This window comes from Sebastes fasciatus, chromosome 14 (genome assembly GCF_043250625.1).
Source record: "Sebastes fasciatus isolate fSebFas1 chromosome 14, fSebFas1.pri, whole genome shotgun sequence".
NCBI classification, from domain to species: domain Eukaryota; kingdom Metazoa; phylum Chordata; class Actinopteri; order Perciformes; family Sebastidae; genus Sebastes; species Sebastes fasciatus.
The window spans coordinates 18921045-19024221 of NC_133808.1; the positions used below are offsets into that span (position 1 = coordinate 18921045).

Sequence of the window (103177 nt, forward strand, 5' to 3'; positions counted from 1 at the left end):
ATCCTGTGAATGCCACACACACCACTAGAGATCTTAAATGAGTAACAAGTTCTGCAGGAAAGCTGCTGACACTCACAGCAAACTGTATAAGATCTCATGGGGTGTGGGGGGGACAAAGAGCTGCAACCAACCAACCAGGATGCACTGCTCAGAATTCACTCATCGTATTACTGAGATCATGGCCACAGAGGAATACACCCACACCATAGTTACCCAGGCTCACACGCCGTCTCTCAAACACACACATGAAGCAGGATGAGCAACATACCAGCACCTCTCTCACTCACAGTTTACCTCTCTCCACCTTTCTCTTTACGTCTCCACTTGATATTGTGATGCGTGTTGAACTAAATCCGCATGTTCTGGCGATATTAATCGAGAAGTCTCTGAAGACTGCAGCTGCGAAATTCACATGTTAATTTTTTTGGCAGTCCCTTAAGAAAATGTCACATATGAAAATCACTATTTCACATGTGATTGGCAGTTTTCAGATGTGAACTCAAATTTTAACATGTGAAAATAAAATAATTAGGGCTGTCGATCGATTAAAATATTTAATCGTAATAAATCGCATGATTGTCCACAGTTAATCTTGATTAATTGCAAATTTTTTTATCCTTCTTTATGTTCAAAATGTACCTTAAAGGGAGATTTGACAAGTATTTAATACTCTTATCAACATGGGAGTGGGCAAATATGCTCGCTTTATGAAAATGTATGTTGGAAATCAATTAACAACACAAAACCATGACAAATATTGTCCAGAAACCCTCACAGGTACTGCATTTAACATACAATATATGCTCAAATCATAACATGGTAAACTGAAGCCCAACAGGCAACAACAGCTGTCAGTGTGTCAGTGTGCTGACTTGACTATGACTTGCCCAAAACTGCATGTGGTTATCATAAAGTGGGCATGTCTGTAAAGGGGAGACTTGTGGGTACCAATAGAAACCATTTTCATTCACATATCTTGAGGTCAGAGGTCAAGGGGCCCCTTTGAAAATGGCCATGACAGTTTTTCCTCGCCTAAATCTAGCGGAAGTTTGGAGCGTTATTTAGCCTCCTTCCCATGGTTGTTACCAATGGATTCCTTAGGTTTTATAGTTTCATATGATACCAGTATCTTCACTCTAGCTTTAAAACTGAGCCCGCTAAACTAATTTGCATTAACGTGTTATAATAGAAAAATAATGTTACATGTGAACTGGACATTTTCACAAGTGATTGGCTTTTTTCACATATGAATGAAAATTTCCAAATGTGAAATTGACATTTTCACAAGGAGAATTACTTACATTCATATGTGATCAGCTCTTTTTTCACATGTGGATTAGAAGTTCCACATGTGAAAACAAAACATGGCACATGAAATCACGAAAATCCTGAAATCAAAATTGCTTCTTCACATGTGAATTACACATTTTCCCGTGATTTGCTATTTTCACATGTGAACTAAGGTTTTAACATGTGAAAATAAAATAATGTCACATGGTTTTCACATGACATCACATGTGTATCACAGGTTTTCACTTTTGACATTTTCATAAGGGGTTTTAGCTTGAGACAAGGTGTATCAGCAACAAACCAGTTTGGGAATCAATACTGATTCTCACCCCAGAAAGAGTGAATACAGTATCAGTGAATACGCCTTCCAATGCTTCTAAATCAAGCTTCTAAATCATCCACTGTGGTTGCTTGCACCGCACACAATGGTGTGTGAATATGAAACATAGATCATTTTTACACTCTGCTGTCATGTCTTGCAGCATCTGTTTATATCTTTTATACGCCAAAATAAACTGCAGCAGCTTGCTGATTTTATTTTTTAACCATTTTGGGATCTATTGTCTGAGCTCACAGGGATCAATATGCTGTCTGGTTCCAGGCGAAATCTACCTCTCCTATTATCCTGCAGCTCCCTGCGGTTTACCGCATGATATTCCGCGTCCAGTCTGAGCCCAGCGTGCCCTATTGTACAAATGGTAGCTTCTAAAAACAGCACTAAAGGCCTGACATAACCGTTTCCAAATGACCGACTGCGTGGCAGCGCGGTGCAACGTTGATGGGCCTCCAAGTGTTGTCTGGGAGGCTCTGTGGTCCAGTCCTCTTGAGGGGGACAGACAGGAAAAGATTTCCCCATCAGTCACAAGGCCGTCATAATTGCCAGGTGAACATTAGCTACAGCTTCTGCAGGAGGACTCTGTGCTTTTATAATGAGTGCAGGGGGCCACAGGTCATCCACCATGCTTTCTGCCCCTCATTAGGAAGAAAAGGCTAGTCACATATTTGCAGAGCAAAAATAAGGCTATTAGTTTGGACTGGCCTACAGCCAGCCAGCACCAGCTAGACATTTTTAATTGCTGTATTTCACAGATATACTCATTGAAACAAAAGTTTTTTTTCCACACCCCTTGTCAAAGTGTCTGTCCTGCATGTGCATTTAGAAAAAAGCAATTAACTACAGGATACAGCGTCTGCATTACTGTCTAGTGTTCTTGAGTTTTAAAGCCCCTGAAAACTTCACATCAAAGTATTTCTCTATAAATATTCATGACTGAATTTGCAACAATCAAAATTTTAAAACAAACATCTTTAGGTATTATTTGTTAAGAGTTTAACAGTCAAAGCTAATTCCCTTCATCAAGTCTGTGTGGATGTGATTACATTTGATTGACGGTGACCAAAACAATCCACCAATTCAGATTTAAATGCTGCTAAATCCTGATTTCTGAACGGTAAATATGTGACGTCAGCTTTTCCTAACGTCAAACCAGTGAGAAGAGCGCAGAGGGAAAAAAAGAAAAACAGAAATCTCTCATGTGAAATAACCCAAAACTGTTCTATATTTGTCGGAAAATTGTGTAAGGCATGTTTTCAGGGCCTTTAAGTGATACAACGGTAAAATGTATGTACCAGACACTGGGGCCAGTTGCATAAACTTAGTTTAAAACTAGTCTTAGCCTTAGACTCGTTTCAGATTGTCAGGTTAGACTATAGTCTAATTAAGCCTGTCTGTTGCATAAATATTAAGACTGACGTAATTTGACATAGAGAAGTTAGCCACCTCTCCCCCTTCAACTGTTTATCCATTACTTTTGGGAATTTTTGTACCGTATTCTTGAATTGTTTATGAACATCTTTAATGGAGTTCAACGGCGTTGGATTTAAGCTGTTATCTTTTTTGTTATTTTCTCCCATACTTGGTGTGGTGTCGCTGTTTCATTCGCCATTTTTTGTCTTCTGTGAAGTGTCTTACTTCACCCATAATGCATTGCGCTATCTAGGTCAGTCAATTTAAGTTTTTATAGCAAGTCTGAATTAAAGTTATATTTTAAACAAAGACTACGTCTATTTTTATGCAACTGGCTCCTGGTTACAGAAATGGATTGTTGTCACACACAGTTTATTTTTATTTTCAAACCTAGCTATTTTCATGTGTTTCAAAATGATAAGGTCCCATTTCCATGTGGATTCATTTCAGGATCAGTGAGACCATTACATGATATAGCATGTCTCGGGAATGATCAGCCACAAGGGAGTCTTTGAAGCATGATTCAAACACTCCCAACTCCACAGAAACACTTTTCTAATTCTGCTCAACACACAGTCGTTGTCACTGACAGCTAAATACAAGAAAGAGGTTAAGGTCCGGGCTTGTTCTCGTCACACACCAGGAGGCAGCTGATGTGTAACACTGTGCACCAAATTGGAATATATGCAGATTAGTTCTTATCTAGTAGTGGCTGGGTTTGGGGGAGCTGCACATTTTGCTTCAACAAATCATCATCCTCCGAAAAACACTGCTTTTACTACAACGAAGCACCGTCTTCCATCACCGCCATTGACCAGTGTGCTGTGTGGGGTTGGCACTTCTTACAGCAGCGCAGTCAATGATCAGAAATACTTTGATGATCTTCTGTAACCCATTTCACAAAAATAGCCCGGGCAAAACCTGATGGGCGGGTGAGGATGGGATTGATCTATTAATCTAATCAGACCAATGTAGGACACGACATGCATTTGTCCTCCTCTCCGAATCAGTTCGGATAGCACTTGAGGTCATCCACTGAGAAGATCAGCCAATCACTTCAGACAATCTTCTGTAATTTTCCATCTTCCTTTATAATCTCTACAATCAGAGGCAGAGCAGGGAAAACCGCCTCAGCTTTGATGTTGGCTCTGATGGATTTGTCCTCCTATTTCCCCCCCTCCGCACAAATTTACGACTTCCTCCCTAAAATAATCTTATTTTGCCGCTACAATATTGATTCTTGAATTTTAAACAAACAATCTTCTTCTCATGAAAGGCATGCATTATGATTTACTCCCCGCAAAGATTAGGTTTTAACATGATGCTCGCTGGATGCTGGAGCACTAACAGGCTCTCCTCCATGCTCGGCATGTAACGTGAAGCCATGTGGTGGATGAGCAGAGCGGCATCTCTAAACCACTGATTCCATGGGGTACAGCAATTGGGTCAAAATATGGAGCCTCCAAGGGACACATGAGATTGTCAGCATCTTGTGGTAATCAAAGGACATTACAGCTGCTCATGAGTGACTGTGAAAGAAAGCAGCAGCATTTAACCACAAACTGAACCCTCGCTGGAGGCAAAATAGCATCTGATAATGACGATAACACAGCCACTCATAGTCACAAGATGAGGGATTATTATAGACACAATAGGTGCACTTAATAAAAAGCAAATGGAAGTATTGTTCTGTTTTTTTCTTTCCACAGCTGAAGCGAAGACCTTATTAGTTGTCGCTGTGGTCAAAAATAGCATCCGAACAGGAGTGTTTTGTGGAAGAGCTCCTGGAGATTGATGATTGATTACTACACAATTACTGCTGAAAGCAGCAGGGCCCCTCCTCCTAATCACTGCTTTCGTCGCTAAAAGGAGATTATCACATGGGAGAAGCTTGTTAGAGGCACTTCCTCCCTGCGAATCAATAAAAATTACTCAAGAGATTGCGAGCATACATCAGAAATTTCTCAGTTGAATCCCTAGGCTGCCTCTGCACATTTAAAAACAGGTACATTATTCTGTGTGTGTGTGTGTGTGTGTGTGTGTGTGTGTGTGTGTGTGTGTGTGTGTGTGTGTGTGTGTGTGTGTGTTTGTGTGTGGGTGTGTGTATGCCTCCTGTGGCAGCAGATCTGACCCCCACTGAGATACTGGCCTCAAACCATGTCTAATTAAAGCTGCTTTTCAATGCAGGCGCTCTGGAACTTCAGGTCCCCTCAACAATTAAGTGCAGGATTTCTCCTCTGGTCTCCAGCGAGAAGAAAAGGCACATCCAGAGGGTTGATTATCCCCCTCTTCCTCCCCTTCCTCCCCCCAGTCTGCCGCTGCCTATTATTGGATTTACTAAGTTGATGAAACCCCATACGTTGAGCAGGGGGAGACAGGCGGACCGGAGACACTTGGAAAAATAGGACAGAAAATGTATAGCGTCGTATCTGAAGTCGAGGCACGAAAGTGTTGAGAGCTTCTTGTCATGATGGTCTAATGGAAAAAGGTTAGAGAGACAATCGTCCTTGAGAGTTGCCCTGGATAAGAGCATCAGCGAAATAGGTAAAAGTGTGAGCTTTTGTTAAGAACAGCAGGGGGTTTTCATGTTGACTAGATTTAGCCGTAAATGCATGCATGTCATCTTTCAACGTAGCATATTATCTTTTATGTACATTTATACTGTTACCCATAGGCTGCTGTTACAACTAAATGACTGCCACTTACCAAACCCAAATTAGTCAGCACAAATCACAGTCATTGTCTGGTGGTCATTACAACATGGCAGCATGCCTGCAGTGCTCCTCTTTGCCAATGCATACTCATACCCCAATTATGCTTTTAAATGATCATCTGACTGATCTTTTGGCACGGAAAATATTATTCACATTATCAGCTACTTTCAGATTATCTTTATTTCTGTCCAATATCAAGTAAGAACATTTTCTTAAGTACTGTACTTCAGTGCAATATTGAGGTTCTTGTACGTTACTTGAGCATTTCCATTTTATGCTACTTCATACTTGTATAACAATTGTACTTTTCACCCCACTACATTTATCTGATAGCTGTAGTAACTAGTGTCATTTCACAGTAAAACTATACATTAAAAACACATGATAAGCGTATAAAATACAGTACAAAACAAAACCCCTTACAAAAAAGCAGCGTGTACTTGGAGCCCCTTGTCACAGGTTACAGATGTATATGAGTTGTTACTGTAGCAGTTCCACCAAAAGGACGATTTCCCCTCTAAACGTATTATTTATCAATTTCTTTACTTAAGTTAGGATTTGAGTACTTCCATCATAGGTTGCTGTGACATAAAGCAGCATAAAGAAACATCTACAGCCTTTCTTATGCATTGATTTATAGTATCAGCGACACAGCATGAGGCCAAATAGGACAATAACATTACTTGCAATTGCAAAACCTGCATAAAATGAAAAGAAACTCTCTTTTGTACCTCTGGTTTCTAAAGACCCTATGAATGTTTTGGAGAAAAATAATAGAAAATTGTTAAAACAAATAGTTTGAGGAATAACTTAATTACTAATAACTAACTGAATAAAATTAGGGAATTATACAGCATGTCATATTATATTTGTTAGTCTCTGAAGACCTGAGGTATTTGCTCAAAGGTTTAAGCCATAGAGCCCATGCTTTATATAGTCCTGTAGCCTCCATGGTGAGAAGAGCCACAGATACCCACAGATACGGCCTCCATTAGGGCTGTTATTTTAAAGCATCTCACCCCTTAATGGACTCCCCTGGCCCAGCCACAGACCCACTATCTTATCCTCACAGGCCCAGTTAACCAGCCCGGGTTTGGCTTCCTACAGGTGTGAGACTGTCTGAAACCACAGTCGGTCCTCCTCACAGAGCCCCTGCTGAGAGTGTGTTCAGGCTCCCACAACAACTATTAACAAGCTAACTACGGTATTTTTCAGCCTGGACACTGTTTTCCCATGTTTATATGTCTAAGTGACTGATTGAGCAGCATCAAAGCAACGTTACGTCCACTAAAAGAGCTTGTTTTTGCCACTGACAGGCTCAGGCTAATATTATAGGTAAGTAAGTAAGTAAAGCTTTATTTATATAGCACCTTTTAAAACACACCATTACAAAGTGCTTCAAACACAAGAAGAAACATCAAACAATGAAAAGAAACAAGGAAAAATTACAATATGACACACAGAAACAATGAGAAACAGACCAAACAAAAATAAACAAACAAACACACATGTGGATGAGGCCTATAGAAAGGCTTGCCTATAGAGATTGGTTTTTAGAAGCCGCTTAAAACAGTCCAGAGATTCAGCAGCTCTAATGGATTGGGGGAGGTGATTCCAGAGGGTTGGGGCTAAGACAGAAAAGGCCCGATCACCTTTTGTTTTGCAGTTTGGGGATGGATAAAAGGCCGAGATTAGAGGATCGAAGTGTTCGACAGGTCGAATATGGAACTAAGAGATCAGAAATGTAACTGTGGGCGAGGTCATGCAGTGCCATAAATGTAATTAGCAAGATCTTAAAGTTGATTCTGAATTTTACAGGAAGCCGTGGAGGGCAAGATGCATCTGATTTTTGCAATGTTTCTTAACTGGAGAAAGCAGGTTTGGACAAGTTTAATGACATGATGGTCAAATTCATATTCTGGTCAAAGATGAAACCAAGATTCTTAGCTGTAGGACTGATATTGGATTGAAGTGGGCAATTAAACTGATGAACTGCCGCAGCAAAATTGTCTGATCCTATTAAAAGAATGTCTGTTTTATCAGGGTTTAAGTGGAGAAAGTTGAGAGACATCCAGTCATTGGTTGCTGCTTATAAGCAGTCATGGAGGGAGGACAGTTGATTGAGGTTATTGGTTTTGGCTGAAAAAAAAAAGTGTCTAAGAACATTATGGAAAGGACCCTACAGAGAAATAAAATGTGTTTCTTACCTCAAGCTTGATCTGGTCTGTTAGTTATTGTGTCCAAGTCCCGCTTAAGGAGAAGTCTCATTGTGAAAGCTGAATATCCTACTAACTAACTGACTAACCAATTAATGAACTAACTAACTAACTAACTAACTAACTAACTAACTAAGTATCCAACTAACTAACTAACTAACTAGCTATCCAACTAACTAACTAACTAACTAACTAACTAACTAACCAATTAACTAACTAACTAACTAACCAATTAACTAACTAACTAACTAACTAACTAACTAACTAGCTATCCAACTAACTAACTAACTAACTAACTAACTAACTAACTAACTAACCAATTAACTGACTAACTATCTAACTAACTGACCGGCTGGCACTCCCGTTTCCACCGTGAATTTACCGTTAATTCCACTATTCAACCGTTGTCTTCTAGGCAGAACGTCACCTTGCGAGATTTCACGTCAGGTAGTAAGTCTCGCGATAGTTGTGCAGTTTGTGGGTTACCTTCTAGACACGACCCTCTTTCCATAATCTCAGATCAGGGGTCTCTAAGCAACCTGCAGCTCTTCAGCTCCTCTCCAGTGGCTCCCTGTGGATTTATAAACATGGAAATGAATAACTGTTTTTTGTTTACATTTTCATTTGTATTTATCATTGTTGTAGGTCTATGGTACGACAGTACGACGGAGTATTAGGGCCACATTGAGGAAAAATAAATAAATCTGAGATTTCGAGAATAAAGTCGTAATATTTCAAGAATAAAGTCATAATATTATAAAGTAGTAATTTTACGTGTTATTTTCTTTTTTTCTCGTAAAGTTATGACTTTATTCTCGTAATATTACAACTTTTTTTCTCATTAAGTTATGACTTTATTCATGTAATATTACGAAATTTTTCTGGAAATCTCAGATTTTTTTCCCTCAATGTGGCCCTTATACTCTGTCGTACATTTGCTCTTTGGCCCTCACTGCATTAGACTTATATACTATATACTTAGACTATAAACTGTGTTACCTTCATCACAATGATCAAATGTTTTGCAGCTCCAGACAGATTTTCTTTTTTTAGTAAAGGTTGCTGACCCCTGTCTCAGACAAATAACAATCAAAGCATGTCATGGAAAAAACAAGCCCCTTTAATGGACATCAGCGCTCCCACTCAATACTGGATCATTTTCAAAATGTGTTGTCCCTATTAGTCAGTTAGACACAAAAACATAGACAAACACGGTCCAGGTTGGAAAAATAGGCCTACCAAAGTTACCCTTTTTAATACCTCTGCCTCTAGGTTTACAAGTATATATATATTTTTAAAAAGCCTAAGTGAGGGAAATGAAAAGAAACAATAGCCTAAATAAAAGTTATTATTAAAAAGGGAATACTTTTCTCTGTGTCCTGTAGAATGCAAACTGCTTTTATGATTTATTTATATCAACAATGAACCAAATACAATTATATAATAAGAAGAAGAAGAAAAAGAAGAAGAAGAAGAAGAAGAAGAAGAAGAAGAAGAAGAAGAAGAAGAATATAGTGTTAAAATAATAAGTTGATTAATTGTCATAGTTTGACATTTTAGGAAATTATTAAATATAGTATATTATTAATCGTTTCCGAAGCTACAAGAAGCAGCTGGTTAGCTTATCTTAAGGATCTTAAGGTTATGGTTACAAACAAGAGAAAACATGTTAACTTGTTTATTATTATTGCCAATTTGTTATACCTTTCAACGGAGGCTAGCTGTTAACCCTTATTTCCAGTCTTTATGCTAAGCTAAGCTAAGCAGTTGCGGCTTATAGCTTCACATTTATAATCTTTTCATCTAACTCTTGGCAAGAAAGTGTTTTTCCCCAAATGTCAAACTGTTCCTTTAATCAATCAGACAATAGAGAGGAATTCATTTAATAAATGAATTAAAATGCCAAACATTTGCTGGTTACATCTTCTCAAAGGTGTGTCTTTTATCACTGTAAACTGGTTGTCTATTGATCAAAAGGTTGGCGGTTCGATCCCCACCTCCTCCTGTCCACATGGCGAAGTGTCCTTGGGCAAGACACACAAAACCTTGTAAAGCGCTTTGGATAAAAGCACTCTATGAATGTAGCCATTTACAAAACAACCCAAATTGAAGATGTCACCTTAAGCTCTGGGAATATATCGAACATTTTAATAGAATAAATCATGAATCAATTGATCAAAATAGTGTGAAACTACTCTTGAAAAGTCAACTTTAGTTTCAGCTCTATGTGTCAGTTGGATATTCCCTGTTCTCTCTCTCTATTGATCTTCCAGCTCTCCTTTTTTTGTGTCCCATTCAGGGAGAAAAATCTTCCCTCTCAGATCTTAACAAAGCCAGATTCACCTGAAAGGTCAAGCCTTCCTCGCTTAAATGTACAGAATAATGTGCCGTGTCAGAACTACCTCCATCAGCTGACAATGGCGGGTGCCTTTACGGATACTGGACAAAAGATGAAGGTAGCATCCATTACAGCGCATAGTTCTTCTCACATCCTGCTGTACGTGTTTCGTCCTCTAACGGTCACCATGGAAGAAGAGAGGCTGCAATTTACCACTTTTAAAAGCCCACACACTGAAGCCTGGTAATGAGATGTACGGGGGTCTTAAAAGCTTCCAGAACAAGGTTTATTAAACAACTGATGGATTGGTGTGATATGCTTGCTTGACACTGAAATTAATGCTATGTTCAGTCGAAGTTTGTTGTTTTTTTTCTACAAAAAAAGGCAAAATGTACAAACAGGTAACATCACTTTGCAACCAGTACATTGAAACATTACATTCCTATTTTAACACCATGCACTTTAAGATAATGAAAAACAATAAATGTGTGTGCGTAATACGAAAGAGGTGATTGAATTTTAGTCTGAATGCCAAGCAGGCACTTGGCAAGGATTCGGTATTCAAGCAGCATTGATAGTATTCCCCCATTAGTCGCTCCCTCATGTACGCCCGCCTGAGGTCCTTTAGGTGGTCTGAGAATTGGTTTCGTGGGGCCGATGATGATATCCAAAACACACCGCAATTTCAAAATCCAAGGTAAGCACTGGTTTTTATTACCACGATTCCAAATAATAACACTGCAATACCTCGTGATCTGTTTACCATTCAATGTCTTTTTCCTCAGAGGAGTGTTCAAGTTTTACAGCATCTTAGAAAAATAATTGGTTCTGTATGTACAACAACAACAATGGTGATAGAAACATGTTACAGCATTATGTACAATAACATTTGTTGCCTGATCCTCATCAACAATGAAGTGAGAGGTCACATTTGTATGGGTGAGTGTTGATATACTGACTTTACTGTAACTAAATGTTTGATCCAAGCATTAATATGACATATTCATGAGATATGACAATTCTTTAATATCAATATGCAGTTGTTTTCTTTACTGGAAATGAAAAAAAGATTTAACATTCTTCTTTTTCAACACCAAAATAAATCAAACATTTTCTAAAAAACCAATGAACCAACTTTCTAAAGGCACACGTAACTATCCAGCTCCAAGACCTTGTGATTTCTCAACATGTTGGTAGCTGGAATCTGAAATATTGATAACACAGTGCAGTAAAAGTATTTCAGAACACAGTCGATGTCATTTCGTGACTCTTTACATTCATTCAAAATCAATTACTTCTACTTAAAGCAGAGTCTTGATTACCCGCTGCTTCCTTTCCGGCAGCCACTTCTTTCATTTCTTCTTGTTATAAATAAACCTCCGTACAGATCCAAAGAGCTGCCTCACATTTCCATACTGTAAGTCCTGTTTCACTAATATGGAACATTATGTCATTAATCCAGGAGGATGTCATAGCTGCAGTCTATTCATTGCACTCACTGATGGTTTGAAATCTTCAGGTTAATTTTTTTTCCCCCAACAGTTCAAGAAATCCACCTTAACAACTAGAGCCCGACCAATAAATCAGCCGATATTAGCTTATCACAGATATATTATGATCTGCATGAAACTGTGGTACAGAACAGGTACCTGAAACCCCACCCCCGCTGCAGCACAGAGTGCTATCGCTTCAAAGTTTATTGATATCTAAAGTGTCGTGTGTTGAAATTGCACCAACTTCAACACTGCACTTCCTTGGGTTCCCAGCAATACACCCGCCAAGTGTGAAGTAGATCGGATGGACGGTTCTCGAGATATGCGAAGGACACACATACATACAGACAACAGTTCCTTGCTTTATAGTCCTAACCTGACCCTGTCAGAAAGTTTGTTTCACAGAACCATCTGAGAAGCCGTCATTGGAAACTGTCTGGAAAGGGCAGGCACTTTCAAGAAAAATACTTAGCAGGTGATTGGTTGAACCATCTGACAATCAAACTAACGAGAGCGAAACATCGCCTTCAGTGCCGTTCTTTGCTCTTCTTTCAATGAATAAATACTCTCCAGTTCTGATATAACTGATGCTATTGCAGCATCTTTAGCAGCTGTCATTGTTGTTTAGAACTAACAGTCGCATCTCCGCGTCGTCTCACACACACATAAGCCACGCCCGTAGCTGCAGTATCTCCTCACAGGATTCCGATTGGTCAGTTGTCTGGAGAGCCAGACACAAACTCATTACTTGAAGCCTGACAAGATGGATTTTCGTATGACATTAGATCCTGTGATTCTCCCGTGAGCTCGTGACATCGCGAGAATGCCGCTGCCGTGCTAGGTTAAGTCTGTCCACCAGAGAGCAGTGATAAGTAAACTTTAGTATATCTTCTTTAATAACCAAGTTTAAGGAATCCTGATAAAACATGCTTCAAGTCAAACTGAAATAATTCAGTTTTTAAATATATCCTTTGTATTTGTTTTGACTTGTGTACTTATTTTGTCTCTAACTACAGAAAAATTGGATCCTACAGACGTCTTAAATCAGGTTGATAGCCAACATTATGTGGGCTTGTTAAAAAGAGAGAAAATGATTATGACGTTCCTCAATCAGCAGCGCACCACGGACATTGACGACGTGAATGTCAGTCACCAGCTGGCGTGGGAAACGCCCACCCAGAGGCTTCAAGCTTAGACAACGTTTCTACAACTATGTCTGCAAAGTGTTTAACCCTTTTTTTTAAAAAAGAAAAATATACACAATAGCTGAAATATCATTATAGTTTACATTTCCTTGCACCAAAATTGATGAGAATTCAAAATTAGACGTTAAAACCAAATATCAGTGCACATACAGTTATCAGATGTTTTAACCCTCAAATATCAACATTGGCTTCACAAATCCAGTATTGGTCGGGCTCTATTAACGACATCACTTCCTGTTGTTTGAATGTAACTCAGACACTGATATGGAGAGAGGATGAGCAGCAGTCATGACAACACCTGTCTTGTTTTTAGATTGTACCTACAGTGGACACCAGTGCGTGTACACAGCAAAAGGAAGGTCAATTACAGTGCAGACCATCGCAGAGACGTGCCTTGCAACATTCTTGTTATAGATGCTCTTCTGTTTAATAGTTTGACAAGCGGGTAAGCGGCAGTCTGAGCAGCGCAGTGGATGCACGGCTAGCAGCTGGCTGACACAGTGTGAGTGCTTTGATTTCAATGTTGTCCATGCACAGACCTCACACATTGTTCTCCCTGCTCGGACACGACGAGGTCCCCAAAGCCACGACGGCTCGTCGTGTCGCCTCAGCGGCAGGTGCAGCTTCTCTCGGACGTGCTGTAAAAGGAGACGCCTCCATAATGGAAGATAAGCCGCTGCTGCCTGGATCTCTGTATTCCAGGCTGTCACAGGAAGAGGCGTATGGTGTGCTGTGGTAAGAGCCACCTGGCGAGGGCGTGGAGAGCCAGGACCGGTTAGTATGAGGACAGAGCGGTGGGGGGGGGGGGGGGGGGGAGAGAGAGGTGAGGCGAGGGATCAGACGCTCAGGGTCATGTTACGGAGCAGCCACTGCTGAGCGCGGCTGCCGTTGCAGTCTCTCAGGGTGGGGACCATCTTGTCCTCCTCAGACGGCATGTCCAAACACTGGTTGCTGTTCACGTGCAGCAGGGTGAGTCGCTGGAGAGAGGAGGACGAAGGTGCAGGCGATTAGATGTAAACACAAACACGTAGAAATACTTTAAAATGTATTGTCTGTTTTGAGTTAGTGGATGTTGAAGTTTTTCAGTTATGATTTCCCTCAACCTGCCTCGTTGACTGTACTTCTGGAGAATCCACCTAGATGACTAAGATTAACCTTTACAGACATACTTCAAATATTGATTTCCCACATTTCACAAAAATACCTTTCCACCCAAGCAAGCGGCCTGAGATTGTTAACTGTAGCTGGAGCAAGAAAAAACAATAGGCATATCAAGAGAGCAGGATGTTCTAGTGGAGAAAAAGTGAGAGTCGTGCCCCTTATACAACACAACGTGCACGGAGGCTGCTCAGAGAATAGAGGCTCCTGTTGGGGGGGGGGGAGACTGTTGTCATGGCCACTTTACAGGAAGGATTTCTCTGTGAAGGACTGTTGAGCATCAGAAGCACCAAAATGTATAAAAAGAGACTAGAAAGAAACAAGCTGCATTAAGTAATATTTTAGACATTGTGGATACATCAAATGAGTAACGTACAATGGTTGCTGACTTGCTAGTGGCGCCAATACCACTGATAGTCAACACTGCAGTCTGCAGCTCACAGCAGTTTTCTGTTGGCAGGCTAAACGGGGGATAAAATGCCCAAACATAAAATGTAGGCGGATTTTGTGGAGCCACAGAATGATTGTTTTCTTGTTTTATAGCCAAATGAGCTTTATCAAATTGTAGTTTTCTCAGTTGTGAAACAGAAAATGTTCCCATATACTCAGAACTATGTCTATGGAGAAGTTCTACACTTTACAGTTTGAGTTTTAGCACTCTAGTTTTTGGATTTGGGAGAGAGCTGTTTATGTGTACTAATATTTTGGACTGTCTTAGATTATACAATAGGAAAAAAATGTTTGAATTTTGAAAATGGGCGTAGTTCCCCTTTAAGTCGATATGGAAAACGTGTTAGCAAAGAGTTGCCTATTTCCACATCCAGCAGGCATGGAGCTGATGAAAAGTAAGTCCAATATTCACTCTCCTTTTAGCTCTGTTTTTGGTCTCCACCAGCTCCTGAGGAAAATATCTGGCTCTTCAGCTGATAAATGTATTTATATGTGCACCAGCTAGTCACTAAATGTGTTGCAGGACAGAAAACCAAAACAATGAGCTGAAAGACACAATAAATCTCCATAGAGCTGGAAGGAACTGCAGCGTCGGGAGCTTTTATGCGTTCTGAATATGAATAATTTTCCCGTAAAACTTTGTTTCTCCTGCAGTTTGTTAAAATTACATTTTGATCCATGTACATGTAATGATTCTGTATGAAACGCAAAAGTTAATGAAAGTGACACAATTAGCACCATCCCAGTGCTAATTGCTAACTGACACCTCCCAGTGGCCTTTAGTCGGCCTGTGTAGAGTTGTGAATTGACACCTAAATACTAATATTGGTAATTATTAGCAAAACTGAAATGATGGGTAGTCACTGCTTCTTGCTTTAGAAATGATACAATGCTCATTTTACCAAAATAAAAGGTTAAAAGAAGATAACAATCAGGCAAACGGGCTCATCGTAACATATATCATGTCTTAGTGGGACACTTCATTAGAACAGAGCCATTATGTATGTTATTAGTAATACCTTCAGCTGATTGATACATCAATTCATCCTCTACTGTTTCAGTGATATCATTGATAGTTAATAATGTAGATTTGGGCTTAACTGTCTCAGATCATGGGAGTAATTCTTAAGGATCTCAGACAGTCTTGTTATTTTTGGAGTTTACTCTGCAGTATACCACGTCCTCCCAAATGTACCTCCTGCTCCACTCCACACATCGTCCCCTCTCGGTTTACTCTTCTATCACATAAACCAGAAAAGCAAGAAGACAGAACAAGCGCTTTTAAAATGTCCAGACTGGAAGAATACACCTGTTGTGATGAGCTTAACTCGAGCACCACATGAGCAAGTAGCAGAGAAATCTGTGGCTATCTGACACAGAGGCTCCAGAGATAACACCCCCCACTAACAACTGGAAGAGAGCTCTCAATGGCCTTGATTAACCATTTATGCTCATTCCCTCAGAAGTAACACGCTTCCGCAATTTCACTCCTCACTTGAGTTGCTTTTCTCGTCCTAATGATCACATGCAGAGAAGTAGAAGATAAGTAGAGAAGCTGAAGTTGGTTTGTGAGGAGAAGACTCTGCTGAGGAGAACAATGGCAGGAGAGAAACTCTGAGAATTATGTTGAAAATAAAATGTTAGGTGCTTCTTTTTTTTTTTTTTTACATTCAAAGCTTCTATTGAGGTTTTCTAATTAAGCTTTGAATGTCTGTAGTCATATTTAATGACGTCCTCACCACCCTAAAACATTTTTTTAAATCCTCGACAAAAATCCTCAATTGGAATAAAGTGATTCATCAGATTCTAGATAGTCTTTTTTTATTAAATCAACTTTCTTTAATGAATATAACTTGTCAGTTTTCTTTGATTGCTGCTATACCGCCCCGTTGCGCGTCCCTTTTGAAAATATTGTTTATGAAAGGCTAAACGCCAACGAATATGGATGGCAGCAGAATATTTGATTAGATAAAAACATGTTGTGAATTTTGGAAATGATTACATCTATCTTTTTTTTAATAAATTTTGACTTTTGGACTTTACAACGGTCTTGAGTTATTGGACATGTTTGGATCACATGAGTTGGAAACAATCTAATTCTAAAATTGGTATAATGCTAATAATATTAGTGTAGCCTAATCTTTATCTGCAACTGCGCAGAAATACCGGGTTTAAACACAATGAATAGGCATAGGCAAATAAAATTAAAAAAAGCTGCGCAGCATTCGAATACTGATTTAGGATTTGAATCCTAATGTTGTGAATGAAGCTTTGAACTATTCAGTACAGCCCTAACTGGTGGTGCCTTCAAATGGGGTCGTTCTTACCGTGTTCATGAGAAGAGTCCATATGAACGCCCCTCTCTTGTCGTATTCACAACCTTATAAGTGGAAAGTTTCTAAAAGCTCTGAGTTTATGAGTTGTGACGTGTTTGTTGACGTTGTCAGAAATGGCAGAAGCCATGGAAGCAAATTTTTCGGTACATAATAAGTTATTGTAATTTTAGTCGTATATGTTTTTTCTTTGTAAATTATATAATATGTCTGAGGAAAATGTTGATATATCATCTCTTTCCTCTGTCATTATGCCTTTGCATCTCCTGCATTATGTTACCCGCTTGCTAGCTGGTAAATTGTTATCCTCTGTGTCTTCTAGACGCCGACAGTAACGTTAATATTGCCGTTGTTTAGCAGCTGTGTTCTCACGACTTGACCACTTGAACATAGCATAACATGTACACGACTTCCCACGTTGTAAACACAAGCTCACAAGTTTCATTTGAAGGCACCATAAGACACCATTAAGCACTGTAATGTAATTGTAAATGGAGGAATTTAAAAGAAAACTTGCAACATATATGATCAGTCCGCACCCTGTTACCTTTGGAGTCATTTTCAAACTAAACAACACACATGAAAGAAAACACATGTGAACATGTATGAACACAGTCCGCATGCAACATTAAAACGTGAGCATTGGTATGATTCATCTTGCGGTCGAGGCATAATTCTTCATTAAAACGAGATTGTGCTTCGACTGTTGACAGAGGATATTCAGACTAATGAGCACACAGAGACGCTCGGGCCATGTTTGATCTCAAGCTATAAAACACAAGGGCCTGACATCCTCTGCCTGGATACAAAGAAGTGCACACACACATGCGCGCACACATACATCTTTCCTGAAGTACACGTTGCAGACCGCCCTACAGGGCACATTTGTTCAAACAGAACAAGAACAAAGAGAGCAGGTGGCGTTCGACCTTACACACCTGCCAAAAAAACTAAAGAAAAGAACAATAAGGTAGCTCTACAGTACAGACATTTTACTTTTCTTGCTTTGTTAAATAAAAGAAATATATAATAACAGCAGCTAGTTTTAAGGATAGGTAAAGAAAATCAGAAATGTTCACTCGCAATTGACAAGCAGTATAATCAACAAGTACTGTACTTCTCTTTAAAGGCGTACATGGAGCTTCTATAAATCTATAAATCATAAGAACCTGGCTTAGGAAATAATGAGAATAGTATTTTTTCTTTTCATTCAAAGATCGAAACCTACTCTAGTGGCAGAGATGACAGAACACAGTGTATAACGGTGCAGGGTAGAAAAACCTGTTTCACATTTAATGAAAATACTAGAAATGTGGAGGTCTTGTCTTTTGCTCATAATTATTTCATGCCTCCTTCGGGGGAAAAGAAAACTCCCATCTCAGCCTCCCAGCTAACCAGCCAGCGTCTCCGGAGAAAGTCGCTGAGTGTGTGCACAGCTGAGACCGGCTAATTAAATGAGGACGGTTTCTAACCGGGAGCCCCGGTTGAGGAACATTATCCTCTTTGTCCCCAAGCAGCACAGTGGACTTCCTGTTTGACGTGATCTTGTGCTGACTCTGGTGATCTGCAGTAGAGGGGCTGCTTTTTGTGGGAAATACAAAAAAAAAATGATTCCTTTAGTCTCATAGCAGAGTCAGGCAACAGTCTCATTCGCTCTAATGATGCCCTGCTCTTGTGTACGTGCTCTCCTCTGGTGCTGGCTGTACCGCGAGGACCTCTGAGTGTGAACAGCAAATCAGGCCATCTAACAGCGGGTCACTTTACTGCCGCAACTCTGACACACACCAGCAGCCCTGGGAGCTCCTTACCCAATTTACCCTGCTTGCACACAAAAACTGTGGCATGCTACAGTGAAATTGCTCTTTAGCTTTTTGAGAAACAGTACAGGACTCTGAGGTGCGAACACCATATAACTCAGCAGAACAGAATAGGCTACAGAGAAAATGACAGACTGGAAAAAGCAGGAAAATAACGAGCCCGAAACCAAAAAAACATTCCTTACAAAAAGTATGTAAATAAGCTGCAGGCCGAGCGGCGGAAAGCACTGGTAATTGGGATTCATTGGATTTACAATATGTACATGGCACACAGTGTACACAGCTGCTTCGGGCCAATAGGAGAGAGGCCTGAGAGGCCAGGGCCATGAAAGGCAGGTTCACAATGAAGGATCACTTCAAAAGAACTTGTAAACAATGGGAAGCCCATTTCAATTAGCCCCTCACGTAGATAATCAGCTAAAAATAAACACGTCCTCCTCCGTCTCGGGCATCATTCACCAGACGTAGGTAATCCAGGGCACAGCCGGTAGATTTTCCCATCAAAATAAAATATTTATGTTGGAAAATAAATGTCAAATGAGATCTAATTTAGCATGAAGACTGGCTAAAGGTCTTGCAGATAGCGTCTTATACACAGAACCATCCTGATGGGACATCTGTCATTGCTTGATGTGCCTCTGCCCCTGTCTTCATATTGTACCCCCTGAAAGGTCACCGGTAAAAGCTACTTAATGCTTCCTAAAACAATTTGCATGCACATTCGGACTAATACCTGAAAGATCAACATCATAACAACAACAAGCTCTGCATTCATCTGCCCTCACTGATAAAAACAGGAAAATAAAAAAATCCTCTAAAAACAGAGACAACAATCAGCTTCAAAGGTGCCGGAACAGATCAAACTAATCTACTTCTAACAACGCTAATGACAAACTACATCACTACGGAGCAGCTACCACCTTCTACTCTCAGCCTAATTTGTACTAACCTGCTCACCTGAGGCCCTACAGCTTAGAGAAAATAATCGGTGGGACTGAAGTAAAGGCGTCTAGCGACTTCCAGGCGAGTGTAGTTTCGGAGGATCCAGGTCTGTACGGGACTGTTGTTACAGTCCTCCACTGTGGGGCCGTAGGTGCCGTCCTCCAGACGGCTGATGGTCAGACATGATTGGGTGATGATGTGGATGAAGGTGTGCTTCTGCAGCGAGGACAGATGGTAGTGGAGGTAAGTCTGAGAGTCATCACTTATTGTTAAATTAATCCATCTGTTCTTCACAGACAACTTTTCTAGTTTAATAAGAGCGGATTTTTGTTCAGTGACAGGTAATTCAAATAGAAAAGGTGTGTTGTTTATTTAAGGTGTTCAAAACCTGGACTTAAAGGTTTAATATGCAAGAATATACTAAAAAGCAATGTATAGACTGATACAAAAAGAATCCCTCTCGATCATAATTTATGCTCCACTAGAAGTGTGTGGCGGTGTCTGTTTCTGCAGAGACCCTGCAGCCCTCTGCCTGTATTTTCTCTTTTCTTATTATTTTGCTTTACTCTGGATGCTTCTGGGTGTCTGCAAACAGCCTTTGGGCCCCATCTGGGAGTGTAACCCCCAGACAATAACAGTGCGCAAGGTGTGCAGCCTGTTCAGGTGGTCAAATGCTGCCGCTTTGTAACGCCCCTCGGCTTCTACCAAGAAACAATCAGAAAATTACGTTTTATTTCACTGATTTGCTGCTTTGTTCTCACCAATGCCGCTCTCTCTCTTCAGTCACTTTATAGCTCACTCGACCACCGCAGCTCTCTCTCTCAGCTCGTTGAGCCGAGGAGGAGGGGCCAACTTTGAATGCTGTGTGTTTACAAACAGCATCCGACAACTGTTACCTATTATACCTTTAATTCCTGCACACTGTCAGTTTATTAGAGACATAACGTTTTGATCATGGACCTGCATCAGGCATTAGATTCCCAGTATGAAACAAACTATCTTTAAACTGAAGCCACAGGATGGAACAATTAATCAAAACAGGGAAGCAAATATAGACTTTCAGACATTATCGTCCCCAGGGGGAAATTCATCTCTACAGCACTGCACACGTAAGACAGTAATACACACAACAGCACAACAACTTGAAAGACATCAGTACACACTGAGCCAAATTTCACCTGAGACAATTACCACTACAATAATTGATAAAAACATCCTCAATATAAGGCAATGTATTTCAAAACATGTACAATACAGATTGGAAAATATATAAATATATTTTGCATATACTAGAAAAGATTAGAGGGGGAACGCATAGCACTTTTTTTTTTATCATTGGTTAGTTGTTATAGTTTGATCTGCCTCCTTTACCCCCTTTTGATATCACCCATTTCATCTTTTGTATTGTACAGATTTTAATATATATTGTTTGTCTCATTTTAAACGTGTTTTTATCAATGATTGATTTGGTAATTGAGGTAAAATTTGGCTCAGATGGTTTGATATTTGCTTCCCCTTTTTGATTGGTTGATACAAACTGTGGCTCTATGTAGAGCTGCAACAATTAATTGATAAGCTGTCAACTATTTAATTAATCAACAACTATTTTGATAATCAATTTATCGGTTCGAGTGATTTTCTAAGAAAAATAGAAAAGTAAAAATTCTCTGATTCCAGCTTCATAAAAATTTATATTTTCTTTTTTTTTTTACTCCTCTATGACAGTAAACTGAATATCTTTGATATGTGGACAAAAAAAGACATTTGAGGATGTCATCTTGGGATTTGGGAAACACTGATCGACTTTTTTCACAATTTTCGGTCATTTTATAGACCAAAAAACAAATCGATTAATCAAGAAACTTAATGGACAGTGAAAATAATCATTAGTTGCAGCGTTAGCTTAATGCCGCAGATATTGGAGTTATTGTGATTATTATGAGTTTCCAACTTAGCATTCACGTCAACTGCCAATTCATAATTACTGGGAAAGCTCTGAAATCTCCAATATATCCAACTCGGCACTTTTGAATATGGAAACAAAACAAATATGGACGCCTCACACATCGGCCAAAGATCATCGTTCAACATAATTAAACCCAAATTTATTGGATATGGTGTTATATTGTCAATGCACAGAACATTAACATGTTAATCTTTCCCACCTCTACAATCCATCCCATATGACGTGAAGACGATGTTAGTATAAAGTTGTTGTTGCTTGACACTGTGAATTTGATGCCTGCCGAAGGTCCATGATGAAAACGTTATGTCTGTAATAAACTCAGTGCTGACAGTGTGCAGGAATTCAATCTTTTTTTCATGTGATTGCGTTTTCCTAATTAAATAGCACTGAAGAATAGTCTTAAATGTTGGCAGCTGACCTATCTTTGCGGCTGAGACAACCTGACAGCTCTCATTTGGAAAATTACAGTAATGAAACTATTAGTCTCTGCTACACTAACGCAAAACCTCTCATATATACCAGAGTAAAAAGCAGAGCTGGATAAAAACAGCAGATTTTCCCATTTAAACTTAAACTCTCTGTGTGAGTAAGATCAGGGGAATCATTTTGACTGCCTCAATGTATATAACAGGTATACTAGATATTTATGTGTGATGTTGGATGAAGCAGAGTGAACACATGATTATTTCTGCAAAGCATGGGAAACAGAGAAGGAAGGCCGTCCGTCTCGGTTGTGAATGAATACAGCAGGAATATGGAAGAGTCAGGTATTCCTGTGAAAGTGAAGCTGATGAGCAGATGAAATGTTAATGGTACTGTAGTCACCCAGGAGTCGGTCCCTGTCCATCACACTTGGGCTTAAAATAACCTCGGCCACTGACAGCGGTGAAACCCCACTGCTGTTTACAACAGAGACCAGTCCTCTCCGTTTATGAATTATTCAATTTTCTTCCATATTAAGAAAGCACCCAGAGAAAAAAGTGTAATGAAAGGATTTCTCCGAGGGTTTGTTCAGTGCTTGATGGAAAGGCCTCCAGGCTTCCTTACCTTGTCATATCTACATGTCAGCGATAGGACGTCTCAATCACTGATAGATAACACCGCAGTCTTTTCTAACCATCTCCCGGTGGTTTAAAAGAAAATGCATAAATTGTTAATATAAAAGATGCTTTTTGTGTTGTATAATCCATAATGTACTTTGAGTTCTGAGTCAACAGGGCTCGAGGAGAATATTTTCGTTCTCCCGTGAGATTCAAAATGTCTCTCTGTTTTCCATTTAAGAGCCGGCAACATCTGTTTCTGTCTTTGATTGAATATTGAAGTTACAGCTTGCATAACCAAGGATATTAAGTAAAATGAACCCATGGAGTTTGTTTGGAGCTTTGTCATTCATCTAATCTTTGTTTTCATTTCGGTGACACTGTGAATAAACTGCGACTCACTGACACTTTTATAATGTTGCTTGAATACAATACAGGCCATGAGGTCTGTATGTATCACACAACATAAGAATGCATTAGGATTAGGTTTGTTTTTCAAACTGGCAGGTGTTTCTATCATTTTGTCCATCACATTTATTTCAATTAGGGTAGATTAAATAGCAGAAATACCTCTACTGTAGGTATAACACTATACAGTTCAACAGCAACACAAACTGCATCCTCCAGAATGATCATACAGTTGAATCAACACCTCTAAAAGGTAATCATAAATCATAAGGCCCCCTTGCATAAATAAAGGAGAAATAAATAAGAAAAAATATTGTGCAAGTCTGTTCTTTCTCATGTGATAATTCCTGTATGTCTTAAAAACAGGCTCCATTTTTCACCTCTCTACATGATAGCGAGCTAGACAGCTTTTTCAAGTCACTCGTGAAGATATTTACGATTATCCCGATAAAGGAAATTCACCACGAACAACTTATTTTGAGGGTTTTTCTTATCACGATTCCAATAAAATTCTATATCATCCCATCCCTAACTGTTGTATCAGACAGCATCCGTTTTAGATACATGTACTGTGGTGGATTTGCTTTGCTGAATTTTGTGTGATGAGTAAATAAATAGTATTAAATTTAAAGAATACATTAGGATCAAAATCCATTTTAAAGATTCAACTTCACTCCTCTGCCAAAAAATGATAAATCATCTACTCTAATAACCACTGACAGAGTTATGGGATAAATCAATACACTGGAACCACAGGACTCAAACTACGGGACAATATTCAGATGACTTGAACAGCTTACCTCAAAATCATATTCCCACTTGCCAACATACTAAGTGAAAGGAGAGAACAAGAGAGGAGAGACACAGCTGCTGCTGGGCTGCTAAAAAACTGACACACATCGCCATCTGGTGGCAGGAAATGGGTACTCTGTTTCCCACTTTGCACTAAACCCAAATCCTCTCCAATGTCACAGGCAAACACAATCAATCAGCATTTCATCAAAGCCATTTTTCCCAACATCAGGAAGCAGAGAACAGCCGCCTGGTTATGGATTACTTGGCTGCTACGGGAGGAATATGAATCCTACCTCAGCATCGTACTCGAACATCTGATTGCCCTTCATGTGGTGACACTTGAGCATGACGACGGGTCCGTTGAGGCGGGAGACGTCCAGACAGAGGTCGTCCGTCCTAATTTCTTTATCCGCCGTGTAAGAGAACACCTGGAACAGCAGATGTCTCTCTCAGAAGATGAAGCATCAACATCATGTATACAATCATTGTGCCTTTGATGAGAGGATGTGTGAACGATTTGCACACATTTATTCGAGATTTCATTTTGATTTACAGTCTTTTTGTTAGTTTTTGTGGTGCCAAACACAATTTGGATTACGTACTGTACAAAATGAGTACAGTTTTAGTGCTCCATGTCTTTCTGTTACTTCAGGGTTACATTCTGTCTCATGTAGTGCAGCTACACACGATATCCCATAATGAGAGTTGCAAGGACAGAGGGGACAATGATTAGACCAAAGTACAATCAAATTCTTGGCACAAACCATCCTAAAAAGCAAAAGAGTTCACAATGACCCACGGCACAAAGCCAAATCAACAAAGGACTTTAGAAACGAGGAAGAAAAACGTGGCAAAAACCCCAACTTAAATTGTATTGAAAATCTGTGGATTGACTTAAAAGTTGGCAATTCACACACACTTTGCGCCCAACCTGATTGATCTCAAGCTTTCCAGCAAAGCTCGAATCCCAGAGCTCATGTATCAGGATAAAGAAGTATCAAAGGCTCAGCTTGTTAGGTGTTAATCTAGAAGAGATTTATTCCACTTACAACATTTAAAAATACTTCAATACTACAACAATAAATATTCGATTTAAGTGTTTGTACTTTTCCCCTCACCTGGTTTCCACCCATGCCGTGACAGTTGAAGAAGCCAACTTTCTCGTTCTCCTTTCTTCCCATGTTGTCCACACACTGGTTGGTCTCAACGTTTCTGATCTACAGGCAGGAGATTAGAAAAAATGAAATCAAAGAATTAGAAGTCACTTTAACTCTAATTTGAAATTAACTTTCTGTCTCTAGACAGAAACTTTCTGTCTTTAGGCTAATTTCATACTTATTAGCAACTTAACCAAACAGAAGCCAGTCATGTCCTGCTCAATATTTCTCATTAAAAATTAATCATCTCTTCTGCGCCCCTTTTATTCTGTTAGTGTTCATGAATGTCTTCTTCTTTACTGCTACTGTTTCAGTTTCAGTATCCTGCGATCTTCTAGTGTTACACTATGATTTATGATTGGATATGATTTTCTGATTCCAGCTTTTCTTTGTCATACATGATAGTAAACGAGACACCTTTGGGGTTTCGATAGTTTGTCGGTTAAAACAAGAAATTATACTATACTATAATAAATAACTGATCTCACAGCCTCAGTGTTGTGGAACATTTCTTTACACAAAATGTAATTGGCAGAAACAAAACTAGTGTAGGGATGCACTGTTTCGACTTTTTTCAGCCCAGATACCGATACCTTGGCTTTGGGTATCGGCCGATACCGAGTACCGATCTGATGCCAGCGTTTAATTAATAAGCTGTATGCCTCACTGTGTGGAAGTGACTGGGATCATTCTTTTATGTGTAAGGATGGTTTAATGTGTCAGGCTTGGTTTAAACATTGCTTTCCTCAATTTGTAAAACAAAATATAACAAATAAATACATGGATATAAATGTATTGAATTATTTATTGGTGCATCCCTGGTTTAGTGACTAATGATCATTTCCAAACAGCGATCATGAAAAATGCATGTTTATCACCATGTTTTTCTGCCAGAGTCCTCTGTCTGATTCCATAAGATCTAAGCTAAAATCTTTAGAGCTGCAGCGACTAGTCAAATAAACGAATCAACACAATGTTAATCAGAAACTATTTTGATAAGAGAATCATTTATTCTTTTTATAAGCAGAAATGCCAAACATTTACTGATTCCAGTTTCTTAAATGTGAGGATTTTCTTTGTCATATACAGTATTATTCTTTGGGTTTCGGACTGCTGGTCTGACAAATAAGACATTTGAAGATGCCTCCTTGGGCTGTGGGATATTATAGCAGGCATTTTCACTATTTTTTTTTACATTTTATAGTCAAAATTACTAACCAACAAAATAATTGACTGCAGAGCTGCAACGATTAATGGATTAGTTGTCAAATTTCAATGAATTGGTTTGAGTATTTTTTTAAGAAAGAAAGTCAACATTCTCTTCTCTTCTGGTTTCTTTACTCCTCTATGACAGTAAACTGAATATCTTTTAGTTGTGGACAAAACAAGACATTTGAGGACGTCATCTTGGGCTTTTGGAAACTCTTATCAACCTTTTTCACCATTTTCTGACATTTTATAGACCATACAAACTAATCGATTAATCGAGAAAATGATCAACGGATTAATCAGCAATGAAAATAATCGTTAGTTGAAGCCCTAGAAAATCCTCCATATAACAGATATTAGGTCATCACGTTATGTTAATCCAAATTCTACTCCCTATCTTCACTTTTAAAGCCGAGATGGATCTAAGTGATCTGACTGGGTAACAGCTGCTATCACTGACTTTACAGTCAACTCAGCTCTGTTAATGAACTCATACATTCACAGAGCTAAAGCTGAGCGGGATCTATATGTTGCCTAAGCGACTTATTATGCCTATCATGCAGGAACAGAACGGCGTTCATAATTAAGTGATATAAAACCTAATGGTTCCAGCTGTTAAAGAAGGGCTGACTGTGTGTTATGGAGGATGAGAGGTCTGGTTTAGAGGAAGATGGGAGCGGAGGTGCTGCAGTGGCTAAAGAGAGAGAGAGAATCAGCTGGTACTGCAGTATAGCAGAGCAGCAGAGATGAAAAAAAAATCCTCTCATCCTCGTTGGAGGATTACAAGCTCATTTCACCACGAGTTCTTCAGCTGACATTACTTCTAAATGGCTCCCGTCTATCGTACAGACAGCATGTCAGCGCTGACTTTACCCCATGCTGTCGACACGGAGCCACGGGCATCAAAAAGCAAATTCAGGTCACTTAAAAAACTTTTCTGTGTGAGGGGGAACTAACTAATAAAAGGAGCTAAAACTTCTATTATCTTGAAAACAATTAGCAATGAATTCTCACGGCTTAGCTGCAAATTATCGCACAGTTCCCACAATCCCCTTTCTCATTTCTAATGAAACCACTTTGTATGTTTCATCTCTGCTTATTAAAGTGATGAGAAATGTCCGGTTTTTTTTTATTTGTAGAAAAGGGAATTCATGTTTTAACAACCAACTTGCTGGTTAACAATTTAAAAGCCTGTCTGAGAGAGATTCGGACTCATATTTGCACCTTTTTTACTTTAATAATTCATTTTTGCTGGCTGTGTACAACACAAAACGGTGCCACGAGACTGTGTAGAATGTATAGCCTTATCTCAGCTACCCAGCATTCATAGCCGAACTGTGTAAACATCAATACTGACTGCACGAACATCCCCTCGTTTGTTTATCCTATGTCGCTCAATACGAACAGCTGGGGATGTTTGTTTTTATCTCGTTTCGTTCAGCCTTTGCTGGATCCTGAGATTTTCCTGATTTATCTTGCAGCGATATTGTCTTTCTGAAAAGAAGCTACAAGGACATATCCGAGTGAATGCAGACGGAGGCAGTTTGCAGCTGCTGCATTGTGGGAGATCAGAGTATACGAGGAAGCTCATACTTCACCAAGTGAGTAGTATCTTCTCGGGATCTGGGAGTCTGGGTAGATGTTCTCTAGATACCAGGAGAACGGTTTGCACTTCAAGGCCTCGCGGAGGTCTTTACGGGAGGAAACGTCTCCGTAGTCCACGCGCATCACGCCTGCAGAAAAAAAATGCCAAGACGAGGATTCAGACACATGTATCACTGAACATCATCAGTCAGTACTCGCATTGTTTTGTCCTGTTTATCTTGCACCACTGAGATTAAACACCAGAGGGACCCTTTATAAAAAACACCTTGCAACCCTACCTGAAAAATAAGAGCTGTGTGGGTGGTTTCTGCAAAGAGTGCATGTGAGGAAACAGTCAAATCCCATTTATACACACAGTGTATTTCTAAATAAGTCACCTCCTTCTCAAATGCAACAATTGTGAATATGGTGTGCCATGTTATTTTAGCCAAAATGGAGACTGCATGATGTATCAGCCTGGATGCAACTGCAGACTGAGGAAGGATTAGACAGCGACTGGGCACAGACACTTGCAAACACATTAGGCAGATGGTTCCTCCCCAGAGTGCCTCTTAAGGACGCGTAGCTTGCATGTAGATAGATCCAGGGTGGTAATTTATCACGAAAGAGCGTGATTGCAATAAGGGAAATACAATATTCAAAAACCAGCCAACATGTAAGACCTACAGCGTTGTGTATTTATCCATCAAACACGAGCCAGACAATGCAAACACCTTCTGCAACACCAACAAGGTCTTACACTTTAATCTAGGAAATAGAAATTTCAAGTTGGCAGATGAAAAGCTGAGAGCTGAAGGCCACCTTTCCTTCCCTGGCTCCCTATTTCCCCTTCTCTCCGTCTCTCTGTAGGGTCGGAGCATCACATGTTGCAGATGATGAATAGCTTCTTTGATCTTGAAATCACCAGCGCCGAGGAGGGACGAGGAGGGAGATGCACTTTTAATAGGATCACTAGATGCCACTCCCAAACTCAGCCTGAGCAACATACTGAGCTCCTCTGTGCCAATAAGTGAGGTCTGGCAGCAGCGTGGCCCAGATCATTCTCCCTAATGTTCTGGAGGAACAGACGGTCATTGTGGGGCCACGATACGCAGAAAGACTCATCCATCACGGCCGCCGCTCTTGTCTGCACACCTGCCTGCAGTAGGAGAATCCAGCCCGACTGTGCGGAGGAGGAGAAGGTCACAATTTGGAGCCATAAGATCGGCAGATTACGGATGATCCCTTATAGGTTGGCTGGCATCTAAAACACTTAACCATAGATTTCCGGGACACGGCTGTCTGCTAAAGGGTAATCACATTACTAAGTCGACAGATGGAGGGGTACTCATCTCTCAATCTGCATCGTCCTATTGTTCTAGTTAGTCTGTGTGTGTGTTTGAGCTCTGTCGGAGAGGAGTCCGTGTCGGAGAGAAGACCATCTATGACCTATCTATATATTATGATACATATCGTATCGCCAGATTCTTGCCAATACACAGCCCTAGTAGGAACGCTGTATGACAAATTTCTGAACTCAACTTCTGCGGAAAATATGTGTCTGAAAGTAGGAATGAATTAATCCCAGTTTGGAAATGACAAAAGCAGCATTCAATCCCAATGTGAGCCGGAGTGAAAGGAGAAATATAAGTTCTTAAATGAGCGAGATAAAAGTAGCATGCAAGAGAAAGAGAGAATAAAAGAGAGCAGACCAGTCGTTCCTTTTCACACCAATTTAGCTAAATGTAATATCAGCGAGCACACGAGTAGCAAAGAGGGGTCCTGTAATGAGGATTGTTCATATCTGCTTTTGAATGGCGGCGGAGCGCAATGAATAAAACATCTATTAAATCCCTGACTGAACTATACATTCCCTGCAGAATTCGTCCCCATGCGACGTTACTCTTCCAGTCAGACAGCTCGGTACCTGGTGATATGATATAGAAGAAATCTTTGAAATCGTCCATCCAGACTTCAGCCAGGCGCCTGTTGTTCTTGTTGATGACTTGGCCCGTTCCTCCGGGGAAACTGTACGGGGTGGCCTTCCGGAAAACATGGCCCACGTGTGAACATGTTACGATCTCCAACGAGCCGCCGCACTGCCAGATCTGCAGACACACACACACACAATGCAGCTTTATATAGCGTGTGGCATGAAAGCAGACAAATACAGTCGATACAGTTCCCTTATTTGATAACATGCTCATAATTATGCAAGGAAGGAGGCTTAAGCAAGGAAACAAGAGGCCATATTATTCCCCAATATCTAGATTTTATGTGTTTTCTTATTCAACATTATGATAATAGTGGATGTGAGTCAACTGTAGACCTGATTAAGAAAGAAAACATAAAACAACTATTATGCTCTTCTTGTGTTTCATCATTCAGGTTTCTTTTTCATAATCTCTCATTTCCTGTTTAACCTGCATCTTATAGTCCAGGACAGCAGGAGGGGGTCTTTATTTGGAGCGTTGTCACTGCTGCCTGTTGTCTTTCAGCAATAAACACGTTTTATTTTCTATCAGTGTCCTTTCCATTCAGTCACGCCTGAAGCTGCAGATCAATCGCTGTGCAAGGCCATCTCATTTCACATGTATTTCTATGATTCCTCTTTCTTTGCATCTTTTACTTGAATCTCTTCCTTGAATACTGAAGTGTAACTTTGGTATTTTTCAACCTGGACCCTATTTTCCCATGTTTTTGTTTCTAAGTGACTAATGGGGACAACAATCGGTCCAGTATTGAGGGAGAACGCTGTAACCGGCGGCCGTGAAATGAGTTGCGAGGGCAAGTGAGCAGCATCAATGTAACGTTACGTTCACTAAAAGCGCTCCTTTGTTGTCCCAATTTATATGCGCCGGAATCGGGGGGACAACTAGACTTTTTGTCCCTCCACTTTATGGTAGTAAAGTGATAACGTCTGAGCCAGGTATTAAGGTCATAGAACACTGGCGATAATGTCTACATGGCGTAACATGTTGGACCTTCATCCAATCATAATAAACCACTGTGTAGCCTAATTCAAATGAAATCAAAGTGATCTGACATACAGCCATAGTCTAGGTAGGCCCGCCACAGTTTCATAATGATCTGAAAATATTTTTACACTTCTCAAAGGGTGGTGTCTGCCGGGGGGATTCAACTCGGCAGGTCGAGACTTCTCCCCGGCGCTGGCTGGCCAATGCATCACATTTCCTCCGGTGAACCGGCTCTAGGTCGGCTTGGAAAGGCCCGGGGTGAAGGTGGCTCCCCGCTCCAACCATAAATTCTATCGCCCGGTCCTCGCCACTTCCCGAGGCCGTGGATTACTCGCTGCACAGTGCGCCCTCTCTCGGTGTAGGAAGGGACGGGGCTCCCGGTGCGTCTGTCAACCGGGGTGGATTGTCCTCAGTGAGTCAGGGGTCTGAGGCGACGTGGATCCTGTCTCGTTTACCATGTTTTGAGGGTGGCATGTCATCACCATTCATTTACAATGAATGTGTTAATGATTAAATTGTTTAGCTTACTAGAGCACAAAGTTCTTCATAGATCTAACCTCTTCATTTTGTGCACCAGATTGATGCATTTCACTTTAAAATGTACAATATTTTCTTCCGGGGGAGCATGACCCCCGGACCCCTCTAGAGGGTCCAAGGTCCACCCACTACAGTCCACAAAGTCCTGTGGGAAACACTGTTTTACATCATCACTGGATGTCCCCTCCCTTCAAAACTCATTCCGCCGCTGCTTTCCCAAACAGTCTTTAAGACCCAAAAACATGGGAAAATAGGGGGCAGGTTGAAAAATACCTAAGTTAAGTGAAAGTGGCTATGATTCAAGGAAAAGGTGCAAGTGAGGCAAACGTGGATACAATAAAGGGCGTTGGTGTGTACCCGTTGACACCAACCAACTCTGGTGACATGATAACATCAAGATAGCATCCTCCCCACTCTGTCACTCACTCGAAAAGACATTTCCAGGTTCTCTCCGCCCCAGATATCCATCCCTGGATCGTAGCTTCCTATTTCTTCAAAGTATGATTTGTCTATAGAGAATAATCCTCCAGCCATGGTTGGAGTCCTGTGAGAAAAGCAAAAAAAAAAAAAATCTGTTTGCAACATTGCGTCTCTTTACGCTGTATTTATTAGCACCTTAGTGTAACTCTGAGGAACGTTCAGCATATAATAAAAGACCAATTTGTTTGACAATTTGAAACAAAGCCTTAGAGGGGTAATTACTTTTATCTTTTAATTCATTCTATGTTAAAGTCGGCCCTTAATTAAGGATTTTGTTTGTTGCTGGGAGTGATTTGCATACAGATGACAAATTGTGCCTTGCTTTGTGTAGTAAAAAAAAAAAAAGCTGTCAGCAGAGTTTCTGTTTTTTTCTATTTTTAAAATAAATGAGCTCATACATACTTGGACCTCAACAGAGCACAATCACAACTATCACGGTGCTATTTAGGCAGTTGCCTGAATCAGTGGGATACTCAGAGGAAGAAAAGATCTATTTCTATCTGCAGGATAAAAATGGCACTGTTCGTAAGAGGAGTTCTTGTGAAGAAATCTAACTATCCATGTCTTCCCTGTAGCCGGCTGCCGTCTGAGATGAGAAACTGAGAACTAACATCTGTTTGAACTAACAAAAAGTGTCTCTTCACCTTTTTTTTGTGTAATTCGACCTCCTCTGTCTTAATTCTTAATCAAAAGACATTACACAAGTGGCGAGTCAGTCACATATTCCCTTGAAAAATGATCTAGATTTAGCTTCTTTGTGTACCTGACAGGCAGCGTCCTGTCCCCCTTGCGTCGATCCATCTCCCGCTGGGGAACTGGGTACCAGCGGAAATTCAGCTTCCAGTTGAATCCTCCATAGGTCATATCTGAGCCGGCCATGTATTCAAATGTCTCGTCACTGATGACATCGATGATAGGGCACACCACTGCTGTCCTGAAAGACACAAATCAATACAGGGTAAAGATTCAATGCTGAGATAAAATGTACAGTAAATGCAGCCATGAAGACTCAAAAGATATAATACACATGAGAAAAGGAAAGCTGGTTGGTCAGGTCTTTTAAAGGTAAGGTAAGCCTCGGTTGATCACACCACAGCTGCAACTAATGATTATTTCTATTATTGATTAATCTGTAGATGTGTTATTAATCATAATGGACAGCAAAGTTGGAGGGTTTTCTATCAGCTGGAATGGATGTTCACTTCAATCACAATTATCCAACATTATTCCCAGAGCCCAAGGTGACATCTTCAGATGTCTTGTTTTGCCGGACCAACAGTCCAAAACTCAAAAATATTCAGTTTATAATTACATATGTCAAAGAGAAACAGCAAATCCTTACATTTGAAACTAAAACCTGACAATGGTTGGTGTTTTTTCACTATTTTTGCGTGAAAGATGATTGTCATTCAATCATATACGCTACCATTTTATCAGATTCTGCTGTTTGACAACATCCATTTGATTATTTCATATGTGATTCTCCATTAATCTTCTTGTGATATATGTTGATATGAGAAAAATATTCTTATTAATAATATGATTTTGACCATAATACCAATCCCTGTGTGGGTCCCTTAGGGGCATGTGACTGTGGGATGGGGAGCAGCTGACATAGCCCTGCCCCCCCTCGCCTTAAGCTCCGGTCGATTAATCGTTGAAACGAAACAATGAAAATGAAAAGTCAATGAATGGCGGAAAATAGCCATTGTAAGCTCTGAGAGCCCGAGGCGACATCTTCAAATGTCTCGTTTTGTCTGGCAAACAGTCCAAAACACAAAGATATTCAAAGTACAACAATATTAAACAGAGAAAAGCAGCAAATCTTCACATTTCAGAGGCTGGAACCAGTGAATATTAGGCATGTTTGGTTGATTGATTACAGTTTTTTTATAATTGCTTTTTCAAAACACAACACACAATCCACACAACCACACGCACACAAGTAGCAGAACACTGATATAACTCACTGATAAAACTCTTAAAATGCTAACACTTCATTCAAAATTACACAATCATTTATAAAAAAACTATTTTGTCACCGTATGACACACACACATGATATACCATAAGATCTGATCTGTTTGAACCAGTTACACGTCGCTGTGCTCAATCTAAAACACTTTTAACGTTTCTACTTTTCTAATCATATAGTCTCGGTTGGATTTTTTTCTAAAGATATTGTTACATGAATGCATTGACCAAACACAACACACAAGAGTGTGTTTTACTGCACACTGATGAAAATATTCATTTCACTCCATATTGTAAAAATCGGTCAATACATGCATGCATTTTCAAAGGTGCATTTTGCACTGAAAGCCAGAACAGAATATATTCTCAATATAATATAATGCAGTATATAAACACAGCAAAAACATTTGTGGAGACAAAAAATAAAACTTGAATCATAGTTTTTTTTTCAGTTGCTAAAACACGTTTTTGAAAACAGGCCTCTTGCTACTGTATGTTGGCTTCCATCGTTGTTGTAAACAGTCTTATTTTATAGTGTTTACATCCGGATAGATGAGTTGACAATCAAGCAATTAGGTGTTCAGCCAAATGGTTAATTGGTCCAGTGTGTGGCATTTTGAATGGCAGTGTTTTGAAATGACTAACAAGTGATTTTATGTCCTAAGTCTTATGTAGAGAACCGTGTGCAATGTGTTGCAAAAAGTGCCATGTTGAATTGCAAATTGAGTGCTAAGTAGAAAATGTGTTTATAGAGTTTTGGAGACTTGAGCTGAGGTTCTGCTCTCTGAGAGTCAGTTTCAATAATTAAACTGTATGTGTCATTTTAGTGTGTTAGCAAATGAAAAAAAAATACGTAATCCATTATCAAAATTGATGCTGATTAATCTTCTGTTTGACTATCGGTTAATCCTGAGGTTCCCAACCGGCGGTCTTGAGGGAGTACCATGAGGTCCCCAGAAAAACATGGGCAATAGTTTATTTTCTCTATCTAACTCACTATAGAAGTGAAGCCTCATAAGAGTGACTGCTATGATCATAGGCTTCACTTCCTCCGCAGTTATCTCCTCACTCTTTCCGATGGTGGTCCCTGAAGCGTAATCCTATCAAATGGGGGTCAGTGACCTACTGTGTATCAATTAAGGGTCCTTGATGCGAAAAAGGTTGAGAACTACAATCGACTAATTGTTTCAGGTCTAGACAAAACCATATTACTTATTAATGAAGTTTAGATTCTCCTGCATCAATAAGAGAATCTGTTTGGCATTTTCTTGCTGAGGAGAATCCCTTAAAAAATAGCTACTGCATTATTAAAACAGCTTCTAGTCTTATTTATCGTAAATTGAATATCACAGACAAAGGTAAAATACTAGTAATAGTGTATATAGGAGTAACAATAGTACTAGTTATGTTTGTAAGCAATACATTTTGCTGTAGGTTGGCCTCTGGCAGAAGGGTATCTTGACTCTCTGACGTTTTAAAATTAGGCAGCGCCGATTTTTCTAACTATGCACCAAAATTATGGAATTCACTATCAAAAGGTATAAAAGATGTTGGCTCTGTTAACATTTTTATATGACAGCTGAAAACCTATTTATTTAATTTAGCTTATAATTAATGCCATTCTAATTCCTATTATAATTAACATTTTTTTTTTTTTTTTTACAAATTCTCCCATTTTTAATATTCTTGCAGGTCTCTGGTTTTTAATTTCATATTTTAACATCTACTGTCCTCTTATTGACTAATTTTATTTTCTATCCGCCCTTATTTGAATGTGTTTTATTTTCTTTTGTAAAGCACTTTAAGCTACATCTCTTGCATGAAAAGTGCTATATAAATAAAGTTATTATAATTAATAATTATTAAAAAGGGCCAGCCTGCAAATATATAAAAGTAAATTGGATAGTCTGTCTGTCTTTATCATAGTGCATATGTCCCTAAAGCAAAGGTCTAATGAGCACTTTTACTCACCTTTGCATTGGGGACATATTTCAATATTATTGTTTATTGAATTTTAAGTGTAATTGATTCATGATAATATAATAATATATTGCACGCTGTATTTACAACCTCACAAAATTATTTATTGGATTTTTTCCTGATGAAATTCACGACAGTGAAACACAATCAATTGCATCTTGAACACCGTATCGCTGTATCGTGATAATGTGTCTCAGAATAGGACCAAATGTTACAATCACATACCTGACGTCAACCAGCTCTCTCGGCCCAAAACAACCTGGATCATCAATCATGTCAACTTGCCGTCACCGTGCTGTATACTTTCTTTCTGCACCATCTCATCAGTCTGACTTATAGACATCAATACATTTGCAGCAGCATTCAGTAAAAGTGTAATGGCTCCCTAATATAATATTCTGAGTCAGATGATACTGATTTCATCCTGAGGGAAAATGAATGTGTCTGACCTCAGATATGAGATGGATCGCAGGAGAATCGTTATCAATCCATCCATCCCTTCATGTCACTCTCGCACACACCACAGACACACAGCTCTGTGTTTGTTTTAACAAGCAAGAAGAAAAATCCTGAAATAAAAGCTTAATGTTCTGATACATCTTCTCACTTTAAATTAACACGTCCTATTTGTCTCTAAACATGTCCTTGTCCACTTTAATCTCCAGCATCTACTAGTTCCAGTTGTAGCAGAGTTAACACAAAAATGGAGCTACAGTAATTGGAGATAGCTAGCTTTTCCTCCGAGGCTGCAGCAGAAGCAGACGATGCAAAAAAATGATTATCTTCTCCCATCAGCAGCGTCAGGCTCAAACAGTGTATTCATAACTGATAGTTTGCAGTCCCATCAATATTCAGATAGAGCTTTGGCTCAAGCGCGCGATGATGCAACCGAAGTGAAATGTGATGATGCCAGTATTAGTTAAGCATGTTTCAGGACTGAACAGGCAAAATATTAAAGTGATTGACAATGAGAAGCTCGTAAGCAACTAAAAAGCAGAATCCAGTCGTTGTTTCGTATCAGCGTCTCAAATGTCGTCATTAAATTTGAAACATTCAGTGTGGTCTATTTTGTCTCCTACCTGTCCTCTTTGATGCGCGCCAGCAGAGGCTCCAGCCAGCCGACGGTACACTCGCAGTGAGCGTCCAGGAAGGTGATGACCTGACCTTTGGTGGCGGCCGCTCCCCTCAACCGAGCTCTGATTAGACCTGAACGCTGCTCCATCCTCAGGATCCTCACTGGCACCTCCAGAGTCCGCCCATAGTTCTCCAGCTTCTTCTTCAGGAAGTCTGAAACAAAACAACAGACGTTTCAGCTGAAAGAATTACTCAATTTATTCATTAGTCAATTAGTGCTGCAAATAAGGATTATTTTCATTGTCGATTAATCTGTCGATTATTTTCTTGATTAATTGATTAGTTGTTTGGTCTATAAAATGTCAGAAAATGGTAAAGAATTGTCGATCAGTGTTTCCAAAAGCCCAAGATGACGTCCTCAAATGTCTTGTTTTGTCCACAACTCAAACATATTCAGTTTACTGTCAAAGAGGAGTAAAGAAACCAGAAAATATTCACATTTAAGAAGCTGGAATCAGAGAATTTTAACTTTTTTTTCTTAAAAAAATACTCGATTAATTGTTGCAGCTCTATAATCAATCAACTGAAAAATTACTTAAATGATTCATTGATTTTCAGAATTACAGAAATGTCAAACATTTTCTGGTTCCAGCTTCTCAAATATGAATATTTGCTAAAGTCTAAATTGAAAATCTTCGGGTTTGAACTGGGGAAAAATAAGAAATCTAAATATGTCAACTCTGTGAAACTATCACTGCTACTACTATTTTCTGATATATGTTAGGGCTGCACAATTAATCGAATATTAATCGCTATCACAATTTGGGCAACAATTAAATGAACATGACCGACTCCTATATTGGCATTTAAAATTTGTGCTCTGCTCCTAGAAAAGCTGCATGTCAAATCAATCGCTTCCTAAACCAACAGCCAGCCCCCAGGGGGTGATCAAGATGTTTTGGCTTCACTTTTGGGGAGCTATCGTGCTGCTGCACATGCACCCTACAGCGGCAGCCTTTGACAAACTTTCCTGAATGTTGCGGCTCTAAACGAATTGTATTTAGGTGAAGAAGAACCTTATTTTAAGTCTTATTTTGAAGCATAATCATGCAGCCCTACTATATACTAGACCAAATGATTAATCTACTACTCGGGAATATAATCAGCTGATTAATCGATAACAAAAACAATAGTTAGTTGCAGCACTACATCTCAATTTAGTTGGTGTGTTTATTGTCAGATCCCTGTTGTGTCCATGTTTGGTAATCCACTGAGTCTTGTTCAGAGTTTTGTGTCCCATATCATTCACATTGATCATCAGCCTACTTGAGATCAAAATGTACGTCCTGTATGCTTGACTACGGAGTTAAACCTGAGAGTGTAGACTACCAACCTCGCTCGCTGGCATCGTCGACTAGCACGATCTCCACTAGCAAGTGTCTGGGAGAGCGGTTGATGACGCTGTGAACTGTCCGCAGCAGCGTGCTCCACGCCTCGTTGTGAAACACGATGACAATGCTGGTGTTTGGCAGGTCGTCTGGATACAGCTTGGTCTTACAGCTGATGGAGCAACAGTGAAAATAAAATGAAATCAGTGAGGTAGAATTGAACAGAGCAAAGTTAAACAATGTTTGGGTATCACTGAGCTACAGGTATGAGGAAAGTTAATATAAAGCCACGTCTAGATCGCATATCTGCTGTATGAGTTTTTGAGTCGAAGAGTCATTCACTTTCTCTGATTATTTCATTTCAACAGTTTCTAAGATGCCTGTAGAGATAAAACCTTTTTCATTTCACACAAAAAAGCAACAATTGGATAAAAATCCTTTAATATTGTGAAGCCAAATGTTTTCTTTTATTATTATTTGCTCATCTGTAATCACCTGACGGGCCCTTAGATTCATGTCAGGTCCCCTTGTGGGGGTCCCGACCCTCAGGTTTGGAATCCGTTTGAGAGTACACCACTAACAGACAATAACAATTAACTCTAACTATAACTCATACTGAGTTGTTGTGAAGTAAAAGAAACAAATAAAATCAATAAAATGTTTGGTCATATATTAATCCTTTAGTTACTGTATGTAGAATCCCACATATTAGCTGCTTAAAGCTTCTCAGATGTTTAATATTTTAATTGAATATTGATGTTTTGAATACACATTTTACAGACTAAATAATTAATGAATTAAGGCCTCGTGGTTGTATGCCTCCGCCAACCAGTCAAGTTACAGTTTAGATCCATGTCTGTCCAAAATGTCATCACTTCATCATTTATCCTGTTTGACACTTGTGTGAAATTGTCCTAATTAGCATATGAATTCTTGTTTTGTAAGGTCACAGTGACCTTGACCTTTGACCATAAGACTCTATATGAGAAGTGGACGTTGTCACCAGGATATCACCCATTGGTTTGTGGACTGCCGTTTTGAAGCCTTGAGTTCGAGAGGGTGGAGCTAAGTACAACCGAACGCTGAATACGACATTTTTAGGCAACCAAAAAGGTTATAATTAACTTTCGTTAACTGAAAACACACTGTGAAAGGATTAAAGTTGTAAAACAAAAACACGAACAACTCCCAGACAAGACAACACCGTCAATCACAAGGTAGCCTCGCCCAAAAGCATACCCTGCTTTATGGCCTATTTGACTCTAAACGGGACCATCATTTACTAAATGAACATCATGCTGTATTGAAGAAGACTTGAAACTAGCAATTGAGACCATAAACTCATGTTTACAATGTTTACTGAGGTAATAAATCAAGTGAGAAGTAGGGTCATTTTCTCATAGACTTCTATACAATCAGACTTATTTTGCAACCAGAGGAGTCACCCCCTGCTGGCTGTTAGAAAGAATGCAAGTTTAAGGCACTTCAGCATTGGCTTCATTTCTCAGACTCGGAGGTTACCCACTGGTTTTGACCTTTGACCACCAAAATCGTATCAGTTTATCCTTGAGTCCAAGTGGACGTTTGTGCCAAATTTGAAGAAATTCCCTTCAGGTGTTCCAGAGATATTGCGTTAAGGAGAACGGATGGACAACCCGAAAAAACATAATGCCTGCTGTCACCAGGGCGAAGGCATAATAGAACATCATTAGTAGCGGCTAAACTAAACTTAACCATGATTAATGTAATACAAAATCATTTGTATCCTTATACCTAAACCTAAAACATACCGGGTCTAAATGTGTTGGTCTAAGACGTGTTAGAAGTGTTGTTTTCAAACTGCAGTCACAGTGGTTCTCTACGCTCGCAGCTCATTATATCGTATGAAAAGTGTCTGAGCAGAGAATCTGAGTGTGTCCTGCTGCTATCCAATGCTGCCGTCAGTGCAGAAACATTGTCACACGAGATCCACTGACAAATACCTCCAAAGAAAAGTAAAAAAAAGTAAAACCGGCATTGACAGCTATGTCAGCACCTCGGGGTTGACGGGCTGTCTGTCAAGGCAAGAGAGTGAGAATGTGGCGAACTCAGGACGGCGCCGTCATGGATGATGTAGGATAAAGAACGAGCTGCATTACAGAAGTGGAGGAGGTGGACGGCCGGGGCAGGAGGAGGGGTGGTGGGAGGTGACGGAGGGTGAAAGAAGCCATCGGAGCAGACAGCATTGCTAGTTCAGTCCTGTCTATTCAAAGTGACAGCACTGACTGACACAACTAGGCCAGGAGGTTGCCTCCAAGACAAAATGTTATCGCCGTTCAGAGGCAACGACTGGCAATTCTGCATGGCTCTGGATAATTTTCACCACACAGCGGGAGAATTTTTTGCAAAGCTAAGCTGTGCTCTGTAATAAAGCTGCTGTAATATTTATATAGAGAAGGATGGAGCCATAATGGACAGAAATACTGTTGCAATCAGCTGAATGTTCACTTTTCCACAGTAATATAGGTCTTCTTTTGCACTATGTAAGCAAAATTATCTCTTTATTTGCATCTCCGCATTGCAAAAAGTAATGGTATAGGCACGATTTGCATAAAAAACTGCGGAACGTAGGTGTGAAAAAAGACATTCTTGTGGCCTATTTCTCATGGTGTATCTGACTGGCGCAGCCTTTGGCATCCACTTAATGAAAGTGCTGTGGAGAACTCGTGCTCCGTTGGAATATTTAAACATGAATCACTTGGATAATGTCTCCACGAGAGGCGGAGAACGCCGGTGCGTATCAGCAGCCCGAGACGAATGCGCTCATGTTTCACACAAATTGCTCCTTTGGATTTTCATTAAGTGCTCAAGTGGATCTTGAGTGACAGTAAACAAAACCTCACTCCCATTCAAATGTCAGGCCTAATGTACACACTTGAGGGATCTGATATGTTCTGCATTGAAACAGTGTCCATAATTAGAGATGTCTTTTCACATAAGATAAAGTTATGAAGACCAATAAAATCTAATGGACTCAACAAACAACTTTAATCACCAGGATAACGTTGCTTTGACAGTTTAGAGCATTTCATCTGCATCACTGTTGAGACTCTTTTGACAAGAGAACGAATCCCCGCTGCCTTGCTGAGCCATCCAACACATTTTGTCTGAATACTGGCACAGTATCAAGTGAGCTCGGCGTACAAGTCTGCACACATTGAGGAGTGAAATCCCAAGAAATAAAGAAGAAAGAAGCAGATAGTACCAGCCGAAATTTCATCTTTTTGATAAAGAAACCACAGCGCCTTGCAATGTGTGAGGGGGATCAAAGGTACCAAAGTGTGCTGGTCTGCTGGGAAGCGGATGTATGCGTGTGCAGGTGTTAAAAAGGGTCAGTAGTGCGATTCACAGCATGCATCTGGAAAGCGCCCAAGCTTACTGTACGCACCCATCCAACCTCACATCCGGAAGACTCCTGTTGAGCGCGATCATGTCGCTGGCCATCAGATTGAACTGGTTGATCTTAAAGAGCTCCTTCATTTTCTCCTGGTTGTCCTTGGGGATGTTCACCGCCTTGCCCATCTCCCCCGGACCCTCATGGCTCCGAGATATCACAGCTGTAACAGAGCAGAGGCAAAACAAAAAGGATATCTGATGAATTAAACCCATTATTGTTTTATTCTCACTAAAAGAAGTAAGAAAATACATTGTACAATAAATCACTTTTTAATATAAAGTCTATTCTTGATAAGGAAAACAATATGAGAAGAACTACTATGTTGTAAAAGAACAATAAATTACAAATGTTCCGCATCTCCTCTCCGCTGAGAGTAATGAGTACTGACTGACCTCACGGACCCCGGTCTGTTGGCTGTGCGCCCTGTTCTAACCAGCGGAGAGAGAGAAAAAAACACACTTGTTGTGGTTTTTCAAGAACTCAAAGAAGAGTGCAAGAATAAATCCACGATTGAGTGTTGTTTTGACATTAAATTAAGCTGCAATGAAGGAGAACGATCTCTACATAATACATATATGATAGAGATTTACTTTTTGATCATTTATATCAATATATAATCTGGGCCCAGTTGCATAAACTTAGTTTACGATTAGACTGGTCTTAGATTGTCAGGTTAGACTAGTCTAATTAAGCCGTCTGTTGCATAAATATTAAGACTGACTTAATTTTAAAAGTTAGACACCTCTCCACCTGGCAAAGCCTGAGGTGAAAGCTTTTTTGCTATGGCAACAATCTGTTAAAAGGTCAGTTATCTAACCATTTCAACTGTTAACCCATTACTTTTTTGGATTCTTGTACCATATTCTCGATTGTTTCTGAACATCTTTAACGCTGCTAATGACTGTTGGATTTATGCTGTTTACCTTTTTTCTTATTTTTTCCCTTACTTGCATCCACCACTTTTTTTTCTTCTTTGAAGTGTCTTATTTCTCCCATAATGCATTGTTTGGCAGGCTATCTAAGTCAGTCACTCATAGGGAAGCTTTATGCAACAGGTACATTTAAGTGTGGATAGAAAGTCTGACTTAAAGTTACATTTAAGACAAAGTCTAGGTCTCTTTTTACGCAACTGGCCCCTGCTGTTCTGGCGGAAAATGTGGGTCTCTAATCTTTTTCAATCTCAATTGGTCCATGACAAAGGGAATGAACTACAGATAAATTCTCAGAGATCCCTTTTGTATTGAAAGCATTGGGCAGGGTTTATTATCCCACTCTTCAGGCTGAGGAGAGTGCAGCAAAGCATGCCAGTTCTATCTCTCTGCACCCTGTAAAGTGTAATTTTCTATACTGGTAAAAAAAGCCAGATGTAAAGATGTAATTTTCCAGATCAATGTGCATGTAGTAAACTTGTTTTAAGAGCAACTCATGTACTGGCAGCACGCACTGTATACAGGATGAAAAGTATGTCGTATTCCCATCAGTAACACTTCATAACACTGCACATACAGACAATGTGATGGCATTCTCACTTGCACTGTTAAAGGTTCCTTACACATCCGTGAAGTTGGAAAAACAGTGTAAGACATTTAATACGGAGTTCTGCTGCTGTGGCTTGGGCTGACTGGGTATTAAGCACTGCACAGTCTGGCAGCTATATTTAATTTTAATCCATCATATTATTATAAATTCAGAGATCTAAGAGAACGTATTAATAGATGAAAAAGCAGTACAAAAGTAAAATCCTTTCTAAAGTTACTACTAGTCGTCTTTTCTATATGCTGCTGTAGTCCGATGCCTGCAGAAACATCAGCATTGCTGCTGCTGCACAAAGCCAGCTCCCTTCACACCCAGAGGTAAATAACCTCCCACGGATGTATGACTGTGCTCTCTTTAATAATCTCTCAGAGCAGAGGCAATGATTTCCATGAAAGGGGGACACACAGTTCACATTAGCTGCACGGGCCCAGGTTAAGAGGATTCCCTACGACCCCTCGTGGAGACGGGCTGGTGTCTGCTGGATTGTTTTGTTTATAGTGCTGCTGACACTCGCCATTTGGAGACTGGCTTAAATCTGATGTACACAGCTCGAGAGCTGAGCTGGATGATCGAACAAAGTGTCCATCAAACACATGCACAGCCTCTCCACTCCGTCAGTCTATACTGTACGTACGGGTAAACACAGGATGGGACATTTTCAGGAAAAATCGTACTCAGCAAACACCACTCTGCGTCGCCTTTACTTTGTTTGCCTTCACCACAACACAAACAACTAATCCTACAGATTATTTATAAAGCGTAAAATTATGCATACAGTATTTCAATCTGATTATGAAAGTGGATTACTGAATAATGTGTGGAACAGTACTCTCAGATGTGAACAATAACTGCAGAGAGCAGAATACTTTGTGAATTTTGTAGGAGATAGTCCTCGGGCCTCGAAATAACGAGGCAAACTGTCATTCCCTCTTTACCACTACATTTCTGGTGTCTTTTTTACAATTTGAATGTTACAACACATCAGATTAATTCATATATTTCAAGCATGGATAATCCCATGTGTGTTACATGAGAGGACCCCTGCTGTTTCATCTTGTGTTTGTTGTGGATTCAGCTGGAACATTTTATAATAACAATCAGTCATAATAATGAACTAATCATCAACAAAACATTTATAAATGTTCATAAATGATTAATAAGTGCTATGCCGACATATCACAAATGTGTTGTAAATCATCTACTGTATAAATCTTGGCGCTATCACAAGTCATAGTCCGCTTGGCTAGTCCGAATCAGAGTGAAATTGATAGATTTGGTTTGTTTTCTATTTAGTCTGGTTCAGTTTCACATAACGCAAATTAAATCGGACCAAATTTAAAAAATAATATGCTGACTTTGATATATTGCTGTTGAAGTGTTTTCACTTTGACTCTGCACTGATCGACTGTACATGAATCCCTTCTTCACAAGTTTATAGTGAAGTTTACACTTTATAAACGTCACTATTTTTGTGGACTTTATTTTGCATATTCTGTATGTTCTCCTCAGCCAAGATGTCAAGCAACCATCGCACTTCTGCAGAAGTCCAGGTCGTTTACCTGTGTCCATCTTAACAAATGTCCGCACAGGCAGTCCGAGACGGCTTGTGAGAGGTGGTCTCGGATCGGTTGTTTTGGTCCGCACCAGAGTACGATCACTGCGTTCATAAATGCCCAAACGAACCGCACCAGGGTTTGATTAAAACGGAAATGTTGACTTTTGAAAGCGACCTTAGTAAATGAGTTATTTGGTCATGAAATAATCATAAACAAATAATTAGTATTAACAAGTAATTAGTTGATATATTATGAATCACTGTGATCTGGGGAATAACTTTAACCTCTGCACACGTTAAGACCTGCCAGTGAAGTTCCTCGCATGCAGGTGAAAAGAAGCGGCTGGTGACTCCATGCGTGTCAGAGAAGACATACAGTTGTCTATACCGTCTGTACTGTAGTACATACTACAAATGGGCCATATGCAATGACGAAGTAAAATCATTTTGGAAGAGGTTTATGCTATATAATGGGAAGATGTACAAAAATGCACACAGTATCACCCTTTCTTGATACTTTCTATTGATGTGTAGTGTACTAACACATTTGAGTTTTATTGCAGCCGCCAATCTAAAGTGTAATCTATTCAGCATAAACAAAGTTTATTATTTTAGAACAAACATCATCATGATTATTAACGATGTGTAAATGTATTACTGAATAATTTACAGGTCATTTACAGCCCCCTAATCTAAAGTGTAAACTATTCATCACACGTACTGTAAATGTATCAACATATAATTTGTACATCTTCTCATCTCACCTGTTAAATGTTTCGTAAATGTCTAAAGGTCATTTATAAAAGCTTTCTGCATCACCTAATCTAGAGTATAAACTATTCCACCATGTAAATAAAAAAATTTTCACTGCTAGTCACCTGTTACAAATTAGTTGCACTTTATAAATGTATCACTTATTAGTCATGTGCAAAGCTTTTGGTCCAGTAGACCGTTATGTTACAAGACATGAGACGGATCTGTAAAACTGAGTTTCTCCCCAAAGAATCACACAAAAGCACCACTTTAAATCTTGTGTTTACCAGAGATGTGCTCATAAGTTTCCTAGAAAGTCATTCAGCATGAAAAAAGCATAAAAAATGAGAAATCAAGAAGAAACATCAGTTATGAAACATGGCTTACTTTACAGCAATTGATAAAAAAGACAACACATAACAGCATAAAATTACTGAATCACTTCAACAATCTAGCCATATATCAGCCATAACATACTAACATTTGACATGTTGTTGGAACGGACCCCTAGGCCGCCTCATTCATGACACTATGAAACTGTGTTGGTGTTTCAGTTTCAATGTCATTTCCAATAATATACTGTATATGACTAATTGACAAATTCGCTCCGTCATTATGACTGTAAATCATTCAGTCAGATCGAATATAAAGTCTAGAAACGCTCAAATAAATCTGTTTTTTGCTTAGCAACACACAGATAAGAGGAGCCTTTTGGGAAACAAACTCTCTGTGGTATTTTCAGGCCCGACACACTCTCCTACTGACACAGAGCATTCATTATAAAAGATGACCGCGATCATCTGGGGAGAAAACAGTGGCTCTGTCTGTCCTCTGGTCAATCAATCCAATTCAATGTCCCTGCCTGCAGCTTTATCCCAAGCAATTACAGTGAAAAGGTTCCCTCACGCTCACAGGTAATGAGTCTGCTGAGACACCATCACTCACATTTCAGAGCTGGACAAAAATAAAGCGCCACATGTCTCTCTGTCAACCTGTTCGATATGTGATTCATTAGCTGGTAATTCTAACAAATTAGCAATAAATATGCAACTATCCAAATTTTTGCCACTCATGGTACATGTTAGCTTCTATTTACGATATTTCATGGAGTCTATGATCCCAGATCCCTCTTGTCAAGGTGGACTCAGACACTAAATCTGCATGCAGATTGTCCTCTAGCTCTTTTCATTCCCCTTTACTTTGCAGGAAAAGGTCTGTAGTGGTGCACAGTTGGAGGCTCCATCACAAGCTTGCTGCTCCGCTCCGCTTTCTTCCTGCGAGTCTGACCCAGCTGGCATTACATTATATATCAGAAAAGCTCCTATTGAACACGAAACCGCAGCGGGCCGGGAACAAAACGCCCTGCAGAGTTACGGCTGCGCTGCTCTGATGCACACTTTCAACCTGCAAATGCAACTTACTGTCTTTCTTCACGACTACCAAGTGAGGCGATGCTCACACAAAAAAGAACAAAGACTCCAGGCAATTAGGATCAGAAGTTTTGTATGACTTCTAAGTGTATCTGCAAAAGTCGGAAGTCTCTAAACAATAATTCACAGTGAGAATTATATTTTTGTCTTTTGAAAAACAGCTAAAAGTAGCATTCAACAACACACCCTGTGGTGTGTTCTCACCTCAGCTCTGTGTGCTACTGCAACATTAATGCAACCTTATGGTATCACATTCAAATTAATAGCAAATTATATACAATACAGCTATATGCTCTACAGACAGAGACAGAATTATTATTTTATGGGCATAAGCATGAATAATAAGTGAAATTCCTTCTATAAATTATGTACTTGTGTTTGTTCTCACCGTTGTCCTTATTTTCTCTTGGTTGTTGATGATTTCTAATGCTTTAAAGCTTCAGTAGGCAGTATGTTTTTGGCATCATTGTGCAAATATTCCATAATAACCTTTCAGCATATTGTAATTCAAGTGTTCTGAGAGAAAACTAGACTTCTGCACAACATCATGGTTCTGTTTACAGGCTTTAAAAAAATCTAAAATCTTTGACCAATCACAGGTAATTTCAGAGAGAGCGTTCCTATTGGCTGTGCTCCGGCTGGTGGGTGGTGCTTGGTATTTCCTCAACTGATCTCAACATGTCTGCCGGGTCAGAAACTTTCTCATTTTACAGCTAAACAGTACACTACAAGATGTTTCTGAAAACATCTGAGGCGAGAAATAGACATTACAGTAACAGAATATTGATTCATATTTGATCAGCGCTGCCTAGTTTGACCTTTTGATCAAAGTTTGCGAGTGATTGACAGCCGCTCAGAGACGGCAGACTCCAGATCAGCTCTGACTGGTTGTTTTCCTCCGGTCTATGAAATCTTGCAGATGCCATGAGGAGCACCAGAGGACACCGGAGAACACAGAGGCCCATGATTTTTTTTTCAGATTACCTGTCTCAACCACTACTGTCAGGATATAGTGACCGTTTTATAAAAATAACTTTTTTTAATCATATTTGCTCCATTTCTACCCACTGCAGCTTTAATACCTCTTAAGGAGTAATACTGCAGCTAAAGGCAAACTAAAACCCTGAAATTTAAATAATACTGTATGTTGAAAATGAAATGAAAACGTTAAAGAGGCAATCCGTAAGATTTCAGTGTGGTTGATTTCTATTTGAGTGAAAAAAGGGGAATTGTGCTCAGAGTTTAATAGTCTGGAGTCTTTCTGTTGATACATGTGCATAGAAATATAATTAAAAAGAAATCTATTTCTATGTACATGAGCTGCAGGCTTTCAGAATTGTGTGCATGGCTCCATTTCTGTGTGTATGCAACACCATTTTTTCCAAGAATGTCACCACAAAACACCCATTTTATAACACTGCAAATATATAAATATTGCAATACTTCATCAGTGGGCCACGGGCTCAATCACCATTATGTTACCTCATTTGGCGACACATAGTGACTTAACGGACATTCATTTAAATGAAAATCTTCCAGATTGCCACTTTAAATTCTATTTAATCTCCATAAACCAATCAACTTTCAATCAATTGATCAGCTGATAGTGACATTTTATTATTTTCAAATCCAGAAGAACGGTTTGTTGTAGCCTTAAGGAAGTGAGTTTCATAATCCACAATTATTCACCTGCTCTTTTCACTTCATAAATGGCAAAACCGTGAGAAGTTACAGTAGATGATTAGCAGTGGAAGTCTCATTAATGCTCACAGGAGCTGTAGCTGTCTCCACAAATCTCAGTCCAGTGTAATAGATGGTTGGTTCAGCCACATTAAAACATGCACGTGAAGTGAGCAAAAAGAAAAGAGCAAAAAGACAGATTTTTTGTTATAAATTCCTACTAAATTATTCAATAATGGAAATCAAAACCCAGCAACACCAAGAAGGACCAACTAGAAAGTTTAGTGGTTGAATTTCTCTAAAGCTGTGTCTATATTAAAAGGGACAGTCCACTGATAACTTTTGTATTAAAGCTTTTGTTGCTCTGTTGAGAGTTTTCTAAAGAGTGAGAAAATAGCAATCATGATGTCAAGGGTTATCTCAGACTGGGGTTGAGAAAAGAAACCGAAAGCTTTTTATACAAACTGTTGGTGTGGAGTTTTCTTTTCTTTAATCCGTGTCTCCTGAGGACACCAACTTTATGGAAGTGCAATACTAAACCAGTTACACTGTGGTGCGAAACAAACAGTGTGCACACAGACCTGCTGCAGATAAGGAACTGTGGGTCTATGCAGCTACCTTTCCTTTCCATATGAACAAACAGCACCACTCCAAAACAACATTACCTTAGTATGTGAAGCAAACGTAAAACCTTCCATAAACATAACGGTCAGGGGCGACTGGCCATAAAGTTCATTATCGTCAAACTGGAAAACACTGACGTGAGCTCAGGGGTGCCCGCGCTAATCAGGAATTCAAAGTAGACATTCTTTAAAAGGTCATTATCAACCTGGTAATGACCAGAGTGGGGTCATGTCCAAAATGGATGCACTGGAGTAGAAACTGACTGCAAACCCTCACGTCATGCTTTAGGCTGGTGAAACTCATATTACTGCAAGTAACTTTTTAGCATCTTTTAGCTCATTGTTTTGGTTTAACTGTCCTCATATTTACTGTATGGTTCAGTCAGAGCCACTCTAATCAACACGCAGGCAGATAGTTCCAGCAAAAAAGCTACACAAATGGCACACAGACAAAGTTAAGTTACTGGTGAACAAAGTTTAGCAGCTAGTACAGACTCATATTTTTCTCAGCAGTTGGTGGAGACCAAAAAAAAAAAGTAAATGATGCATGAACACTTGTCAGGTGGCCAGAAACCAACCCTGTCTCCTATAATATTACATTCCCATACAACTAAACTGCATTCTCAATTACGTTTCGAGGGAAACGTTTTTTCCCCAGGATTACAGACACATGTGTTTTTTTGTTGTCCTTTTTGCCTTTATTATATATACAGGATAGATGGACTGGAAAGGGGCGAGAGAGGGGACGAAATGCAGCAAAGGGTCACGGGTCAGATATGAACCCGGGCCGCTGCAGTAAGGACTCAGCCTTGATGCATAGGGTGTTCGCCCTACCAGGTGAGCTAACGTCATGGTTTGGCTTAAAATGACTACGTTTGTTACGTTATTCTAAGTTAGGGACGTATATTAAAATAAGTGAACGTTGACTTTTTGGTTTCACGCAGGACATGAACAGCGGTCTCCACAAGCAATAACTAAATTTTAAAAAGTGTGACCTAACAATTTGGAGTAAATTGATTCCAATCAAAAAGTGAATCAGTGCCACATTACAGGCTGTTTAATTTTGGTCTTAATGAATAGGACTAAATTAAAACACCTTCAGTGTTATGGAAAACCTGGAAAAAATGTCAACACTCTGTTCATATATTTAGCAAATCATCCCATTTAAGCTATTTCATAAGCAAAGTAACTCCAACGTAACATTAGAGTTTGGTACTGTTTGGTAATCAGTGTCAGTAGCTGGTGCCTCATTCTAACCTCAAAAGCAGCTTAGCGAGCCTCTTAGAAACCTGCTTACTGCAGGGCATGGAAGGAAATGAACTCTGCTAAATAGGTACTGTGGTTCAGGTTGATCTCTGAAACATAAAACACACGCACACATGGAGATAGTTTCAAGCTTATAGTGCATACTACAGCTAAATAACTGGATCTTTATCAGTCCCATTAGACAATGATCAAATCAGGCTGGTAGAGATTCACAAAACTCATCAACTTTTACAAGATTAACCACAAAACACACCCACAAAGTTTGTGAAGTTATTGTCAATGATTAAACATGACTTTTTCAGTTTTGCCCCTCAGTGAACTTCATCGTGTTCATAGGATTAGTTAGAGATGATGAAGATTAACTTAAACATCCTGGTGAAATGATGGAACGTTTCAAGTCAAGTTGGACGCCAAACAAAAGTTAGATTGGCAAAACAAAAAAAGGGAATTATCTGTTAATTATCCCCTTATAAACTGGAGTTATAACATTCATCAATAAGTCAATGTGCAAGGTCTAAAAGCACTTTTCTTAAGATGCCATGCAATCTTTAAAATACATTAACATTAATTAACATTAATGTAGCTGAGAGGTCTGAACACCAGGAGAGAGATTTCACTTCACCTAATGCAAAACACACCTCACACTGATTACTTGGCAGTTAACAGCTATTGGCATTCATTTGGATTAAGTTGTAATTATTTACTAAAAGCTACGACACGTCTGCCACAATTTGGGTCCCTGGGTGCCCCTAGTTTCAGTGCACTTCAGTACAATATTACAATCTATTTATAGAAACTATAAACTTGTTTTACAAGAGTGGGTTATCAATTACAGCGAACATCATGTCTGTATCAAATTAATTTTCAAATTTATCTGCACTTACAGCTGTAACACCACACAATGTTATTGTTGTAAAAAAAGTAAAATGAAAAATGTCATTCACTGTGATGAATACAAAATATATACATGCAGTAGATGATGTGCTAGATGTAGTTTACTGTACAGTATGTACAGAAACCTAAAGCGGTTTGCCAAAAACATGCAAAACCACACATATGAACATAAACATTGTCTCTCTAAAGAACAAACACTCAAAATTGATATGATTTATCATTTGATTTCATTTGAAAATTACTCTAAAAGAGTTATTACATATTCAAAAATATATCATTTCATCCTTTTAACACATCACAAATGGAGCTGGACTTGATTATCTCCCCTAAATCATCTGCTAAATCCCTTGAAATCCCAAAATCAACATTTAAACTTTCTCTGAGACGTCTTCTAATTCACTGATTATAAACCCCTTTGTCACCTTAACACTCTTTTTTATAAAGACAAACAGGATACTCACCTCGCAGGGCAGGCAGCAGCGAGCGGTCTTTCCTATCGTCACATTTGTTACACTCGCTGAAGTAGAGCAGCAGGAACACGTCCACCAGCACCCACACTAGAGAGGTGGTCAGCACCACCTTACAGTAGGCAAACCGTCGCATCACCTCCCCGGGACGTCAGCCAGGAAAGCCAAACAAGGGAGGGTCGCGGCGAGTGCTCAGGAGCGCTCGGTCTGCTGGCGAGGAGGAAACAGGGAGGAGACCGAGCAGGTGTGACCAAGAGGCGTCATCCTATGGGAGACAGGAAACACTACATGAGAAGGTGGAATTATAAATCTAATGACGACGGGAATCATCATTATTTTAGTCTTGCCTGCCGTGATTCAGGATGGAACTGTCAATCATTAAACTATGATGATCTAAAAACAATCAGCGTAGGAAGAAACATGATGTCAGCAAAATCTTTTTATATTTTTTCATTAGTGGAATATCACATTACAAAAACTAAATTAGACACAGGTGCAACCAAATGAATAGACAACATGCCAGAACAGATACTGTGATAGGGTGTTTTACAGAACAAAACAGAGGTTATGAGTTTGTTTGGTACAGATGTGCAGTTGAGTATGTTAATGGGAGAACTACGTATTGTATTTGTATACATATTCAGCCCGTTCTCATTTCCAGGGCGTCAAATACCGACGCTTTGTCTTGGCCGTCGGTGTGTCATACCACCACACATGACACACTTTAACAACAGTATAAGATGCACCAGGCTTTCCATTAATTAGTATGTAAACCTTTCTGCTTCAGAGAAAGTGCAGTGAGTGATTAAAGAGTGAAAAGACACACCACGGAGGGGTGGTGGATGGGTCCAACAAACATAAGGCTTTCATCCAGGAGACCGAAGCTCTTGTCCTGTGTGTTAAGTTTCACCTTCACGTTACAATCAGCTGATCGATCGTGTCCCATGTTCACAACGTTAGGTTTCATTTTCACCTTACAAACAAAGTAGTTTTAAGCCCAACCATGTAGTTTTTTCCTAAACCTAACTATAGTGGTTTTGTTGCCTAAACCTAAAGAGATGCCAAGGGCTGTGACAAAGCAGCATTATGTGTCGAGTTGGGATAGTATAACGTGTTGACAAATGAGGAGGGAGTAGAAAAATAGGAGACCGTAAGAGGAAAAGTGAAAAGAAAAACGTATACATTACAGTACAGCCTAATTTATACTGGATTTTTGAAGCTGATACCAGACCGGATATCTATGTTCGAGAGTTTGTAAAAATCTGACGTGCTCCAGTGGCTTAGTGGTTAAGGGTTAAACTATATTTAGCAGATTCGGTATCGGCCAGATGTCACAGCTTCGCTTTGAAAACAGCTGCTTTGACAGTGTCATCATAAATTTCAGCATTTCCACTAACATTAAGTCATGGCTGGTGGCCAACTCAGTTTGTAGTGCCACAGCAATCCCTGGCATCATGTTACTGTACCGCACATAAAAATGCTGCAGGGAGGTAAACAGCTTTTATATTATTTTGGGAAAGACAGAGTACTGGTCTCTCAAATGGAGAAAAAAAATCTGTATCATATCAGGGGGTGAAGAAGTTGGATCGCTGTGTGTACATATCATGTGACCAAGATATGTACAAAGTGTGACAGGTTACACTGTATGTAATGGGGTCACTGTTTTTTAGGCATTTGTATACTGCAGTTTCTTCTTACTTATTACACGGTTTTGTTGAATACTTGATTCTGATTGGACAATCACGGCGTTCTACGTCACCATCTTGGTCTTTTGTAACCAGAAGTGACACGAGAGGGTGGAGCTAAGTACAACCGAATGCTGAACAAGACATTTTTAGGCAACCAAAAAATGTTATAATTAACTTCCATGAACTGAATTCACACTGTGAAAGATTTAAAGTTGTAAGACGAAAACACGGACAACTCCCAGAGAGGACAACGCCGTGGTAGCGACCTGTCAATCACAAAATAGCCACGCCCTAAAGCATGCCCTGCTTTATGGTCTATTTGACTCTAAATGGGACCATAATTTACTAAATGAACATCATGCTGTATTGAAGAAGACTTGAAACTAGAGATTGAGACCATAAACTCATGTTTACAATGTTTACTGAGGTAATAAATCAAATGAGAAGTAGGGTCATTTTCTCATAGACTTCTATACAATCTGACTTCTTTTAGCAACCAGAGGAGTCGCCCCCTGCTGGCTGTTAGAAAGAATGCAAGTTTAAGGCACTTCAATTCACTTCTCAAACCAAGACGTAGCCCACTGGTTAGGACTATAAAAGTGTTTAATTCTGCCTTCACCTTTTCGGACAAATCATATTTATTCATTTTGTTTATTTAGAATTTGCTGTATACATTTACTGTTCATTTTATCGGTTATTCTTGTTTTGTTTTCTTATTATTTGTTACATGTTTGAAATAAATCAATTTAATCTACTCTAATACTGGATTGGATGATATATTGGCCCAGATGATTTATCTGTAAAGCTCTAAAATACATACCTACACATACAGTATTTATAATAATAAAAATGTCACCTTGAGTTTGTAAACGTTGGTACACCAGAAGATGGAGAGCGTGAGGTCAACTCCGAGTTTCATTTCTCCTTTTTAATTTAATAGATTTTTCTTATCTTTGCTCTATTTTTACAAAGGGGGGGAGTCATTGCCTTCGGTCGCACACAGACCTTAACGAGGGGGATGGTCCACTGGAGGTCACACACAACTTCCCATATTGGACTGACCCCAAACCCTCCACATTTCTCCATTTGAAAGGATGATCGAATGCTCATTTCCCCTTTACAGTCTTCTGCTCCCACTTCATCAGGAGTGCTGCTCGGACCATCTGGGAAGCTTTCACACCAGAGGCACTTTGTGGAGGTTAGATATCTCATTGGCATGATGGAATGTATGCCTCACAGTACTCCTGATGAAAAACAACATCATTTTCTGTCCAACAGGATTTCTACTTGACTGAAATTATAGGTTTTTGTTGACTGAAAGGCTTATGAAAGTATAATCAGAGTGGAAGTGAGATGATGGGGAAACTGCTCAGCCATAGAGAATCAAACACACAAACACCCAGTAGCCTTTTAGGCATTCAGAAATATACGACATCACGCAGCGTAGTACATTTTAGTTTATCTGAAAGAGAGAGGATGTTGTGGTTCATGAAAAGCCATGCTCAAAATGGAGCATAAACTACATTAAAAATAGGTTTGTGCATATATGAGTGTGCATTTAATTGCAAATGCGTGTATGTAGAACAACCTACCCCACCCTTGACTTGTACAACTAGTAGTGGAAAATGCCTGCAGCATCTCCTGCGGGGGATCCGACAGATTCCCTTATCTTTCACTTGCAGCATGGTAATGATTTTTGCACTCCACACACATTGTCCTCTCCGCTCCCTGTCTAAATGTCCATCACAGCGTCCGACACCGCTGCCCTAGGCTAACTCTTATCTCAGTCAAAAACAAGGCAGCCTTCATCAAGAGCTTCAGACTCGGATAGACAGAATTCACACAACATCCACTGACTTGTAACCCGAGTAGATCTAGACTTCCAGATGATGAGTCTAATCAAGAAAAAAAGGTGTCAGTGAAACCGTTGAAATCCAAGTCTGCATGCACTACATCACCTCCGCTCACATCGTAGACAGATCAATGATGATGCTGTCTGTTTGCATCTCTGACCATCTGCTTTGGTGCGTCAGTGGCAGAGACATGTTTGGGTTTGGTACCACCAACCGCGCTGCCGGCAGCTTGCTGGAGTCTCGTCCGAAGAAGTCTGAGTCAATTAGACTAACCATCTGCACAGAGGAATATTTATTCTAAGCTGTACACGGCACTGAAAACAGGTCCCTTCAGCGTTTACAAGCCACTTTTTCCCAGTATTTTCAAGACAAGCGTAAACCACCAGACATTTTTTTAATTGCTTCATGAAGTGACAGTTAATTGTGCTGTTAGCAACTCCCTTTGTTGTGAAACGTCTGGTGCAGTGCTATGAGCTAAATTAGGCTATGTATCCCTCATCCATTCAATTGCCAGACTGTTGGCTAATTGCTGTCCACAGCAATATAACTGGACTTGACACTGGAACCATGGCAGTAATATGAGAAGCAAACATGTGAAGACAAAGCTGAAAGAAAAATGATCAAATCCTGCCAAGGCGAGACAGTTGTCTGCTGTGGACGATTAAGGGATTGACTGCGATCTAAGTGCCTTGCTCATGGGCACTTCAGAGAGCATTCATTTGCTCTGACCACAGATTGTATATAAGAAGTGGACGTAGTCAATGTGACGTCACCCATTGGTTTTGTGGACTAACGTTTTGAAGCCTCGAGTTCAGTATTTTGGTCATCGCCGTCTTGTTTTTTTGCAACCAGAAGTGACATGAGGAATAAGACATTTGTAGGCACTGTGAAAGGGTTAAAGTATTAATTATATTGATCAGCAATCGGTAAAATTTAAAATTTACAGACTTATCATTATTGGTGGAACTGGGTTCTGATAGTGGCCGATGGCTGCACAGCCGTCACCAGTCACGCGGGGACGTACATCAATGTTTTGCATGGAGGCTCCATACTCAAAGTCAAGGTAGAGGGGGAAGTAAAAAAAAGTTATCTCTGGAATATATAACGCAACACTATCAGCTTTCTGTCCCAGATACAAGACAGGCAGACAGGGAGGAAAAGAAATCATTCACTGTTACTTTAACGTGCTTACTGTACCAATTTGGCAGTCTCTCTTCCCAATAATCTAGCCACGTAACCACCCATTCATGAAATGAAATCACACACTTAAGGGATCCTCCTTACCCCGGGAATATGCACAAACATCAATGGTTTATAAGAGTGTCATTTAACAATGCGAGACGCACAACAGAAGTAATCCTGGCCAGTCATACTGTAAGCCACAGAACAGCGCATAGCCCAGTGCAAATAAATAGAAAATGTTCAAATCACACTTCAGAATATTAGGAATTATTAAATTCGAAAGGACAAATGATTAAAAACGGTATATACAAATGTATCTGACTAGGCCGCTGCAGAAGTAAAGAAGATATCAGCCGAATAATCAGCTTTTTCCTGCTCCAAACTATCGTTATTATATCGGCCTTTAAATATCCACCATCGGTCGACCTCTAATATGACTATTTATTTATTGAACTACCAAAAAGCATGCTATATCGTGATATATATCGTTATCGAGATACATATTGTGATAGAAGATTTTGGCCATATCGCCCAGCCATACCTACATATTACAAAAAAGAAGAAGAAGAAGAAGAAGAAGAAGAAGAAGAAGAAGAAGAAGAAGAAGAAGAAGAAGAAGAAGAAGAAGAGGGGTGGGGGGGCTGTAAAAAAAAATACTGGGGAGAAAAAAGTATGGTTTTACCCCCTTGCTTGCTTGGTACTAAAACTCAGGTATCGTATTAGCATTGGCACCAGTATTGAAAAATGCCAATCTATACCCCAGGATGCCCTATTGGGAACAGGAGGAGATTATACATAGAGCTGATCCCAGTAAGCCCATTAGGCCAATGACTGCAGCTTCTTTATAGCCCAAACAACAGAAAAAGATTACATTCACCACTGTTGTGGTTGTACAATAGACTATATGTACACACACACACACACAGACAGACTCTGACCATATTCTATCCATGTGAATGTACATTAGATTGTTCTAGTCATTGTGACAGGAGTGAGATAGAAAAAAAAAACACTGTAATAACAGCAGATAAGAGCCTCATTGTCACTGATGCAGATACTGGACATGGTCACCTTGATTTAAAGGAATATCACATTATAAGCATCACTGATAATGTTGTGTACATTATTTTGCATTATGGAAGGTGTGCATACGACAGATAAAGAGGATACTAGTGCTTACCTAAACCATGGATGGAGTGAACCAGTGACCTGCTGCAGCCTCGCTCTCATGCAACGTGTTGAACGCAGACAACATGACCAGATATTTACAATTATAGTGGCTAAATTAAACAATAAGCTCCTGCAAAATGCACAACGTTAAGTTACACAGTCCATCTCAATGCAGAGTGTAGTCCACACAACGGAGTGTGATGCTGTCCGTCCAGTAAAGCCTCCCGTGGTGGTGGTGGTGGTGGTGGTACCTGTTCGGACTGCTTGATATGGTTTTTATCCCCCAGTTGAGCTGCAGAAAACACACGACCAGTCTCCATTAAATGTGCCCAAGATTGGTTTTAACGCTGCGTAATGTCTCGGTGCGCACCTGTTCTCCCCAGACTGGATATTATAACGGTGAGAGAGGAGGACAGGCGAGATACTGTTCTGCACAATCTAACCTCAGCTCAGAACCGACCTTCACACAGACTCGTTTCCTGCTCTCTGATTGGCTGAGAGAGGCGTCACTCAGGAACATCCTCTGGAGGTGGACCATCATGGGGCGTCTGGTAAATGTAGGCGCACTGCAGGCACAATACTGGGATTAGTACTGCGATTTTTAGAGTAATGTATGCTAAATTGCGTGTGCATATATGTGTATGCATGTATATATTTATACAGTATATATATGTATATATATTTTTTTTTAATTGTTTTTCATTGTCAGGAATTATTTATTAATTTTTTTATCCAGCAAACCAAAAATCAAAATCATTTCCCCTCACAGATTAGTGGTATTTTCTTTTCTTTTTTTTCAATACTATATTTATTGGGTTTTTTTGTTCATTTTGAAACAACAAAACAAAAATTCACAAACTGCTGTTATTTCTATTTCTGTAGGTGCATAAAACCAGAGTCAAATTCCTTGTATGTACTTGGCAAATAAATCTGATTCTTATTAAAGCAACAAACAAAACAAAAACAAAAAAACACAAAAAGCTATAGAAACTGAAATAAAATGTGTACAATTCAATTGAAAGAGAGACAGTTTTGAGACATGCATAGTTAATTTCCTGGTAAGTTCAAAGGAAATCCTGGTTTTTCATTCATAAACTCCATGCAGAAACAAACACACAAAAACATCTATAGGCTAATTATACTTAAGGTTTCCCTTCTTTTTCTAAACAAAAAAAAAAAATTCAAGCCACTTACTTGGATATCCAACTGGAATTAATCACAAAAACACAGGTCTGGTAAATGTAGGCGCATGCACTGACCACATTACTGTGATTAGTACTGCGATTTTAGAGTAAAACATGTTAAATTGCGAGTGCATATATGTGTATATTTGTATATATGTATACAGTATATATATGTATTTTTTTATTTATTTTTTTATACTTTTTTTTTCCTTTTTTCAAGGCTGTTTTCATGTATGCAAACCACTGTTTGTAATTACAACAGTCTATAAACCAACTTTTAAGTAGATGAGCTTACAGACAAATCCATCAAGTGCACTATAGAGAAAACAACCTCAACATTCAAAACCAAAACAAAACCAAGAAAAGAAATAACAATAATAATAATGACAAAAAGAAAGAGTACAGTTAAAAAAAGAAAACAACAAAGCAAACAAAAAAAACACACATAATAATAAAAAAAACACAATAATAATACAAAAATACAAGAGTAATAATAAATGACTCTTTTTTTTCACTGTCAGGAATTATGTATTACATTTTTTATCCAGCAACCCAAAAATCAAAGAATAAAGACATTTCCCTCACAGATTAGTGGTATTTTCTTTTCTTTTTTTTCAATATTATATTTATTGTTTTGTTGTTAATTTTTAAATTACAGAACAAACATTCACAAACGTCCCCAATATAATAACATTCTCGGTACAAAGAAACTTAACAAACCTAATATTAATGTAAAATAAGCCAGTATAGATACAGGAAAAACACATTATATACAAAAAAATAGATAAATAAGTAAAAAGAATATACACAAGTAAAAAAATTAAAATTAAAAACTTATATGTATATATAAATAGCATCTGCAAGATTTCACAGACCGGAGGAAAACAACCAATCAGAGCCGAGCTGGAGCCAGCCATCTCTGAGCAGCTGTCAATCACTCGCAACTCCGATCAAACGGTCAAACTAGGCAGCGCTGATCAAATATGAATCAATATTCTGTAACTGTAATGTCTATTTCTTGCCTCAAATGTTTTCAGAAACATCTTGTAGTGTACTGTTTAGCTGTAAAATTAGAAAGTTTGCTCCGGCTGGTGGGCGGTGCTTGGTATTTCCTCAACTGATCTCAACATGGCTGCTAGGTCACAAACTTTCTGTCGTGGATTGTCGTGCATCTTTTTCCAGGTATAATTTGCTTGTCATTTAGCTTAGGTCACCTACAATACAGTAATGAAATCATATTCTGACCCCTCTGTCATCTCAAGAAAAGCCTAAATGACTATGGGGATCTCTCTTTCTGTAATAAAAACCACAGTAGAGAGTTTTTTATTAACTCAGTAGGCTTGAATAATGAAAGATTTGTTAATATACTCTGCATTACATCCTAGTTGTGTAATATAAGCCGTCAATGTATTTGTTTTTACAAACTGCTTGTCCGCTTTTTATGTTGTTGTTTCCTTTGTTTGGTGAGCCAAAAACACATTTCCAACCTTGGTAGACAATAAAGATGTATTGTATTGTATTGTATTGTATTGTATGAGTTTCTAGTCTTACCATCTTGATGTATATAAGAAACCCTCCAGGGAGTCTTCACACTATTGATGTCTGTTTTCACATAACAACAGGAAGGCAGTAGGTTGAAGTATAGCATCCTGTAAAGTAATTTACAGTCAGGCAGTAGTAAAAAAAAAGCACTTAAATCAACACCATAAATTACATTCACCTTGGTGTGTGTGTGTGTTTGTCATGGGCCAATTAATTTAAATTGTCAGATTGACACTGTTGTCTACATCACAGCTTTTTTAAGGCCTTCAGAGAGTCATATTGAACAATGCTGCCATCTGCTGCTATTGATGAGAGACCTTCAGTGTTCGGTATTGGCCTCTGGGCAACGTAGTAGATCAAATCTAAGCCTGTAGCATTTAATTAACGTTCAGCAGTTCATGATAACTCTGATATTCTGTCAATGGAGTACTGTCACAGACTGCAAACGGCTTTTTCATTGGAAGCTCTTATCGTTATTTCATTGAAATCAACTATGATGCAACAGCTGACTAATACACAGATGTAGTAGACACACTGTGAGATAAATCTGAATAACACTCATAATTGCATATACAGTATAAAGATAAACAAACCTCGTGTCCACAGCAGACTCAAAGCATCCACTAGATGTCAGTGCCTGTCCTGGTTCCTCTTTGTTCCAGGGACGGAGTAAAGACTTCACGGCTTTTGTTCAGCTGCCTGGAAAATGTGTTGGGAAATTTTTGAAAAACATTTGAGTGATCAACACTTCCACTTGTTTTTATGTGTATGGCATAATTTGGTTTTGAAATAATGTCTTATTATAATATGTGTACCATCAACATCTAAAAAACATCTTCAACCTCTGCTTGTTGTTCATTATGGAAGTAGTTGTTGCTTCCTTTCTTAGACATTTTGACATGTCACAGTAGGAAAAGCACAAATGTAAATAATGAAATATATGATGGCTGAAATCTATTCAGCTGCTTCAGTTTCAGGGTCCTGGTATTGTACATGCTGACTCACTGTCACAATGGAGAACTAAGCCACTGGTTCCCCCCATGTTCGAAAGAAACGCAGGAAAAGTGCCCTCTTGTATGCCTCTATGGTAAATAAAACATGATAAAGTGTGCTCTAGAGTCTAGAGTGCCCTTCCAGTGGAGAAAATGAGATAAAGTGTCCTTCCAGTCGGGAAAACAAGATAAAGTGCCCTCTAGGTTGCCCATCCAGTGGAGAAAACAAGATAATTTGCCCTGTTGGATACCCCTACAGTAGATAAAACATGATAACGTGCCCTGTGGGCCCTTCCAGCGGAAGAAAATGTGATGCAGTGGCCTCTAGGGTGCCCTTCCAGTGGAGAAAACAAGATAAAGTGGCCTCTATGGTGCCCTTACAGTACAGAAAAGAAGATTAAGTGCCCTTCCAGCCGAGAAAATAAGATTAAGTGCCATCTATGATGCCTTTCCAGTGGAAAAATAAGATAAAGTGTCCGTGTCCTTTCAGAGGAGATAATGAGATGAAGTGCCTTCTGGGTACCGTGCCAATGGAGAAGACGAGATGAAGTGCCCTCTAGGGTGTCCTTCTAGTGGAGGAAATGTGATAAAGGGCCCCCTTGGATGCCCCTACGGTAGATAAAACATGATTAAGTGCCCTGGGTGCCTTTCCAGTGGAGAAAACGAGATGCAGTGCCCCCTAGGGTGCCCTTAAATGGAGAAAATGTGATGCAATGCCCTCTATTTCATGCCTTTAAATGGAGAAAACGTGATGCAGTGCCATATAGTCTGCCCTATAAATGCTTGAAAACTTTCTGCGCCCTGGTGCTCCACCGTACGCAGCTGGTGCCCTTTTTTTTTTTTAAACTTCGCCCCTGCCCCTCAGACAGCCAGAGTCTGCCACTGAACAAAGCCTATATATAGCAACACCCTTTCCTTAGTGTGCATGCTTATTAATTAATACAAATAGTTGCAGGCTGCATATTGTTAATGGTAACACTAGTAACTCAATGTATACATACACACAAATAGGCTACATTCATGAATGCATGCATGCACACACACCATCACATATCAGGCTGCACAAACAGAACATGATGTACTACATACAGCACACAGCCAGTGTTGATGGACACTCCTGGCACAGTGTGGCCGCATGGTGGCGCTCTTGCTGTGTCCTCCTGCCTCTCTATGGGGGTTTAACTCAGAGGCAGCCTGTTGTAGCCTATAACTGTCGGGGTTGGTGGATTCATTCCTCTCTGAAACTGGCTCCAGACACCACATGAAAACCTCCAGTAATGCGATGCCAAAGCAGCTTGTTGAACTCCAGAAGAAGAAGAAGAAGCGCGCAGTCTGATCTGACAGGACTTCATCTTCCATCATCTTCATCAAGGATCTCTCTCTGCTTATACTCTCTCGTCTCTTGCACTTGAAAGTTTGATTTTTTTTTTTTTTTTAAATATATAAATAAATAAAAGTGGAGATGAATAGCACCGGGTTCAACCAGACGGAGGTCGGACTGCTCAACAAGACCGAGGAGTTTTTCTGCTGCAACTTTTCCTCGGTGGTGACTGATAACGGCTTCGTGGCTGCAGCTCCGGATGAGAGGAGCCTGTTCGTCATGAGGGTGGTCCAGATCGCAGTCATGTGCGTGCTCTCCCTCACTGTGGTCTTTGGCATCTTCTTCCTGGGCTGCAACCTGCTCATAAAGTCAGAGGGGATGATCAACTTTCTAGTGACAGACAGGAGACCGTCTAAAGAAGCTGAGGCTGTCATTGTTGGAGCCTACTGACTGATGATGATGATGATGATGAGGATGAGGAACCTTTTCATGATTTCATCTGCTGGATGATCAACAAGAAGACTTCATATTAGAAAAAAACCCTCAGAGGTAACTAAACCCTGCTGGTGACTTTTTAAAAGACTCATTCAAGCATCTTTGATTATATTCAATCAAGCACTGATGTACTTTCAGCAGCCTTTGTGATGAAGTGGCTGCTCCAAAAAAAACTCTCATATTGCATAATGCAAAGGAGAAATTAATGTGCAAATGTGCTGTATGTTGTATGTGTTTTTGCATACAATATGCATCATGTTAATCGGTGTATTTCTCTGGATTTCCTGTGTGAGTGTGCTATCTGCAGTGGGGCAGTGTATATCTTGTTAATTGGAGTATAAATTCGTTCTGTAATTAAAGTTTTCCTCTTAATTAAAGTCTATTTTTCTTCCATGAATGCAACCCTGGCTACACTCTGCCAAATGATTTAGATTTAAGAAATTAAAAGAGCTGAAAGAGCTGTTTAATTCAGGTAAATATACAAAAAAAAGCATGCTGATAAGACAGAGAATGTGTTATTAGTGCTATTTATCCAACAGGAAATTGGATGAATTATGTGCATTTATTTACTCAAATTGGCATCAAGAGTTTGTTTTCTCTGGAGCAGTGAGCAGATGAAAAGATTTAATTTGCTTTCTCCATTAATAGTCAAAATCTAAATGTTAATTAAATTCATTCAATTGAAAATCATTTCTATTTTATCTACTCGGTCCTTCCCATTATGTGAGGGTGTTGTTGTGTAAAAACTTGTGTTTTCTGTCCGAGGTCAGACTTTTTTGATCAATGCACAGCGTTTTACGTCCTTCCACCTTCCTGTCAAGGCATCTGCTGTGCTCTCTGCTCCTGGCTCACCTGGACACCGGCTCCCCAGGGTGAAACCAGCAGCCTCAGAAATGACTTGTCTTGTGTCGACCCGGGGAAGATGAAGCCACCGGGCAATATGCTGCTGTCTGATTGCCCACCTGTGCTCCACATGCAGAGTTATACAGCAATTAGTTTGAGTCTTGCTTTTTCAAAAAAAAAAAAAATGTGTCCTTCACCTCGGTTTCTCCATCCTTCTGCACCCTCTTCCGCTTGTCAAGGCCTTAATCTGTCTGATGATGGATGGCGGCAGCTTTCTGTCTCAGGCCACGCTCTGGATGTCCTCAAGCTGGAAGAAATTGAGACAATCATCCCAAAAAGTATTGCTAAAATGTTTTGTGAACTTTAAAGTGTGTGTAATAAGGCAGCAGTTAAAGTTGAAGGACACAAAAGTGAATGTAAATTCATCCATCGCAAGCAAATTTATGGTTAACAATTAGAATTTTTACCGTTTTTTATGGGCTATCACATGTACAGCACAATTAAAACAACCTCTGTTCAATATGATCCAGTACAGTACCAACGGAATAAATACTTCCTTTGTGAAGCTGCAGGCTGCGACACGTTCTCGTCACATACTGACGCTTTGTTAGATCCCTCAGTGTCACTTTTCGATCGCAGTAAACACGTGCTTAACGTTGAGAATTAAACAAAAACACTTGCGTAAGTTTAGGCAACAAAACCACTTAGGTTTAGGTAGGTTTAGGAAAGGAAGCTTATAGTGTTCAGTTTCTTGAGGCTGCGGTTCATAGAGTTGCATTCGATTGCAATTTTATTTTTGGGTGGAAAATATTAGGCTAAACACGATCTTTCCCATGAACTTAACTAAGTGGTTTTGTTGCCTAAACCTAAAGAAGTATTTTTGTTTGTGTTCTTCAAAACGTAACGTTTCATTCAGATTGAGAACATGTTAGAACGCGTCTCATTTCTTAAATTATTTTCAACCCTTTTTCTGTCTTGCCTTGTTCAAACCTCCAATAAGAAAAAAGGCTGCAATAGCTCATGATATTTACGTTCAAACAAGTCCTGTCAGAGCAGATCAAAAGCTGGCATGTTAAATATAGTATAAAATCCTACTGAATACATTTGCACCTCGATTTAAACTAGAAGAAACATTTAGTTTATTATGATAATCTCATAACTGTGCAATGTGTGTGCCTGATTTTACCTCTGCATAGTTAGAAGATTAGATTAGATTATCTAAAATTAAGATTTTTATAATGGAAATGGGAATCTGAATCCAAACCTAATATAAATCAGACAGACATGTCTGGCTTTCTAAATTACAAAATAAAACCTCATTCCTAAAGAGAAAAAAATCAATAACCGGATTCCATATGTTATGTCGCAGTTAGTATTGAAGAGTGCGAACAACTTTAACACAATGCAAAGGGGAGAAAGACTTTCTTTATGTCACACCATGTTTCCCTCTGCTGTGTGATTGCTTTCATTAGGGAGGGCTGGGAATAGCTTCCAGGAAAAACGTTGTGGCAGTTTAATATCCAGCAGAGAACAATCTTGTGTCTGCAGCTGAACCATTGTTAGTCTGTCCTGCGGTACGCATCTATTCAGACTGGATTCTCATCGATTTCGGAGAGCCTGCGAGAGGTGGATGTAAAGCTGGAGATTAAAGTTGAAGCATTTTTGTGGAGAGTCAGTTTCTTGATGGACGGTCGGTACTGCCAACTCAAAGATTACACACAGCTGTCTCGCACCAGTGCTCAGAGAGATTTAGGAGATATTAACAGCAAATAGTCATCTATACCCCTGGCACTCTTGCTGTCAGCAAACTGATAGTCCCCTGCAGGGTTTATGAGCAACTACTCAGATATTTGAACGTGCCGAAAGTTTTACTCTGCCAAGGCATAAAAAAAAAACATGGTTTAATTCAGAACTTTTGCCTGGTTTTACAGTCTCACATTTCTTCCTTGAAGCAGAAAGTGTTCAAACAAGAGAAACTGAATAACATGTTCATCGTGTTCCTGCAGTCTGGTTAGTTATATCAAAAACGGCATCATCGTACTTTATCCAATGTCTACTGTATGTGAGCTGTGTTCAACTGTCACAGCATCGCCACTGCAGGGTGTTGATTGTGAGCTAAAAGAGGCTTCGGGTCCTGGTTTGCTCTCATGTGATTGGCTGTCGAGTCGAGGTCCAGTCGATGAACTGGATAGCGACTAAAAGCTCCAAATAGCAGCGAGGCAGCCACAATCATCTCCCCTGTTTATTCTCCCACAGCTCCTCATACATCCCTCCTATGCTATGTTCTTACATTACTTCTACTGCTTTGTGGTGGGAGATACACATCTCTATTGTTCATGTCAATACATTGTGGTTGTTTTAATATTACGTTTTCCTCCACTCTATCTCTTTTCATGAAAATAATATTTCACGCACACAATATGGATTTTATACTGTGGTTCCTTTAAATCCATTCAGGCTTTAGTTAGATCTTTGACCCCAGTGGGAGCTACACTTTTGAAGGAGACTCTATAGATATTTTTCTTTTAAAGTGAATACAGGCTGTGAGATGCTGACATTTCCATCAGCAGCAATGTCTATTCAGTCTGAACCGAGCTGTTGCCGACATCATGCAGCGTCGGGCTTCTACGACAGCAGCAGTAATTGTGGAAGTCGAGTCAAGCTGTGATAAATTCACGCAGACTGGTTTTGAAGACTGATTCCATTAGTTGACGTGTTTGATTCCAGTTATGGGATGAGTCATAGCTCTGTTGTACCGCTGATTGTTTCACACTCAAACATCACAGGGATTTAACATCTGAACAGTCCTGTCACCAACACTTTACTGTAATCCACTGTGTGTGGGTGTGGGTATGAGGGGACAAAAACCTGTTCACTCAATGTAAACCATTATATTTGAAGAATAAGACTTTTTTTTGTTTCAGATTAGTTCAATTAAAGCCACACAAATTCAATTTCTATATTAACAATGGGTTAAATGACTACATGTTTCAACACTTGTAGCTTGTGACGTCACTTATTGGTTTTTGGACTGCCGTTTTGAAGCCTTGAGTTTGGCATTTTGGCCGTCGCCATGGTGTTTTTTTGCAACCAAAGTGACACGAGAGGGTTGAGCTAAATACAACCGAACTCTGAATAACATTTTTAAACGACCAAAATGTTATAATTAACTTTCATGAACTGAAAACACACTGTGAAAGGGTTAAAGTTGTAAGACAAAAACGTGGACAACTCCCAGACAATGCCTGGGAGTTGGATGGAGTTTTCCTTACCACTCCAACACCGTGGTAGCGACCTGTCAATCACAAGGTAGCCACGCCCTAAAGCATACCCTGCTTTATGGTCTATTTGACTCTAAATGGGACCATAATTTACTAAATGAACATCATGCTGTATTGAAGAAGACTTGAAACTAGCGATTGAGACCATAAACTCATGTTTACAATGTTTACTGAGGTAATAAATCAAGCTAATTCAAATTTAGCTTTGTATTTTCAAATTAAAAGTCCAAGTGAAGTCAGGAGTCATTGGTGTTAAATTCCAAGTCACGTTGTAAGTTGATTTTGATTTTGTCAAGTCGAGTCTAAAGTCATCAATTTTGTGACTCAAGTCCAAGTCATGTGACTCGAGTCCACACCTCTGCATCATAAACTAGCTAGCTAAGATATTCCTTTAGTTTTATTAGTGCAATCCGATTTAGTGAATCAGTAGTTTGAAGCTAGCAAGTAGTTGCTAAGAACTTAGGAGGGATATAAACACAAAATTAGTAATGGATTTAGGAATAGCTGGTAGAACCTGATCCAGATAATTCCTTCAGGAGTTGGTGGAGACCAAAGGGTGGGATTATGCATCTAGTGGTTATAGTAAAAGCTGGGTAAGACTCCAGTAAATGAATGTAAGTGAAACAAATGTACTCTTGTAATGAGAGACTTCAAACTAAATAATTTCCTATTTGAATAAACTTTGCCTTTCTTTACACAACAGTGACACAATGCAGCATCATTACAGACAACCAGCAGGAACTCATTATTTATTGCAGTCATGCAAATCAGTGTTGCTTGCTTTAGAAATAATAGCTGTGATGATGTGATATTGACCCTGAAATCCATTTCAATCCTTGCGTGAGCGTGTTTCAGGCTTTATTGACCTTCTAATCATGCGGCTCTCTGGCAGCTACGTACATCAGCTTCAGCTCAGCCTTGCCTCTGAAAGCCAACTATTACTTTTGCTTTCAGAGGAAGGTTTCTCCATACACCATTACCACAAAGGTAATAACTTTTTCAAGAAAACACTCAAACGCACACATTGAGTTTCAAGTGTTTTTTTTTTTCTACAGTAAGAAAAACTTTCAAGGGAGCCTTCGAACTCACTGCTGGAGATTGTGTGAACTTTGCTCCCATTTGTTATTGGTATGAATACAGTTTGAGTCAGTGTACAATGCTTTCTGGATAATTTTTTTATCTCAGTGAATTAATAATTACTTGAAGTATTCCTCAGCCACCATGTTTTAAAGAGCTTAAGTAGTACACTCTGTAAGCATACTCTGCCACTATTCAGCTTAATGCCCTGAGCCTAAGCAAAGACGCCATTAACTGTCATTTTCTAAATCCACTCCGACTTTGCAAATCACATTTTTAATGCCTGTTAGCTCGGGGATAACCATCAATAATGTATGGTAGGTGTGAGAAGCAAAGCCTCCTAATCGTTCAGCAAGATGTTTAATAGAAATATGCATTATTCAGCCCACAGCTTGTCTCGGCACGCATGACCCGTGTCTATCTGCTGTTTATATCGTAGGTCATGCATGTTTGGTTACTACTGTTCTCACTTTTCTCAGGCTGTTCTCATACACCGTTCGTAGCTATACCTATGAAAACAATGCACTGGACTTTTCATTGGACTTTCACCCAGGAGACCGTTGTTCGTATCCAAACTGGTGTCTCAATTTGTGTACTTCCGTACTTGCACTTCGTCAAAATGGTCAAAATGGTCAAAACGGTCAAAACGTTGAGGGTGAAACATTTCTCACCCTCAACGGTCACCATCTTTGCTACGTAGCGGAAGGGGAGGAGCCACCAACCTATTACAAACTTGTGAAAATGGCGAGCGAGGAAGCTGCAGTGGTTGCGATTGAGAGACAGAGATATTTTGAAAAGACTGTATACATGTAACGAGCAGAAATTGACACATGTTGCTGGACATCCATAGGAAAATTCAGGAAAAATTAGGAATTACTTTTCATAGGATATCATACAAACCGTTGTATGTATGAGGATAAGTTGCTTTTCAAGCATCTATGCAACAAAGTTTTTTTTTATTGATGCAAAATAACATTACAAAAAGACATGGGACAATTGGACAGTGTTAAAACATACAGACATTAGGACATTAAGACAAGTACAGTACACTACAACAGATTATATTGAAGTGGGAGTTTGAGTACGGCCAGTGTTGTGACGTGACGTGTAAGATTATGTGAGTTGTGTTTGCAATGAGGATGGCTATTGGCTATTGAGTAATGATAAAGAAAAGAGGGGAAAAGACAAGGTAGGGAGGATAACGAATAATGATAATGATAAGTAGTAGTAATGATTTAAATGTTTCATGATTTTATTATAAAAAGGAAACAGTAAAAAGGATGTGGGCGTTTTTGTTGGAATTGTCTCGGTGGGCCACCTCCAGACCCATCGGAGGGGATCTTGTCCACCACTAAACTTCTTATCTGTAATCGCCCCCAGACCCGTAGGAGGGAGTTGGTGGAGATTTCTTTTTTTCTTTCTTTTTTTGTCCCTTAAATTTTATATCTCCGTCCAACCAGCCCAATCTCTGTCGTTATTATTTAATTTCATTTAATCATTTTCACCTTTGGGTAAGGAAATCCAGCTTCCTGCACTAAGCCCACAGGTGCACCCAACATCCGCCAGCCACTTGACAGGGGCCTACACATCGGCCACTGCAGGACTTGACTGTGATGTTTATAATAAATAATTTATACTAATACTTATTACTTAATACCATCATCATCCCAGGAACGAAAAAGGAAAACAGGAAAGAAAAAAAAAATCATATACACATACACACTATGCAACAAAGGTAAGCTCACCCAAGAATCTTGTTGTGGTTGTATACAACATGCTAGAGGGGCTAACTGTACAACGACTCATATCCTGAATACGCTGTCACAACAAGAGATACTCAGGGGAAATGCTGTAAAGCCCAACATCACCTGTGTGTAACCTTTGGACATTTTCTCCCGCAGTATTTCTATTTTAAAGATGACTTCAGCACCCACTGGCGCTCTTCTTCCTTTTTCCTTCCATTTCCTGACCTGTGGCTATGACTCAAGTGTATGAGAACATGTATTTTTCATCAAACTGTTGAAAAGGTCTCTGAGATGATTGTGCGCACAGAGCTCTTTGTGTTGAGACCTGACAGGTGGTTTCAGGGCACCTCAAGACCTCGGCTCCACACCTGGCTCACACTGTCATCGCTGATATTGACTCATCCTCAGGCCTTATGCCATCATCATCATCACCATCACCATCACTTTATCCTCTGACACCTGGCCGACACAGAGAAGCTGTTACTGACTCACAAGTTTCGCCAGATGAAGGAAAACATGATTGTGTCTAAAGCAGAACAAGAATACTGAAAAATATACGTTATAAATGATGCTAGATATGATATTTACAAACACAAGATTGGTTCTTACATACCACAAAATGAAACACTGTGTAAATCATAATTATTATGTTTTCAAATGTCCTTTCCGGCACTCTTGGCTGAGCAAAGATACACTGATGAGAAGCGTTCTCTTCAGACCTTACTGTAGAAATCAGCGGTGACAGTTAGGACCTGCCTGCCAAGATAGCCGTGTCCTGCCTGCCTGTGTGGCGCACTCCCGAGCCCCAGCTGTCAGCTGCACTCAGTCACTGTACCAGTTATGAACCACCTTTGGCCAAAGCCATCCTTTAACACTACATACAGTATATCCTCCCATGACCATCCTCTAATCACAGCATCGTTTCTACTCTACAGGATTTATGCATAATGACGTTTTTAAAATCCAATTTTTACATGGAAAATCATTCTTTGTAGGAGATTGTAGAAGGTTTTACGGTGTATATAAGGGAGCACCGGGTTCATAAACTATACTGTTGACATATATAGCATGGAGAGTAATCAGATTTGCCAGCTGAGCAGCATCCCGTGTTTCAGATCAGATGCTATACCTTAGGAATTCATGCCTACTGGTGCACCTCCTGGTTCTGTCACAGCACATGATAGTAAGCCGGAGTGCTGTATGATAAAAACCTCTACAGGGTCATGACTTATTGAGCTTCCTCAAATTGCTTCTCACAGTGCTGCAAGCTCTTCCTCCCTCAGGCCTGGCTCCATTATCGCCTGGCTCTGTCTGCAGGTGCTCACCGGTCACATCACTGACTTCCTCCATTTAAGCTATATATGCTGCAGCTCCTGAGAAAACAACCACACTGCATACTGCTGATAACCTCCCAGCCCAGTTGCACAGCAGTTGGTGAAATAGTCATGAAATTTAATGTATTGACTCCATACTTCCATACTTAAGTTACGTCACACCTGTAGTTATTGTATTCCAAACCACAATCTTTTCTTAAACTTAACCCAACACATTCGCACTCCCTACTCGTCAAATACCGCCACTTGGTCAGTGCCCCTCGGCATCGGAGACTGACGCACGGGGTACCACTCTTGCATTACTTTTTACATTAAGTAACATAACATGCATAGTGTCCTATCAAAATAAACTTCTGTTTTCACAGAAAGTTAGGTTTAGGCAACACAATGACTTAGTTAGGGTTAGGAAACGGTCGTGGGGTGCTGCCCAATCGGTGGTATTTGATGAGTTGGTAGTGAGACCGGGTTGCCAACCAGGTAGTTTTGTTGCCTAAACCTAACCAAGTGGTTTCCTGTGAAGACAGTTTATTTTGAAAAGACTGTATGCAAACCACAAGTCAAAGTTGATTTATTTGTCACGTAACTTCCATACTTAACTTACAGCACTTCCGGAGTCATTTTAACCCGAACCACGATCTTTTCCTAAACCTAACTAAGTAGTTTTTGTCTCATAACTTCCGTATTTAAGTTACACCATATCCGTTGTTATTTAAACCCAAATCACAATCTTTTCCTAAATCTAACTAAGTAGTGTTGTCGCCTAAGCCTTACCAAGTTGATCTATTCCTAAACCTAGTTTTATTTTGAAAAGACTGGAGCGGAAATTGACAGGCAAAATGTGCAAAATGCGTCACGTGTTGCTGGAAATTCGTAGGAAAGCGCATAAAACATACATTGTTAAAAGTCATGCTGGACGTCACGAAAAAATTTGTCTATGTACACATATCAAATAGATGACAATTTGCCGTGAGACTGTTTTGCAGCATCCATACAGGCAATTCCACCACAAACACTGTCACATAATAATTATAAGGAGAGTAATAAAGTTGAATTGTGCCACTGTTAATGGCATATTGGTAAGTTAAAAAGGATAACAACTAACTAACAAAACTTTCTAAATGACAATTCTGTCTTTGTGAAAGAGAACAATAACTCCCATGCATCATCTTTTATAAAAGACAGAATCCTGAAAGGGGAGACTTGGTGAGCAAAGATAAGCAGCTGCATTTAGAGAGCAGATCTATCATAAAGCAGACGAGATACACGAGGGAGACAGAGAGAGGGAAAAGTAAAGATTAAAAGGAGAAGGAAGTTAAAGTAAATGAGTCAGAAAAAGTGGTGTGACTTATGAAAATGTTGCTCTGTGACAATGATGTTATCTGAGTGCAGAAAAAGGAGTGTCAATCACTCAGTGTCGGAATTATCCACTTCACTTCACAAGCTGTGTCTGACTTCACAGCCGCTGAACGGGATGACATTCGAAAATGTCACTAATAAAACACCGCCGGTCCCGGTTACAGTCAATGTATGGGCAGCAGCAGAGGAATCAGTTGTTATTTACAGCAGTCGTCCCCAACCAGGGGTCAGATCCAAAGATCTCAGGGGTCGCACCAGGATTTGTCTACTCTGAGGTTGTCAAAATTACATTTGCACACATATAACTAAAATAACCTAACTAATTAAAAAGATATATATATTTTTTTAGGGCTGTCAATCGATTCGAATATTAAATTGCGATTAATCACATGATTTCCCATGATTAATCGCGATTAATTGCAAATTAATCACACATTTTTTATCTGCTCAAAATGTACCTTAAAGGGAGATTAACATGGGAGTGGGCAAATATGCTTGCTTTATGCAAATATATGTATATATGTATTATTGGAAATCAGTTAACAACACAAAACAATGAAAAATATTGTCCAGAAACCCTCACAGGTGCTGCATTTAGCATAAAAAATATGCTCAAATCATAACATGGCTAACTCAAACCCAACAGGCAACAACAGCTGTCAGTGTGTCAGTGTGCTGACTTGACTATGACTTGCCCCAAACTACATGTGATTATCATAAAGTGGGCATGTCTGTAAAGGGGAGACTCGTGGGTACCCATAGAACCCATTTTCATTCACATATCTTGAGGTCAGAGGTCAAGGGACCCCTTTGAAAATGACCATGCCAGTTTTTCCTTGCCAAAATATAGCGCAAGTTTGGAGTGTTATTTAACCTCCTTCGCGATGAGCTAGTATGAAGTATATTGGTTAGTACCAATGGATTCCTTAGGTTTTCTAGTTTCATATGATGCCAGTATCTTCACTCTAGCTTAAAAACTGAGCCCAAAACAACCTCTGGAAAATCTATTTTGTTAATGGGTTAAAGAAATTAGTGGCGTTAAAACAAATTCGCTACTTAATAGTCCACAGTCTATTCAAACCCGGTGTTTGTGTTGCACACAGTTGCATTTAAAGATCAGGCTACACTAATATTATTAGTATTATACTTGTAAAGATTCCAGAGGTGGCTGCGTATGATTGTTTCTGATTCGTGTGATCCAAACATTTCCAATAACTCCAGTACATTGTTAAGTCGAAAAGTCGAAATTAATTGAAAAAAGATAGATGTAATCATTTCCAAAATTCACAACATGTTTTTATCTAACAAAATATTCTGGTTCAATCCATATTTGTTGGCGTTTAGCCTTTCAAAAACAACATTTTCACTGTGGTCAAAAACCTATTTGCTCTCCCGCTTGCACTATAAATTACATTTATTTAACCACAATAACAAAAAAATATTTTGTCTCTAACACTTTTATAGTAAAATTAATTAAGTTGTAATGTTTTTATGTCATATATTATGTATCTGCATTCGCTTGGCGAATCTGTCAAGACATCATCACTTTATGTTGACGAAATTGACAAGTTCTATTCACTAAAGAAAGTAGATTTAATAGAGGAAAGACTAACTCATTTAATACACTGAAACAGCTTATTCAAATTGAGGATTTTGTTCAAGGATTTGTAATTTTTTTTAAGGGCGATGACGTCAGAAAATATGGGGCGGTGGGACTAAGCTTTTCTCGGATACAAGTTGGGGGGGGGGGCTTCAATGAAAATAGGTTGGGAACCACTGGTTTACAGTAGCAATGCATGCTAAATCCGTTGTGTTATTTCACAGCTCTACGTGCCAAAATAACAGTGCATAATCTAGGAAATGGATTTTTGTTAACTACAACCACCCCGATAACATCTTCCTTTCAGGGTTCTTTTGTTATCTCCACTGTAGCGACACCTTTGTCTCTTGTGCTCACATGCTATGAGGGTCAGCATCACAAGTGCAGGAGTGTTGCAGGAGTGTGCGTGAAGTGACATCGCAGCCTAGCAGAGCCACACCTTACCACACAACAGCTGTCACAGAGGATCAGCATCCAGCCCGCCACACTGCAGGAGCCGCTTCCTCAAAGACCTCTGCTGTTCTGTTGTCCTCACTGTTTATTCTTACGAATGAAAGGTCAGCTGCATCACATGACCAATAAGGTCCCGCCTGTTTGAGTGTGTCGGTTTGCATCAGCTCCAGTTAGTTAGTCCCACAAAGCTGATTTTTGTGGGTTATTCAAGGTATATTTTCAGTTAAAGAGGACCTATTATGCTTATTTTAAGGTGCATACTAGTATTTTGGGTTTCTACTAAAACATGTTTACATGCTTAATACTCCAGCTCCGCCGTATTAGCTTTGTTTGAGGGCGTGCCAAACTAGCCGCGAGGCAGGTATTATGTAAATGTGTTACTTGGTAACATCACCACGTTACGGAAGAAAAGGCGGACTTCAATTAAGGTGTTTTCAGGCAGTTCAGGAGCAGTGTTTCTTTGGGGGAGAGTGACTCCTTTTAGCCTGGACTTCTGGCTGTGTAACTTTGCAGCTTTTACATGCACAAAAAACTACATATCATATTAAAGGAAAAGGGAAAAGCACAAAAGCATAATAGGTCCTCTTTAAAATAGGGTTTTTCACACCCCCAAATTAATACCATCTATAGTGACGCCACACATCACGCCAGTTCCCCTTGAACATCGTCTGAAATCTAACATATAATTTTAATCAGTAATCACAAACATGCCATTTAGCTTGTAAGTAGCTCTTATTAAATGTCATAAATGCGCTACAGCTCCTCTAAAGCACCAGTCATCCAATCAAGCATTTCAGATATGATTAGCCTATTCATGACTATCCTATGCGACCTCATTCCATTTACATTGAGACTGAGCTGCCACCCATTTAAAAAACAAAGGCTGCATGGCTGTAATACTGTGGATTATCCAGGCAGCTGCTTGAGTCGCCACATAAAAGGTTGGATCTCAGGGCTTTGCACCTGGCTAGTGTCAGAGATGCTTTGATCTATTTCTTTGCTTGTTTTCCCCTCTTTGTAACCATTAAACAGCTCTCTGGTCCCTGTGAGAGGAAATTGATTTGTGATTAAAAAAAGGAAAGAGGAGGAGAGGCTTCTTTGTGTCCAAACAGACTCCCAGTTGTGTGGGTGTCTTTTACAGTATAGAGAGTAGAGTGGCTGTGACCAGGCGACGACGTCTACATTATCAGCTAAATCTAAGAGCAGTTTAAGTGTAAAAGTGTCCCCACTAGCATTTTCACGTTAGCAGTAACTGCTTTTCTGAGATGTCAATCACTAATTTATGAAAGCAAAGTCACCTGACAAGGTGGATTGGTTTACATTGTAGTTAATGGAACGCGCGGTGCGTCTCATACCGGCACTAAAGGGTGCCTTGTGCTGCGGTATTACATGCCGACGTCCGTGACAAAGTGTCGGTATTTGGCGCCATGGAAATAACCAAGGCTTTAGAGTTGCGCAAAGAAGAGATTTATGCAGTGTGGACAACCAACCAATAACTACGCGTGTTCAGAGAGGACCTGAGGTGACTATTATAGACATGGTGAGATTGCTTATAAAGAAAATGGCTAGATGTGAATGGGCGCAAATACAGTAGACGCAAATTCCCCCAGTTACAGAACAAATGGCAAAGGCAAAAAATGGTAAAGAAGAGTCCATGTGAGTTCAATGTTTCAACTTGAGCAAAAAAAATTTCACTTATCCCGAGATTTTATGAACTCCATAAACATATGTGACGAGAGGAAAAAGAGAAATTGGAGAAAAATGACTGAATGTTTCTGGTGGCGAGTTCTGAGATCAGTCAGCTGAACACAAACACACACAGCACTCCGACACACACGGTAGGTATGTACTTTGCTAGCTAGATTACAGCTAATATCTGTGCAGTTGGCTGGATGTTTAGGGTGAATAAACACAGACTGCAGAGACGGTCCAGTGGTCAAATTCACACAAAGAACACCAGGCAATCATTACCTTTGCTTTCTCTCTGAAAACACATTTATGGACGCATGTGTGTGTGTGTTATCATATACTACATGTAACAGGGTCATTATATACCTCTATATTTAGTTCTCTGGTTGTTATAATTACACAAAATTGATCTGGTTACAGTTTATTTTGACTGGGAGAACCTCCAAACTCCAGAATATGTGAAGACGTACAGAGCCCCTCCTCATTGGTGTTATCAGCCGCTATAAGCCCCATAGATGTTGGTCACTAGGGGCCTACTACACCCACCAGTAGGTTTTATCATCTATTCACATGGTAGGTCACTGAAAGAAGGTTGAAAAGATCACGACAGCGACCTCTAGCGACCGTACTAATTATGACAGGAGCAGAAGCGGAAGTCAGGCGCTGTAGTATAGACAGTGTGAAACTCCTTAAGGGGTGGAAATTGGGGAAAAAGTTGTAGTTTTTTTTTGCCTAAATCTAAAGAAGTTGTAGTTTTATTGCCTGAACCCTAAAGGAGCCTTTTTGTTTGTGTTCAAAACATGACATTTCTTTAATTTTTACATGTTAGAACGTGTTGCTTTTAAGTTTCACTTTTACAATTTAGTGGGCGTAGTAGGCCCCTATTGCTTATAGTGACTGATAACTCCTATTTAATGGCCTGATAACAGTCAAATCAGGTGCAGGTCCCTACTATGAATCCCCTTTGCCCCTTCCCCTGTCCCCTTTAGTATAATTATTCTGTGGGAGAGGTGGGCTTCAGTTAATATTTAGCCACGGCGCTCCCCCTTTTTGTACAATTATCCTGTGGGAGAGGATCTGGAGCGGTCATAAACTATGTGTTTATCAGAATAAACAGAGGCCAGTCATAAAGAGATCCCGGTGTCACGGTGTCTTTGCTATGTGACCAACACAACGCAGAAGTCCACCGCTCACATACAGAAAGTAATAACTATACTGCCACACAGTCCCGGACAACATCTGAGCACGCATATGTCATCTTTTTTCCAAAATCTTTGTGTTACCCATCCTATAGTTAATAAATCCATGTGACAACCGTTTTTTAAAAAAGCTAAATTTTTGGGTGAGACGAAAAGTCAGCTTAATGTGGATGGAGGGCCAAAATGGAGAAAAAATGGATGCATTTTCAAATTTGGATGGCTAGCTCATCCCGGACTGGCATGAACCAGGCAGGTCGGAGAGTGTGAGTGAGCTCTAATGTGGACGTACTCATAAAGTGTGGAAGTGAAGGTGTTTAGAGTGCTAACAGCCTGCCACGCCACTGCCGCTGTGAGAAAGGTGCAAGAGCGTTATGGCGGTCATTAATCTGAGCCCTGTAGTCACAGCCCGTCTCAGCAGCTGCAGCTGGTGTGCGCCGTTTTAGTCTGACTCTCTGACCTCCTCCCCTCCACTACTTGCAGACCTGATCACATCCCTTGACGGCGCCTCGGGGCTTCACCTGACCGATGGTGCCTTTCACTACACCTCTCATCACACGTTCACCTGTCAATGGGACTCGCTCCGGTGCCTGACACACAGCATCTGTCCCGTCTGTGTCCTTTTCAGACCTGCTAAAGTCACAGCTGCTGAAGTTTTAGTAGCTTGTCGACAACTTAAAATAAAATTTTCTTGGCACATTCGCGTTCTCTAACGCCGTTAAATTATCATGGTTGTACAGTAAATATGAATCTACAGCCAGGAGAAACAGAAGTAACAGCATCTGCTCATCAGCACCTCTAAAGCTCTAAAGCATTTTGATGAGCTCTAGAGAGGCTGCTGGCTGGATTTTGTTACCTTTAGACAGAGCCAGGCTAGCTGTTTACCCGTTTCCAGTCTTCATGCTAAGCTAAGCCAACCAGCTGCTGGTTGTAGCGACAGATTTCCTGTACACACACGAGAGTCATATCAACCTTCTATGGCGTATTTTCCAAAACGTCAAGCTATTCCTTTCAGAATCAGTGGTTCTCAAATTGGGGTCCAGGGACCCCCAGGGGTCCGTGACACTCTGTCAATTGTGCTGAATCATTAAAAAGTGCTACAGATGGGGACCATTTACGCCAATAAAACAAGCATATTGTGTCCATTACTCCCACCCACGCTTTGGGCCAATAGAAACTCTGATATGATTATGACACACAGCAATAAGTTCCTTATTTTTAAGTTGAAGCACTTACTGAAAGTCAGCTAGACTGGTAAGTTTAAATATCTTTAAATATATATATTACTATGCCTGTCTTGCTACTGTTCATTTTCTGAAAGCTTTTAAGATCAACTACTTGAAATGCAGGCTATAAATGCTGTTAATTTGAGTCAAAAACATTGCAAATTTCCCCGCTGTGGGACTAATAAAGGATCATCTCATCTTATCTTAACATGATTGAAATTGAGATGTGTTTCTGTTTATCACTATGAAACAGGTCTGAAGTATTTATGTTGAAAAGTTTTAGAATACAAATAGCTCCTATGGCATCTAAGAGTACAAATGGTAGTAAGTATGTGTTTAATCGCTGTTACGATTAAGAGGGGGTCCTTGGAAACTTTTTCTCCCCTAGCCACAAAAAACTTTGAGAACCCCTGATCTAAACAACAATGGCAGCTCCTAAAGAGGTTATTGTAGACGCTGCAATAGCATCAGTTATATCTGAACTGGAGAGCATCTCTTCATTGAAATAAAAGCAAAGAACTGCACTGAACGCGTTTCTCCGTGGAAAATATGTTTTCGCCATAGACTTCGACGGGGTTCGGAAAAACTATGTAGGGGTCAGATTAAAGAGAACCAGCTGCTGGTTTCTAGCTTTTCTCTGCAAGAATGCAAATATGCGTATTCTCCAAAACGTCTAACTATTTCTTTAATTAACTGCTTCCCCAATTGAGAATTCTATCATTCCAGTGTCAAAGTCTCAATACTACAAGAATGTAATAATCTTACATTCATTTCTAGGAGTGAAAAATGACAAAGAAAATGGTCAAATGTAAAGACACTGACTCTTGGCAGTACTTATGAACTATTGAAAAAAATAAACAGCGGTTGAACTCTTGTGAAAGCACCATGTGTATTAATTAAAGTGACTGCCTGTTGTGATTGCTGGTTTCCAGACTCAAACTTCAGTTCACACACCGCTCAAACGAAGCATCGCTGTCCCCTGCTGCTGCCGCCATCGCTCACGTTGATCCCAGCGGTTTTCATTTATGAGACAGAATTAAAATCAATGTGTATGCGTCCATGGGACTTTCCACTGCTGTGAACAGCAACACGCAGCCTGTCACGTGTTTTACTGAGAGCAGACAGGAACAGTTCACCAAATTACTGTCCAAGATGGTAGATTGATAAGAGCACAAACAAGTCTACCTCTTACAAGACATTTATAGACCTTTTCATTCCCATTCAGTTGCTAGGGCAACAGCTTACTTCCTGTCAGCTACTGTATTAACAAACATTGCAACAGGAAATACAAAGGGGCCCATTTTGCATGTTTACGTTGCCAAGTTTGCTCTAAATCAGTAATTCAGCACGGTAGGTTTAGGTTAGACCAGAACATAAACTCCCTCAGCTGCCAGTAAAGGCAGAGCAGGTCCCTGTTGGAGCGACCCCAGGGCAACGAGAGAGAAAGCAGCACTCTGCCGTCCTCCATTTTCATCACCAACGCACACCAGAGTGTCTCTGAGGGGGGGTCCTCTTCGTCATCCTATGTCAGACACGGACATCACTTTGTCTGGGTATTTGGAAGATTATTGGAGAGGCAAATTGGTTTCCAAAGGTTTTCTCCAAAAATAGCTCAGTCAGTGCGGTGCCCTGCCATGTTAGGTTATTTTTACGCAGCAGATGTGATGCACAGGGAGTGTCATGGCACAAAATGGGCTGATAACATCGCCACCTCCTTTAATCTCAAGATGATATCAGGACACAGCGGTGGCTGTGGTGAAAGAAATGCACTTTTCTCCTCTGTGTTTTTAGGATTAATGTCCTCTGACAGCTAAGTGACAGCCGTCACCCCTGCAGCCCTGCAGCGACGGCATATAGGGGGTCAGTGAACTCCGAGCACTCTCAATACAAGCAACACACACAAATACAATACATAAGTACATGCACAAATAAACTGTCGGAAGAGGTGATGGCTCTGCTGGGAGTGTATGACAAGCTGTCTCCATTACGGTCTATTTCTGCTGGTCTGGTCAGCTGCTGATGGATGAAAGCCCCGAAAAACTACAGGTGACATTTAGGAAAATTGTTCATTTCATGATGAAAATGTAATAACAGGATATGTCAGCTGCCGGGTTTCTAGACAGGGTTGAAATGGAGCTTGTTTAAGCAGGAAAATATGAGAACTTCATGATGAATAAAATCAAATCCGTCCCTCTGTTTCCCTGCGTCTTCCTCTGTCTATTCGTCCCTCAACGGTCTTCAATCCTCCCCTCTCTACTTTTTTCCATCTCTCTCTGTGAGTGTCACACTCTCTCTGGGGTCCTCAGAGTCCCTCTGCTTGCTTTCAGCCTGCATTTTGGTGACAGCAATGTCAAAACACATCAGCTGTATCCGGAGCAGAGCAGGTTTCAGTGCCACCAGGCTCCACCACCTGGCTCCGTGAATGCAAATGGAAAATCTCTCACAAGGGTTACAGACACCCTCATCTTCCCCTAAAACCACGACATTAAAGCTGCGCCGACACCCAACAATACATGCATTGCTTTTGTAATCAGTGCTTGACAGACCGCTCTGGGCTAAGAGGAACATACATTGAACTCTAATAAATGTGATAATGTGTTTACCGAAGAATGATGTCGCTGTAGATAGCAATGTACATAGCAACAAGACACCTGGAGACAAGGAGAGATGTAAAAAGATAGCCAACAGGTACAGTGATTAACTTTGCCATCAACAAGCAGCACATTTTTCTGGTGAACTGACTTATTGTTTCTCATCGGAGAACAATGCAACCCTGTTGGTTCTTGGCAGTCTGTCTGCAATCAATCATTCTCATTGTGTGTGAGTAGAAATGCTCAGCTCAGGCCGCTGATCGGAAATGAGACAAGTGTACGCTGCTGTCGAGAGTCTCAGTGCCGGTTAGCCTCATAATCCCCACTTTATTTTGTGGCATCCAATTTCAGAGGCTCTTCTCGAAATACTCCTTTGTGGATACCGCAAACTACTACATTTAAATGACATCATGAGGGGGAATATAGAAACTGCTAATCACTTTTGTGTCTAGACAATAAGTCACACAATGGTGAGATTTGTGTCTGATCAGAAGTGTCTTCTATTAGTTTTGTTTTTTTCACCTCCGATGAAGAGCAGCGCACCGCCGCTTCTCAAGCTTAAGGGCCCTATTTTAACGATTATATGCTATTTTAGCATATAATTATTAAATAATGTTTATAATAAAGTCATTTTTGAGGTAAATATTGGGGTAATTTAGCAGTAATTCCAAAGAAATTTCAAATAGGTTACTTGCTAATTATCACCTAATTACCATGAAATTTGCCTAAAATCTATCCAAAACATGACTGTAGCTTTGACAGCATTATTTACCTCCACTGAAGACAGCTGCAAACCAAATCAAAATGGATTATCAGACCAACAGAACATCTCTGGACAAAGACCATAACGGCATGTTGTAGAGGTGGACATGCTCTCATTTATTAACGGAGATACCATAAATAGCTGTGAGCAGTATGTTGTGTTTTCCTAGAGGGATGTAGGGGGTGACATGCTGCATGGGGTTGACAACTGTCACGTTATATTAGCCTTTGAATGCAGGCTGTGATTACTGACAGGTTGGACAGATTTGACAGAAGGCAACTGACACTTTGAGCTGAGCCAGGACGCTGGGGTGGAGTCTGTTGATAAATATTCAGCTGTGGACCACGTCTCTCTCAAACCTACAGTAGTTTTGGTCAGGTCGAAACATCACATGCAGAGACAACAAATTGTGCTTCAAAGGATTGCTTTTTCGTCTTCGGTCCTATATAACTGAATTAATGTCCCCAGCTCCTGACCTTTACTTCCATGTTCAGGGCTGGAGATAATAGGCACCACATCCTTCAAAGATTCTTATTATGGAAATGAGCATGTTAGTGGACTTGTGAGTGGGCTTGCAGATTTAATAAGTGACTCTAACAAGGAGCAGCTGCCAATCAAACTTAAACACCACAATCACTGGTGACGCAGGAAATTTCAATCAGTACTTGAAACTAACAGACTTATGTTCAATGACTGCATTGTTCATTTCAGTTAATGTTGAGTTAGTAAAGGTGATCACCTTAAATGCAACTGCCTATGATGTGTGTGCTGATAAAGATGCTATTTTATATGAAAGAATGTGTTTCTAACAGTGGTGGAAAGTAACTAAGTACATTTACAAGTACTGTACTTAAGTGCAATTTTGAGGTACTTGTACTTTACCTGAGTATTTCCATTTTATGCTACTTTATAAATTCTACTCCACTACATCTTAGGGAAATATTGTACTTTTTACTTAATTACATTTATTTTACAGCACTAGTTACTAGTTACTGTACTTTGATTTTATAAACAAAACATATGATCAACTTATTAAATATGATGCATTGTTATATATTAAAGGCCCACATCCCTGAGAGAGCCCCTGGAGTCTTAATATTGTATCACACGATAATAATTTATTATCTTGTGTACATAATATTTAGGGCTGTCAAAGTTAACGCGATAATAAAGAATTAACGCAAATGCGTTTTAACGCCACTAATTTCTTTAATTCGTTAACGCAACTTGCGATTTTTAGGTTGTAGCGGGCTCAGTTTTAAATCTAGAGTGAAAATACTGGGGTCATATAAAACTAGAAAACCTAAGGAATCCATTGGTACTAACCATGTCATACTAGCTTGTTGCAAAGGAGGTTAAATAACACTCCAAACTTAGGCGAGGAAAAACTGTCATGGCCATTTTCAAAGTGGTCCCTTGACCTCTGACCTCAAGATATGTGAATGAAAATGGGTTCTATGGGTACCCACGAGTCTCCCCTTTACATACATGCCCACTTTATGATAATCACATGCAGTTTGGGGCAAGTCATAGTCAAGTCAGCACACTGACACACTGACAGCTGGTGTTGCCTGTTGGGCTTGAGTTTGCAATGTTATGATTTGAGCATATTCTTTATGCTAAATGTAGTAGCTGTGAGGGTTTCTGGACAATATTGATCATTGTTTTGTGTTGTTAATTGATTTGTAATAATAGATATATACATACATTTGCATAAAACCAGCATATTTGCCAGTCCCATGTTGATAAGAGCATTACATAATTGAAAAATCTCCCTTTAAGGTACATTTTGAGCAGATAAAAAATGTGCTATTAATCGTGATTAAATATCTTAATCGACTGACAGCCCTGATAAGATTAAAACTATATAATCTTTCGGGACCTTGAAACTTCCATAATTAAACACTCTGAAAGGGTCCATTTTTCATATTGAGGACTTTTACCTTAGCTACTTTAAATACATTTTGCTGGTAATACTTCAGTACTTTTACTCAAGTAGAATTTTGAACGCAGGACTTCTACTTGTAACAAAGTATTTGTTTAGTGTGGTATTGTTACTTTTACTTAAGTAAAGGATCTGAGTACTTCTTCCACCACTGGTGTCTAATACTTTTGTCTGGTTGTTTCTTGAGACACCAAAACTCAAAAACATTCAGACAGATGAAAAATTAATGCAAAAACAATAAAGTATACTGCATGATACAAGTACGCAGTTAACATTTTATCATGCTCTGTAACGTGTATGAAAATGCTGAGCTAACCCGGTTGACCTCAATTTTGGATCACGATGGACCACAGTAAGAGTTAAAGATCTAAGAGACCATGAAAGACGCTTTCTTATTGGATGACAGGAGCTTCGGTCACACAGACTGCTCCACTGAACGGTGATTAAAGTGATATCTTCATTTGTATCTTTGGGAGGGACGTGATGTGTCAAGAAAGACAGAAGAGCAACTGTTCTGCATGTGACTGACTACGTCAATGGGATCAGACTGTGTCAGCAGGAACACTGGGACATTATAGGAGGGTTGCAGTGTGAAAACCCCTCATTAAAAGATGAATGCACATTTAAGAGTCTAGTGGTGCGAAAACTACAGGCGCCAGGTTACATAGATGTGAGGAATAAATGTTAATGGTTAGAAGACTCCTCCGTCACCACCACAAGTGGGCAAACGCATGTGGAGTACAAAAGAGAACTGAATGCTTGACCCAGATACTGATATCTAAAACTGATTATATTACTTTGAACCGACGTGATTACCCTAAAGTCAAATGCACTGGTAACTGTATTGACCAAATGCATTATGTCCTGTATTTATATTAAACTTAATGTTTATTTTAGGGCTGTCAAAAAATATTTAATTGTGATTAATCGCAAATTAATCACACATTTCTTTATCTGTTCAAAATGTACCTTAAAAAGGAGATTTGTCAAGTATTTAATTCTCTTATCAACATGGGAGTGGGAAAGTATACTTGCTTTATGCAAATGTATGTATATATTTATTATTGGAAATCATTTAACAACACAAAACAATGACAAATATTGTCCAGAAACCCTCACAGGTACTGCATTTAGCATAAAATATATGCTCAAATCATAACATGGCAAACTCAAGCCCAACAGGCAACAACAGCTGTCAGTGTGTCAGTGTGCTGACTTCACTATGACTTACCCCAAACTGCATGTGATTATCATAAAGTGGGCGTGTCTGTAAAGGGATGACTCATGGGTACCCATAGAACAAATTTACATTCACATATCGTAGAGGTCAGAGGTCAAAGAAAATTGAAAAATGGCCATGACAGTTTTTCATCGCCAATATTTAGCGTAAGTTCGGAGCGTTTTTTTAACCTCCTTCGTGACAAGCTAGTATGACATAGTTGGTACAAATAGATTCCTTAAGTTTTATAGTTTCACATAATGCCAGTATCTTAAACTGAGCCCGCTACAACCTCCGAAAGATTGAATAGCGACCAGACTAAAGCGCAAGTTGCGTTAATGTGTTAAAGACATTAGACGAATTTGCGTTAAAAACAAATTCCGATTTTTCTTCCCATTGCATTTTTTTAAGGGTTGTTGCATGTGTTTCCATTATGTTGCACTATAAAGTCTGTGGCAAGCATGGGTTTGCACGTAGAGTGACCTCAACAAAGTCATTAGTTCAATTGGCTTTATCAGCAGCAACAGGTCAATGGTGTTATTGAACTACTTTCCTATCCACATTGAAGAGAACATCACCAGTCGTACACACAACACCACTTATGGTCTAATTCCATTGTGGAAAAACAGTGTGGAAACAAAAAAAACACTGTTAGCAATGCAGGAACACACATTCAAAAAAGACGTTTGTTGCTGCAGTGTAAGGACTCGCACACCTACCTGCTACATTGCCCAACAGGAAGCCGTCATTGTCACCTAGCTGGCCATGTGGACTCTGTGGCTGGTAATCGGTCTCTCCTTCAGATGGAACCAGGAGTCGGTAATGGGCGAGGGACCCTACTGCACCGCTGCAAAGAAGTGACAGTGAAGTACGACATTAGTGCTGTGTACATCATCAGAATCAGCACGCTGTTATAATAATAATCATGTTCAAACACACCAATCACAGACATGAAGTCAATGAGTCTTTATTATCTGACAACTTCTCACTCGTTTCACAGCTGCTGCTAGATGCTTTGCTCCCACCAGTGTGTTGACTGATTCCTCCAGCTCCTCCTGTAATAGTTTCTTATTACCATACTAACTGTGCATGTATCTGATATCTCAGTGATATGTGTCAGCTGGGTTCAGCACAGAATGGTTTACTGTACGGTCCCAAATAAATCCAACAGCACTGCTTGGGTTCTCTAGAGAGCACCAAGAGGAGCAGAGCCTATTCCACCAACCGTTTAAGCTATAAATTGTCCTCATATCTTCTGAGGTAAATGCCTCTCTCACAGAACCATGTTGTTGTAATGATTTGCCCACTGTACTGAAGATCGGCATAACATTCACAATAAAAAAAGCAGTGACAAATTTCCTCCATCAGATTTGGACCCTGTGTGACTCCTCTGGGTGCAACAGAGAGTGGTTTCCTGAAATTAAAGCTCTTTTTATGGTATTTGAGAGATTCCAGGGCAGGTTTAACACCCACTAAAAGGCTAGGTTTCCTGCAGTAGTTGCTTTTCTGTGATTTGTCTTGTTCATCAGTGTAAGCCACAACATCAGCATTTTGTTTTAGCATGTGTGAATACTATTTAAGATTTCAATGTACTTATGTTTCTGTATTTGCTTTATCTGTTATTGCTATGTTGTTAATGTAAAAAAAAAAAAAAAAAGCGTAGGTCATTTGGATCAGAGCCAGGGAAATGAGTGGTGAACCTTAACCATTCGAGGTCAATGCCTAACCTTAACCATTCGAGGCCAATGCCTAACCTTAACCATTCGAGGTCAATGCCTAACCTTAACCATTCGAGGTCAATGCCTAACCTTAACCATTAAAGGTCAATGCCTAACCTTAACCATCGAGGTCAATGCCTAACCATAACCATTCGAAGTCAATACCTAACCTTAACCATTCGAGGTCAATACCTAACCATAACCATTCGAGGTCAATACCTAACCATAACCATTCGAGGTCAATGCCTAACCTTAACCATTCGAGGCCAATGACTAACCTTAACCATTCGAGGTCAATACCTAACCTTAACCATCTTGCGTGAGTTTTGCAATTTGTGTTACCTACTAGCAACAAGTGTTATGGACCTTTTCGTTGCTATTCTGTTGCTAGGGCAACAGCTTTGGTCCAAGTTTCCTTCCTGTCAGCTACTGCATTAACAAACATTGCAACAGGAAATACAAAGAGGCCCATGTTGAAGGTTTATATTGTCAAATTTGAAAAGGTCTTTACACAAATATCATTGCAAAGAAGATTTTAACCACTCTTTTTAAAGTGCTGCTGAATGTCAGAAAGCGAAGAACTTTATATCATATCATATTTTCCTCCTCCGACTGATAGCCGTTTACTGTCTTTATTCATGATGACATAATGGTGCTATGGGGTCATTACTCTCTCTGGAAACTACCTTTCAAGATGATGTAGCACATATATTTGTCTCTTGGTGGAAGGTATATCGCAGATGTCTGTTTTGATACACATCCTAGCCAGCGTTTCCAGATGTTTGAGATGATTAATCATAAGCTACAACTTTGAAATCAATGCCTGTCAACATTTTGCTTGGTCACTGAAAATGGTGGACGTAATAATGTCAGTTAAACTTCTTTGGAACTGTGACAGTAGCAGTTCCTACTAGCAGCGCAATGTTCAAACCTCACTGCTGGTGGTAAGTCTCAATTTAAGCAGGGGAGGTTGCCTGTTGATGCCCATCTAAAACTTCATACATTTGTTTTTAACCAACTGTGCTTTCCTTTCAAAGTGCCAGCCGAGAAGGTCCCCCAAACGTGACAAAGAAGTTATTTTAACTCAAACGATGATCATTCCCTAACCCTAACCAAGTTGTTTGTGTGCTAAACCAAACCATACGTTAGCCTAACCATAGCCTTGTCAGATCATAATTTTATTTTTGTAGCAGCAATGTCATCTTGTCAGGGCTAATCAAGATTTCAAACATGCACAGTATCACACAAATCTCCAAACTGGGATTTGTATTTCAATATATTAAGATGCTGAAAAGAATAGTTGAGGGGAACTTTTAAATCTGAAGGTAGCTCGGTTGCCAGGTCCATTTTGCCTGCTGTGCAACATGTGTCATTTAATTTGTGAGTGAAACGATGTCGTCAATCCAAATAAATGAACACTGGAGGAAATGGTACCACAGGAGGCATCTTATTGTTTTTCTTAATAGGCTGTTTATACAATCCAATGAAATGAAACTCTCCAACAATGTTTTTCCCGGCAATCTCATTTCATTCCCTTCATGTCAACAAATCTCTGAAATATCCCCCAAAACTTGTGGCGTATTTCCACCTTATTTCACATCAGTGATCACAAGCAACTTTTAATCACCATAGATTTGATTCAGAGACCATTCAGAGAGAGGCCTAGAGGTTTATCAATTCCTATCAAATGGCTATCCAATTTAAAAAGATGAAATACCAAAAGTTAGTGCGCCAGTACCTCTTGGCCCAGTGAAGTGAGAGTGATATGGCTCAAGGCAAGACAGCGAAAAACAACTCAGCAGTGCTCTTTTAATTAAATGCCTTTCTCAAGTCTGACAGGACAGACCTGTGGTATCAGAGCCTCTGAGAAACAGCACAAAAGGATTGCTCCATGTGTGAAGTCAACAGGATTGCAGCCGCCTAAATGAGAGCCAGCAGAGAGATGGCTTCAGCCCAACTGTTTCCTGGAGATAAGGGGGAACGGAGCATTTGGGATGGAGCAAATTAAATAAGTCAGGCAAACAGAGAATGACAGTTTAACATGGTATCTAATTAGCAATCAGGGATTGCCAGATGCAGACACATTCAGAAATGTCCAAATTGGCTGAAATGTAGCACCGAGGAATTGTAAAAATCCCACACATTGTTAGCAGTTATTTCTTATCGCAGGAACAAACACTCCATGTTTTTTGTTTTTTTTAAAGCTTGAAGGTTTCAGATGTTTTGAGAGGACATAATAACATAATAAATGGATGTATATTATGTATGTAACTGCAGCTCCTAATGCAATTCTAAGTGCAAACAGCAAATATACTGTGTATATATATATATATACAGTATATTTATATATGCTGCCAAGACATGAACAATGTCAAGTGCCTTATTTGATACACAGCAGTGCCCAGTAAACAAATCATACTTTGTGCCGAGATTATAATGTGAAAATGTACTCGTTGTTCACCAAATTTTGATCACAAAATAATAATGACCTTTCAGTACGTGGTGAGAAATTGCTTTGCGGGTTGGAATAATTATGAGGAGAGAGCAGAGAAAACAACATGAGCTCGGTTCATCACATTCCAGTGGCGGCTTAAGGCATCGATTTAATGAAATATCAAATGTGTCAGGGAGCTAAAGTGGTTGGGGATTTTTAAATGGAGCCACCCCACCTGAGCTTCAGACACAAGGTCATTATTTTTTTTGCCTGGGCTCTCAGTTTCCATCAGGGTTTTTGCCATTTGGTTCATGTGCAGCAAACTCTGCATACTCATTACAGATTGGGAGCAGGTGCTTTCAACTAAGTGAATATCATAATGCTGTGTCAGTCACACCACATCTGGGGGTACAATGGGTCTGTCTGACTCACCGAGGGTCCCGGAGAGGCTTTGAAACGAGTATTCAATGTAGGTCAGAAAATAGAGCCACGAGGGGGGAAAAAAACTCCCTATAAATACATTTAAAAAGTGTTATTGTATGGAAGGCATAAAATATTTATTTTACTTTTCACATAAGTGAAACGTGACATGGGAAACGAATTTCCAATCCACTGTTATAATTGAATGAGTATGTTTAAGACAATAACACAGCAATGGATATGAGTGACATTTCAATTAAAATATCCATCTTTAACTTTCCATTTCAATGATGACTCACACAATGACACCTCAGATGCAAAAATAATATGTTTTGAGTCCTAATTTTGATTTCGACTTGAGGAAGATCCAACTGGGATTAAATTAAAAAGTTGTTGTATTTAAATAAATGTGTGATTTGGAGTCAGTGTGCAGATGTAACTCTTTTCATCGACGCTGCTCTCCAAAAGCCTTGCACCTTCATGTGATGTAATTCCGCTCCTTCAACAATTTGATAATGTAAACAACAAGATACTGTATATACAGCTATGCTAGCAGTTCTGTGAGGCTGTTCGGAGCCACAGTGGCGCTTTTAGCAAAATGCTAACATCAGCATGCTAATACGCTTTCAATGATAACGTTAACATGTTGACGTTGAGCGGGTACAATGTTTACCATGTTCACCACCCTGTTTCAGCATGTTAGCATGCAAACATTGGATAATTAGCAAAGTAAACAAGTGCAACAATGTGCAGCACATTTTCAAAGTGGAGTTCAACTTTGGTGAACTCTCAGGCGCATACAGTATGTGACCGTGCCTTTAAGCGGATGGTGATAGCAATGACACTAGTTTGCAGGTGTTTGGTAATAATCCAAAGTATTGGAAAAAATAACATTTTTGACCTTATGATGGTGCTATAGACCATTTCACAGCTGTAAACGTAAACATTCCAAATGTGTATTTTTAGAATTCCAAAATGTTACAATTAACTTTCATGAACTGAAAACACACTGTGAAAGGATTAAACATTTTACGACAAAAACACGGACCACTCCCAGACCGGACAACGCCACAGTAACGACCTGTCAAAACTAGCGACTGAGACCATAAAGTCATGTTTACAATGTTTACAATGTTTACTGCGGTAATAAATCAAGTGAGAAATAGGCTCATTTTCTCATAGACTTCTATACAACCAGACTTATTTTTGCAACCAGGAGTCGCCCCCTGCTGGCTATTAGAAAGAATGCAAGTTTAAGGCACTTCTGCATTGGCTTCACTTTTCAGACCCCGCATGTAGCCCACCCAGGTGATCTGAAGGCCCCTTTAATATAGGTCAATTCAATACAGAAAACCTACATATATTCAAAGAATTAATCTAGTAAACTTCTTCCAACAAAACTTCAAAACAAAATGCTCTCTTGTGGCTCAAGTGGTCAGCGTTGCATGTCTAATTGGTACTGCCAGATGTTTAGAAGCATTCCAGTGTGTTACAGAATTAGTCCTCTTGCATAACAGATGTCAAATGGTTCCTCTGAATGAGCATATTTATTTTTTTGTGGAGGAGGGGGTGGGGGGGATATTTATCTCCAGTTTGTCAAGTACTTTGGGATTCAACAAGGTGTGGTGAACCTGCCATCGCTGCCCCATTTTACAGTACACTTCACACAGCGGCCCCCCCTCTGGGATCTGTGTCTCATTCCACACCTGATGTTGATTCCCCATCTGATCTCGGCACTCTCTCAAAACAACCACGCTCAGTTTCACAAACAGATGCCACATCATCAGACCTACGGATAGTTCAGATCTTTTCCCTCTGATTGTTTGGCGAGACAACTCAGGCATGTAGATTTTTATAAAGTTTAGTGAGCATCATTATCTCCATGGAGGCACTCAGTCTGATTGACAGGCAGGGTATTACACACAGACAAATGAGCACTGTAATAGCTAATTGACCGCTCATTCATGTCCTGAACACAATGTTCTGTGAAGAGGGGAGGGACTGTATAACAGCAATTACATTCAGCAGTGGAAGTCAATGTGCTTATCGATTCTGTGTATTTTTCGCTTCCTTTGGGTAAGAAAGTCCTATGCTGTTACTTGGAGATAGCACTAATATCAGATGGGTTTAAATGGGCTACACTCTTGAAAGCAGTCTACATTTCAAAGTAATCTTGCTAGAGCAGCGTGGTGAGTGTGGTTAAAAGCCACAGCTGATCCAGAGATTACACCGTAACCCACTCGCTCCTCGTCGAGATAAGCCTGAAAAAATCCAGTGGCTAAAATATTCATCCTGCGTTTGAGCATAAGTTCCCATCACTTTTATAGTACATGTTATGCTGCACTCACTTGGTGGAGAGCTCATGTTTTAATTAAAGCTGTGGTATTTAGTACAACGCTGTAATATGTGGCTGCATAATGCATACATTTAAGTAAAATGCCTCTCATATGAGATGCTGGACGGAGATGCTGAACTGATTTAAAAGGCTGCACAGAAGGAATGAAAATTAGTTTTATTCATGAATATGTTGTTGATTAAACAAGCAAGCAAGGAGACAGGCAAGTTATTACAATACATGCTTCCACAGGTATTTAATATATGATACAAATGTATTAAATTAGATATGATAATAATAATAATAAATTATTAATATTATAAATATATACTATATATATTATATTATAAAAAAATAAAAAATAATTTAAATATTAATATTAAATTAAATAATACAAATAATATAGTATATATTATGATAAATAACTATATATATATAACTATGTGTATATATACATTTATAAATTATTAACATTATTATGATAATAGTAATATAGTAGTAATATATACTAATATATAGTTTGTTAATGTTAAAGTAAAAATAATAATATATGCTCATTTATAATGTATTAATAGTATTATACATAACATATACTAATGTTTAAATAATGATACATAATAATCTACATATTTTAATAATATTACTATAAATAATGATAAATACTAATTTGTGGTTGATGTTGTTGCTACTTTGAATATGTTGTATTGTATTTTATATCTTCAAACTGTTAATTATTATGAGTTTGTCAACATAAATTTTGTTTTTTTGACTGCAACAGGTCTAACTTTTGATACAAATATGACATTTTAAAAAACATTAGTAGCACAACACAGGTGGCTACTAACCTGGAAATATTCAGGCAAAAAAAGAACCAAGAAAGCTCATTTGAACAGCACAAAATAAGCATTCACAAACTGGCCTGATATGAAGAGATTCATGTGGAAATCACCTGCAGCAAATGAAACTTCTCAGACACCTGAAATAGCAGCAGCCATATTACATTCAGATACTACTTGTTCCATGTAAGCCGAGTTATTTCCCAGCAGCACAATCAGAAAAACACAGGTTGTTCTTTAGGAAATTTGAAACGAAGGACGTGGAGCATAAAGTCCCATTTCGTAGACTGCTATTACACATAAATCCCCTGGCATCCTCTTTGTGCGCACGCTGCCCCCGCCTCCCCTTTTTCTCAAGCCATTTCCTCTCATTACAGGCCACAGACACAGCGAGCGCCCACAGCTGGACATCAGTCCTCAAATTAAAACCACTCACCACCTTCATTCCTACCTATATGCATCAAACGATAAACTATATTTTATGCTACATTTAAAATGAAACATTGCATGAAAGACTAAGTGCATGACATCTTCAGTTACTTTCCATTTTCAATAATTACGATCATGCTGTGAAGGCATTTCAGAGAAGCAAGAACAAGGTTCACTACATGCTTGAAGCCAGTCTGTTAAATCAAACATGCTTTTGCTAATGCACTGAGATAGTGGAGTGGTTGTCTGACACATGAAGGCCATACTGTATGTCACTGCCGGGCTAGAAATGAATCACCCATCCTTCATCATCTCCCTTGCTACAACTCTTCGTCTCAGAAATAAAATTCAGAAAATGAAATAAACCATTTGTTTTAGTATAATTGAGTCAATAGTTGATGGTGGGGCTTATTCCTATACTTGTATCAAGAAATGTCTTATAACTTATGGCCTCATCTTAAAGGTATAGTTTGACTTTTTGGAAATTCGCTCGCCGAGAGTTAAATGAGAAGATCAAGACCAAAGTGGTCTTTCAATAAAATATTGTGGCATGGAGTAGTGTGCAGGTGTTGCCTTTTTCTTTAGCTTCATATTTACAGACATAAGAGTGGTAGCTATCTTCACATTTAACTCTTGGCAAGAAAGCAAATTTCCCACTATGGTGAAGTATTCCTTTAAGGTTAGTGCATTCATGTTTCAAGGCATTTTTTAATACAAATGCAGCAATTTAATTCCACAAATCCAAACCATCCACCCAATTTTCATGACATATTGAGTTACCTTGAGAGTTTCATACAGTAAGCTATGCAATATTTCTAAAGGTGAAGAAATGTATTACTGAATTATTAGTATATTTATTAGTGTTGGGAAGCAATTTACATCAATCAGGTAGGGCCCTAATAGTACAGTATCCGTTTTGTCATTTCAGCCCTAAGCGAGCAAGTGTTTGGCTGTGTATGAAATCGCAGACTAACGTACTATTCATACTGAGTATGATATAAAATTGAGTATGTATACGTTCCAACCATAGACTGTATATGAGAAGTGGACGTAGTCACCGTGACGTCACCCATTGATTTGTGGACTGCAATTCTGAAGACCCCGTTTTTTGGCTGGTTATTTGCAACCAGAATTGACACGAGCAGGTGGAGCGAGGGTAGGCGACCAAAATGTTACAATTAACTTTCATGAACTGAAAACACACTGTGAAAGGGTTAAAGTTCTAAGACGAAAACACGGACAACACCCAGACCGGACAATGCCGTGGTAGCGACCTGTCAATCACAAGGTAGCCACGCCCTAAAGCATACCCTGCTTTTTGGTCTATTTGACTCTAAATGGGACCATAATTTACTAAATGAACATCATGCTGTATTGAAGAAGACTTGAAACTAGCAATTGAGAACATAAACTCATGTTTACAATGTTTACTAAGGTAATAAATCAAGTGAGAAGTAGGGTCATTTTCTCATAGACTTCTATACAATCAGACTTCTTTTTGCAACCAGAGGAGTCGCCCCCTGCTGGCTATTTGAAAGAATGCAAGTTTAAGGCACTTCGGCATTGGCTTCACTTTTCAGACCCGGAGGCTGCCGCCTGGCTCCATACTGCATAGTATGGTGATTTTGTGTATGTGAGGAATACCCAGATGTATACTAGATTAGCAAAAAGTTCTGAATATGAGACGTGAGCTTACTGGACATACTCAACTGCCCCACAATGCATTGTGTCTCTTCAGACTTTGCAATGTCTTTTGAGATTTTGAGCACGGCAAAAAGCTGTTAATGTGTCACTTTATAACGTTTTTATTTATTTTTCAGACGAGACAGTAACCATTCAGATTCCCAATACCCAAGACCGGCCGCTAGTCATGTGATACAGTCATAACTGTCTTAATTGAGCACTTCAGAGTAAACAGTGTGCTGGTAATGGCATACTTAATCGGTCATTTAGTAGGCAGTATGCAGTACATATTGATTGAGTATGTAGGAGGCAGTACGATAGCGATTTCATATACATAGTTTGTGTGTGACGCTTTTCTTTATGTCCATCTCTCCTAAACACACACAGCCTTTTCTGAGTGACAACCTGTCAGCAGACCAATTCATTTTCTGACAGATGACAATGACATCTCAGATCCTCTCCGAGTGCTCACAGATCCTCACAGGCCACAGAAGAACACATTCAGCAGAAGTGCAGAGCGTAATGTCAGGTTTATCAGACAGGAGGAATTCATATCTGAGCCAGGGGATCTTCCTCAGTCGCCACGTTGCTCAGAAGACAAATCTTTTTTTAGAGTTTTTCTATTTAAAGTGTGAAAAGAGTATAAGACTGACCAAAAAATATAGTGTCTGACATTTACTATGACATTCAGCGGGCATGTCTTATTATTTTTTTTTCTGCTGCGCTCTGACGTCATAGCTGGAAAATGTGATTTATGGTGTGTGTGTGTGTGTGTGTGGCATTGCAAAAAGGAAATACAGTAGACCCATTGACCTAAACGACTGATATCCATAAAATCAGCCACTCTTTCGGAATAAGAGACAGTGAATGGCTGCTACTCAGCAATCAACAGCTTTGTGTGTTCCTGCGTGATAATTACAACCCAGAGAGAAATCTCACCAAAAATAGTTTCTCGACTCCTGGTACAAATTTGATGAAGCCGAGGTTCACATTTGATAGAAGGCAGTGCCATGTAAAGTCAAAGATAAACCAGATTGCATGTAGCATGTAGTAAATGGATGCCTTCATTGATCATGTGGCACAGTGGTCAATAAAGACCCAGAGGACAAATATGCTTTTAGACAAAACATGTTCCCCTCAAGCAACAAAGAAAATGGAGAAGAGAACAAATAAGTCCTGAGGGCAGATTACTGCACGCTACAGCAATACAAAGCGCATAAAGATATACCAAATTATGCTCTCATTTACTTAAAATGTGCTACTCAATCAGTGATCATATTAATCCTTTGATTGTGGCTTAAAGGTACAGTGTGTAGGATTTGGCGCCATCTAGTGGTGTGGTTGCAGATTGCAACCACGAGTACCCCTCCGCTCACTCCTCCCTTTCCAAGACTGCTGTAACATGAGCCGCCAAGTGCAAAACTGTGATCCTTACCACAGTGGTTCTCAAACTGTGGGGCGCGCCCCCCTAGTGGGGCGCAGAGGCATGACAGGTGGGGCTCGTGTGACCGGGGTAAAATGTGATGCGCAATTAATATTTTGATGTCGTAATCTTTTTCAGGGTTAGGGGGTTAGGTAGCGATGGTGTTCATTCAGACAGGTAATCTGTAGGTTTACAGAATGGACAGATATTTGACAAGGACAAAAAGAAAAACAGACGATGCTTCGGAGACGAACACGACACCGTGCTCATCTGATGGTAATTAAAAGAAAATATGAGGAAGTAGGAATAGTACGAATAGTTCGAAGCTTCATTCATAACATTGACATTCTTATTATTAATAAATTCACGGAAACATTAGCCTGCCTTCCACCTTCTCTTCCCTCCTCTTTCTGAAACACACACAGAGCGAGCGATGCAGCGCTCCGTCCGACTCTGCAATTGCCTCTGTCCTCAGTCCAAAAGTCAAAATCTATTGAAAAAAAGAGAGATCGTATTATTTCAAAAATTCACTGTTTTCATATAACGAAATATTCTGCTACAGGGGCGTGAAAATATTTCTTCCTTCAAAGGGGGGAATGACAGATTAAGTTTCAGAACCACTGCCTTACCATAATAACACTACTTAAGGGTTCATTCTTAGTTTCAAGTGATTATACACTAATGAAAACATAGCTATGAATATTATATTCCATTTCTGCTAATAGATCCTGCTAAATGCCACACACTGATATTTTAAGTTAGAGACAGAATGATCTTAAGCCACTTGAACACAAAAATCTTCACCACATGAAAGAAAGTTTTATGAATCATCAGAAAAAAACTGTTTCTATGCAACGATTTTTCTCACACAAACCTTCTAAACAGACTCATATGACCTAAATCAGATCGGTTCTGGCTCCTTTATTTTTAAAGGCGGGATTGAAAAGCGGGCTGCAAATGTAATATTGTGTGTTGTTGATAGTTAATGTGAACGTGGCTGACAGGAAGCCAATTGTTGGATGAGAGAAGAGTGCCTGTAAGGCAGGTCAGCAGCATGCTGGACTCAGAGCTCACTGGGTAAAATGGCCAGAGGCAAACATTGACCACCTCATATATTGTGAATCAATCACACACACACAACAATGAGGCACAGGCAAACTGTGTTAGGATGTATAAATAGAACACTAAAGCAGATAAATGTACTGTGCATATATAGCTGCAGCGTATGGAAACGGGTTGAAAAATGGTTTCGGCATCTGATCAACATTAATCATCTACAGGAAAATTAATGATAAATAAAATATAATAGTGATATCAATAAACATGAAAACAAAAGCTTGTGCCTGAGTGATATATGATTTGTGTGAGACATATTTTATTGATCTTTTTTCACTATAGTACTCTGCAGTGAGGTCTGGACATGTTGTCAGCGGCAGAACAGCACCTCTGCTGGTAGCAGGGCCTCGGTGTATTGCAAGAAGTTTTATAATTTTAAATTTTGTGTTTTTTATATCACATATTTACTTGTAATGAGTTGACAGCTGTTCATAGCAGAGATATAAAAAAACAACTAAGAAGAACTATAAATGTTTTCCTAATTCCAGTTGGATATATAGCTCTAACTATTTAAAATGTTCTTAATTAATTCCTAAATTTCTAAATTATGTATAGAACATTTGTATTGTTGAGATCAGAACTATAATTGTTTACATTATGAAATTCTACTTTTTTTATAAGGAGTTTGATTTCAAAAGATCCACATTAAATTTATATATAATACAAATAATAAGATGTTTAATACTTAAAAAATTTATTTCCTGATAATATGATTTGTCTGCTATCAAGAATCAGCATCTTAACTCGTTTAAGTATAGATATTTTTTTGCTTTTTGTAATAGTATTCCTGGTATTAAACTGATATTTCAATAAGTAAAAACTGAATTTGTCACACTGAAAATAAAGATTAAAGGCTGAAACTGTTTACCATATAATGCCGAGAGCACAAATGAATTAATAAATGTCTTCCTAATTAATTCCAGTTGGATATATAATTCTAACTATTTAAAATGTTCTTAATTAATATCTAAAAAATGTCTTAATTCTTTATTTAACATTTATATTGTTGAGATCAGGACTGTAATTAATTTTATTTTATTTATTTATTATTACAATTTATTTCCAAATAAATATGATTTTTCTTTCAAGAGTTAACTACTTTTTGTAATAGAATTTCTGGTCTAAAAATTATATATTAATTAGTAAAAACTGAATTTGTCACTGAAAATAAGATTAAAGGCTAAAACTGTTTACCATATACTTGTTGAGATCACCAGACTGAGGAAAAGTCTCTAACTTCTCATACCAACTTTATCTCTAGTAGGTCTACATTTAATATTGTTTTTAAATAGTCTCTTTTTAATCATTAAGTCTAACCAAAAACATTTGTGCAGCCGTGTTGATTCATGGCTTGTTTTGTGTTTGTTTGTTTCCCTGAAGAAGAAGAAGAAGAAGAAGAAGTGATGCTCTGTGGTTGACTGACTCCCATCATTAGGTTGAAGCTCGATCCATCACTGCCCCTCACTGTCGCCTTGTTGTCTTTTTGGCTTGTTAAGAGAATGGATAGGGAATTCTCCTGCACTTGTCAGTAAATACATCAGAGTTTATTGCAGTCTACCTCGAGTGTGGGCTCATCTGTTCCCCAACTCTTTGTTGCATGCTTCACTCTCCAGTAGCACTGTGAATCCCAGGGACAAGTCCACAGTAAGCAACAGCACTGAGCAGCATATAAACTGCACATCACATACATCTGTAATGGACGTTTTTCATGTTTAAAAAGATCTTGAATAGTCATTCAAACTGTTTAAGACAGTGCATCTCTACAGAACACAAAGAGCAATAAATGAAAATCAATGTGTTCATTACGCTATCAAGCTAATTTTCTGTTTGAATAACCGTCATAATGGGTGAGCTACTGCTTAACCTTGTTTTGTGTGATGAATACATGACCAGACTGCAGGAGCAAGAGGAACAGGGAACGAATCAACCATGTGAATGACACTTAAAAAAGGTAAAAAGTGTGTAGACTGACCACTTTCTAATTTCCCCCCATCATTGGGGATCATTCCAGCTACATACGGCCAGGAGAGCTGTATCTCAAGGGCCAATAATTGGAAAACTACAGCCACTTCTCTCCAAATGATCCCCAATACACCAAGGTAATTTTGCTGGGTCTCAACACCATGCTACTCTGAAACGGACACCTGTTATAACATCTAAAATAACAGGGCAGGAAATCACTCATTGTAACGGACCAAAGAAAAACCTCTTTGGCAAAGATTTCTGTATCTTAGCGCGGGGTGAGGATTGCAAAAAGGTGCATTAACTAACACAGAATGTAATTCAGGTCATAATGACATATAAGAAGTACAATTTAATGCTGTTTCTCAATTATTTATGCCCTAGTATCCACCTTTTTCAAACAATAGATCCCTTTCAGTGAATGTAAGAAAACTGCTGTGATGGGAAAATGATAATACTAGTCAGTCAAAATCCACTGCACATACAGTAGCCTACTTAAGCTAGAAGTTATTATATTGCCCATTCAATACTGTTTATGCCAATGTTGTGCCACTTGTACAGTACAGTTATGACCTAGAGCAGTGATTCCTAAACTTGTTCACGTCAAGGACCCCTAAACTGACAAAATAAGACCACGGAACCCCATTTAATAAGATTTTGTCCCCGGGTCCACCATCTGATAGGATTGTTTTTACTTTTAGATGTTTTATTACAGAAATTGTACTATGAAACTCAAAATAATCATAAGATAAGATTGAACTTTATTAATACCGAAGGAAACTCTTTTGCCAGAGATTGCTCAAAGATTACTTAATAAATATAAAGTGTATAAGAAATAATATCAACACCTGTGCCTAGTAGAATAACACTGGCATGGGCATTTTCAAAGGGGTCCCTTGACCTCTGACCTCAAGATATGTGAATGAAAATGGTTTCTATTTGTACCCACGAGTCTCCCCTTTACAGACATGCCCACTTTATGATAATCACATGCAGTTTGGGGCAAGTCATAGTCAAGTCAGCACACTGACACACTGACAGCTGTTGTTGCCTGTTGAGTTTGCCATGTTATGATTTGAGCATATTTGTTATGCTAAATGCAGTACCTGTGAGGGTTTCTGGACAATATTTGTCATTGTTTTGTGTTGTTAATTGATTTACAATAATAAATAAAGACATACATTTGCATAAAGCGAGCATATTTGCCCACTCCCATGTTGATAAGAGTATTAAGTATTTGATAAATCTCCCTTAAAGGTACATTTTGAATGATGAAAAATGTGCAATTAATTTACAGTTAAATCATTTAATTGATTGACAGCCCTAATTAAAGCCTGTTTTTTTTAATCTAGCTTGGCTGTATCTTTCTTTAGCAGTATGTCTATGTTTATGTCTTTTCTGTCTAATCTTGGGAGTTGGGACATATAAAAAAAAATGTAATCTAATGTACTTATTACATTTCATTAGCATATTGTAATTTGACTATATTTTATTTTACTATAGGCCCTAGCAGCATTTAATTTTGCATCTGATTATGGTGCTTAATGACTTTGTAATTGGTTTGTCTTCTTTTTTTTGCCAGGACAGACTAAATTGTTGCATTGAAAAAAACAACTAGAGGTCCACTTACTGGCTTCTTTTGCTAATTTCTTGTGGAAATGACTCAGTTGTTGCATATTATTGTCTTTTTCTGGAACCCATACAGCAGGGGTCAGCAACCTGCGGCTCCGGAGCCACATGCAGCTCTTTAGCCCCTCTGCAGTGGCTCCCTGTGAATTTTTAAAAAAGGAAATGAATAACTGTTTTTTGTTCACTTTTTCATTTATTATTGTTGTAGGTCTTTGGTACGACGGTACGACGGTACGACGGTACGACGGTACGACGGTACGACGGTACGACGGTACGACGGAGTATTAGGGCCACATTGAGGAAAAAAAAAAATCTGAGATTACGAGAAAAAAGTCATAATATTATGAGAATAAAGTCATAAGAATAAAGTAGTAATTTCACGTGTTATTTTCTTTTTTTCTGACTTTATTCTCGTAATATTACAACTTTTTTTATCGTTAAGTTATGACTTTATCTTGTTATATTACGACTTTTTTCTCATAAAGTTATGACTTTATTCACGTAATAGTACAAAAATTTTTCTCGTAAAGTTATTACTTTATTCTCGCAATATTACGACTTTTTCCGTAAAGTTATGACTTTATTCTCGTAATATTCAAAACAAATTTCATAAAGTTATGACTTTATTCTCACAATATTAAAAAAAAATTCTCGTAAAGTTATGACTTTATTCTCGTAATATTAAAAAAAAATTCTCGTAAAGTTATGACTTTATTCTCGTAATATTAAAACTTTTTTTCTCGTAAAGTTATGACTTTATTCTCGTAATTTTACAACTTTTTTTACGTAAAGTTATTACTTTATTCTCGTAATATTACGACTTTTTTTCTCATAAAGTTATGACTTTATTCACATAATATTATGACTTTTTTTTCTCGTGATATTATGACTTTAATCTGGAAATCTCAGATGTTTTTTCCCTCAGTGTGGCCCTAATACTTCGTAGTACATTTGCACTTTGGTCCTCAGTGCATTAGACTTATATACTATATACTTAGGCTATAAACTGTGTTAACTTCATCACAATGTACAGCAATATACAGAGCAATGCAAGAATGGAATTCACTCCCAAATCATATTACACAACAAAATACTATATATGGTTTTAAAAAAACACTAAAAAGAGCATTACTTAAGAAGAAACTTTAGTAATTAATAAGTATTCTTTGGTGTGTAAGGGTATTTTGGGGCATTCCATGGTAAATGATGATATTTATCTTGTTAGATCATGATAGATTCAGTCGGAGCCTTTCTATTTTCTTTGTGTTTTTTGTTTTTTTTACGTGTATTATGATGTGTTATGTAAGAAATGTGCAAATCATTGAGGGTCTTTCACTACAACATGAGGCACTGTCTCATAAAGGGTCACCAGGGTCAGATGCCCCACACGTTGATAAAAAATAAAACTCTGTAAAACATCTAGATATAATAATAATGCTGCTTTTTCTGTGTCGAGAAGGACCAGGACTCGTCCTCCTCCAGTCGGGACCGTGTTGCGATCAATCTTTCGGGCTTTCTTCGCTGTTACCTGTAT

The 103177-nt window shown here is 39.3% G+C and overlaps 2 protein-coding genes across 4 annotated transcripts; one reads left to right on the forward strand and one right to left on the reverse strand.

Annotated features, from left to right (window-relative positions):
* Nucleotides 1-12166: 12166 nt before the first annotated feature.
* On the reverse strand, nucleotides 12167-58278 carry galnt13 (polypeptide N-acetylgalactosaminyltransferase 13). Of its 3 annotated transcripts, none has more exons than XM_074659478.1 (13): nucleotides 57817-58278; nucleotides 51908-52178; nucleotides 41701-41869; nucleotides 38279-38445; nucleotides 36891-37098; nucleotides 32621-32791; nucleotides 31804-31921; nucleotides 29790-29970; nucleotides 27872-28011; nucleotides 25031-25129; nucleotides 24206-24340; nucleotides 19719-19919; nucleotides 13843-13980 (listed from the first exon to the last, which is right to left on the reverse strand). In XM_074659478.1, the coding sequence occupies exons 2-12, from the start codon at nucleotides 52047-52049 to the stop codon at nucleotides 19734-19736; spliced, it is 1716 nt and encodes a 571-aa protein (XP_074515579.1). In that variant the 5' UTR covers nucleotides 52050-52178; nucleotides 57817-58278; the 3' UTR covers nucleotides 13843-13980; nucleotides 19719-19733. The 3 variants fall into 3 exon arrangements, with proteins under 3 accessions (XP_074515580.1, XP_074515579.1, XP_074515577.1); XM_074659476.1 differs by having other exon boundaries at nucleotides 13844-13980; nucleotides 19711-19919; XM_074659479.1 differs by lacking the exon at nucleotides 19719-19919 and having other exon boundaries at nucleotides 12167-13980.
* Nucleotides 58279-62094: 3816 nt separating this feature from the next.
* Nucleotides 62095-64090, forward strand: rprma (reprimo, TP53 dependent G2 arrest mediator candidate a). Its single transcript, XM_074658205.1, has one exon. The coding sequence runs from the start codon at nucleotides 62987-62989 to the stop codon at nucleotides 63293-63295; it is 309 nt and encodes a 102-aa protein (XP_074514306.1). The 5' UTR covers nucleotides 62095-62986; the 3' UTR covers nucleotides 63296-64090.
* Nucleotides 64091-103177: the final 39087 nt, after the last annotated feature.

Coding starts and splice junctions, on each gene's coding strand:
- rprma (XM_074658205.1), top strand. CDS start 62,987: ATGAATAGCACCGGGTTCAACCAGACGGAGGTCGGACTGCTCAACAAG.
- galnt13 (XM_074659478.1), bottom strand. CDS start 52,049: ATGCGACGGTTTGCCTACTGTAAGGTGGTGCTGACCACCTCTCTAGTG. Junction 38,446..41,700: donor CCGGATGTGAGGTTGGATGG/GTGCGTACAGTA, acceptor TTGCTCCATCAG/CTGTAAGACCAAGCTGTATC. Junction 28,012..29,789: donor CTTCTATATCATATCACCAG/GTACCGAGCTGT, acceptor TTTTTTCTGCAG/GCGTGATGCGCGTGGACTAC.